General features: G+C 50.4%; 1 protein-coding gene, 1 non-coding gene and 1 pseudogene across 2 annotated transcripts; 2 read left to right on the top strand and 1 right to left on the bottom strand.

The window, feature by feature from the left end:
* The first annotated feature begins 31778 nt into the window (after positions 1 to 31778).
* LOC104327766 (DNA replication complex GINS protein PSF3) lies at positions 31779 to 35164 on the top strand. The gene is made up of 3 exons (XM_009932748.2): positions 31779 to 31896; positions 31953 to 32233; positions 34923 to 35164. Exons 1-3 carry the CDS (start codon positions 31779 to 31781, stop codon positions 35151 to 35153), a joined length of 630 nt encoding a protein of 209 aa, XP_009931050.2. The 3' UTR covers positions 35154 to 35164.
* A 9907-nt stretch (positions 35165 to 45071) lies between these two features.
* LOC142362812 (hydrocephalus-inducing protein homolog) lies at positions 45072 to 97207 on the top strand (annotated as a pseudogene).
* A 3131-nt stretch (positions 97208 to 100338) lies between these two features.
* TRNAG-GCC (transfer RNA glycine (anticodon GCC)) lies at positions 100339 to 100409 on the bottom strand. The gene has a single exon. It is a non-coding gene; the product is annotated as a tRNA-Gly (tRNA).
* Between the last annotated feature and the right edge of the window lie 15758 nt (positions 100410 to 116167).

Genomic DNA, 116167 nt, shown 5'->3' with positions numbered 1-116167 from the left:
AATGGTGAAGGGGATTTTTTTAGAAATAGTGCTATTAAATGACTGCAAGTGTATTTGTGGTACCTATCTATTGTGTGAATTAACTGAAGCAAAAAGTCATACATCTCCCCCCAAAGAAGTTAGTGTTAATTAAAACTAGCAGGTGCCTAGAACTGGTCAAGACGACCCGTGCCGCAGGGACAAGAGCCAGAAGAGGACTGATTTTGCGCAGAAACTGTGATGAAGAGGATAAGCCTTCATCTTAGGACCCCCGATGACCACCACTAGGAGGCACTGGGCAAGTGCGGGTGGGAGGAGTGTATGAAAATGGACTGATTTGACTATGAAAGAAAGGGCTTATGTAATCAGATGAATATGTATATTTTGATCTATATAAACTGCACGGAAAGAGTATGGGATATGCACGTTCGGCGGAATTATCCCCCGTGCATCCGACGTCGCAATAAAGAATGCCTGCCTTTTAACACTACATTGGTGTTACGAGGTTTTATTCCCGGATTTTCGGTGACAGTTTCTGGCGACACAGATGGGACCCTGCTTGTGAATACCGACGGATCCGCGGGATCACGGGACCTCCAGCCGGCATCGAGGGATTCTCGAGGAGAACCTCTGATCCCCGGACCGAAGGATTCCAAGTAAGTCCCCTGGAATTTAATTAAGGCATTCTTTAAGTGTAATATACGCCTGCTCGTAAATCGTGGTGAAAACCTCGTAGAGTTGGGCTGAAAGGTACCTTTGTGGAAAGTCTCTGCTCGGTGAAAGCCGGTGGAGCGGGGCCCAAGGGGGAGGTCTTCAACAGGGGGTTGAAGTCTCCAGGATCTCAGCAGGGGGCTGGGATCCCAAAAGGGAGCTCCAACAAGGGTTGGGGTCCCTCTGATTAGTGTTTGTGATATAGTGCACAATCACTACCACTGGTCATTTGAAGGATGGGCACCTTTCCGAGTAAAAGACCCATCCCAAGGGGCACGCCTTTGGGATGTATTTTAAAGCACTGGAAAGAGCTGGGGGGGGGATCCTTTAACTCGGAAACAGTTAATTAAATATTGTAATCATCGGTGGCCGTTATATACTCTGGATGACGGGGAGAAGTGGCCAGAGGACGGGACACTGTGTTATAATACCATTTTGCAATTGATGTTGTTTTGTAAAAGGGAAGGTAAATAGGAAGAAATGACATATGTAGATTTGTTTTTCTCGTTGAGAAATCATTCGGAATGGCAAAGGCAGTGTGGGATACATCCGCGCGGTTCTATGGTAATGGCTTTAAAAAAAGGAAACTGGGAAAAGGGTTCAAAAAAATGTTGCGTCGCTTGTAGTGTTGGCAAAGAGTGTTTGAAATATGAGCCTGAGGAGGATGATGTTGAATTAATGGTTGCACCTTGTCGGAGATAGGGAAGTAATGAGGAGGACCGAAAATCTGAGACAGACAGTCCTTCCGTTTCTCCTGGGGGGGGGACAGGAAGATTTAGCCTGGTTTCGGGAAGGACACAGGGAACGACGGCGGGGGGGGGGGGGGGGGGAACAGAATCGGCTTCTCCCCTCCAAGCCCCTCTCTGAGAAGATAGGAAATGAGGAAGTAAAATTTTTAATAAATACAAGGACCACTTATTTGGTATTAAACACATGTAAAGGGAAATGTAGTCATAAATCTGTAGATGTTGTTGGTGTGACAGGGTAAAAAGAAAATTAACCTTTCTTAGAGCTGTTGAAATTTAGATTGAGAAAACAGTGAGTAACTCACCAGTTTCTATATATGCCTGAATGTCCGTTGCTTTTGTTAAGACAAGATTTATTAAGCAAATTAGAGGCACAAATAACTTTAAAAAAAAATAAAGAAATTGAATTATTGATACCAGAATCAAAAGCCGTAGAGGCAAGGGTGTTTGTGTTACAGGATTCTTTTAAGGAGGAACAAATTCCAGAAGAGGTGGAAAACGCAGTAATCCCGCTTGGTTTAAGCAAATGAAGTTCCGGGACAGTCCAAATTGGCAAAACTGGTAAAAGTGACCTTAAAACCTGGATCCAAACCGGTAAGACAAAAATAATATCCTATTAAGTGGGAGGCACGAAAAGGATTAGAGGGGTTAATCATGAAATTTTTGGAATATGGGCTTTTGGTAGAATGCGAGTCAGAATACAACACACCTATATTACCGGTAAAGAAACCTGGGGGACGGGAATATCGACTAGTCCAGGATCTAAGAGCTATAAATCAAATAGTTCAAGATATACACCCAGTAGTAGCCAATCCCTATACTTTATTGACATCCCTGAAAGAGGAGCATAAATGGTTTACTGTACTAGATTTAAAGGATACCTTCTTTTGCATACCTCTGGATGCACAAAGTCAAAGCATATTTGCTTTTGAATGGGAGAGCCCTGCAACAGGACGAAAGATGCAACTGACATGGACTGTACTTCCACAAGGATTCAAAAATAACCCCACAATATTTGAAAAACTGTTTGTCCATGAGAGGCAACACCTGGCCCTTGGAGTGCTGGCACAACGTCTGGGATCCTGGAAGCAGCCAGTAAGATACTTCTCTAAACAACTTGACAACGTGAGTAAAGGATGGCCGGAATGTTTGCGCGCCGTGGCAGCGACGGTATCGCTGATTCAGGAAGCTTGAAAATTGACTATGGGCCAAAAGATGGTGGTGTATGTACCACACATGGTGGTAACTGTTCTAGAACAAAAGGGGGGTCATTGGCTGTCCCCCAGCAGAATGCTAAAATATCAGGTTGTCTTGCCAGAGCAGGATGATGTGGAACTGAAAACCACAACCATCGTAAATCCAGCAATGTTTCTGTCAATGAAAAATCCAACAGAAAATCTAGAACATGACTGCCTGCTAACTGTTGAACAAGTCTATTCCAGCAGACCGGACCTGAGGGATGAGCCTCTGGAAAATCCTGATTTCGAATTGTTCACAGATGGAAGCAGCTTTGTAAAAGAAAAAAGACGAATGGCCAGATATGCTGTTGTCACCACGACCGAGGTACTGGAGTCAGAAACACTACCTGCAAATACCTCGGCACAGAAAGCAGAACTGGTGGCATTGAGGCAAGCCTTGCGAATGGCAGAAGGAAAAAGGGTAAATATATGGACTAACTCTAAATATGCATTTGGTGTAATTCATGCTCATGGAGCCATCTGGAAAGAAAGAGGACTGCTCTCAGCCCAAGGTTCATCGATAAAACATAAAGAAGAAATCCTTCAGCTCCTCGAAGAGGCGCAGAAACCAAAGGAAGTGGCAGTGATGCACTGCAAGGCTCATCAATTTGGTCGGACAGCTGTAAACATAGGTAATCGATTGGCAGACAAAACAGCAAAGGAGGCTGCTGAACAAGGTATCTTTGCACTAGTACCAGTAAAACAAATAAAAATCCCAAATCTGAAACAAAATACAGTAAATTGGATGAACAATTATCAGAACAATTAAAGGCATCACAAAATACAGAAGGGTGGTGGGTAACGCCAGAAAAACAGGTAATTGTAACCCCGCAAGTTATGTTAGAACTTGCGAAAAAAAAACATACACAGACACATTGGGGTGTAGATGCTATGGTCTCAAGCCTAAAATCATCTGTGGTGTGTGTAGGAATGACAAGAGTAGTTAAATCCATAATAGCTAAGTGTCCAATTTGTCTCAAAAATAATCCTTTAAATCGAAAAAGGGCACCCCTAGGAGTAACAAAACAGGGTAACATTCCAGAAGATTACTGACAAGTTAATTTTTCTGAACTCCCCAGGCAGAATGGATTCAGGTATCTATTAGTATTAATTGATACTTTTTCTGAATGGCCGGAAACCTTTCCTTGTCGCACCAACAAAGCGAGAGAAGTAGTTAAAATATTGTTAAAAAAAATAATACCAAGCTTTGGGGTACCAGTTGGCATGTCTTCCGATAGGGGACCACATTTTGTAGCAGAAATAGTTCAGCAAGTAAGTAAAATTTTAAGAATAAATTGGGATTTACATACCCCCTGGAGGCCACAATCAAGTGGGAGAATTGAAAAAATGAACCAAACATTAAAAAGACAAATAAGTAAAATTTGTCAAGAGGTGTCTTTAAAATGGCCACAAGCTTTACCATTAGCACTTCTGAAAATCAGAATCCAACCAAGATCTAAAGATGGTGTAAGTCCATACGAAATTTTATATGGCAAACCTTATCAGACTCCTTTAATCCCAGGGGATATAAAAATAGCAGGGGAAACAGATTTTAAAATGTATTTGGTTTCTTTAGGAAAAACACTTGAAGCACTCCGAAAATACATTGTGCTGACCAGATCGCTTGCTTTGGATACACCTGTGCGTCAGTATCAACCAGGTGATTTCATGTACATAAGGACTTGGAACTCTGAACCACTGCAGAAAAAGTGGAAAAGACCTTTTCAGGTACTGTTAACAACTTACACTGCAATCAAAGTAGAAGGGGTGGAACCGTGGATACACTACACTCGAGTGAAGAAGGCCCCTTCGTGGAGAGTCATCAATAAAGATCCAGAGACTGCAAAACTAACTTTAAAATATATCTAAAAAGAATAGTTATTGCTGTAAAATGCGAGAAGACTGTATCTCGATCTGGAAACTGATAATAATAGGAGCACTGTTCAGTGTATTAGAAGTAAGAACAGAAAACGTTGATTCACTGCCAATAAAAGCAGAACAATTAACATACCTCCTAAGGAGGACTCCAGAAAAAATTTAATGATTGGGCTTATAAAAGAATTTGCAAATTTACAAAATGTGACCCAAATAACTGCATGTCTTCCAATCCCAAGGGTGGTAGGAGAATCAGTCCCATGGGGAAATTCAACAAGACATGCAAGAAAATTGGCTTCATAAAATTTTTAATGGATTCAGGTAGAATATTAGTTCTTGGGTCAAATCTTTAATCGGTACCGGACTACTTTTACTGGTAGTAGTTTTAATAATACTGCTCATTTATTATTGTCTGAAAAAAAAACTCACCAACAGAACAGCTTTTAATCAAATGATTATTCAGGCTATTGCAAGAAGACGAAACCTTAGTGAGTCGGTTGTAACACTTCCACCACCCTATAGCGAAACAAGTGGACTATAAGTGTAGTGTTGTAATTTTGAAATATATATTTTAATAATATTTAATCATTATATGATTAAAAAAATTTAATTATGGAAGTATTGAAAAAATAATTATTTCAAAACTTCCAAAGGAGAGAAATGTAACCACAGTGATGGAATTAGTTAATCATAAAGCACGAACAATACTGCTATGTCCCTTGTACAGCCCTGCCCATCTGGACATTAGGTCTGGGAACAGAGGGTTTAGTCCCTAGGTAATCATTAACGTTAAACAATAATGGTGAAGGGGATTTTTTTAGAAATAGTGCTATTAAATGACTGCAAGTGTATTTGTGGTACCTATCTATTGTGTGAATTAACTGAAGCAAAAAGTCATACATCTCCCCCCAAAGAAGTTAGTGTTAATTAAAACTAGCAGGTGCCTAGAACTGGTCAAGACGACCCGTGCCGCAGGGACAAGAGCCAGAAGAGGACTGATTTTGCGCAGAAACTGTGATGAAGAGGATAAGCCTTCATCTTAGGACCCCCGATGACCACCACTAGGAGGCACTGGGCAAGTGCGGGTGGGAGGAGTGTATGAAAATGGACTGATTTGACTATGAAAGAAAGGGCTTATGTAATCAGATGAATATGTATATTTTGATCTATATAAACTGCACGGAAAGAGTATGGGATATGCACGTTCGGCGGAATTATCCCCCGTGCATCCGACGTCGCAATAAAGAATGCCTGCCTTTTAACACTACATTGGTGTTACGAGGTTTTATTCCCGGATTTTCGGTGACAGTTTCTGGCGACACAGATGGGACCCTGCTTGTGAATACCGACGGATCCGCGGGATCACGGGACCTCCAGCCGGCATCGAGGGATTCTCGAGGAGAACCTCTGATCCCCGGACCGAAGGATTCCAAGTAAGTCCCCTGGAATTTAATTAAGGCATTCTTTAAGTGTAATATACGCCTGCTCGTAAATCGTGGTGAAAACCTCGTAGAGTTGGGCTGAAAGGTACCTTTGTGGAAAGTCTCTGCTCGGTGAAAGCCGGTGGAGCGGGGCCCAAGGGGGAGGTCTTCAACAGGGGGTTGAAGTCTCCAGGATCTCAGCAGGGGGCTGGGATCCCAAAAGGGAGCTCCAACAAGGGTTGGGGTCCCTCTGATTAGTGTTTGTGATATAGTGCACAATCACTACCACTGGTCATTTGAAGGATGGGCACCTTTCCGAGTAAAAGACCCATCCCAAGGGGCACGCCTTTGGGATGTATTTTAAAGCACTGGAAAGAGCTGGGGGGGGGATCCTTTAACTCGGAAACAGTTAATTAAATATTGTAATCATCGGTGGCCGTTATATACTCTGGATGACGGGGAGAAGTGGCCAGAGGACGGGACACTGTGTTATAATACCATTTTGCAATTGATGTTGTTTTGTAAAAGGGAAGGTAAATAGGAAGAAATGACATATGTAGATTTGTTTTTCTCGTTGAGAAATCATTCGGAATGGCAAAGGCAGTGTGGGATACATCCGCGCGGTTCTATGGTAATGGCTTTAAAAAAAGGAAACTGGGAAAAGGGTTCAAAAAAATGTTGCGTCGCTTGTAGTGTTGGCAAAGAGTGTTTGAAATATGAGCCTGAGGAGGATGATGTTGAATTAATGGTTGCACCTTGTCGGAGATAGGGAAGTAATGAGGAGGACCGAAAATCTGAGACAGACAGTCCTTCCGTTTCTCCTGGGGGGGGGACAGGAAGATTTAGCCTGGTTTCGGGAAGGACACAGGGAACGACGGCGGGGGGGGGGGGGGGGGGAACAGAATCGGCTTCTCCCCTCCAAGCCCCTCTCTGAGAAGATAGGAAATGAGGAAGTAAAATTTTTAATAAATACAAGGACCACTTATTTGGTATTAAACACATGTAAAGGGAAATGTAGTCATAAATCTGTAGATGTTGTTGGTGTGACAGGGTAAAAAGAAAATTAACCTTTCTTAGAGCTGTTGAAATTTAGATTGAGAAAACAGTGAGTAACTCACCAGTTTCTATATATGCCTGAATGTCCGTTGCTTTTGTTAAGACAAGATTTATTAAGCAAATTAGAGGCACAAATAACTTTAAAAAAAAATAAAGAAATTGAATTATTGATACCAGAATCAAAAGCCGTAGAGGCAAGGGTGTTTGTGTTACAGGATTCTTTTAAGGAGGAACAAATTCCAGAAGAGGTGGAAAACGCAGTAATCCCGCTTGGTTTAAGCAAATGAAGTTCCGGGACAGTCCAAATTGGCAAAACTGGTAAAAGTGACCTTAAAACCTGGATCCAAACCGGTAAGACAAAAATAATATCCTATTAAGTGGGAGGCACGAAAAGGATTAGAGGGGTTAATCATGAAATTTTTGGAATATGGGCTTTTGGTAGAATGCGAGTCAGAATACAACACACCTATATTACCGGTAAAGAAACCTGGGGAACGGGAATATCGACTAGTCCAGGATCTAAGAGCTATAAATCAAATAGTTCAAGATATACACCCAGTAGTAGCCAATCCCTATACTTTATTGACATCCCTGAAAGAGGAGCATAAATGGTTTACTGTACTAGATTTAAAGGATACCTTCTTTTGCATACCTCTGGATGCACAAAGTCAAAGCATATTTGCTTTTGAATGGGAGAGCCCTGCAACAGGACGAAAGATGCAACTGACATGGACTGTACTTCCACAAGGATTCAAAAATAACCCCACAATATTTGAAAAACTGTTTGTCCATGAGAGGCAACACCTGGCCCTTGGAGTGCTGGCACAACGTCTGGGATCCTGGAAGCAGCCAGTAAGATACTTCTCTAAACAACTTGACAACGTGAGTAAAGGATGGCCGGAATGTTTGCGCGCCGTGGCAGCGACGGTATCGCTGATTCAGGAAGCTTGAAAATTGACTATGGGCCAAAAGATGGTGGTGTATGTACCACACATGGTGGTAACTGTTCTAGAACAAAAGGGGGGTCATTGGCTGTCCCCCAGCAGAATGCTAAAATATCAGGTTGTCTTGCCAGAGCAGGATGATGTGGAACTGAAAACCACAACCATCGTAAATCCAGCAATGTTTCTGTCAATGAAAAATCCAACAGAAAATCTAGAACATGACTGCCTGCTAACTGTTGAACAAGTCTATTCCAGCAGACCGGACCTGAGGGATGAGCCTCTGGAAAATCCTGATTTCGAATTGTTCACAGATGGAAGCAGCTTTGTAAAAGAAAAAAGACGAATGGCCAGATATGCTGTTGTCACCACGACCGAGGTACTGGAGTCAGAAACACTACCTGCAAATACCTCGGCACAGAAAGCAGAACTGGTGGCATTGAGGCAAGCCTTGCGAATGGCAGAAGGAAAAAGGGTAAATATATGGACTAACTCTAAATATGCATTTGGTGTAATTCATGCTCATGGAGCCATCTGGAAAGAAAGAGGACTGCTCTCAGCCCAAGGTTCATCGATAAAACATAAAGAAGAAATCCTTCAGCTCCTCGAAGAGGCGCAGAAACCAAAGGAAGTGGCAGTGATGCACTGCAAGGCTCATCAATTTGGTCGGACAGCTGTAAACATAGGTAATCGATTGGCAGACAAAACAGCAAAGGAGGCTGCTGAACAAGGTATCTTTGCACTAGTACCAGTAAAACAAATAAAAATCCCAAATCTGAAACAAAATACAGTAAATTGGATGAACAATTATCAGAACAATTAAAGGCATCACAAAATACAGAAGGGTGGTGGGTAACGCCAGAAAAACAGGTAATTGTAACCCCGCAAGTTATGTTAGAACTTGCGAAAAAAAAACATACACAGACACATTGGGGTGTAGATGCTATGGTCTCAAGCCTAAAATCATCTGTGGTGTGTGTAGGAATGACAAGAGTAGTTAAATCCATAATAGCTAAGTGTCCAATTTGTCTCAAAAATAATCCTTTAAATCGAAAAAGGGCACCCCTAGGAGTAACAAAACAGGGTAACATTCCAGAAGATTACTGACAAGTTAATTTTTCTGAACTCCCCAGGCAGAATGGATTCAGGTATCTATTAGTATTAATTGATACTTTTTCTGAATGGCCGGAAACCTTTCCTTGTCGCACCAACAAAGCGAGAGAAGTAGTTAAAATATTGTTAAAAAAAATAATACCAAGCTTTGGGGTACCAGTTGGCATGTCTTCCGATAGGGGACCACATTTTGTAGCAGAAATAGTTCAGCAAGTAAGTAAAATTTTAAGAATAAATTGGGATTTACATACCCCCTGGAGGCCACAATCAAGTGGGAGAATTGAAAAAATGAACCAAACATTAAAAAGACAAATAAGTAAAATTTGTCAAGAGGTGTCTTTAAAATGGCCACAAGCTTTACCATTAGCACTTCTGAAAATCAGAATCCAACCAAGATCTAAAGATGGTGTAAGTCCATACGAAATTTTATATGGCAAACCTTATCAGACTCCTTTAATCCCAGGGGATATAAAAATAGCAGGGGAAACAGATTTTAAAATGTATTTGGTTTCTTTAGGAAAAACACTTGAAGCACTCCGAAAATACATTGTGCTGACCAGATCGCTTGCTTTGGATACACCTGTGCGTCAGTATCAACCAGGTGATTTCATGTACATAAGGACTTGGAACTCTGAACCACTGCAGAAAAAGTGGAAAAGACCTTTTCAGGTACTGTTAACAACTTACACTGCAATCAAAGTAGAAGGGGTGGAACCGTGGATACACTACACTCGAGTGAAGAAGGCCCCTTCGTGGAGAGTCATCAATAAAGATCCAGAGACTGCAAAACTAACTTTAAAATATATCTAAAAAGAATAGTTATTGCTGTAAAATGCGAGAAGACTGTATCTCGATCTGGAAACTGATAATAATAGGAGCACTGTTCAGTGTATTAGAAGTAAGAACAGAAAACGTTGATTCACTGCCAATAAAAGCAGAACAATTAACATACCTCCTAAGGAGGACTCCAGAAAAAATTTAATGATTGGGCTTATAAAAGAATTTGCAAATTTACAAAATGTGACCCAAATAACTGCATGTCTTCCAATCCCAAGGGTGGTAGGAGAATCAGTCCCATGGGGAAATTCAACAAGACATGCAAGAAAATTGGCTTCATAAAATTTTTAATGGATTCAGGTAGAATATTAGTTCTTGGGTCAAATCTTTAATCGGTACCGGACTACTTTTACTGGTAGTAGTTTTAATAATACTGCTCATTTATTATTGTCTGAAAAAAAAACTCACCAACAGAACAGCTTTTAATCAAATGATTATTCAGGCTATTGCAAGAAGACGAAACCTTAGTGAGTCGGTTGTAACACTTCCACCACCCTATAGCGAAACAAGTGGACTATAAGTGTAGTGTTGTAATTTTGAAATATATATTTTAATAATATTTAATCATTATATGATTAAAAAAATTTAATTATGGAAGTATTGAAAAAATAATTATTTCAAAACTTCCAAAGGAGAGAAATGTAACCACAGTGATGGAATTAGTTAATCATAAAGCACGAACAATACTGCTATGTCCCTTGTACAGCCCTGCCCATCTGGACATTAGGTCTGGGAACAGAGGGTTTAGTCCCTAGGTAATCATTAACGTTAAACAATAATGGTGAAGGGGATTTTTTTAGAAATAGTGCTATTAAATGACTGCAAGTGTATTTGTGGTACCTATCTATTGTGTGAATTAACTGAAGCAAAAAGTCATACATCTCCCCCCAAAGAAGTTAGTGTTAATTAAAACTAGCAGGTGCCTAGAACTGGTCAAGACGACCCGTGCCGCAGGGACAAGAGCCAGAAGAGGACTGATTTTGCGCAGAAACTGTGATGAAGAGGATAAGCCTTCATCTTAGGACCCCCGATGACCACCACTAGGAGGCACTGGGCAAGTGCGGGTGGGAGGAGTGTATGAAAATGGACTGATTTGACTATGAAAGAAAGGGCTTATGTAATCAGATGAATATGTATATTTTGATCTATATAAACTGCACGGAAAGAGTATGGGATATGCACGTTCGGCGGAATTATCCCCCGTGCATCCGACGTCGCAATAAAGAATGCCTGCCTTTTAACACTACATTGGTGTTACGAGGTTTTATTCCCGGATTTTCGGTGACACCATCACTTTGGTCTAAATAGCAAGGATCAGGAGTATGCAAAGAGAAGTCTCCTCAACACTCCAGTCTCTGCCTTGGATTGCGGCACCTCTGGCTTTCAGGGCTTCCCCAGAGCAATAGCTGGAAGTCTCAAAGCAGTGTTCTTGGTTTCAGTGATGGTGTAATCTGTGCTAGAAATTCTTCTGTCCAAGGAGGAGGAGATGCCATGTGGACCGATGGCTCTTCCAGTTTCTGCCTTCATCCCTGCCTGTGTTCCAGCTATCCTGCCTCGTCGATGTAAGTATATGACAGCTCCCTACATTTTCTTGTGTCGTATCGCTAATCCCTGTGGGAACTGGGCTGTTCTACCACCTGCAAAGCTGCAGGATGCCTGAGGACATGAATGACTGATAGAGCATCCAATGACTAATGCAATGGTTTGCACAGGGTCACACTTAATGGCCTATGAAAGAAAGCTGGCCAGGGCCAAGATGCAGTGCACAGATAGTCTTATGAACAACTCTGCCCATCGGGTACTGGATCCTTTGCAGTGGGATGCAGGGTCTGGCACAGCCTATTCACATTTGCTGAACTACCGCAGTGCCAGTTTCCTCCAGGCATACTTACCTTTTAACTGACCCCACACTGTTTCCCAGGTCCTGGGAAATTAAAACTTTTCTTCAAAGGTCAGCTAAAGTTCTCTCCTCTAACCATTGACATTTCTAGCTTAATCCAAAGCTTACTTTGAACCCAAGCTAGCAGATTGTCACCATGGGCAGAAGGTCAAGAACTGCAAGCACTCAAGCTACTAATGCAGTGGGGACCCGGCCACTCAGCAGTGCTAATACAAGCATGCTGGAGTGCTAATCTAATCGGTTTGTGAAGCTCGAGTGTTATTTTGCAATGTGACTCCTCTCACGAGAACTCACATCAATATTTAATACCTGTTGCTAACTAACTCACAACCCCAAACCTTATTCCTTCGGTCTAGATGCCAGTCTCAGTGCAAGGCACACAGCTTAGGTTGGGATCTGTAGGCCACTAGAGCAAATCTCCAAATCTTAGTGGCTTTGCATAAAGCTATGTGTTTACATGAACGAGAGGTCATGGCTATGAGCAGGACAGCTGCTACTGTGACCTACCTCACAGAAACACGCCGAGAGCAGGAATGCAGCCAGCCGGGCCTGCCACTTGTCATAACCATGATGCAGTAAGGGCTTGTAGACGTGTCTGTTTACAAAGCACAGAAAAACGGGAAGAACCTTGATAAATTGTTCCCAGTGCACTGCTAGTCATTAACATTAGGATTAATTGTACAGAGCAAGATAATGCAGTTTATATCCATCAGCCCACCAAAGCCAAAGGAGCTGCTCCAAACGCACACACAAATGAGTGAGGGGAGCACCTTGCACAACAGCTTAGGTGACTTGTGGAAACGTGGTTCATTCCTAAGGCCTCGGCATTGAGTGACGGAGCTAGGGAGGAGGCTGCTCTGAACTGCTGCCTGAAATGAAGCTTAAACCTTCACACACTGCCCAGACCTGTCTACTTCAACACAGGATCTGTTTTAACGCCTCCTTTGTATCTTGTACTCTGCACACATCAGAAATCTATTAATACAGGAGGAACAGCACTTAAAAAATGGACTTCCTAAGTTAGGCTCTCTGTCCATGCCGAGCGCACTGAAAACAAGCAACTTGCTTATGGTTTTCATGAGCGCTGAGTACTTATTGGACGCCATGAAAGTATCTGAGGCCATTTATTTGGCTTCCGGTTTGCTGGCCTCAGGCGCCTGATTTTATGAACTACTTTTTTAAGCTCAGCAAAAGCACTTATCACCAAGACACTGACACAAGGGTCCACTACAAAATGCCTGTGATGTTGTAGGGGGTAAGTCATCCTCAGAGTGTCACAGATGTCCTGACCTCTTCACTTAAAAGGGTCGGTATTTACACTGCTGCCTTTTCAACAATGCACAAGCAGTAAAACAGGAGCAATCCTGGCCTGTGCACCCACTTGCTGTCTGTCACTGGGTGACAGGTGACCGTGTCTCTCTCCTGGAGGCTTTTGGGCTAAAACACATAATCATTCTTTACCTCTCTGAATCTCCATGTGATGATGAATGGCCTCCCAGAGACACTGATGGAAAGAAACATATTCTGGCCATTTCTAGATGTAACTAAGACCCGGTTTCCAGCTGAACTACAAAGCAGTGGTTTGGAATCTGCTTCCTTCCTAGACAGCTCCTGGAGATGCTCACAGCATGGGCTTCCTGGACCTTCTGAAGATTTTGTGGTGAAGGAGCAGAACTGGTGACCTAAGATGTATTCCCTGATGGGGAATACTAACCCCTGCCCCCAGTTCGCTGCAGTGGGACTCCCCTCTTCGATCCCTCCTTAGAGAAGGGCCAGGATGTAGATTACTGGGGCCACAGCGCTATTTCTGAAGAGCTTGTTCCTAGCAGTAGAAACTACATGCTTACAGAAAAACTGACGCTTTTAAATTAACAAAGTTATTTCATTTCTGTCAGCACCCTGCTGTTCCTTTGAGACTATGCTACAACATAAATCTTGCTCATTAATTACTTCAAATGTCAAGGTTTAATTACAATGCTTCTGAGTTAAATTTCAAGCCAGCCAAACTTTCAAAGCCATACAGGAGACAGACAGACATACCCATAGCAAGTTAATCCTTCAAAAAAGATCATGATGATGATTAATGTTATTGATTTCCCAGCAGCAGTATTTCATCTTTCAAACACAGAGCACGTTAACCGGAGTGTGCAGAAGCCAGTGTCATGCCTGCCTAGCCGGCTGGGGGCTGGGCTGCTCCACCTGGACCACAACTGCAAGAGTGAGCCTGCGTTCCTGCAAAAGAGGAGGAGTAAAACCAGGCTTCATTACGTAGCTCCAGAGAAAACACGCACCCGTCCTACTGGATGGACATCCTTCCCCGTGGGTGAGGTAAAGGCACGTTAAAAATCAAATTGCATGCAGGCTGGTTATCAGAGCACAGCTGACAATCTTCCTGCAAGCATGCTGGATTCCCAGCCTCCCTTGAAGCCAGCAGTGAAGGCAACACTTTCTGTTGGTTGCGAACCATGCCAATTTGAATGTCCGTGTTCCTATAGCAGTATCCCATATTTTTTCCATACACAGAGTTTAGAGACCATGACCTCAAACACAAGCTAACAGCTACAGCGTTGATGTGGTAAATCACCTAACTTAAAGCTGATAATAATTTTTGGTCCTTGTCAGCCATGAAGGTGTATCAGGCTTAGTTATGAAAGCATGACTGAAGTCCTAGGTACCAAGAGAAAGCCCCTAAAAACGGGCAGTTTTAGCTTTCAGCAAAATCAGGTGCTGGAAAGTGTTGTGGAGATTTGCTGCTAGCTGTAGGTATTTCCCAGGAGGACAAATGGAAATCCCTCTCCACAGGCTCTGCACCTGGCCGACAGCACACCTGACCTAGGACGCATGTTCCGTGCCACTGCTGCCGAGCACAACATCAGGCTGAAGGCGTCGGAGCCTGCGGTTTAAATGGCACCAGTCCCCATTTCCCTTCCAAAGCTGTGGCATTTTGAGAGAACTGGAATGGTTGGTCAGCCAAGGTGACAAACATCTGCTAGACGAGAGGTACCAGCACACGTTGCCTTGTCACTGGCTCTGCCAGAATGTGAAAGTTTCATTCTCCTGACAGGGCTTGCAGCGGTGAAAGAGGACGAAGCATCCAAACAAAGCACCTCCTGATTATACTCTGGGGACTGTAATCTTGCAGTTCTCTTAGATGCTGTGTCTGTATCAGAAACTTACATTTAATTTATACTGTCTTAATAATGAACAGTCAGGATTTAGAAGACAGTGGCATGTTTTCATCTTGCATTATTTACTGGCTTCCTTAAAGCCCCAGCTCTGGAGCCACATTTCAGTGGGGGGCAAGAAATTTAGTACTTTCTGAAAACTTAAAAATTGTTAAGAATTAGACATCAAAAGCATATTAAAAAAAAAAAAATCTAAGACCTCCTGAAAAAAAAATCTGATTTCTAAGCCAGCTTCATGACTTCTAGGGCCCAATTAATTATTTTCTAAAATATATTATTGTCAAAGCTGTAATTTAGCTCATAAAAATGTTTGTTGTTCTAGGGATAATAACACATCCTGGAGTTAATGGATTCTGTAACCTCCTATGTTTCAGTTATTTTTAAAAACTGACAGCCAGCTGGAGCGCGCTTTATTAGCGAACGTCGTTGGAGAGCAGACACTGTTACACTTGATATCTTTTTGGCTTAGAGGATATGGCAAGGACACAAAGCTCCTCACTGCACCTTGGAAAAGGAGACAACAGCAGCAACACAGCTGAAACTGTGCTGTGCAGCATCCTGCTGACCAGTGCTGCCTTTCCCCCGTCCTGTGTCCGCCCCGTACCACTGCCACCATGACCGGGGAGCGGGGCAGATCTTACCTGCACCCTGCCCTGACGTATCACCTGCTGCAAATCGTTGATTTTTATTTTTCATACAAAGTAATACTACAGTCTCACATTAAGTATTAACAAGTTTGAATGAGTCTTACAATTTTTAACGATGTTTGAAAGCAAAGAGCTGTATTCTTGACTAACGTGACACTACTTGAGAGACCAAAATCAACTTTATTAACATCACGTCTTACATAAATATCCATCTATATATATCTATGTCTGGTCAAACCCCATTCCTTTAATGCATTGCAGATCCTGTTTCCCTTTTAGGTCAATACATGCTCCTGTTCTGTTTTGTAACTCAAGTTATAACTTATATGCCATCAACATTTAACTTTGAAATTTTTTTTCAATAGAAAAATTAGTGATATATATGGTAAATATGTATCTAAAGAATATATAAATACATAATATATATCTATACATATATGTGTAAATAGTATTAACATATATAAATGGGGTTTCACTGGAGTCACCATCCCTGGAGGTGTTCAGAAAACGTGTAGACATGGCACTTTGGGACATGGTTTAGCAGGCGTGGTGGTGGTAGGGTGAAGGTTGAGCCTGATGGTCTTAGAGGTCTTTTCCAACGTTGATGATTCTATGATTCTACGAAAGCAAAACTTAATGCTTAGTCCTAATGCGAACAATGTATATTAGTTGCAGTCACTTATACCACAATAGGTATGAAGTCTTTGTCACCCTGTCAGTAATGTTTACTGTCTTCTCAACAACAATGTAAGTTACAATCCTAAATATGAGCTACACAAGGTCCATGACTTTGTTTTCTGAAAGCTTTATCTTGCTTTTGCCAAACACGTATTACCCACTGAACTTGACTTGCTAAATTCTAAGACAGCATTCAGTTATGCCAGAGATCTGTCAAATTAGACCTGTACCAGCTAATCAGCGTTCAGTCAGACCTGTACCAGCTAATCACTGCTCTTGTTTGAAGACTGATTTACAGTTCTTAACAAAGCTACACCATGTCACCTAGCAGTCTTATTCCAAACGAAGCAGCAGCACACTCTTTTTGCAAGAGGTGAAAGACACATTACCAGAAAGACACCAGTCTAGGTCAAATTGCCGGTCTCCAAATTGCAGCAATTCTGCAAGGCAATTGAGGCAGGAGTGAAAGTGCCAATAAAAAAAAAATGAGCCAGATGAAGTGATATGCCACTTCTAGGAGAAACAGGCAATAAAAACAGTCTTTCCCTCTTGGTTTAATTCCACTCCTTCAGCACAGTTTGAATACAATCTAATATCAATGTGGCCTTTCCAGAGCAACTGTTCTTACAGAGAGATTTACCTCAGCTTGATTTAAAGGATCCATTTGCAGGCCAAGCACCATGAGAAGCTTTTTAATATGACATTAACAGAAAAGATGACAAATAAAAATGGTTCAGATATAAGTAAGTTCACAGACCAATAGAGGGCAAGGTACTAAGGGTAAATTGCAAAGCTATATGGGTCTATGGTGCGTAATGAGATCATTTTGGAGTTGAGAGCATGAGAAACAGGGTGCCCTTAAGGAAGCAAGGCTAACTAAGATAGCTTTGATCTCTGCTCATGTTCCTCAGCCCCCTTCTCCAGTCTTGAACGAGGGGGGGTGGTGATGGCAAATGCGTGTGCAATTTGTTATTTTAAGTAGAAAAGCCATCATGAAGTGAACTGGATAACAGCAAACACATCTAGCCAGAACCTCTAGGACAGAAATGCTAGTGCATTAAACTCGGCATTACCTGCAGGGAGTATTACCAGCCTGAACCCTGCCTGCATACAAAAGCTGTAACACTTTAATTAACATGAACTATACCAATATTACTCTCCTAGCATGAACACTGTTACACAAGACTAACGATACTACTTGTATACCAGTATTGGTGATACAAGCAGGAGAATACAAGTAATAGTATAAAGCCCGTTTTATAAATGGTTTCACAGGAAAAGCAAATAGAGTTATTGGGCCTTTGGGCTGTCAACTCAGGCTTCCAGGGAATTCAGTCATTCCCCTGACTGGATCGGATCGTGCAGGAATCACCCGGGTGATTTTTTGAACCTTCTTTTGAGAGAATGCCCATGGTCAGATAATGATCTGAGCATGTACGCAAGCCACCGTCTGTCTGGGAGTCATGCAGCCATGTAAGTGTGGCAATGAATCACGGAATAATTTGGAGATCACTGGGCTCCGTGTCCTACGCAGAGCAGGGCAAACTTTGAAGTTAGAGCCAGTCTGAGCCAAGAGGTGACATTAGCTTGAGCTCAGCACTGTGTAAAGCAGGATTAACTGGAACTGGTGCATGTCTGGCAGGCTTCAGGCATGGCTGGGGCAGGCATGTCGCTGTCTGCACATCACTGTGTTGATAGGCCTGCTATCTCCCAAGAATACCTTGCAATTTTCTGCTGCTAGGCTAAACAGGGAAAGATCTTGGCGTTGAAAAAAAAGAAAAAAAAAGCAGAGGGACAGAAAGGGCGCTTTTAACACAAGGCACATGTCCTAAGGCACGAGAAGCTAATGCCATGGCAAACTACCAATTTGGAAAATGACTTTAGCAGTCATCGTTAGATCCTGTGATATCCTGGCACAAACAAAAAAGGTGAAAGATGTAATTAAAAGGTTAAACGCTGGGAAACTGCAAGGAAGCAAACAAGAAGAGATACTGTAAACTTACCACAGTTAGAAGAATGATAAACACCACCTAGTTTTTCAGCAGAAACATGGGTGCAGGAAAATCCTTCAGACAAGGGGAAAATGCCAACAAAATCAAACTGCAACACTGGGAAGGGTGTTGCCCTTTGCGGGGCTGGTCCTCTGCTGCATGTCTCAGGCAGAGCTAAGGAAGCAACTGAGCTACAGCTAAGGGAAAAGCTGGGTAAATCGCAGACAGAAAATATCTGCCAGACCCTCACTGTAAGACTAATAGTTCAAGAAGGCAACAAATGGTAAAAGATGCTCCTCACAGCCCTCAGAAAAGAGAGCATTAGGTATCTTCCCTATCACAATCTACGCTGGAGCATGCTGAAGCATTGTGTCGGGGCAAGGAAAGAAACCTAACCACACCAGGGTGCAATGTCAAGATGCGCTTTGCACTGTTATAGTAAACATGCACTTGGGTGGATGCTGTAAGAGAAACACTGATGTCAAAGAAGGTCCTCTTGCTTCTTTTGCCTGACATTGCCACTGACTGTGCTCTCAGAAAACCCACTGACAGATACAGCAGCCAGCAGCACATGGCTGAGCTCGCATACAATGAAAGGTCTGGATTTTGTTGGCCTTATCATTCACTGTACATGCACAGCCTGAAAGGCAGACAGCAGCAAAGGAGATCAGATGAAACCTAGCTGTGAAAACGTAAGTATAATGAGCATCTCAGCTCCTTTGAATCCCATCTGCACATTAGGGCACACAAACACAAATTAATTCTCATGTCTTGACAGTGGTGTACAAGGTAGTGGGGTAAAAACATACAAGCCAACAGTGGCCGCTGCTTTCCCAGGATTAACAAGACTTATTCACTGAAGATCTACAGACCTCCAAGGCAAACAGCAAACCTTCAGAGGGACAGCCAGACTGCTGCACAAATTCTTAATTGTGTTTAACTGTGAGTTGGCATTTGGCTATGATCTCCTCCTCAGCATCACTTCCTCTTGCCTCTAAGGCTCCAGCTGAGAGTTAGGCACTTAGGTACCTCTTTGGCTTCTGGCATGAACGACTTTTTCAGTGCCCCATGCAGACAACATGGGAAGCCTGGATCCGACACTGTTATTCTTGGGGTAATTTAAAAGGCGATCCTGTCATGAAAAATCTCTCCTTTGACATTATGTAGTAAATAAACACAAAAATACTAGTAGTATAACCAAAAAGCAGCGTTCTCTTGCAAAATTGTGTACTACATTAAAAAAGATTCATGTGCTCTAAGAAGAGAGGAGAGAGGTTAAAAAGAGGTTAAAAAGTATTACAACCTAAGCTTATGGTTTTAATGTGCATTGGAAAGCTGGCAGGTACCCAAATCCTGCCCGCTCAGTCATTCTGGCACAGAAAGACCAGCCTTTGCCATGATAATGAGCCGGTTCCCCTGACTGGTGCCAAAATCCATTTTTTCAAAGGTCAGTTGTCACTACAACGGAAATGGCAGACAACTGCAATCGCTGAATTGTTATGTTGCAGGATACCGCTGGCTGATGGAGTGAGGCTTTCAGAATATTTACACACACACACACATTGGGGAAAGTAATACAAATAAGAATACAACAATTCGAGTTTCCAGAAATACACTCATTTAAAGGTTCTGGGAAGATAACTATGATCAGAAATTTAGGCATAAAAGAGTAAGAAATTCATGGTATAATTAGAATTTGAGATAAATGGACTAATAATTTCTTGCTCCAGTATCTAATTAAGAAGCTGCATTCATCAAAGACTTCTGTTGACGTTATACATCACTGAAGGGGAAACAGGATTTAATATCTCCTCGGTATGTAAACTCATTACCGTTTTTCCTGATTGAGGCTACACATATATACAAGGGGCAGAGATTACAGAATCACAGAAGCACAGAATCACAGAATAGTAGGGGTTGGAAGGGACCTCTGTGGGTCATCTAGTCCAACCCTCCTGCCGAAGCAGGGTCACCTACAGCAGGCTGCACAGGACCTTGTCCAGGCAACACTTCATACAGAGAGACAGAATGCCATCAAGTATTTACCCTTATACTTTGCATGCTGCGTAAGACCTGCTCATAAGCTACACAAGAGTTACTTAGCAAGTCTGCCCCATATATTTTTAAATGATTTGCAACTTTGAGTGTTAAAGACAGTACAATAGATCTTCTACAGTGACAATCACATCAGCTCTGGGACATGTTGCCATTGTACTGCTGGGCTGATGGTAAATCAGGGCAACACTTCTAGCCCCAAAAATCTCTCACCCAGAGTTACGGCTTTCACTTTACAGACCATCACAGCAGGCAATGTTACAGTGACAGCAAGTTAAGAGGCTGCGACACCACGCCTATGCTTTCAGCATCACAAACCTACCAAGGATGCGAATGGTATGTTATTACATTACCCAGCGACAGCTGGGCCTTAGGAGCAGCATGCCACAAATCAAGGGGAATTTGGTGAAACAGAGAGCTCACAGCAGGGCTCGACAGAGACCAAAGTCCTGCACGCAAAAAATTTCTGCCACGCATTTCCACTACAGGCTGGAAGTCTAGCTTCTAATACATCAGTCAGTTCCAGGCTCCAAATCAAAGTCTTCTCATCGCAATAAACCCTGTGGTAGTTTTGGATTGAAACAGCTATTGAAACTGAGGCCACAAACCCCTTCTCATTGGGGAACAAATCTAAATTTTGACCCTAATCTTTAAATGAATGTATGAAGCTGATCCACCTCACTGCATTACTAATGTTCTTCACAAACATATGATGTCTTAAAGACATTTCATTTCCCCCAGAGTATATATTTGCAAAGAATTGGATTAAAAGGATGAATTCTGCTAGAAATACCAATCATTATACAGAGCAAGCAATTAACAAGGAACCAGTTCACCCATCTTTTTAAAATAACTTTCTATAAAAACTGCAGGAAGTGCAAGCAAAAGAGAAGCTGAAAAGAAGGTAATAATAAGAAGTCAAGAAATAACTGTATTATACGCTGGTGTGAAGACACTGATGGTATGTACACTCGGAGGCTGAACTGGCTGGCAGCAATGGCAAACTAAAACTTCTTTAGGGATCATCGACCAGGCCGCTGCAAGTCGGGAGCTGCACTGATGGAGCTGAAGCCTCTGAGCCCATGGGCTCAGAAGAGGTTACCTAGAACTGACACAGTGAAGTGATGAGACTGCACATAAGACAAAGCATGTTCACAGCCAGCTGCTAAGCCATCCTCCGGGGGAGGTCAGACCTCTCTCGTCAGGAACCTTCTGTGGATGAGGTAGCTTGCATTGGTATCAGATGAAAAGGTGGGGCAAAGAATCTAAATGAATGTAGTTTTAAACTGCTCCTATGGAGCTGTCTGTGCAGTCCAGGAGTGGCTCTTCAGACCTTTTTGTACCAGTCTACTGGATTACAGAAGGGAATCAATACCATCTCTCAGACATCTCAGGAGGCTGGGTTTCCATGAGACATTAACTCTGAAACCTAAATGCTAATTTATAGTCAATGTTTTTAAGAGTGTCATTCCTAATCAGCTTTGCAGAAATAGCTAACTGTTTTGGTGTGGACAGCCAGAGCAAGCTTGTTATGATGCCATTACCCCCTCAACTAATTATTCAGAAGGAAACTGAATGCAAGGGAAAATTTAAAAGTAGAGGAACATTCTGCAATAAAAATGTAACCTCATGCAGAGAAACAAGATGAGCCATGTTTGTTAGGAACAGGAGCTGAGTGTTTATTTGCTAGTGCTTGTCATGTGTTGACCTCAGCCAGCAGCCAAAACATCCACCCAGCCTCTTGCTCATGCCCCTCTCCTGCAAAATGAGGAGAAAATAGAAGGAAGGTGAAAAGACTCATGGACCAAGTTTAACAGGGAAAGCAAAAGCAAAAAGAGGAGTTCATTCACTGCTTCCCAATGCCAAGCAGATGTCCACTCACTGCCTGCGAAGCAGGGTCTCAGCACACGTAACCATTGCTTGAGAAGACGAATGCCATGACCATGAATGAACCCCCTTCCACCTCCTTTCCCTGAGCTTTTATTGCTGAGTACAATATCATATGGTATGGAATATCCCTTTGGTCAGCTGTCCCAGCCATGTCCCTTCCCTATCTCTTGCCCACCCCCAGCTTACACGCTGGAGGAGGGAGCAGAGGAAGCCTTGCCACTGTGCAAGCACAGTTCAGCAAGAGCCAAAACACTGGTGCATTACCAACGCTGTTTTAGCCACAAATGCAAAGCAGAGCACCATACCGGCTGCTGTGAAGAAAGTTAACTCCATCCCAGCCAGACCCAGTACAATGCTCCGTAATAAAGTGATTCCTATTGTTCAAAGTCAAAGTAGGCTTGAATGCAAAGGATGTTCTAAAAAATCTGCTGCAATTTTAAGCAACTGCATTAGACCTTTATCTTCAAGGTTTGACTCACGCATTTGACATCACTCACATTTCAGATATGCTAACCATCTCCATGCTTCCACCCTTTGTGGAAAAGGGCAACAAACTTCTGCGTGCACCAAGAAGTTCCCAGGTGCATCCCAGTTCACCAGCCATTCTGATACTGGCCTGAACTGTCTCGGCTGAGACACACCAGCAGGTCTCACATGGTTGAGACTTTCATGTCCTTCACTCAGTTCTGTTTGGAAAAAAATTTTCTACCACGTGAATGAAGCTCATCCGCGCAGGAAACCAATAAGCCACAGCTACAGAGATGTGAAGTCCCTCTTTAGTGCCTCATGTCCCACTGATAATTACCTCCTAACAGAGTCGGGCACCTAAGAGCTGTCACAGAGCTAAGCTTTGGTCTGCGGAATGAACTCATTAGGAACAACAAACCCCGCCATCATTACCTGAAGTAAAAATTGCTATCACCCAGTCTGACATCTCTACTAGAAAGCCACAGAAGTGTGGGCATTTAGAAATGAAGCAGAGCAACAGCTCTGCATACAAGTCTCAGAAGGATGTAAGGGGAAGGCTAAAATGTATACGACACATTACTTAACGCACTCAAAAGGCTCCAGGATGGAGACCGTTAGTCAAAAGAGGAGCAAAGCATTTGCATTGAAGCACCAGCCAAAGAAGGCTTCAATCTCTTCAAGGACTGCTAATTGTAATATTGAAAGACACTATCAAAAAAAAATCACCATTAGTGAATGGATATAACTGCACTTTCTGTAGCAGATTTACATCTACTTATGCCATGGAGATCTTTGGCCCTGAAATTCTGTGAGAAGGAGATAGATTTTTGAACGCCATATTTTGAAAATAAGGTCTAAAACCATCACTCATCTCAATGAGATTACTCTGGGTTTGCCAGATCTTCCCCACTGAATGTGCTTTGCTGTTATTTTACTAGCTCTTGTAAATACAGGATTATAACAAAATGAGAAAATCAAAAGTTGGGCAGTCTGTCCTAGAAGAGGTTAAAACTCTGCCAAAAATTCACATCTGGGTTTGTGTGATAAAGCCTGCCACTGTGTACAAGCCACAAACTCCAGAAAAAACACATTTGCTTTTAAAATATCTCATGGAGTTTTAAATATAACATTCCTGGATATTCAGCTGATGACACTTGCACGCTGCTGACTTACTGGCAATGAGATCTATCGCTGGTCACTTACAGGGGTGTTTCAGGAGAACCGAGATAAACTTTACAGGATCAAAGAGCAGTCCACGCCTGAAAGAGAAAAGCTGTCAGATCTGAGGATACCCTGTGACGGGACGTTCCACGAACTACAGAGCCACTCAACTGTCAGATGAGGCAATCTGCCTGTCTTGTCTCTTCTTCACATTCCCCCACACTGTGAATCACCGGACTTCTTCCAGATGGGATGGTCAGAATGAACTGCATCATCCCCTTAATCTTTTGACTCTAAGGGTTAATATCTCAAACTCTTCCCACATGCTTCGCAAGCTCCCACCACCTGGGATCTCATGCCAGACCAGGGAAGCGACAGTGAGTGGAGAGGGTGGATCCTGCAGGACTCCACAGCCATCCTTCCAGCAGCTCAGAAAACGCTGCTATCAGCCCATCTCTTAGGTGGCTTGCTCTTATTCATGACAACTACCTGTCTGTCTCCCAAAGACGCCAAGAATGTAAGCAAGAAACTGGTTTTGTTCTGCTCCTCACAGACCTCCTAGTTGTTACTATACTAACAGTCTTTCACATTGGGGCATAGATTTTTTGGTGTGCTAATTTTGACCATATTCACATTGTAGTAGCCAAATTCTCAGTACATATTCAAAGAAACATGACATTTCTATAGCGCTTTTCACACTGAAGGGTGAAAAACCTCCTCACAAGCTACGAAAAAGATTCTCTACTTTTTGACATGATGTAGTGTGCTCCAGCCGGTGCTGTTAGATTGCACTTCCCGTATGTGATCAGAGAAGAAACAGTTTGGATCTTTTCCTATTCTAGCATGTCTCAAAAACTTGGGACAGCCTGACCAGATATCCACTGCAGCCAACAGACAATCAGATTTAAGGTACAGAGATTCTGCTGGCCAAAACCAGCAAGCCATGGGCCAAAAGGAGCATTCACACTCTGACAAAGCAAAGGGAGATTTTGTTTCTAAGAACCCTGGAGCATCAGCATTCTCCTCATCTAATGCTGACAGATGAAGGGCTGGAGTAACGGTAACACTGAAACCATGGTTCAAAGAGCACAGGTAGCTGAAAACATGAAATGCAGATGACTGCCACCATCTCCAGCTCGTGATTCTGGGTCACTGGTATAGACAACATGGCAGATAAAGGGGAAAAAAAAAAAAGCCACATACAAGAAATCTGAATGAAGGCAGTGAAGAAATCAGTAGCATTCATGTTTTGGTAACTCACCAGTCACACAGAAGTGAGTTGCTATCATAGCATTATAGAATGGTTTGGGTTTGAACGCACCTTATAGATCATCTCATTCCATCCCCCTGCCACAGGCAGGGATCCCTTCCACCAGTCCAGGGTGCTCAAAGCCCCGTCCAACCTGGCCTTGAATGCTGCCAGGGAGGGGGCAACCACAGCTTCTCTGAGCAACCTGGGCCAGGGCCTCACCACCCTCAGAGTGAAGAATTTCTACCTTATATCTAATGTAAATCTTCCCTCTTTCAGTTTAAAGCCACTACCCCTTGTAATATCACTCCACACCCTTGTGAAAAGCCCCTCTCCAGCTCTCTTACAGGCCACTCCAGGCACTGGCAGCTGCTCTAAGGTCTCCCCGTAGACTTCCCTTCCCCAGGCTGAGCAGCCCCAGCTCTCCCAGCCTTTCCTCACAGCAGAGGTGCTCCAGCCCTCGGATCATTTTTGTGGCCTTCTCTGGCCCCGCTCCAACAGGTCCAGCTCTGTCCTGTGCTGAGGGCTCCAGAGCTGGATGCAGGACTCCCGGGGGGGGTCTCACCAGAGCAGAGCAGAGGGGCCGAATCCCCTCCCTCGCCCTGTGCCCACGCTGCTGGGGATGCAGCCCAGGGCACAGCTGGCCTGCTGGGCTGCCAGCGCACATTGCCGGCTCATGTTGAGCTTCTCTTCAACCAGCACCTCCAGGTCCTTCTCCTCAGGGCTGCTCTCAATCCATTCTGCTCCCAGCCTGTATTTGTGCTTGGCATTGCCCCAGACCATGTGCAGGACCTTGCACTTGGCCTTGTTGAATTTCATGAGGTTCACAGGGGCCCACCTCTTACAGGGGCCCAGCTCTTAAGCCTGTCAAGGTCCCTGTGGACGGCGTCCCTTCCCTCCCGTGCATCGACTAGACCACTAAATTTGGTGTCTTCGGCTAACTTGCTGCGGGTGCGCTCAATCACACTGTCCATGTCACTGACAAAGACGTTAAACAGTGCCAGACCCAATACTGACCCTTGAGGAAAGCCACTCATCACTGGTCTCCACTTGGACATTGAGCTGTTGACCGCAACTCTTAGAGTGCGACCATCCAGCCAATTCCTTATCCACTGAGTGGTCCGTCCAGCAAACCCACGTCTCTCCAATTTAGAGACAAGGATGTTCTGTGGGATCATGTCAAATGCTTTGCTCAAGTCCAGGTAGATGACATCAGTTGCTTTTCCCTTATCCACCACATCCACATGAACCTACTCTCCCTGCAATTCAGAATTCAAGCTCTTATTCTACATCTTGAGAAATAAGTGGTTACCTTTTTATTCAGTAACTCACTCACTTTACAAAAGTCTCCAGACAAACATGAATAAGAGTGAGAACCTAGAATGAAGAAAAAGATTATCAGGATATAAAGAGGAAAATGTTAAAAATATCTGTAGTCAGATATTACCATTGTTTCTTTGAGTCTGAAAGACAAAGAATAACCTTTTCTTTACAGGGGTAAAATTTGCAAAATTTACCTTGTTTTTACTGGAAATGTCCTGGATAGCTCAGAAAAAAAGCCTGATGTCATTTAGAAAGTGAAGTTCATATAGCACCCCACCCCCGTATCTGCCTTTCAAACAAGTCGTCAGTTTCTATGTAATTTCTTAATAAAAACAGTCACAGAATCACAGAATCCCAGCATGGTCGGGGTTGGAAGGGACCTCTGTGTGTCATCTAGTCCAGCCCTCCTGCCGAAGCAGGGTCACCCAGAGCAGGCTGCACAGGACCGCGTCCAGGCGGGTCTTGAATATCTCCAGAGAAGGAGACTCCACAGCCTCCCTGGGCAGCCTAGGCCAGGGCTCCATCACCCTCAGAGGGAAGAAGTTCTTCCTCATGTTCAGACGGAACTTCCTGTGCCTCAGTTTGTGCCCATTGCCCCTTGTCCTGAATGCTTTCTTCTGTGCACAAAGATTAATTCATTAGATTTTTTTGTCTCTGGGCAGCCTTTGGCTGAATGGAGTTGGAGTGCATCCAACTTAATTGGAACAGCATTATTTCCAACATCTCCCTAGGATATTTACTGTAAATGGTGAGACATAAAAAAATGGGAAACTACTGGTGTTTAATGTTTTATACTGTGGAAAGGATTCATTGTTTTGCTCAGCAGCCTGAGTACTTCACAGGTAGGGAAGGGTGTCCCTCTCAAGAATGAACACAGTACTGCTCTTTCATCTATGTCATGTGAGTGGATGTGAATGAAATAAAAATACACCTGAGTTTTCTGCTCACATCATCACAGTGACCCTGAGACACCAAATATTTGAGGAATCTCACCCCTTTTGAATTCACTGCGATACACAATTCTACACAGTAATCAGCAATTTCCTTAATTTCTTGAAGGCAGTTATCACAATTACCGTTTTCCCACACTTCTAAGCAAAAACAATAGTAAATTGCATTCTAGGGAACTCCAAATGCCAGAAACGGTAACAATTTTGGCAGTACTCCCATCTAAATCATAAAAAGTTTTAGCAGCATGGTGCCTCGCCTTAAAACAAGAAACTTTCATCTATTGCCTGCTGCTGATTTAACTGTGACTTTCCACTTGCCAGCAAAACCACGCAATGATTAAAAATGCCTTGGACATTGCTCAGTCCACTCCTGCATAACAACAGGGGTTCACACAGTGAATGACAGGTGGGAAAAAAATATTGAAGAGTTCCAGAAATGCTTCCATTTTCACTTTGGTTGTGAAAAATGCTGTTTGCAATACCAGCTCTAGCATCTGGTTTATCTTATCACTCCATTAGCCCTTTTTAGTAGGTGCTTACAAGATTTTGAAATTCATCCTACAAGCTGGCCAGAGTCCCTGCTGCCATCCCTGTCCTCTGGCTAAGAGACCCTCGCCTAGAAGCTGGAAGCCGGAAGACCCTTCCCACAGGATGTCTGGTTACCCTAAATCCCTTCACTTCTTCTGTGGCTGTTCTCCTGTCTACAAAAGGAGACAATTCTCCTCTCTTCCTCCATGTGAAAAGGAATGCTACTTTGAGATGTAAATATGAATATGGTGTATCGTTAATAGTGTTGCTGAATCTCTCACATGTGCAGATAAACTGAACAGGAAAGTGATTATCTCCCTGGTTTAACTATTGACTTGTGCTGCTACCCCTTTTCCTTCAAAAAATAAAACTGTACTGGACTGCAGAATCTGTCTCTTGGAGAGCAGTATTTATTCATATGACGTAGCACTTAACTCTCTTATGATAATCCTACTGAAGCCAACCGGTTTACTTCAGTTACATGCCCATATTTGCACAACAAAGGGGATGCAAAAGCTTATATCAAATATACAGTATAGAATTAGTTACAAATAAGAACTCCCACTTCTGCAGGCAAGTTAACTGATTTGGAAATGCAAATCTGTTGAGTGAAAGTTCCAGGAGGGAAAGAAATGATCTAAGCAGCATCAGAAAACTTGGGGATGTGGGCAAAGGGTATGTACTACAATGTGTTCCCTATCAACTGGACACCACGAAACAGAAAGCTCCAAAGTGTGCACACCACATGCCTGAGTTTTACTCTTGCGTTCAGGATCCTTTGGACAGGATGAGACAGTGAGATTCTGGCCCCACTGAAGTCAGTCGCCTCATCTAGGGACCTTAAGACAGCCAAAAACCCTGCCAGTGTTTCTGATTACTTGATAGCAAACACAAATAAGAAAATCAAGTTATACTACAATCCTATATGGTAACTGAGATTCTACGTGAGAGGGGACGAAGGCTTGGTATCAACCTTAGTTTATGCTGTGGTTTATTCCAATACATAGAGACTGATGATTCCTCTCTCACTTTGACCTTAAACAGAAAGGTAAGGAGAGATCACAGAGAGTGATACCTCCTGCTCCCATCAACATCCTGCAGCTTTTCCAGTTGTCTTACTTCATGTACTTAGTGTTACTTAAATGACCCACGATGGCAGTTATCAGCTGACTCTGTCATAACCTCACATACACATGCTCTCATAACACATCTCAGCAACCGTGCAATACACGTCATCATCAGCCTGCTCTGACCAAATGATAGTCCCTAGAAGAAGCCAGTAAATTCCCTGAATTTATCTGAGATATTAAAATGGCTGAATTTTGTGCTATTCAAGATTTAAGAAGTACACAGATGGGATGTAACAGCTGTCCCTTGATTTCTAAGTTTTCATTCTTTCCCATACTTTGTGGTCCTGTTTTGGTTTCGGCTGCCGCCGGCAACAAAAGCGAATGAAAAGAAACAGGCAGAAACCAGTGGGTCGGGATACGGGCAGTTTAACAGAACAGCAAACAGAGGGAAACAGGAACAACAACGATACAGATAAGGAGAAAACACAACAAAAACAGACCCGCTCTCTCGGACCGCACTGGCGCCGCACGCTCCCGAGCCGCGAGAGAGTTCCCGCCGCGCCGCCCCCCCCACCGGAACCCAGCGTGACGTCACAGGGTATGGAATACCGGGCTCTGTTTGGCCAGGTGGGGTCAGCCCCCACCCCCCGGCTGTGCCCCTTCCTGGAGTCCGGTGAAAATTAACCCTGACCTGGCCAAACCCAGGACAGGTCCTCTCAATTTATCTGCTGTACTCAATTTATCTGGCAGTGCTTGGGGTTTTACCTCTCACAGCTCATACTTACTTCTGTAATATTTTGCTCTGTCATTATGCAGTTTTTGGTACACACCTTCACATCCTGCCTGTTTTGCTCCACCACTTCTCTCAGAATCTCTTTTCCTTTATTCTTCCTACACACTTTTGCTCCTTTCTTCACTCTGGTTATTGAGGGATTCTGTTATTCTTTGTCTCTGTAAAGCTACAGGGTCTGATTCCCCTCTCAGACTACTTCTGCTAGCGCAGCTCCATGTGACATAAAGGGTTCTGACTTTACACAAATGCAGGAGGAGAATGAAGTCTCCAGTTTACAAATCTTCCCAGTGCAAGCAGGCTCAGTTATGACACAAGATATTCCTTTTCTTTCAGGAATGTCTTGAAATCATGTTTATGAAAACATAATATGGTTTAGTATCCTGGGCTCATTATGCATGCTTTTATACTAAGATTGACACAAAAGTGTTCAAGAATAAGAACCTGCCAAATAACTTTCTCAGAATGAGAAGGGAAACATACTACAAAAAGAGGTGACACAATTTTGGCTACCAAACCCACCATTCTTTAAAATTCTCACAAAAGAACAATTCTTCAACTGATTTTACAGTGAGTGTACACGTCTCTCGCTTTTAGTTCTTTCAACTTTGCCCGGTACCTTAGGCTCTCCATACCTCTGTGCCTTATTTCAGCATCACACGCTACAGGCTGAGGCATCTTGGGACACAGAGAAAGAGTGCTTTGCTTTCTTCTTTTTCCAGATGTCTTTCTTCTGCATCCTAGAAAAATAGCATATTCTATTTGCATAGTTCTCTCTTCTTGCTCACAGTGCAAGCTTTCATATTTAGCACAGAGATTTGTTTCCTAAACCTCATTAGAGCAGGGAATATCTTTCCTAATCCAATTCAGCAAACTGGAATTTTATCAGAATCGCCCTTTAGAAAGAGCTTTTGGAAATTGCTCTGTAACTCACTTGGAATACGGGCACAGATAGAAGGATTTTTTTTCAAAATGCACAGACTTCCTCTCTCATTAAAAAATCACAAAACCCACACAGGACAATAGTTAACAGTGCTAATTCCAATATAAAGTCTGTTTTCTGTACCATAGATAAAAATTCATCATCGTACAAGAAACGACCTTTTACATTAAATCTCTTTCCAGGAGCATGCATTTCCCTTACAGCTGTTGTCAGGATTTAACGTACCCGGCTAACGGGAAAAGGGGACATTCTAAAACCAGCATTGTGCAGGCGTCACATTGACAAACATGTGTGCATACATTTTTTTCTGCTCCTGGGTGTCTATTTCTAATACTTGCCTAACAAATTAATGGCATTTAGAATTTTGCAAATCCAGCCTGCCACAGGTCACAAAAAAGCTTGCCATTTCTTTGTTGGCCGGATTTTTATAGCATATACTGCCATGGCACCTAAGGGGTGTGTAAGCGACAGACGTACCTCATCCTAAGGTTTCAGTCTCTGCCGCCTGTGCTCTATTTTTCTTAGTACAAAATAAAATAGTGCAAGATTTAATAAACTAGAGCAAATTTTATTATCTTTGCATGGGTTTGACTCTGATCAAGATATTGAAGTACCAGCATGCTAATTAATGAAGACAAAACAATATCAAATCACAATGGATCCAGCTTGAGAAGAAGAATGCTGAGGTCGGAGGAATTAAAAGATAATTGAAGAGGCATTGGCTTACGCCTTAGTCATGGACTGAAAATGTCATTAAACAAATTGTCAAACCCTCTATAAATAACTCTGTCGTCATTTCTCAGGGACATTGTCAGGTCTTGAGTACCAACCCCACTGAATTGTTTTTCCTCCTTACCAGAACAAAGACTGAAATATGTGCTAGATTATCTACATTATATTTTATAGACTACTGTACATAGAAAGAGTAATGTTTTCAGCATATACAATTTAGGGAATATCAAGACAACTTTAACGTGATGAAAAATGAACTGACTGTGAAACAACAAAACAATGAGGGAAAAAAACCCGCACAATGAGGGTAAAAAAAACCCGCTGGTGCGGGGGCGCGGGAGGTGCTGGGAGCTGTAGGCAGCGCCCGCAGCCGGCTTTAGAACCACATCAGACTGTTCTGATAACGAAATTGGCTTTTTGTAATACTAAACCTTCGTTAATAAAGTTCGCTGTCCGTCTTTGGGGTTGCTTTGAGTGTGTCGTCACGGCGAGGGTGGCTTTTGGTGTTTCTTGTTGGTGCAGGGGTCGAAGCTGGAGGTGCCTCTGTGGCTGGCGAATGGTCTGCATGACAGCAAGAGGAGGATCATTGCTGTGGAGCTGCCCAAGATGTACAAGGAAGCCTGGAGGACGGTGTTCAGCGCTGACACCAACGTGGTCGATCTGCATAAAATGGGGCCCTACTACTACGGGCTTGGCTCACAGCTCCTGAATTTTGACAATCCCAAGAATCCTGAGATAGCTCACACTGGCCTGCAGGCGAGTATCTGAACTCACTCTGAAGATGTGGCTTTACGTGTTTTTCCATCTTCCTCTTGATCCCAGCGGCTCAGCAGTCTTCAGGAAAAATAACCCGGTTTTAATCCACAGGACTTCTGGATCGAACATGGGTTTCTAGATCAAGCTGTAGGATGACTCAGCTGCACAGGATGGTGGTGGAAGCCTCAAGTACGCGTCCAGGAGTGTAACTCTGGCTTGGAATTTCCACACTGTAAATGTGGTATTTCGTAAAATCCTGTAAAACAGGGCTAGAGGAGACGTAAGATTATTTAATTGTGCCTGTGCTGCAAGGCAGAATGAATTCACCTTCTATTATTTCTATTTTTCTGCCCAGTTTTTAATGCTCTTTAATGACGAGACTTCGGACTGCTCTGGGCAATGTGGTTCAGTGTTTCGCCGTCCTAATCTTAGAGAAGGTTTCCTCTAACATCTAAACTACAGCTCCTTCACAGCGGTACAAGCTCTGTTCTGTTTGTCTCGTACAAAGTAACCTCTGAGGACGGATTATTCTCTTCCTTCCTGCAGCAGTCCCAGTTCATTTGACACCTCTTTGTGGTGGTGCTTTCGAACCTCTGATTGTCCCTATCGTGCGCTGCTGGTATCTTTCCAGTTGATCTAGAGCCACTGTGACGTGCAGTGCCCTGAAGAGCGTACAACCTCCTGCTCGGGACTTGCGCTGGTGAAAACAAAATGATTACTCTGTGATTTTTGTAGGCCATGATGCTCCCCGCTCATCGTGATGCAGCATCTTGTTTTTCACGATAGAGTGACATTGATACGAGCTCGGTTTGCAGCCCACAGTAAGAGGGTACAGATTGCATACACCGACAGTCTTACCCTTGTACCGTTCCCTATTTCTGCCTTAACATAAAACCTTACATTAGTCCCAGCTGAATCGCATCGTGTTGTTTTCACACCACCTTTCAAATTGATCAAGACCATTATGAATTAGGAGTTCTGCTTCCCAACAGGCTTGCAGTTGTCCCTCCTCCTGCATGTTGTTGGCTAATTTAATGAGCATCACTTCTGTTCCTTCAGTAAGCTTATTAATTAATATATCAAACAGTACCTGGTTTCAGATAGACCCCTCTTCACCTCCACTCGGTGTGTTCTTCCCCACTGACAAGAGCTGTGGATGATTGCCTTCACTGACCGCCTACAAGCGGTTTAGGTAAATCTTGCAAGGATGGCTCGTGACAGATAGTGATCCACTGCTCTTCCTCCCTGTGCAAGGCCTGGCACCCTGCCACGACAGCAAACTAGGCTGGTGCCTCGGAGTTTGCTCTTGGCCAGTCCGTGTTGGCTGTTACTCTTTATTTTCTTGCAGAACTTGAAGTATAGTTTATTTATTCCACTGCGTTTCCAGGAATGGATACTGGTGGATGTATAATTCCCCGGCTCTTCCTTCCTCCCTCTCCATCTCCCCTTTCTCTTTTGAAAGATAGATCCCATCTTTGCCAGTTTCCGGCCTTCTGTGCTCTTTGAGCTTTTAAAGATAACCACTAGCAGCTCTGAGATTTCTTCAGCCAGCTCTCTAAGTAGTCTGGGATGGTTGCTAATGGCTTTTTTCTTTCTCTGTTCTGTAAATGAAGGCTGATTCAGAGAGGCTTTAAAGCACTGCTGCTTTCTGCGAGTTGTCTGCTGAAAGCTTGCTTTCTGCAGTGAGGAGGTGACCGCACCTTTGTTTGTCTTTTCTCTTTCTGCTAATGGACATTGCAGGAAAAAAGCCACATTAGCACACAATGCTTGTTGACAGTAAAATCAAAGTACGCAAGGTGTGCTTTCTCTTTATTAAAAGAAAGCAAGAGGGGAGTTGTGCTGACTTAAACAAAACACAAAAGAAAACCCTCTTCCAAATACTCAGGAGGTATGAAAGTGAAGTGTAACTATTTGGTGGCAAAGCCAAAATGAGAGTTATTAATTTATAATATATTTATTCTGGAAGTAAATCTCTAAAGTACTACAGTTCTGATCATTCTAAAATCAGCTTCTGAAATAACGAAACACAGTTTTCAAAGAGTTTTGACCCTTTTTTTGTTTTGTTTTATCCTCAAAAGCAAAGATAAGGAGGGAAAGAAAAATCCTTAAATAAGTCTTGTTGCTTAGCTTTTTAAGGTGTTATTTATTAGCTGTATATTTGGGGTTTTTGACTTTTTTTGTGGTTAAGTGTTTTTTCAGCATACTGAATGCTTTACAGTGGTGGCTTGGCTTATCTTCCAGGCTGCTTACAAGTTGCAGCTTGTATGTTCCTCCAGCAGCTGCTGTGGCGTGAGATTCATTTCACCCGCTCTAAAGCAATGATTGCTGGTGAAGTGAGGTGGAATGGGTTGTAATTGTCTTGTACCCTGCGGTCTGCTCGAGCCTGTCATTAGGAAGCAGCCGAACTCTTCATTCCCTGCTTGCTTCCCATCCAGTAAGTGTGTCAGGCACTTGCTCTGCCAGCGCAGGCAGGAAATGCTTTGTCTTTGTATCCAAGGTTAATAGGTATCATTATTATTATAAATATCTTTGTGTCCAAGGTTAATAGGTGCTACTGTTTGCAGAGCCTTGGCTGGTTGTGAACTAGAGCCTACACCTTTGGCTTTTCTGTCATGAAAGCTCGTGCGTCAGCGTTTGAGCCGAAGAAGCCTCTGTGCTGCCTGTTAGTAATTCTGCTTCTCTTCTTCAGACGTTTGTTAGCCATTTTCGGCGTATCGTGGACTCCTCTCAGAACACCTACAATGAAGACACGTCAGTGCTGGTGGCTCGGCTGGATGAACTGGAGCGCACCTTATTTCGAGCTGGCCAGAAAGGGCTGAATGACTTCCAGTGCTGGGAAAAGGGACAGGCTTCTCAAATCACAGCTTCCAGTCTGGTCCAGAATTATGGGAAAAGAAAGTTCGCAGACACGGATGGTTAAAAGCCTGAAGAACATGCAGCTACAGCAGGGGACACAGAGAGATTTACAGTCTGTCTGCTGCGGAAGAGAGGTGAATCATCTTTGGGGGAGGACAGGCTCCCTGTCCATTAGTGGGAATTCTCTCGAACATCTTTGGATTAGACCAGTGCAAATTTTAAAGGCAGACAGCAATGGCATAAAAACTAGATTGCATCACATTGCTGGGTAGCTTTACAGCTTACTCATACCGCTCCTCAGGATTTGCAGTTAAAGTGTTTGCTGGGTGGCTGAAGGATTTTCTAAAAGGGTAATTAATAATTCCTTACCTTCCAAATAGATCTTTACAATACCGGATCTGTTTGGAAGAAAGTGTAATTCTTTGTATTTCATCTTGCCCTTCCCATTCCAACCTCCTGGGAACTGCTGTTTCCAGGTTCCCCGTTCTTCTGAGAGCCCAAAGGATGTGGAAATACAGTCTGGTACAAACCGTGCTGAATTTTTCCCATTTTGTATACAGTAAGGTGGAACAAGTGCTCTTTGTGAGGCGGGACTGGTTTTCTTTGCTGACTTTTGTACAGATTGGTAGTGCCCCAGAGAAAAATACCTCCTCTGACCCATGTAGTGAGTGAAGTGGCCATGCAGGCCTTGCGTGCTGCCTCATCCTCTCTCTTCTTTTCGGCCCTTGCGGGCTTGGTGCTGCATGGGGTGGAGAATGTTCTTGTTTGATGCGAGTGGCTTTCTGTGATGGGTGTTAAGCTCCTCCACTTGTTTCACAGAGGAGGCAACAGAAGGTAGCAAAGACCTAGTCCAGACCGGATCAGAAGCAGCAACTTTAGTGGAAATTCTCCCCATTATCAACCTCTGAGCCTTCTGTTATCCCATGAGAAATTCTTCTGATTACTAAATTTGGTTAATAGAAGGGACGAAGCCAATGAACTGAGTTTTCCTTCCTTCTGGTCCATCTAAATGATCCGAGCCAAATGATCCTAGTAAATGTCATTCTTGCCAGTAGGAGTGACTGGGGTTGGAACTTGCGAAGCAGCACAGTGGTTATCATCCCGTGTGGATGCCCTTAAACATAGATTATATGAAGTCCCATTGGATTGGAGACAGAAAGCGGATAGTTATCTCTGTAGGACATAGTTCCCACAGTCACCAGGATGGTCGTCTTTTGGAAGCAGGTATTGGACATCTTATGGATGCTTCTAAGCATCTGTAGAAGGTGGACCTCGCAGCGTACCTAAGTGGAGGAGCCAGGCCGTAATGATACTGAGAGCTTCCTCTGCTGTAGGAATCGCTGGGAGGTGACAGCGAGATCCAGATCTTGGAGGAGTTGTTACTGGGCTTGCAGACGCACCTGGATATTGGAGACTTCAAGCTGGAAACCTCAAGTCCAAAGGGTGCGTGGCCACTCCTTGGCCAGAGGAGTGAAGGCTCTGCCTGTGGAGGCGGTGAGAAGGGACGGTGTGCTGGCATCATGAGCGCCTTGGCGTCTCCGCTTCAGCTGCACGGGGCCAGCTGCCCTGCCACAGGAGACTGACGGGAAGCTGCGCCTCACAGAGTGTTCCAAGTACATGCAAGATCAAATGCTGCTGCACTCCGTGACTTAGTGGCACGTAATAGCCTGTGCATTTTCATGAAGCTTTTGTCAGTTGTCTGTTTCTGGATTTTTATGTTAAATAAACATTTTGTAAGGGGATGATTGTAGTGTCAAATGTTTGTTGTTAATTGCCCTGCAGCGGAGAAGTTAGTCATAGATCAGAAAGCACAGATCTCTGGAAAACTATGGCCACGATAGATAACACAGTCCTGCTTCTGTCATTCCCCTTCTCTTCCAGGTCACACAGTTGGGAGCTGCATGTGTGCAGTCATCTGAGTGTAGAAGTAGTTCCTGTCTGACTTGGCCCATGTGGGTAACAGCTGCTGTTTGCTGAAGTCGTGGAAGAGACACTGCCATCCAATCAATACGCGATTGATTTTATAAATTGCATTATTATGAAATGCAGGATGGAGGGAGGTGATTCTCTGTTACCTTGACTTTGTTGTGGAGTGGTGGGTGGTGGGTGGAAATGGGCTGTCTCTGTTTTCGCACCCTGCAGCTCCAAGCACGGTAGCGTAGACTTCGTGTAGCCTCTCAAGGCTGTGTTCAGTGCTTCAGCTGCAAGGGAATCCCACACAATCACAAAATGGTAGGGGTTGGAAGGGACCTCTGTGGGTCATCTAGTCCAGCCCCCAAGTTGGAAGCAAGTCCATCTGTGATGAGAAGCATTTTTGAATTGGAAGTGTTCTTTTAATGAGGGGGTGGCTTTGAGATCTAGTTGGTTTATAACCAAAATCACCAGTCCGTCAGTTTCTGGGCTGGTTTTGGTGACATCCAAACTCATTTTCCTACATTTGTACGAACATTTTCTTCTCTACTGCTCGGTGCAAAATGCAAGCAGACAGTTGCTTGTTTGCCAACATTTGGTGCAGCTACTTTCAGAGTGGGGAGAAAAAAATCCCTGAAGTAATCCTCAGTGTCACTGGCTTTTTGTAAGTAGGCAGTGCCACTTTTGATAACCCTGAGTGTTTGGGAATAAACACCAGTAAGACCCTTAAAAAATCTGATCCTGTAATTTTAAATTACGTTATTTGGTTAGTACGTTTGATATTCTGTAGATTTTTTTTTTCCCCCTTGCTGGCTGGAATGCTTTTTTCCTACAGCACAACAAAAGAGTGCTCTGTACGTTTTATGAAAAAAGAGTCCTTTATGATTTATACAAACTGTCCTTTATGATTGCACAGCAGCAAGCTACAGGTTCGAGGAGTTTGAATTTGTGCATTTACAGTATGGCACAGTAAATCTTCGTTACAGAACTATACAGAGTAGCTCTGAAAAGGAATTTTAAGTGTTGTTTCTCCCCATGTCTCTCAGCTTTTAAACTGGAGGACTACTGCTGTTTATGAGAAAGCAGTCCATAGACACATTTAACGTATTGCCACAATGGTTTTCATTGCAATCCAATAAAGAATAGGCAAAATTTGAGATGCTGATTAGTTATGCGTTCACGTAAGAATATTTGTTTGGGTTTTAGTGGTCTGTTTTTGAAAAGAAGTATGAGCTGGCCTGGCCCAGTCCTTCCCCTAAAGTGAGGAGTGGGACTCGGTGATCCCTACGGGTCCCTTCCAACTGGAGATACTCTGTGATGAGCCCCATCTCACCCACCTTGGGATGGTGTTCATCCAGCCATGCCTTTAGAAGCTGCCTCTGCCACAGAAGCCCCGGCCTCCCGAGGCAGTCTGCTCCTGTGCCTGGCTGCAAGGCACCACAAATCTGTAGTTGCGCATTTATTGAGACAGCTGGAGACATGGTCAGTCGAGCTTCCTGGCAGTGAATTCCTGTCACAGTGGGTAAGGAAACAGAAACATTTTCCTCAGGTAAGTTTTACATTAACTTCTCGTAAAACTCTAGGCTCTTCTTCTTTATCTCTTCTGTGTATTTTTTCAAGCAGGTGAGGCAGCCGTGGAAGGTTGACCCCCAGTTCAACAGAAATATCTCTGCAACCAGAACATGCACACTTTCTCACCGATCTGAATTACCCCGTCACGAAACGTTCAGGTTTCTGCCTTGGTCTCCTTTGCTTCCTTGGTTTGTCCTCTGGCTTTGGTTTGGATTTGGGCAGCGGAATGAGGCGGTCGATTGCTTCTGCCAGGCTGGAAGCAATAGGCGGTATCGTGAGGAGCAGCAGCAGGAAAGGTTTTGAGAACAGACATACTGTAACACCACATATTATTTTTATGAGAGCAACAGTGGCGCCTAACTGAGCCTTTCTGATCTTCACTAGTGATTTTTCTACCTGTTTTTCTAGTGACCAGCTATTGCAATAGCTTCATTCAAAATTTTGATTGAATCAGTTGCTTAATGGAGATGTGATGTAATCGGTAATGGCAGAGTGTGTGTGAATGCTTGCTTCCCACAGAGCTGCTGCTGTCCCCAGATGTGCTTTTTATAAAACACATTGTCCAGTAGCCCAGCATATGTCTCAGGAGTTTGTGGTTTTATTTATAAAGCCAGCTATTCATCTAGTGCTGCCTCTGCTTGGCAGGAGGCAACTCAAAGCTGTTCCTTGCCTCAGTTTCCTTTTCTAACAGATGAAAGTCACGCTCCCCTATTACGAGTGCGTTCTGTGCTCTGGATTGTATGCAGTGTTTTTGTCACAGCAGATATGCCAGCCAGATTTTCCCAGCTCTGCTGCATCTGCCAGAGCTCAGATGCTTACTTGGGAAGGGCTTGTCAGAGCTAAAAGATTCCCCTTTTCAGAGATCGCTCTGTTTTCCTCGATCAGTCCCGTTAAACCCTTACTGCTAAGCTTCTGCAAGACTGCCACATATCTGATAACTTATAAAAGTGCTTTTCCCACTCTCCGCCCTGCTCTCCTACCTGAACAGCCGCTTGGCCCTGCAGAGAGCGGCCGAGTGGGCTGTCCTAAGCCCACGTTTCTCCTCCGTCTTCCTGATCTTAGCTGCTCAGAGCTGCTTCCACCAGAGTTGATGGCAGCCGGAGCATTAAATGCTGAACGGAACTGTTAGTGGAACTTTGTGCAAAAACTGGTGGAAGGAAAACGGATTGCCCTGGCTTCATCGTGTCACGCGAGTGAGTAATGGGGGAAGGCTGTGCACCCTTCCAACCTACATCTGATGGTTTTGCTTTGCGAGGCTGGCTTTGGGAGCTCAACTCGAGTGGGTGTAACGTGCTGATGAGGCAATGTGCTTCAAGTCTGGGGCTGTGCCAGTTCAGGCTTCCCTTGAAAGTGTCTCCTGGGTGAAGATCATCTGAGTACTTGCCTTGACTTGCATCTTCCACCACAGTGTTGCTGACAGAGAGCTGCTTCTTACATCTAGGTCCAGGGGGGCTTTTGGGTGTGGGGACAGCCTGATGGCCTTTTTCTGAAGCTGAACCTGATGCCGTGTCAGCAGGACCCTGGGGATGGTGTGGACCCTTTAATGTCATGCACACATTGCTAGGGAGAGGATGGCAACCTGCCGTGGCTGGGTTGGAGCTGAACGTACATGTTACTCGTGTATTGAGGTTTTATCTAGTTTATTGTGCCCTCTGACCCTGTGGGCACAACTCTGATCTCTTCAGCGCTAAGGTACTTCTGCAGTGCGTCGGGGCCAATGGAGCTGGAGGCTTCGCGCTGCGCTCTCTGCTCAAGCAGAATCGTCACCTCAGCGTATGTTGGATACGCAGTTGGGTTGGCCCTTCATACCCTGCTGGTGTTGCGCAGTTCTAGAGACGCCATCTGGCTCCTCTTCGGCCAGAGCCTGCAGTAACCTCTTTGCTGCTGGCTGAAGTGCACGCGCTGGGTTTTCCAGTAGTTCCCAGTGCAGTTGGGAGTGGTGCCCACAGGAAGGCTGTGCCCGGGGGCCTGTGCATGCGCTGCTTGGCAGCAGCCAGGAGAGGGGGCACGGAGCTTGAGACACTGTTTTTGTGCAGGTCCTACCGTAACTGCCTCAAGTGGTACGTGGTGAGAATCCTGTTTGGCCAGTGAGATCAAGCTAGGTGTCTGCGTGACTTTCTGCTGTACCTGCTGGGCGAAAACACAAGTCAAGTGAGATTCGAAGCGGGGTTTGGATTGCGCTACCTTGTCCTAGATTTGAGCGTCCAAGAAGAGTGGAAGTCGTCGTTGGCAGAGGTGATGAAAATGAAGTGTTACCGATGGCTGTGTAAGGAGGCAAGTGGTGAGAAAGCTGCCAAGAAGAAGTAGCAGAGGGGGAAGTGTGCAGCCAGGCCGTGTCCTTCGATGCCAGGTGTGCGGGTGAAGGACCTGCACGGTGCTGCTGGCGTCTTCCTCCCTTGGAAAGCCTCAGAAGTGGAGCTGGGATGGAGCGTGTGTGTTCGAAGGCTGTGAACCACAGAGGTCGGCAAGCGGAGAGACCAGCAGGGCGTATGCAGGTCTGCTCCGTCTGCCAGCCCGAGCCCAGTGCTCGACCCGTACCACCCAGAAATCCAAAGATCTTCTGCCAGGGACAAATTTGCTGTCCTGTGGGCCCTGACTGCAGTGGATGGAGTGGTGACTGTTCCCACTTCTACAATATGTCCTCATGAATTTGGTGGGACAAGAGGCAGCGAGAAGAAATAAAGTTGCATCTGCTCTCTTCTCCCCACCACATGTTGGAGTGGGCTCTCCTGGCTGCCAAGGAGCAAGAAACGCAGCCTTGGAGAAGATGCCAACCACTGTTTCCCTGGAGGCATCTGACCGTGCGAGCAGCACACCTGGAGCAAGGCAGGGTCCCATTGGGTCTGCCCGGGCGGGAGACCGGAGGTGGGAAGAGATGATGGGCAGCAGAGTGGGCAGGGAGGAGGAGAATGTCCGGAGGCTCTCCGGAAGCAGGTCAGTGTTCAGTGTGGTACTCCCTCATCTGAAGGGGTCCTGAAGTGCCTCTGCTTACCATTGTAAACAGAGTAACGTCTCAGCAGATAAACTGCAGGACAGCTTCCCGGCTGCGCATTGTCGCATAGTTTGTCTGAGGCCAAAGGCTGGGGTGAAGAGAGACGGAGATGCGTGGGAAGGTAAAGAAGAGGAGGAGGCAGGAGCTGGGGAGGGACCTCAGAGAGTGAAAAGGAACTCAGAGGGGGCTTGAGACAAGGCTCTAAAACAAGAGGGAAGTGGAAGAGAGTGAGCTTCCACCTCCCCTGGACACTATTTCCATGGAGGTTGCTTAGTGGGTTTTGCTTCACCGAGAACGTTGCTCCCCTTCCTCCCTGGCCGGGCGTTCCTGCACAGACGCCAGCCTTGCCAGGAGCCCAGCAGAGCTGGCCCCGCGCCGCTGTGCTCGGGAGGCTGCGTGCCGGGAGCAGAGCGTCGAGCAGAGCACGCGCTGCCACCGCCGGACCGCTCCCTGGCTGCTGTGGAAAATTACCAGGGGCGGCACAGCCCCAAGAAGCCAGGGCGTTTGTTCTGGTTTTCGAAACACTTCATTAATGTCATTGACAATACCAGCAGGTCCCCGAGATCAGCATGCTTCTATTTTTGAAGAGCTGTTCCTCACGGCAGGCTGCCAAGCAGCGCCAGCGGCCTTAGTATCCCTTCTATCTGGATGGGCAGGACAAACCGTGGTCGTTCGCCTCTCGTTCGCTTCTGTGAAGCCGCAGCTCTTCGCAATGCTCCCCCACACCTTGGGGGGAAGATGCCTTCTTCACACTTTCCAGCTAACCCTGTGGCAAGGCAGAAGTCCCTCGTGGTTCAGGACGGAGACCGCTTCTCCTCTAGATGCTGAGGTGCAGGCAGCGCCCTGGCTGAGAAGGGTTTGGGGTGCAAGGAGGTTGTAGGGACACACGGAGTTCACCGAGCGCGGTGTGCGCTGCCTCGGTGCTCTCTGGCTGTGCCTGGGTGGAGGCGTGGAGCTTCAGGCACAGCTTTTCAGGGACCAGCACATAGTGCTGATGGAGCAGGCGAGGGATGCGGCTGCCTGGGTGCCTGTTCCGCGGCAGCACCACATGCTGCCGTGTCAGGATGTGGCACTGCTGGAGCTGCGGAGAAAGCAGATGGCGTTCCGTGGGGGAAGGTGAGGTTTCTCTGCTCATCAGCTCAGCCTTCTTGGAGATACAAACCACGGGGCCTGCTGCTCCCGGGCTCCAGCTGGACGGCGTACAACTGCAGCAGCGCTCCAGCACCAAACCCATTTCATGCTGGTGTTCTCTCCGAAGTCTGTCTTTAATGCCTGATGTTGTGATATCAGAGCTGTGCTTGAGCCACAGAATCACAGACTGGTAGGTGTTTGGCAGGGACCTCTGTGGGTCATCTAGTCCAACCCCCTGCCGAAGCAGGGTCACCCAGAGCAGGCTGCACAGCACCGCGTCCAGGCGGGTCTTGAATATCTCCAGAGGAGGAGACGCCACAGCCTCCCTGGGCAGCCTGGGCCAGGGCTCCGTCACCCTCAGAGTGAAGAAGTTCTTCCTCATGTTCAGCTGGAACTTCCTCTGCTTCAGTTTGTGCCCATTGCCCCTTGTCCTGTCGCTGGGCACCACTGGAAAGAGTCTGGCCCTGTCCTTCTGACATCCACCCTGCAAATATTTGTAACCATATATTAGGTCCCCTCGCAGCCTTCTCTTCTCCAGGCTGAACAAGCCCAGCTCCCTCAGCGTCTCCTCGTAGGAGAGATGCTCCAGTCCCCTCCTCATCCTCGTAGCCCTGGCACTTCAATGCATTGCGAACTGCTCTTGTGCCTGTTTCAGGCTCAGGTTCTCTTTGACAGCTACACATTAAAAGCATTTTACTTTCAATTAGCCTAGAAAATGGAGGGGGGACCCCAAGGGTGAAGGTTGCTTTAAAGCTTGGAAGCCGACTTCTGGTTATGCTGGAATCCTGTAAGCTCAGAGAAAAACAACTGCACTGTAAGAAATCCCAGTTTGCCTGCAGATGAGCTTGAGCAACTGCAGCCCTCAAGACAGTCCCAGCCTTATGCCCCTCCAGATTTCTCTGTGCCTGGAAATGAGCAGTGGTAAGGAGATGCCTCCGGCGGGTCTTGATAGTGCTGTTCCACCTCTGTTGTGATGCTGCAATACAAAAAACGTGGCAAAAAGTGAATGGAGGTTGCAAGAGCCCAACCTGCGCTCTCGGCTTGTATGGCTTATAAGGCTTGGCCCGTCTCTAGCTGTCCTGCCGTGAGGGCTCTCAGTTCTCTCACTAGGTAAAGCAGAAGCACAAGTAGGATTGTAACAAACTCTCACTAACAGGAAGTTTTTGCTGGACATAAAAGGCAAATTTTTCTCTGACTTCAAGCCAAGAAGCTGCCAAATGCTTAGGATGTAGCATGGCATTTTTCCTCCGGCATCAGAGCAAAAGGGCAGTGAGGAGATGGCCACACAACAGAGTGGTCCCGCAGCTGGGGGACTTGGCAAGCGATGCACTGGGGAGGAAGCAGCAAAGCAGCTACAGAAATCAAGGGACCATCGAAACGATCCTCAGATGTGCCTGTTTCTCTTGCTGTGGCACCGTCCTCTGCAGGGTGGGTGTGTCTTGGCAGGCAGTCTGCCATCCAGCAGTGATTTGAGATGAGTTCCTTGCCTTCGCCTCGCTTACAAATACAAGATTTGCCGTTTCTTTGGGTGTTTAATTGGCACATGGGGGAGTGCGAGCTGTTGGATCCTGCAGCCCTTGTCTAAGTGCCCGGGAGTGGCAGAACGGCCGCTTTGACTGCGGGGGGACAGCTCTGTGCCTGGGGTCAGGGAACGGAGGCTCGTTGGCTTGCGCGGGGAGCTGTGCACGGCCGTGCTCATCACTAACAGAACAACGGTTGGAGTTACGCTCTTTGCGAAAGCTTTTGGAGAAGAGGCCCCCCCTTGCCTCGTAGGGGAATGTGTTCGTATCGGGGAAGCTTCTGTTGAGCCCACGTTCTGGCAGTGCGTCTGTCTCGCTGGCACAGAACCCAGCGGCCCTGTTCAGGCAAAGGGCGATGCGTTGGGGCGATGAGAGCTGGCAGCTCCCCGAGGGCTGGGTGCCAAGGGCAGTAATGTGGATGCCAGGGCAGGGGCCGAACCGGCGAGGCAGGTGGTGCCCAGATGGCCAGCTGAGTCTGTGTACCCCGCAGCTCCCGAATGGCATCTTCAGAGGGAGCCAGCTGAGGCAGCAGCTCCCAAGGAGGGGTGAAATGGCAGGGAACCTGTTCCTCCGTCCCCTGGCAGCCAGGACAGGCCAGCTGGACATCCGATGCAGCGAGGCCTGCAGGAAGTGCCTCGGGAAAACTCTTGGAGCATTGAGCAGCAAAGGCTGGCGATGCTCCGCCCACGGAGACGGAGATGATGTTCCTCATGAAGCTTCTCTTTGCTGTGTGTAAAACAGACCAGCTGCTGGATGGTGATAACCTTAGTGGCAACCAAGGTCTGGTTTCTGCTGAAGCTTTGAGCTAGGTCAGCCTTTTTGGAGGTGGCTTTGCTGCTGAGCGTGCAGTCGGACGATGCTTTCGGGGTGCTGAAGTTGGGTGACCGCTGGGAAGTAACAGCTCGCATGACACTTTCCATCTCTGCTTCTCTTCTAGCCTGCATCCCTGCCATTACCGCTTCAGGATAACGAACAAAGGACGACGCACGCATCTGCTCTATTGGACAACGGAATGTTTTGCCCCATTTCGCCAGCGTGATCATCTCCCTGCCATCAGTAACAGCAAGGGTAATGATTCCTCCCAGAGCCCCAAACCCGCCTGCCCCGTGTTTCAGCTTCGGCCGCCAAGGATGGAGCTGATGCCGGGCAAGACGATGGAGATGGTGCTGGAAGGCTTCTCGAGCACTCCCCAGGTGAGGTCCCCCACGAGGGCTGAGCCTTTCCCATCCGATCACCTCCAGCGGGACTTCTTCCGCAGCCCCTTGACATTTGCCTGACAAAATGAGCCAGTGCTTTCAAGACACTGTTTGAACGCCACAAGTTACCATGGCAGCACCAGTTGCTGTCCTTGCTGGCCACCATCAGTTGCTGAGGCTTTTTCATGTTGCCATAGCTACCATAAACCCAACTTGCTGCTACCAAAATAGGAGCTGAAGGAAATATTGCTGCTTCAGGGGCAAAGAGCAGTTTACGAGGTGTCATGTGCTGAGGCAGAAAGGAAGGGCAGAGAACATAAGTTCCCCTCTACTCTGCCCCAGTGAGGCCCCATCTGCAGTGCTGCGTGCAGTTCTGGGCTCGCCAGTACAAGAAAGGTGAGGAGCTACTGGAGAGAGTCCAGCGGAAGGCTACGAGGATGATGAGGGGACTGGAGCATCTCTCCTGCGAGGAAAGGCTGAGGGAGATGGGCTTGTTCAGCCTGAAGAAGAGAAGGCTGAGAGGGGACCTTAGAAATGCCCAAAAATATCTGCAGGGTGGGTGTCAGGTGTTTCTTTGAAAACGGGCTCTCGGAGAGCACAGTACCTCCTAGGATAAGTGACCCCCTCTTCACCTGAGGGCAGGCTTTTGCCCAGGGATCCTTTCCACTAAGCTTCAAAGGACAGGTTTTCTGGCATTGATCACCCTTTTCCCCTGGTATAGTTGGGGTTTTTAATCATTTCCTACAGCTTTCTGTAAACTTTATGCTTAGCAATGGGGCACATCGAAACATGAATCGTTTGGGGCAGTAATTCTTATAACCGTAGACAGCAGATGACTCTCAAGTGCCTTTTTGTGGGTGATGGGGTGTAGCGGTGCGGACATTTGAGTGCACAATAAACAGGGTGCAGCGCGATCAGGAAAGGGGGCTGTTGGGGAGACCAGTGACCACAGCTTGATGGCAGTAATAGCTGCTGGTGGTTGATGGCCAAGATCCCACGGCACAGCTTTGGCCCAGGTTATCAAAATCCTTTGCGTTCGCGGTCGGGCGGCTGGCAAACGCAGCGTGTTTTCTGGACGCCCTGCTAGCACGTGCTGGGTGCCGAGAGATTCTTGCACGCAGGTGGTGACGGAGCGGCTGCTGTGCCACGCCATGGTGGGGAGCGAGGCGAGGAAGACACAGATAATGCAAGTGGATGTCACCTGTGAGTTCGTCGATCCCCTGCTGCAAATGTCCTCCAGAGAAATCACCTTCCGGGTGGAGAAGGTAAGTCTCTGGAGGGCATCCTGGCGTGGAAATGGCCTCAAGCTGCATCAGGGGAGGTTTAGATTGGAGATGAGGAAAAATTTCTTTACTGAAAGAGTTGTGAAGCCTTGGAACAGGCTGCCCGGGGCAGTGGGGGAGTCCCCATCCCTGGAGGGGCTTCAAAAAACGTGTGGCTGTGGCACTTTGGGACATGGTTTAGCAGGCGTGGTGGGGTTGGGGTGACGGTTGGGCTTGATGATCTTAGAGGTCTTTTCCAGTCTTAATGATTCTATGATTTCATAGTGTGGCTGAGGATTGGAAGTCCACGGATTCTAAACATGAAAAGCATCTGATGTATTTAGAGAAAAACCTTCTAGAAGGGTAGAAACTGATAAAAATGGTAAATAGAGATGTATGTGCTTTTGGGGTTGAATAACTGCAAATGCATCGGAAGGGGAAGGAGGTCCATGGCTACTTCAGGTGGCTTTTTTTCCTTGTCTCCTGTTTCTGTAGCAACCCAGCGATGTCCTGACTCTTCAATACAAGCGTCTTTCTTTAAAAAATGTCTCCTCACTGCCAGTCAGCGTTGTCCTGGCTTTGGAGCAACCCTTCGTAATCTGTGATGCAGCCCGGCAGCCCCTCTCTGCAGATGTTCAGGTGAGCAGCCAGGGACCTTCCTCCTGGTGGGGTTTGAAGGAGGAGGAGTGTGGTGGTACACTTGTGTTGGGAGATCCTCCAGCAGAGAAGTTTATTCTTTCGAGTTAGCAGTAGACTGGCCTGAACTAAATCAGATTCGGAATGAGCTGCTGAAGGAAAGGCAATATCATCTGAATTGGGGAAGTGCATCCTGGCTGGAGGGCGTGAGGAGAGGGCAGCAGGCAGCTAGGTCTGGGCAAGCCAGGTAGCAAAGGTGTCTGTTGGAAGCCATCGCAGCTCTCCAGCAGCCGTCCTCGGACAACCTCTAGAGCAGCTTGTCCTCTTCAAGCCCCGCTCTCAGGAAGGCGGAGGACGCTCCTCCAGCCTCTGCCTGGCACCTGCCCCGTTCTTGGTGGAAGGTGTTGGACATGGACACTGCTAAACTGGTGGTGTTGTAGGCATGGCTGCCAGCTGCGTGCCGGTGATGACCTCCTGGAAGGTGAGGCTGCAGTGCTGTGTCGCTTGTGCTGTGAGGGTCAAGGAGTTCCTCTAGAGTCAGGGCAAAACGTCCCAGCATGCCAGAGTGCTGTTTTGGTGGAGTATTTAGCAAAAGGCTTTTGTGAGTCCAGAACTCAGGAGAACAATGTTTATTTCCCTCTGTATTGATGCGGAGCACAGAGACACGAGCCTGAGATAGTCTCAGACAAGAGTGTTGTGGTGCTCGCATGCTGTAAAGAAAAGGAAGGATGAACCAAGAGGCCTACGCTGGGGTCACACTTTGAACATTTACACGTTTCATACTGTCGGACCTTGGGACTTCATCACACTGGTGATTAATACTCTTCATCTGCTTGCAGCCCGTGAAGCTGGAGGTGGGGGCGAAACTTCATCTCTCCATCAGATTTAACCCTGCTTATGAAGAGGATTTGAGTAGCCGGGTAGCAGAGAAGGTTCTGAAGATACGGTTTCTCGAGCATCCCCATGAGGAGCAGGTCACCATTCGGGGAGAAGTCTACTTCCCGAATCTCCGTTTCGAGACCACGGCCCTGGACTTTGGCTGCATCCTGAATGACACTGAAGATGTGCGCTACGTTGTGATGACCAACTGCAGCCCGCTTCCAGTCCGGTACCAGTGGTCGTTCCTGACAGGCAGCCAGATTCGGTATGTGCACTGTTGTCCTCTCCTTGGAGCTCTTCTCCTTCCTCGTGTCCTGTTTGTGCTTTAGAAAGACCAAGGCTGTTTGCCTGGGGTCTGACAAATTGCTTTCAGCTTTCGCTTGCGGAAATAACGCCTGCCAGCCGTGGTCGGGCTGGATGCTCAGGGAATAGCTGATCTGCAGCGGTTTGATGCTGGGGAGGAAACAGAGTTCTCCAGCCAAGCTGGGGCTATAAGATGCTACGAACGCATTTTGCATAGCCCATAAACCTGGAGTCCTGCTTTATTTCTGGAGCTACAAACCCGTGCGTAGGTACTGGGAGAAGCAGATAGATAAGATGACCTCTTTTCCTTCCCTGCCAACCCTGTTTGTTGTCATTTCGTCCTGAGAACCCACACAGGCACTGCCACCAGAGCAAAGAGCTGCTGTCCCAGTCTCTTGCTGCTGCTTTGCTGTGGCCCCTGTCCTGGTTCCCCTGGCAAGGGAAGCTGGTGTGGCTGGCTGCTTCCCCAGACCTTCATGGATTGAGGCAAGCACCATCTTGGTGAAGTGAGGCTTCATCACAGGACATCGCGTTCGCGAACCAGCTGTTTGGTGTTTGACAGCGAAACGGCAGGTTCTGCTGCGGCTTTAGGTACGGCTGTAGGTGTTGGTGGGAGCACTGGTCTGAGCATCCCCGGGTGGCAGGGCCGTCCTGCGCTGGCCTGTGGTGTCCGAGCCCAAGAGCAGTCTCGCAGTCGTGCTGGAGCACGTCTGTGAACACATTGCTAGCAGTTCCTCCCACTGTGGCCTCTCTGCATAGTACAGAAGTCCAGTCTGGGCAGTTTTCATTACAGTAGGAAACGGTTTTTCCATAATGCCCTAGGAAACCAAGCAAAGTTAACCATTGTGCATCGAAGTGCGGCTATTACCAATAATAGAGATCATCACTAAAGAGTTTTGTTTAGGGAGTTGGGATCTGGCTCAGAGGAGATGACCTGTTTGGAACTGGAAGTTAGCTATGGCTATGGGGAGAGCTTGGAGGAGAAGCCCTCTCGCAGCTGGGTCTTAGCAGGTAACAAGAAGTCTTTAGCGTGGCCCTTCTCGCTGCATGGCACCTTCGGGAACAGACCCTAAAGTGCAGAGGAAAGTCTGCAAAAGCAGGTGGAGGGAGGTGGGCAGGGAAAGGGCACAGGGCTGTAAGCTCTGCTTGGAGGCCCCTGTCCACTCCTGGTAAATTAGATGAGGGTTTAATGACAAGCTAAAGGGAAAATCTGAATTTGATGATAGAACAATGCATCTATTTTATACTAACGGAGAAACAAGCGCATGGCAGCGAAGCCTGTGTGGAATTAATTTCCTCTGGGGCCACTTGTTGGCTGGTTGCCTGTTTTTCTTTACTCTTCTTTTTTGAGAACCGATTCAGGGTTTTGGAAATGTTGACCACTGAATCGGTTTTCAGCTTTTAATTACCCCGTCTGCACCTGACCTGGCTTTGCTTGGACCTGAGCCTGCAGGTGCTGGTTCCTCTGGTGGGTGCCGAGCCACCCAGCTCTGCTGAGCCCATTGCAGTCGAGGGTCCCGAGCAGCTGGCTCGATAGCAGCCTCTGCTCCCAAGGGTTTGGCGTAGCCCCTTTGCTGGCTCCTTAGCGCTTGTGGACATTAGGACAGCTCCCTTTTCTGCTCTGCATGTTAATTAAGCAGTAATGTACTCTCTCTGGGTCCCTCGGCAGAGGTCATGTGATCCTTGGTGGCAGAGCTGGAAATGAAGACAGTCTCCAAGCTATTAACACCTCAAATTGCTCATTAAGAGCCCAGCAGAAGGGCAGCCTGTCAGATATTATTTCTGGTCCACATTAAGCACTGTTGGTCAGATCAAACTAACTCATTCTGACATGGAGGGAACCGAACATCAGGTCTGATGAAGGTGAGCTCGATAGAATGTCACCATCCGTACATCTAAACTTGCTGGAGCCCATCAGCAGAGACTCCCAGCACCAGTCAGGCACACACATTTCTTTTGGCCAGGGGAGAAAAATGTTGTTTCTTTGCCTGGACAAGACTCTGTGTGCTTAGGTCTTTTTTCTTATAGTTATTCGACCCATTTTTTGAGGCCCCATCTGGAGTGCTGCGTGCAGTTCTGGGCTCCCCAGTTCAAGAAAGATGAGGAGCTACTGGGGAGAGTCCAGCGGAGGGCTACGAGGATGAGGAGGGGACTGGAGCATCTCTCCTGCGAGGAGAGGCTGAGGAAGCTGGGCTTGTTCAGCCTGGAGAAGAGAAGACTGAGAGGGGACCTTAGAAATTCCTCCAAATATCTGCAGGGTGGGGGTCAGGAGGACGCAGCCAGACTCTTTCCAGTGGTGCCCAGTGACAGGACAAGGGGCAACCGGTGGGGACCGCTTGCCAGCAGGCACGGTGACAGGCAGGCAGGGCTCGAGCGTGTCCCTCCGTGTGGCGTTAGAAATATGAGCAGCGTTACTGTGAGCAGCAGCTACGATTTAGAACAGGGAAGGTAATCAGTCAGTGGGAACACTGGAGAATGTGAAACCATGTACTTTTTCGTGGCAGATGTTGGTCAAGCTCCATCGACTCAGCTGCTTTGGTGAAACGAGCTGTTGAACGGCTGTGCTGAATCGTTTGCCAAAGTGGTCCTGGAGCGGTTTGCATTCAGCGGCTGCTGGGGAGGCGATCAGGCCGTTGGCAAGTGCGCATCGGCTCGAACCTGGTTTCAGCAGAGCTGCCGCCCTTTAGCGTGAGGGGCTGCTGGAGCCGTTGCTTTGCGACCGGGGAATACCTGCGGCGCAGCGGGGAGCTGAATCTTCTCCTCGACATTGGCAGTATATTGATGAAAAATGAGGGAAACTTCCTTCCCCGGAGCGCTAATCGCTGCTGCCTTGGCGCTCGTCAGGGATCAATGGGCCGTTTAATTGCAAGCCTCCGCCTGGAACTGTTGGATGCGTCTTTCCGTGTTGCCTGGCGTGTGCGGGGATGCCCCGAGACGGGCTCCGTGGGTGCCCCTGCGCGGTGCTGGGCTCTGCCGGGGTCAGGGCACGGCAAGCTGCGGGCTCCATCCCTGCTCTGCCTCGTGGCGCTGAGAGAAAGCGTCGCCGCTTGCTCGTACCGACCTGCAGCTGCAGGGAATCGTTAGGGGAAATATTCAGGATAAACATCTGGTAAAGCTGCAGGATTTCTTACTTTGTCCCTCTGGATGGGGACAGCATGGTGGGTGCTGTCAGGAAGGCACTGGTGGGTCTGGACTGGGTCACTGGGTCTGTCCCTTTGCACCTCGGTCTCCCCATTTTGCCCAGTTTGTCTGTCTCTTCCTTTCCCGCAGCACCTTGTGCCTTCGCGCAAGGCCCGCTCGCCTCTGTCCTCTCCCACGTCTCCTTGCAGCCAGCTGCCTGCACCGCCACTGTCCCAGCGTCGTCCCGGGGCAGCCCCAATCGTTGGCCTGCTCCGTTCTGGTTTCAGAGCTGCTGGGTCAGACCATCGCTGAGCTCGCACCGCCAGTGCCCTCCCAGGGGCCCCATCCTGCCAAGGAGCTGCTCATGCAGGCTTCTCTGCCTCCCAGTGCGGGTCCGTGATCAGAGTTCTGTTATTTTCCAGGTTCAACCCTCCAGCACCGAAATTCTTCACCAAACCCCAAGCGCCGAAGGAGGAGGGAGCCCAGTCGGAGCGCTCGGCGTCTGCGGAGGGCAGCTCCAGCGACAGGGGTGCGGAGGAGCCAGCCAAAGCCCTGGGAGCGGCAGGGGATCCTGCCCGAGAGCCCGCAGATGACTCCTTGGAGGCACAGGTAGATTGTTCTTGTGGACCTGCTGCTTGCATTGCCTCCCCCAGCTTGCCAGGGAAAAGCCGTGCTGGTGCCGAGCACCCGTTTTGCTGCTGTGCTGTCACGTGCCCTGAGAGCAGGCTGGACACGGGGCTTCTGGGGAGGGAGAAGTGCCGCGATTGAGAGACAGGACACCGCTTGATGCAAGCAGGATGATCGTTTTATTGTTCTTACACACATACATTTATACAGATCAGAAGGCAGCGTGTTTTAAACTGATTGGTTAAGTTTCAAACTAGGCACCTATTGATTGGTTAACACAGTTGCTAATACAGACACATTCTTTTCCTAAGCTCATCTAAACTAAGGTCATGCAGACACATTCTTTTCTTATCTTATCCAAGGCCCTGCTTCCTCTTTCAGGATGGCTCGGCACTATCTCTCTTCTTCTCAGGGTCAGGATGGCTCAGCACTAACTCCCTTCTTCCCAGGGTTTATGGCCCACAAGTTCCAACACATCCTTCCTTATCAATTGCACCGCGCTGGGGGCCCTCCCGAGGCCCACATCTCCCCCTTCCTGTTGTACAATAAGAATTCCTTTTACTGAGCGTGTTATTAGTTTTTGTAAACACTGCAACAGGCATGGAAGGAGCAATAACAGAAAAATAAAAACAGCTAAAGCATACACTGCTGTCTTTATAGCATTTACACAAAACCCATGGTTCGCAAGTGTTACAGAAAAGACACGAAACTTTCGTGACTGGTATCTCTGTACACTGGCTCATACAGTCCTTCTATGTTTATGATTCAACCGTCCTGATTGTCCCGGTCCTCTGGAGGAGGTTCACCAACTTGCTGCTCTGAAGGTTGGTCCCGGGTGTGATCCGATTCGTCCTCAGACGGTTGTGGCAACGATTCACGGAAAGGCCGCACACTTTTTGCTGGAATCCATCGGGGGGCCTCTTTCTGTGGAAACACAAGCATAACCTCTGCCCCACGTGATAAGGGGGTAGGGTCCGATTATCTTACCTGTTTCGGGATCTCGAATCAATACTGGGGCCTTGATTGTTGCTTCAAACGAAGCGTTTGTATTAAAATGACAAACTATCGGAGGGTTGCTGTCTAACAGAGAACAACTTAAAAAATTAAAAACATATAAGGCTTTCTGTAGACGCTCCTCAGGGGTAGCAGTCCCTACTCCTCCTTTTTATTGTTGTAATAAACGTTTTAGAGATTGATGAGAGCGTTCAATTAAAGATTGGCCTGTAGGGGAGTGAGGAATGCCAGTAATGTGAGTAATCCCTCAGGAGTTAAAAAAGGTTTTCGTTGCGGCCGACACGTAGGCAGGGCCATTGTCCGTCTTGATTTGAGAGGGTATACCTAAAGTGGCAAAGGCACGCATTAAATGTTTTTGAATATCACGTGTCTTTTCTCCTGTGTGGCAGGAGGCAAATAAGGCACCAGAAAAGGTATCAATGGAAGAGTGAATACATTTTAGATGACTAAATTCTGAAAAGTGGGTTACATCGGTTTGCCACAGTTGTAAGCTGTGCAGTCCCCTAGGATTAACTCTTCCTGCTACCGACGGAAAGGAGTGTTTTTGACAGTCAGGACACATGGCGATAATATTACTTGCTTGCTGAGTAGTGAGGCCGAATTGTCGTTTAAGACCTCCAGCATTCTGGTGAAAGAAAGAATGGCTGAGTTTAGCTTGTGTTACACGATCCGGTAATACTTGCACTGGTAACGTAAGCATATCAGCTCGTTGATTCCCTTCTGCAATGAAACCAGGTAAAACAGTATGTGCCCTGACGTGCATGACAAAATAGGGATGAGGGCGCGAGTCCAGGAGGAAAATAAGTTCCTGCAATAAAGCAAATAATTCAGAATGTGAGACATTATGTAACACAGATGCTTCAGCCCGTTCAACAATTCCTGCAACATAAGCTGAGTCAGTAATTATGTTAAGCGGTGTGGACCACTTTCGGAAAACTCGAACAACCGCATTCAGTTCTACTATCTGAGGAGAACCAGGTACAGTCTTTATATCCGAGTCCCATTGTCCACGCTGGTCATCCCACCATAAGATGACCGATTTATGCGACTTTCCAGAGCCGTCCGTAAACACGGTGAGGGCCTGCAAGGGTTGGTTGCTTCTTTTTGGCCTGGACAGAAGATGAAAGTCAGCATTGAGTAGCTTATGAGATGGCGGGTGAGAAGTAAGTTGTCCTGTATAGCCAGCTATTGCTACACTGAAGGCATAGGATTGTTGGTGGAGCCACTGTAAGTAAGTACTTGCCACCGGCAAACAGATGCAGGCAAAGTCCATCCCTGATAGTGTCAGTAAACGTTGCCGGGCTCTAATGATTAAAGATGCAAACATCTCGTGCTGTGTTGAAATAGTCTTTGTGGACTGATTGGGTAAGAAAACCCATTCAATAATCAGCAGTGGGTCTGATTTCTGAGAATTTCACTGAAATATTAGCGCATGAGGTTGTCGAGCGGGGTTCAAAATAATCAGAAAAAAGGGTAGTTCGGGAGCCCATCGATGTGCTTGTGGGAGACTAATTGCTGTAGCAACCTTTTGCAGGGAAGTAGTGGCTTCAGGGTCAAGACTGCGGGGGGAGCGTAAGTCAGTGTCCCCTTTTAGCAGTCTAAATAAAGGACTTAAACCTGCATTAGAAATCCCCAACAGTGGTTGAACCCAATTGATTGTTTCCAGTAATTTTTGTGCATCATGTAAATTTTGTATGTCTGTCTGTATCTGTAGAGGTTGGGGAATTATAGTTTGGGCCCTGATGCGCCAACCTAAGTATTTCCATGGAGATATTTTTTGAACCTTTTCCGGCGCAATACAGAGGCCTGCCGAGTTAACGGCAGCCATGACAAGAGCTACGGCTTCCTCCATGACCTCATGGAGTTGTGCAGCCACCAGGATGTCATCCATATAGTGATACAACAAGACACTAGGCATCGTAGTTCTAACAGGGGTAAGTACTTTAGCTACGTACCATTGACAAATCGTAGGACTATTCTTCATTCCCTGTGGCAGCACAGCCCACTGGTATCTTTGCAACGGGGCTTGCATGTTGACGCTTGGAACTGAAAAGGCAAATTTAGGAGCATCGTCTGGATGCAGTGGGATATTAAAAAAGCAGTCTTTGAGGTCAATAACAGTCAAGTGCCAATCTCGAGGGATCATAGTAGGGGACGGGAGTCCTGGTTGAAGGGCTCCCATATCTTCCATAGCGTCATTAATTTTTCTAAGGTCATGGAGTAAGCGCCACTTGCCAGTTTGTTTCTTGATGACAAAGACAGGTGAGTTCCAAGGGCTAGTGGAGGGCACAATGTGCCCTCTTGTTAACTGCTCCGTGACTAATTCCTAGAGGGCGCGAAGCTTTTCCAGAGGGAGGGGCCATTGATCTACCCAAATAGGGTCATCGGTTTTCCAAGTTAATTTCAGGGTGTTGCGCACTTCAATGGCCCCATCTAAAAATGGGTCCGAATGGACATTCCCCACTGAGACAGTACGTCGTGCCCCCACAGGACCATAGGAACAGGCAACACAAAAGGCTTAACAGAAGCTGTATGCCCTTCCGGACTTTGGATTTGGATTAATTCTACGCTTTGGTGACTTTTACCAGTTCCCCCAATTCCAGCTAATGTCTGGGAAACGTTAGCCAGAGGCCATTGTGGAGACCACTTGGCTTGGGATATTACTGTGACATCAGCTCCAGTATTAATAATCCCATTTAATATTACTTGCTGCCCCCCATGAATAAGGGTACATTGGTACACAGGTCGTTTCTGGGAAATAGACTGTATCCATAAAATTTGTGGGTCCCCCATAGATTTAAACCCTCCCTGCCTTTGTTGAGGTTGGTTAGGAATTGGAGAGTTCATCACTGCGGGAATCAATATCAATTGTGCTATACGGCTGCCTTCTGGTACCGTGCAAGGAGGAAACGGGGTCCATGCCATGATTTTAATTTCATCAGTACTGTCAGAATCAATAACCTCTGGTAGTACAAAAAGTCCTGACAAGGTGGTAGATGATCTTCCTAACAAAAGCGCTTGAGTTTTTGGGGGTAGGGGCCCCGAAACATTTGTTAACAATAAGTGAACTGAGGAATCGAGTAACGTTACTGTGTGGGAGGTTGCCAGGTCCAATTTGGCGCTACCAGCTGCTGTTGGGTGGAGACTTGAGACACTGCTGGTTCCCTCCGTAGGGGTTGAAACGTTGGCTGCGGTACTTGTGTCTGCGCGCGTCGCTGCCCCGCGCTCCGCGATCGGTTTCCCTGTATCGGTTGACCCTGGAAATCATACTTAGACCGACATTGATTAGCATAATGACGCCCTTTTCGGCATCTAGGGCAGACCCCAGGGGCCTGGGGCCTGGCACCAGCATTGGTAGCCAAACAGTTCTTTTTCAAATGACCTGGTTTGCCGCAACCACAATGATTCCTGGGCCCCCCAGAGCTGTGCATGGCCGCGAAAGCAGCAGCCATGGCTTCAAGTTTATGATCCATAGTGCCAATTCTATTACAAGCCTCTACCGTCTCCACCAGTGTGGGGTTTGGATTTGGGAGAGATTTCAGTAACTTTTTACAATCCACATTAGCATTTTCTACAGCCAATTTTAACAAAAAAATCTCCCGCGCTTCTGTGTTGTCTATCTGACGCTCCAGAGCTTGCTTCAGCCTGTCAATAAATTGCATATAAGGTTTCCGGGGGTCCTGGGTAATCGTAGTGAAGGTTTTTAGCGGTTTTTGTGAGTCAGGGACCTTAAGAAGAGCTTTTTTGGCTTCTTCACGAATCGCCTCAAGAGCTTGCAGTGGGATATCCCGGGCTTGAGCCACCAGATCAGAATACTGACCCGTGCCAGTAAGGTGTTCTATAGTCAGCGCAGCTATAGCTGCATTGCCATGACCCACGTAAGTCGTGAGAAGTGCCTGGAGTCCCCCCCTCCAGTGCGACTCCCACAGGGAGTACTGTGTCAGAGTCAGTAACAGTTGCACTAAAGATTTTAAATCATGCGGAGTCATAATATAAGTGTCGAAAACAGAAGACAGCAAACTTGCAAAATACGGAGACGAAAGCCCGTGCTCAGTAACAGTACGACGCAGTTCCTTAATTGTCGGGGCGATCGGCTAAGTCCTGCCCCGAGGGTCGCGAACCTGGAGAAGCGGCGGAAGAATGCAGCCGACTCAATGTGAGTGATAAGCAAGCTTCGTTTATTACAGTTTGGTTACACAATTTATAGAGTGATTAATTAGCTACTACATATTGCAAAGTTAGAGCTCATTATTGGCTAGCCAGCTAATTGTCAACTCCGCCCATACTCCCTCATTCTTCTCCAGCTGCAACCTGTTTTTCACATTCTTGCTAACCGCAGAGTTGATTTGTTAAATTCCTTGTTCTGTCAAGGACACCGTGTGCTAAGCTTAAAATGGATTTTCTACAACAAGCAATTCGGTCGAGCCTCGCCATCCCCCCACACTTCCCCCTTTTTCTTTTTAAATTGCGATAGGGCTCCTAATAGATGAGAATTTGTTAAAAATACACAAAGGTCAATAGGGAGGTCGGGGTCACGACGGTGGACGAAACGTGAGGCAATCTGGTCAGCAATTTGAGAGAGGATACGCTGCTGTTCCGACGTAAGTTGCACCGGTGTGGTTGGGTCTGTCCCACGTAGTAACGGTCGAAGGCTGTCCAACTGTGCGTTGGATATTCCGACGACAGGACGGATCCATTGGATGTCTCCCATCAGCCTCTGGGCATCATGTAGCGTGTTGATTGACGTGTTGAGTTGTAGTTTTTGTGGTTGAATCTGAGAGTCAGCAATCTTCCAGCCTAGATATAGCCATGGCGCTTTCGTTTGAATTTTTTCAACAGCTATTATTAAGCCATTCTCTCTCAGTGTCGTATGTAATAGCTGAACTTGTCCGGCGCTGAACTCCGACTCCTGCGCGAGCAGGATATCATCCATATAATGATAAATTAACGTGTGTGGCCATAATTTCCTTAAGGGTTGTAGTGCATTGTCCACATACAACTGGCACAGCGTGGGACTATTCTTCATCCCTTGTGGTAATACTGTCCATTCAAAACGCTGTGCTGGCGCCTCTTTGTTAACAGAGGGCAAAGTAAACGCGAAGCGTTGCATATCTTGCTCGTGTAATGCAATAGTAAAAAAGCAATCTTTTAAGTCCACTATCAACAGTCTCCAATGCTCTGGTAACATAGCGGGGTTAGGTAGTCCTGGCTGCAGCGCTCCCATCGATTGCATTTGAGTGTTAACTGCCCTTAAGTCATGTACTAGCCTAAATTTTCCAGATTTTTTCTTGATCACAAAAATTGGGGTATTCCAAGGGCTTGTCGATAACCGCAGATGTTTTTGGTCTAGTTGTTCTTGCACTATTTGATGAGCGGCGGCGAGGCTTTCCTGCTTTAACGGCCACTGCTCGACCCACACTGGTTCGTTCGTTATCCACTGCAATGGGATCGGGAAAGCCCAGGTTGCAGTGACCGTTACTGAAAAACCTTCTCGGTGGTTAGCACCACCCCCAATTGGTCAAGAACATCTCTTCCAATTAGACCATTCACTCCAGTCGGGAGGGGCATGACAGTGACTGGCACGGTCGCATGTCTGTTGTCTATGATTATCAAAATACGGTCCACGCTCCGTTGTACCGGAGTGTATCCCCCCACTCCTTCAACTCCTCGCTCCATTGGTTTCGTAGGCCATGTTTTAGGCCAGACCCCTTCTTCTATAATAGTTAAGTCAGCACCTGTATCCAACAGCAGCGAGAGGTGGATCTGTTGACCCCGGGCCTCTAGCGTAGCCATCGTAGTCGGTCGACGGTTCATAGACATGGTCAGAAATACTCCTGCTCCCGTTGAGCCAAATCCTCGATCCTCCCGGGGGGTGGTGATTTTGGGGGAAATACCCGCAGTCAGGTGCGGCAGCGGTACCAATTGGGCAATTTTGCTGCCTGTTGGAATATGTATTGGCGGAAACGATGTCTGGACAATGATGCTAATAGTCCCGGTAAAATCGGCGTCAATGAGTCTTGGGATGACCGTCAAACCTTTTAGGCTTGTTGACGAGCGGCCGAGTAATAACATTTCACATGCTTGTTTATTAATAATCACTGGTCCCTTTACATTGCTTGGTACTCGTTGGGGTCTTTGATCCAATAGGGTGACAGTTACTGCCGTTGCCAGATCCATCCCGAGGCTGCCGGCTGTTGCTGGTTGCAACTTGTCGCTGACGTCGTGGTGGGCGTTGGTAAGCTGGGAGCTTCTTGTTGCACTGCTGGAGCTGCTACTTGTGTCGGGGCGCGGCGACTCGACGCGCTCATCCGACCGTTTCCCGACTTGAGGCATATCTCGGTATTGTGATTATTCGTACGACAGTTCTCACACCACACCTTCGTGGCTTGACAATTTCGCCTCATATGTCCTTCTCGCCCACATCGGTAACATTTAAAGCTTCGTGGCGGCTTCGGTCGTGCCTCCGCAGCATTAACTCGAAGGGGTTGCAGAGCGGCGAACACTTGCTGTTGGAATTGCTGTTGGGCTGTGAAGGCCTGTTGTTGGGCTTGAAGGATATCTCTTCCTAACTGTTTCATAGCCTCGACCAACATAGCTTGTGGTCCTACCGGTACCCTACTCATTCTATCCAACATCAGTTCTACTGTGGCATCAGCGGGTAAAGAACTTATGATGTTTCTGGTTTGAGTATTCGAATTCTGAATAACACACTGCCTTAGCAAAGCTGCCCTCATCCATTCCGGTACATCTGACTGTTCTATGGCACTAGTGAGGCGATCAATAAAGCGAGCAAAAGTTTCCTCCCTTCCTTGCTTAATGCCCATATAGGACGGCGAGGGCTGTGTGGTTTTAACGTGTTCAAGAGCAGCTCTAGCCGTACGCATAGCCTCCAAGCATCGCTGCGGCCCCATCTGCAGTTGTGCCCTGATTGTGACAAAAGGACCTGCCCCCATCAGTTGTTCTACTGTTACGCCTCGCAGCAGATCGCCCTGCTCCCGCGGCGTTTGAGCGGACGCTTCACAATATCGCTGCCAATGGGCCTGCCACAACAATAACTGCGACTGAGTCATAATCATTCGCATAATAACCTTAATATCCTCAGGACAAAGCACAGCACCCCCCCATATATAATTCAACATCTGCTTAGATGGCTCGCCGTGCAAACCTGATTCATTCACCGTGTTCCGTAACTGTGACAACAATTTCCAGCCTAACGGAGCATGATTACCATGATAATCCCCATGCGCATCTTCTTCAAACGCTACCGGAAAGGCCAAGGGGAGAAATTCCCCTGCCTCAGACGCTTCGTCTGCCACCTTCCTCCAATTAATACCCATCGGTCTCCTACAGGTCCCACTATCCTTTCCCGTTTCTTTATTCCCTTGCTCCCCCTTTCCTTGCTCCATCCCTTGCTGCTCCACCTTCCGCCCTATCCCTAACTCCTTTTCTTCCTCAGCCTCTTGATTGTTACTAGACCCTTCCATCGTCACCTTCACTTTTTCCCAGCACGGAGGCTCCGGGACCTTACTTGTACTAAATAATAAGGCATTGTCTCCAGGGGGTGCCGTGGTTCCACTAGAAAACAAGGAACATCCCGCCTCCGGCGGGGGGGCTGACGGCTCTACCTTTTCCAACTTCTGAGTAACAACGGCCGCAAGGTTTTTCTCAACTTTATACCTCTTAATGCAATTGATAACCTCCCGCCACGGCTTCATTAACTTTTTACCTATCTTGTCATCATCAATCACCATATCCCATAACACGTCTCCAAAATCCCTCCACTCCTTCTCCTCAAATAACGAATCTGGAGTCTTAAAAAACCCCTTGAGCTTACCGGTTGCCACTAGTCCCGCTAGCTGTTTAATACAACCAAGCTCTACTCCCCGCATTTCTAAAAAGCGCTGTAATAACTCTAGGGCTACTTCCTTATCCATACCTTTAACAATAAGCCTTTATCCTTTAACAACAATTAAAAACATATACCTGCCGAAGCGATATCCTTGCAGCCCTTAACCTGTAGCCCTTGCGGTGGCGAGCGTACGCAAAATCACGTAGTCAGGCTCCTAAGTCGACACACCACAGCGCAGTGTTCGGTCGCTTCTGCCCCCTGGTCGCTGCTCCCAGTGCCCCGCTCCTTGCCGCTGCTCCAGGTCGCTGTTCGGGCGCCAAATGTCGGGGCGATCGGCTAAGTCCTGCCCCGAGGGTCGCGAACCTGGAGAAGCGGCGGAAGAATGCAGCCGACTCAATGTGGGTGATAAGCAAGCTTCGTTTATTACAGTTTGGTTACACAATTTATAGAGTGATTAATTAGCTACTACATATTGCAAAGTTAGAGCTCATTATTGGCTAGCCAGCTAATTGTCAACTCCGCCCATACTCCCTCATTCTTCTCCAGCTGCAACCTGTTTTTCACATTCTTGCTAACCGCAGAGTTGATTTGTTAAATTCCTTGTTCTGTCAAGGACACCGTGTGCTAAGCTTAAAATGGATTTTCTACAACAAGCAATTCGGTCGAGCCTCGCCATCCCCCCACACTTAATTACCGAGAAAGATAAAGCCTCCCACTGAGCCCCCCGACCCTGATAGATCACAGGGGCTACAATTGTTTTAGCGATTTCGAACTCCCCCTTCTTCAAGGCTTGACGTTTTATATTAGCCCACACATCGCGCGGGTTAGGGGGGTAGAGATCCGGTTCTTTTTCAGGATCCACCGGACCGGGTCAAAAGGATCCCCCCCTGGGGGGTATCCTGCAGCACACACTCTTAAGGGTTTGTTCTCCGGCAGCACCGGAGGCGCCATGGGAGAGTTATCCTCCTCCCCTGCTTTGTCTTTATGATTTTTCTCTTGCGCTTTTAAAGTCTCAAAAACACTCTTCCACCAGGGGAGCATATGCTGCGCTTCGGCGTTCCCTGTTGTTGCCGCGTCCCATAGTTTCACCCCCACATCGTCCCAAAGTTCCCGCGTAAAGATAGTAGACGCAGTTACGGTGGGCATCTTCACTTGTACCCATTTAAGCATTAGTTTAAGATCATGCCCAGAAATATTCTTTCCATGTTTTTTAAGGAGAGCTTTTTAAGGAGAGCTCTCTGGGGAAGATATCTGACTTCCCATGTTTCCCACAGCTCACCTCTCAGCTCCGGAGGGATTGTTTAAGCCGGCTCCTGCTTCCTTTCAGTAGCTCATTCAACGTCCTGTGGGACTCGCAGCATGCCACGCAGATAAGTGGTTTTTCACCGAATCACATCGGGGTCACCAATTTGCCACGATTGAGAGACAGGACACCGCTTGATGCAAGCAGGATGATCGTTTTATTGTTCTTACACACATACATTTATACAGATCAGAAGGCAGCGTGTTTTAAACTGATTGGTTAAGTTTCAAACTAGGCACCTATTGATTGGTTAACACAGTTGCTAATACAGACACATTCTTTTCCTAAACTCATCTAAACTAAGGCCATGCAGACACATTCTTTTCTTATCTTATCCAAGGCCCTGCTTCCTCCTTCAGGATGGCTCGGCACTATCTCTCTTCTTCTCAGGGTCAGGATGGCTCGGCACTAACTCCCTTCTTCCCAGGGTTTATGGCCCACAAGTTCCAACACATCCTTCCTTATCAATTGCACCGCGCTGGGGGCCCTGCTGAGGCCCACAGAGAAGTGGAAGAGTTTTGCTTGGAGAAGCCCACTCAGGTCCTCCTGACCTATGTTGAGTGGGGGACTTTTTTCCCTTGTTCCTTTTAAATGTAAAATGAGGCTTTTATCTGCATGGTGATGCGAAGGCTTTCAGTTTCCTGTGTCGAGCCGTGCCAAGCACTGAGCTTCACATCCCACCTTCTCAGCCCCAGCTGGAGCCACCCATTGCCACGTCTCTGCCTTCACCAAGACCCCGTACTGCAGTGACAGCCACAGAGCTGTCTTGTATAAAACAAGACTTTGCCAAGCTGCGGTCTCTTCCTCCTCGCTTTTCTGTGGTGCCCAGCGGCGGGACAAGGGGCAACGGGCACAAACTGAAGCATGGGGAGTTCCACCTGAACATGAGGAAGAACTTTTTCACTCTGAGGGTGATGGAGCCCTGGCCCAGGCTGCCCAGGGAGGCTGTGGAGTCTCCTTCTCTGGAGATATTCCAGACCCGCCTGGACGCAGTGCTGTGCAGCCTGCTGTGGGTTACCCTGCTTTGGCAGGGGGTTGGACTGGGTGACCCACAGAGGTCCCTGCCAACCTCTACCATTCTGTGATTCTGTGAAGATTTTTCCCATGGTTCCTCCACTGGAAAGCATAACGTATGCAGGATGAGATTAGAATGATTTTGCCTGTGTTTGAGGAAGAGGTCCCTCCAGCCACGTTTGCCCCTTGCTCCAAGCCATGGCTGCTCTTCTGCATCCATTTTGCTGCCTGACATCTTGATCTCTCCTCCCCTCCCTGCAGGTTTTCGACATCCTGCCGCTGTTCGGTGTGCTGCAGCCGGGCGAGAGCCAGCGGGTCGCCTTCATCTTCTTCGGCCACGCCAACATCGTTGCCCACGTCACGGCACTGTGCCGGGTAGAGGGAGGCCCAACCTACGAGGTCGCGCTGAGCGGGGAGGCTTCGCTCATCCACTACCTCCTAGACGTCACGGAGATCGACTGCGGGCTCCAGGTACCGCACACTTCTCTTGGCAGAGGTCCTTGTCTTGAAACCAGCACCGACGGGTTGCTGCCCACCTAGGTCTGGGGCTCTCTCCCCTTCCCAGCTTCTTTGTTAGCTCTGTGGCTTGGAAGTACAAACTTTGAGTCAAACGTCCTGCATCCAAGCTGGTTTTTAATGGCCATCTCCACCCCCTCCAGAGCGGGGAATTCCTCCTCTGCAAGGTACCTAAGGCTGCCTCCTGGGGCAGGCAGGGTCCCAGAGGTGATCTCCAGAGGGAAGTGCCCCGGGACATCCATCCGCTGATCTGCAGCTAACGCCTGAGGTCCGAGGAGATGCTCTCTTGTAACGCTCTTGATTAGTCCACAAAATAAACCAGGGAGGAAGTCACCTTGGGCTTCCAGTCACTGTAGCTGGAAAGAATGTCCCAGCGTAATCCCCACTTTATTCATTTTTGGTTAAATACCCCACAGATGCTTCCAGCTGTTGGCACAGACGTGTGGCACCATCTCCCTTTTGCTGTCCCTGCAAGCTCTGCAAATCCTTGTGTGCAGGTGCCTTTTCTGCAATGTCTTGATGCCACCTCCTCTGTTTCAGCCAGCTGTGAAGTGACACCTTGAAGCACGGAGGGCTTGTATCCGCTTTGGTTTCTTTAGAGCTGGTCTTGATGTGGTTGGCATTGCCCCTCTGCATGCTGCCAGAAGTATCTGTCCCTGTGTGGGGCTGAGAGGTACCCTGTGGGTTCCCAAGCCAAGTGCCCGGAGCTCCTCTGCCCCTGCTTCTCTCCTGCCTTGTGTTCGTTTGCTCTCATCCCAATGAACGCGGGAGGACGTTCCTGGCCTCAGAGCTGAGTCTTCAACTCCCCACTCCTCTGTCCTCCCTTCAGCTGTTTAACGAAGTCACCGAAGCAGAGGTCACCCTGCAGAACAGCGGCAAGATGGGATTCACCTACGTGGTGCTCGACGTCAGCGCGGCCGCTGCCGATGGCCCTCTGCCTGGCGTGCCCCTGGTCGTGCCCAGCACGGTGAGTACGGAGGTAGCACAAGGGATTAACCCTGGCCCAGTGTCCAGCTGCCCGGGAGAAGAAAACAGAAGAAAACAGAAGAAAAAAACCCTAAAAGCAGCTGGGGGAGACAGGGCCGTAAGCAATTGCTGCTGGGGGGGAGAGAAGGCGAAGCAGGCGCGTGAAGCAGCTCCATGATCGAACGGGATTCGCAACTTGTCTCTGGCCGTCACAAACCCTGCCTGCCCCTTGCCAGCACTGCCCAGGGGAGACTTGAATCCTGTTTTGCTTGGGCACGAAGCTCCTTTGCCAGGAGTTGTAACAGCCCCCGCCCCGGTCCCTTGCCCCTCCAGCTTTGCAGCAGCGCTGTGGGCAGCGAGGGGGCCAGGGAGGAGCAGGGCTGGCACAGCAAGGAGCGGGGTTGGCAGCATCCCACCATCCCAGCTTCCCAGCCCTGCGTGGACGCCTTCGAGCTGAAGCAGCCTTCCGATCTTTGTCCCTGTTCGCAGTGGGAAGGGGAAGCCAAATGGCTTTCAGGTTTCTTCATGCCCGTCTCCTCCAAGGGCTGAGGCACTGATGCCCTCTCCCTGCGAGCTTCTGAAGACGCAGCTCGGCTTGGCCCCACGAAGAGGCTGCTGCGACGGCGTCCTCGGCGCTGGCAGGTTGGCCTGCATTTGCAGAGCTGTGTGTGTGCAGGTGGCCGTGAGCCTGGGTGGGCTCCTCCAGCCTGGGTGTGACTGCACGGGCCGGAGGTGTTTGGGTAGGGTCAGGCCCTTTGACAGCAGCCTGGGAGCCACTGCTGTGCTGGGGCAGGAGCTGCTGGCCCTGCGGAGAGCGCGGGCACTCCACGCAGCTTCTGCAGCGGCTGGTGACAGAGCTTTTCTTTATTCCGGCTGGCTCTTGCTAGCAGAGGGTGAGCACCGTTAGCAGAAGAGCTTGCGTGCTGAGCAAAGGAGGGTCTGTGCTGTGGGACCGCACGTGTGATGAGGACATACCGCATCCCGGCGTAGGAGACTCGAGGTTTTGGATGCGAGAAAGCTAGAAAGTGATGTTGTCTGACGTTTTCTGATAGAGGAGAACCTGTCTGTTCTTCTCGGCACGTCTATCGTGTGAGCCGTCCTTCCAGCCAACCCTCTCTGATGCGTTCCCTCCCTGTTCTGCCGTGCTCTGCAGGGTTACATTGGACCTGGCAAGGAGCAAGTGCTGAAAGTCTGTTACCTGCCAGGAGTGCCTGGAGTCTTCTGCAGGACTTTCCGGCTCCAAGTGGGTCATCTAGAGCCAGCAGAAATCACCCTGAAGGGAGAGGGCAGCTTTCCCAGGATCTGCTTGGACCTGCCTAGGAACATCAAAGGTGAGCAGTGCCAGTCTGCTCCCCAGGAACATCTTCTGGTTTCTCCCCCATGCCGTATGCCCACGGGGCAGCTCACAGCCACCTCCACCAAGCCTAGAGGTTTCAGGGCTGTTGGACCAACACTCAGCCCTCTGGTCGCTTCCTGAGTCTCTAGCAGACGAGCCCATGTGGGCTTTGTCCCAGGAACCATCCTGCAGAGCTTGCCATCGTATCTGTGCGAGCCCTGGAAAGATGATGGCTAGACAGAAACGTTCGGGAAAGCCGTAATACAGGCTGGCAGGGATTTTGGCAGCGTTGGATTTGCATCACGTTGCACGGGGTGAGAGATGCTGCTGTGTGTGGAGGAAGGTGGTGGGTGGGAGTGAACGTCAGGATTCAGAGAGGAAGAGCAGCATCCGCTTGCCATACATGGCTGGAGGAGTGTGTTTCTGGGAGAGGTCATCACTGGGGGCATCGGGGCTTCCCAGCTTAAATGGGAATGGCACTGTGCCCACGCTTCTGTTTGTGGATGTTTTCTTCATCCAGGAAACAAAAGATATGAGAAGGCCCTCAAGGAGGTGGAATAAAAGCTGGAAGACAACGGCCATAGAGCTGAAGCAGTTGTTCTGGGGGAGGCTGTGGCCGCAGAGCCACCCACAGACGACTCGGGCACCGTGGTGAGGACAGCCGCTGCCCTGTTCGGCACGTGCCACCCTCCCCCTGCGTCCTTTGGTCCCCTTGCGCCCTGCAGCAGGCTTCCCGGTGCCCTGCTGGCACTTCCGTCCTCCCTGTCCACGCCTGGCCATGGCCATGCATCAGCTGAGCTCTGCCCACCTCTGGCAGTTGTCCCTCTGGGAGATGCGTGAGCTTCCTGACTGCCCCGGGGAGAGATCCTGCAGACTGTGCTCAAGGGGTGGAATTTCTGGTGCTGGCGCTGGGGCTGCAGGTCATCGCTGGGGGGTTTGTTGCTCACAGCCCAGCCCTGCCAGGTTTGCAGAGCTGGCTGTGCCCTGGGACTGTGCTGTCAGCACTTGTCTCCAGGAGGCACCAGCTGTGTGGTGATTCCCTTTCCAAGAGAGCTTTGTCCAAGCTGCTTTGGCTAGAGGTAGTCCAGTACTTGGAGCTCTGGGAGGTTCCTGGCTTCTCTGTCTGTCTGACCAGCTGAGCTTTTGACATAGTGACTGGGCAGGTGAAGATGCAGGAGTTCATTTCCCTTGAGAGAAGGTCCTGCCTAAGAGAGCAGGAGGTGTCACAGGCGCTGAGCAGCGACCCAGGGGACCCCGTCACCCCTATCAGCAAGAGCAGGATGGGATCCTCTTTCAAAGACAGGCCTGTGCCTCAGGAGGGACCTTTGCCAACCAGCCACTGTCTTTCCCTTCCTTCCCTCAGCTGGACACTCGGCTGCAGATGCAGATGGAGCAGATGCTGATAGAGGAACACGGCCTGGAACAGCAGAAAGCTCTGGCCTCCGGTCACCCAGAGGACACTTCCTTTGACCAGCGTGCTCGTCGGAGGCTTCTCAAGTTAGTGGGGACTCCCATAGCCTATCTCCAGGTGCCCCGAGGGTACCACCCAGCAGTGCTGCTGCGAGCTCCTTCTGTCTGCAGAGCTGGGAGTAGCTGGGGGCTGCAGAAAGGGCCTGAGCCGGCTCCCTGTCAGCAGCGGTGTGTCCTCACTTCCACAGAGCCACCCTCAGCTTTGGAGGTGCTCAGCTCCCCACAGGTGCTGGGTTCTGTTCTGAGCGGGGTCCAGCACAGGCCGTCAAGCCCTGCCAGAGAGCACAGGCGCCATCCCTGCTGACCAGCTCTGAACGAGGCAACTCAGAGCTAGCGTCTTTGTTCTAACGAACAGAGCACACTAAGCAACAAGAGCAGGTTGGCAAACCCTTGACAAACCCCAAACCAGGTGGCTTGGGTGCTGGTGGAACTGGAGGGCTTAGCTAGGTGACTTGGTCCTTCCTGTTGCTCCTTCATGATGGGGCGCGGGTGTGGTAGGCTCCAGTTCAGGAAGAAGATGCTCTACAAAACAGATGATTTATGTGCTTTCCTGAGTGGGATTGCTCTGGAAAAGGACCTTCCCGTGAACCTTGTAGGTGCCGGTTGCTGCGTTTACTGGTGCTGCTTTGGGGACAGATCTGGTTGCAGAGCGGTGAAGAGTTCCTGCGCAGGCGTATCTTATGACAAGGTCCCGAAGTAATTTCAGGCTTGGGCTGTACGCCAGGCTTAGCAGTTTCATTGAGACCAGTGGAGGTCCAGTGGCCTTAGCTACCATGGCTTTTCGTAGCAGAGGAGCTGTGACCAGTGTCCATTTTAAAGTAATTTTATTTGAAGGTGCCATTGTTAGCTAACAAAACCTAGGACCTACGCTCCCAGTGACTTAGCAAAGTCTTACTACCAGGTGGTCAGGCCTTGGGTTTCATGGGCTTGGGTTGAGTTTCTACAGCAGTGAATAGAGAAATACCCACTTGATTTGCCTCTTCCATCCACTTGGAAATGTGCCCAGGCTGTGGTTAAAGGACTGTCCCTCCTCCTTTAAGAGCCAAGCTGCCCGAGTACGTCCTGGACTTTGGCTGCGTCATTCTTGGGAGCATCCAGACTCACATCGTGAAGGTCACCAACGCTGGGCAGTTCCCTGTGTCCTTCCACGCCAATACACGGGTCCTGTGTGACACAGGTAACGGGTGCTGGAGAGACTTCCCGTGGGCTTGAAGGAGCCGTCTCTGACAGCTTAGCTTAAGCCACGGGACAAGGGGTGTTTTTTGAGTGCTTGTTCATCTAGCTTTGTGCTCTTTGGGCCCCTCTGCCTCGCACTTTAGACCCGGAGTTCTCCTGGTCAGCAGTACCCAGAGACCTGTCCTGCCTGTGACTGGCCTACCACCTCATTGCAGGGGCTAGAGGGGCTGATCACCTTGGTCACCTCCCAGCATCTTCTGCTCTTGGCTACCGTGAGCATCAGCTGAGTTTCGTTGTGCTCTCCTTGGGCTTGTGTTGCAAAGGGACGGACCCGTTGTGGTTTGCAAGGGCTTTTTTCAAAGCTCATAATGTGATAGCACTTCTGTTCAGCCTTTGTTGAGAAAGCAGCCTGTGAGGCCCTCTGTTATATCAAAATAGGCTTCTGAAACAGGCCCTGAGGTGAGGGTGCAGTACCATCAAATGGTGACTTGCTGTGTCTGAAGGGCGGTCAGGTGTCTCCTTGAAGTTGTTTTCCAGGGAGCACCACAGCATGGGGGAACCTTAGTTGGAAATTCTCCTGTGGAGAGATCTGTGAATCCTTCCCTGGGAGGCCTGATGAAGGAATTGCTGGAGCTCCTCAACAGATCAATTTCCTTTTTACCACGTGGGTGTTGGATTCTGGCCGTCGAAACCCTTTCTCCTTGCGCGGTGATAGGGAGAAGGAGCGGCAGGCTTCTCCGTAGATGCAAAGGGGTCCTTCACAGAGCTGCCAGCCGGGAGACACGTATGGCCTTAACGCTGATTCACGTGGATTGTGTGTCTATCTCAGCTGCTTTATGTTCGTCTCCTCAAGGTTTCCGCGTGGAGCTGGACCACGTGAAGCACCTGCCCTGCTGTGAGACCAAGACCTTTGAAGTGCGCTTTGACCCACAGAGTGCCAACCTGCCGCTGGGAGAGGTGGATGTGCTCCTGCCATCAAGGTAGCGCACGCTTCCTCACCTCCCTGTGCCCGCACCACCTTCCGGGGCAGGCAGCAGGTTGGGGACAGCAGCAGATGTCACTCAGGCTCTCAGCTGGATGCTCTGTCCTTCCCTAGGTAGCCAGAGGCCCCACATTTTGTGTCCGTCTCCGTGCCAAGGTGGCCGTGCCGTCCCTGTGCCTCTCCAGGGACAGTCTGGAGTTCTCTGCTGTCCAGTGTGGGCAGTGCCAGGAAGAAACCATCCAGCTCCACAATCGGCTCCAGATCCCTCGTAAATGGTTCATCACCATGAATGAACCTGTCAAGAAGGTAAAGCACAAGCAATAGGTGACGTGTAACTTCTTGGTTGGGTTTTCTTTGCCTCTCTTGCCTTTTCTGCCCCTGTGGCTGCCTGAGCACTTGGGCTGCAGCTCGTTTGAGGAAGCTTTAGAGGGCACAGAGCAAGGCTGCTTCACCTGACCTGTTCACTAGCTGATGCTTCACTTCTCTGTCCCCTTCACCCATTCCTCCTCTTCTGAGGACAGTGCCTCCCCGTCTGCCTGCCCTGCCTACGTGTGTTCTCTCAATTCTAGGCCAGTGGTGGCCACAGCTGGCCTGGGCGTGGGTGCTCTCAGCACTGTGGCCAAAGCTCAGAGCACCGCAGGAATGGAGGGTCTGTCCTGGCAGACCAAGGAGGCCTCACACAGCTGGGTTTTGTGCTCAGGTGGACAAGCATTTGCCAGCGAGCGTGCGTCGGGAGCTGCTCTGGGAGTTGAAGACCAAGCCCTGTGTCTTTGAGGCGCTGCCCTCGGCTGGAGCTCTCGGTCCAGGACAGCGATGCAACGTGCGAGTCAGGTTTTCACCCACGGAAGAGGTGAGATTGGCGGGTGTCACCCTCCGGAGGTCTGGTGGGACAGTGTGGTAATGAGAGCCCAGCGCAGGGAGGAGGAGATGAGGTCTGCCTCCACACAGAGCTTTCTGCAGACCCCGTACTCCCCGTGCCTCAGTTTCCCCTGCAGCACACCCTTCTGAGAGGGGATTTGAAATCCCGTGGGGGACAAACCGGCCACCAGACACCCTCCTGGGCAGAGCAGGATTGTCACCTGCAGCGGTGTGCTGCCAGCGGTCCCTGTGACTCTGGCCCAGCCTGCCTGCACGTTCCCATGCAGTTTGGGAGTCAGCTTAAATGATGGCGCATTCCCAAAGGCAGTTTGCAGGTGGCCGCTGGAAGCTGGCGGTGTGTAACAGTGTGGACACAAGTGCTTCCGTGCCTGGGAACATCCCAGGGATCTTGTAGTTGCTAGTGGAGATGTAACCGTCTTGTCTCTGGCTTCGAGCAGTGCCCAGCACTGAGCAGAGACAATGAACATTGTTTCTAGCTAGCGAGAGGTCGTCTGCCTCTTTCACACAGCTGATGTTTGCCTGGTGCAGTGATGCCAGGACTCTGCCTGGGCAACATCACCCGTAGGCCCTTTCTGATGAGCATTGCGCTCCCTCATGACTAGGTGAAAACGTTGCGTAGACCATTGTAGATCCATCTGATGCCCAAATATCCAGTTACGCTTCACACCAGGATTCATCCCAGTTGCTCAGAGCCAGCATGCAGATGCTGTCGCCCCAGCTATAAGTGAATAGTGGGTTTGCGTTCACCTTAGAGGTACTGAGAACACCTTTGACCTCGGGGCAAGGCTTGAATTTGAGGCCCTGTCACCTGGGGCTTCATGGAGGAGCTTTCTGTGCTTCTCTCTTTTCAGAGGTCCTACAGAAGCAAGCTGAGGATTAACATTCGCCAGAGCAGCCAGCACCTCCAGCTGCAGGTCTCGGGGCGTGGGCTGGAGCCACAGCTGGAGTTCACCCTTCCCGAGCTTGAGCTGGGACCAGTGCTGCCGCACAGCCGTGGGGCGGAGGGGACAGTGGTGGTGAAGAACCCACAGAATCACAGAATGGTAGGGGTTGGAAGGGACCTTTGTGGGTCATCTAGTCCAACCCTCCTGCCGAAGCAGGATCACCTACAGCAGGCTGCACAGGACCTTGTCCAGGCGGGTCTTGAATATCTCCAGAGAAGGAGAATCCACAACCTCCCTGGGCAGCCTGGGCCAGGGCTCCGTCACCCTCAGAGGGAAGAAGTTCTTCCTCATGTTCAGATGGAACTTCCTGTGCCTCAGTTTGTGCCCATTGCCCCTTGCCCTGTCGCTGGGCACCACTGAAAAGAGCTTGGCCCCATCCTCCTGACACCCACCTTTCAGATATTTATAAGCATTTATTAGGTCCGCTCGCAGCCTTCTCTTCTTCAGGCTGAACAAGCCCAGCTCCCTCAGCCTCTCCTCGTAGCAGAGATGCTCCAGTCCCGTCATCATCCTCGTAGCCCTCCGCTGGACTCTCTCCAGTAGCTCCTCATCTTTCTTGAACTGGGGAGCCCAGAACTGGACAGAGTACTCCAGATGAGGCCTCACCAGGGCAGTGTAGAGGGGAAGGAGAACCTCCCTCGACCTGCTGGCCACACTCTTCTTGATGCACCCCCAGGATCCCATTGGCCTTCTTGGCAGCCAGGGCACACTGCTGGCTCATGGTTAACCTGTCGTTCACCAGGACACCCAGGTCCCTCTCCACAGAGCTGCTCTCCAGCAGGTCCACCCTGGACCTGGGTTTGTTAACCCATGCGAGTTCCCCATCGAGTTTTACTCTCTGGAGTTTGACCAGCAGTACCTTGCTGAGGAGGAGGTGAGAGGGAAAGTCTGGTCCCCATGCTCGTGCTCCCGTAGCTTTGCCGCACTGCAGCGTTGGCAGGCTTGGGCCAGGGACATGGAGGCAGTCCCAGGGGTGAAGCTGGTGGTGTTCCAGGGTCAGCCAGCTCTGCTGGCAGGCCGAGGAGGGGCTTGGACAGTCCATGTTGTTGGGAGGAAGGAAGGAGGGAGAAGATGAGTTGGCTGGGGAGTCTGTTCATGTGGTGAAGGTCAAGAAACGCATCTCGTATATGGTTTTTCTTCCGTGTGCACAGATGCTGCGGATGCTGAATGACTACGATTGCCACAACACCTTGCTGCTGCCTCCACGCACCCCGGGTGAGAAGCTACCCCCAGAGGTGCTGGAGTACTGTGAGGACCAGAAGAGGCTGCAGGATGAGCAGGCAAAGTCCAAGACTGGGGAACCAGCAGGCCAGGACAACGGTGAGGGTTTGGCATTGACTGTCCCAAGTGTGGACACAGCAGGGAGTCGAGCCCACAGACTCTGAGCTCTCCATGACGTTGTTCCCCGTTGTCGTGTTAATTTGGCAGAAAATAAACCTGCTTGCGTTCTAACTCTCCTCACCGGAGTGGGAGGCTGGGTGCGGCTGGGTTTAAATTCTGAGTGACATCCAATTTGCCACTACCAGTCCAGTCGCGTTTAATGTGGATATTAAATTACCACCATTCTGGATACACTAAGCTGAGATGGCTTTTGGTGACCTCCTAAGGGCAGAGCTGTGAGCTGTTTGCAAATGCTGTTACGGTGAATTCGGAGCCCAGGCAGATCTCCTGGTGTAATACTCCCAAAGCATCCAGCTGTTGGATAACCACTTGGTGCCCAAATGGAGCCTCTCCCTTGAGACTGGGTAAAATGCCCGGTTCTGCCTGTCCCCCCCTTACTCAGCAGGACCCAGGAGCAAACTCATGAGGACCACGGTGACAGTTCATGGAATGAGATTTGGCCCAGTCGTTCTAGGTATTGCTGGATGTTCATTCTTTCCTCTTTCTGCCACCCCATTTACTATAGTCAGAGCAGGCGCCTTCACCAGCATCTAGGGCAGACCCTGATCTGCACAAGCCTGAAGGAAGGGCAAGGAGAGACCTCAGGTGTGACGTCGTTTTGGCAGTCTCCTCTCCCAGGATCTGAGTGGAATAGGGAGGAGGATCGGGATCACAGGTAGGCAGGAGGCTGACTTTTTCTACCTGGTTCTGCACAGCAGAGCATCGGCAAAGCACCGCCGGCAGCAAGGAGGCCGCGGGGGAGCTGGACGACAGCCCTGTCTATAGAGCCATTGCCCGCCACCTCGGCATCAGTATCTCTGCAGAAGCACGCGCAGCCCGAAACTGTAGAGGGATCAGCGTCATCGTCCATGGGGCACCTCTGACAGGTACGTGAGCCACAGCCCTTGGCGGCAAGGAGGGGAGGAAGCAGGAGAGACATATCCTGGTGGACCATGGTGCTTGGCTGACCAGTTGAAGTGAAGCCACAGCTTTGCTGGTACATGAAACGGGCCCAGGCCTTCACCTAGCTGGTACAAGTGGTGTGGCTCATCTTGTGTCCGTACGGCTAAGTTCTCATTCCCCCTAAAGAGGGTGGCCATGTCCCTGTTGCTTCGTGGGACCACATTGCCTAGTGTCCATGCTGCCTCGTGGCAGCAGTCCCTAGTAGTGACCCCCACACCGTGCCCAGATGTTGCCAAAGACAGTGCCAACCAGCACAGGCTCGCAGACAGTCCCAGTGGTGGTGGGACAGGGCTCGAAACCCTGGCCCAGGGTTGAGGTCACCACAAGGGACAAAGTCCTCGAGCTGAACATGAGGTGGAGATGATCCACCTGGCTCTACAGGACAACGCTTCCAACCAGGTGCATGCTGCCTCCCTTCTGGTCTTCCCTAACGGGGCCCTTGACTTTCCAACTGTCCTTGAAACTTTGAAATCCCGTTTGGGGGCTTTTCAGACCCTGTCCCTAAAAATGCCTGATGAGCAAGTGTCACCGAGCGGTTTTCCTCTCTCTCAAGGAAAGACATCAACAGCCATCGCCCTGTCCAAATACTACGGCGCTGTCTGCTTGTCCATCGATGCCGTGGTGACAGAAGCCATCTCGGAGAGGAGCAGCTTGGCAGGGCTCCGCGCCCGGGAGCTGTGCATCAGGGCTGCCATTGAGGAGAGCCACAAGGAGATGGAGGATGCCGGTAAGGAGAAACGCTGGAGCCTGAGCGGTTCTTTGGAAAGCCACCGTGACCATCCGCTTCTGCTTGCTGCAGAGAAGCCCTTGGGTCTTTTGGGCAACATGGGTGCAGCATGTAGAGATGCAAAGCCGTTTCATACAGCATCTCTGGTTATTCAAAAAAAAAAAGCAGCTCTATTTTAAGGGCTCAGCCAGGGGTACTCTGCCCCTGGGCTTCTGGGCACATGTTCCTTTTCCTAGGAGCGGTGAAACACACCTGTATTTTTCTGAGGGTTTTTTTATATTTCCTCAAAGCTGAATGCAGCTTTGCTCCTCGTGGCCATCAGGCAGAACTGCTGCCCGTTTTAACAAGCAGAAAGCCCTCTGAGGTGACTCATGAAGCACAAGGCGACCGACTTTGAGTTTGGCTTCACAAAGATGAGAGCAAGGGAAGAATAACCTCCTGGGGGAGTTTTGGATAAGAGAGACGCTGCAGATGAGCTCGTTTCTCCAGAGATTTTCCTAGACACGCTGTCAGGTCACGCAGCTGGTGCATGTTGAGCTGTTCTCCACGTGAGACCGGAGACTTTTAGGAAACTTTATCGGGCAGTCGGTGCCCCGAGCTGTGCGGGGCAAGGCCAGACCCTGGCGCTGGTGGGGGAAGCTTTGCATCACCCAGCTTGGAAGCTGATTGGGTTGGGAGCTGGTGGAAGGGAGAAGGGTGTGGGTGGTGGGTGAGGTTGTCCCACACGGAGTGTTTAGCTCCAGTGGAGATGGGTGATGGAGCCCGGGCACGGTTGCGTGGTACAGTCCCCATGTGAGACTGCAGGATGGGTGGAAGTTACGGAAACAATGGTGGCGGAGGACAAACGCTGGTCTTGAGCCGCTGTGCAGGCAGTGTCAGCTGGGTGCACATTTGCTGGGAGGGACACAGGGCTCTGCATGAAAAACTCTCTGGCTTTAAAACCCAGTATCTGACAGTATGCTTTATCATGCTACTAAGAGCAGTGAGGAAGAAGCTGCTTCTGGAAGGCAGCGCTTCTAGTGCCCGGCAGGCTGGGGGACACATGCTGCGTCCCTGCCCGGGCACAGGGCTGTGCCCGGCAGGACAGAAGGTGCCTGCTTGCTCCTCAAAGCACAGGGCTGTCCCCAGCCCCGCTGAGCCATCTCTCTCCTCCGCAGGGCAAAACGCAGATGTCTCCCTCGGCCTGCAGCTCAGCGCCGAGGCCAAGCAGAGCCCAGCCGTGAGCCGGTCCAGCTCTGGGGACAAAGTCAGCCTGCAGTCCAGCAGTTCCCGAGGCTGGGCGAGCGCCGCGGCAGGCAAGAGGAAGGCGGACGGCCACGCATCCCAATCCCAGAAACAGCATCTAATGGATCCGCCAGGCTCCCAGGTGAAGCCTGATCTGCAGTGCTTAACGCATGGGACCTTTCCGTTGCCTTTAAGAATCACAGAATGATAGAATGGTTTGGGTGGGAAGGGACCTTTAGAGGCCACCCAGTCCAACCCCCCTGCAGTGAGCAGGGACATCTTCAACCAGACCAGGTTGCTCAGAGCTCCATCCGACCTGGAGTTGAATGTTTCCAGGGATGGGGCATCGACCGCCTCTCTGGGCAACCTGTGCCAGAGTTTCACCACCCTCACTGCAAAAAATTCCTTCCTTACGTCTTGTCTGAATCTCTCTTTTTTAGTTTAAAACCATTACCTCTCATCACTACAGGCCTTATTAAAAGCGAAGAGGCTGCTTCAGCCAGAGGCTGGTGCAGGGCTATACAGTGCGGAAAGCCAGGTGGGCAGCAGGGGGTGGGAAGAAAACCCTGTGCCCCAGCGAAAACAAACTCTACTGGGTCTTACAGGTTGTTAGGAAAGTGCAGTCCTGGCTAACGTGGCTGCAGGCTGCTGCGCCGGGAGCTTACAAGCTCAGGTGTGCTGGCCAAGGGATGTGCCCTCCGGGGTTGTTCCCTGGAGCTGCTGAGCTGTAGTTTTTTTCTAGCCTCCCACTAGTGAGAGCCCCCAGCTCCAAGCCTAGAGTTGTTGCGAGGTTTCTAAAGTGGTTTCTTTTTCTTATCATGTTCAACATTGCAGGGCTCATCCCGTACTCATCTCCTCTCTCCCGTTCCCTGCATTCCTGCGCAGCGAAAGCTGAGCATCGGTGGCAGCACAGCAGGAGAGCTGAGCTTCGTGAGCTGTGTGCTGCCTGAGGACTTGCTGGTGGCCATCCTCACTGAAAGGCTGCAGGTACCTGGGGTTGGGGGCAAGCGACATGGCCCTGTTACAGAGACAGGCAGCTAGGTACAACTCATAGGATCGTAGACTCGTAGAATGGGTTGGAAGGGACCTTAAAGGCCATCCAATCCAAACCCCTGCAGAGAGCAGGGACATCTTCAACCAGACCAGGTTGCTCAGAGCCCCATCCAAGCTGGAGTTGAATGTTTCCTGGGATGGGGCATCTCCCACCTCTCTGGGCAACCTGTGCCAGGATTTCACCACCCTTATTGTAAAAAATTTCTTCCTTATATCTAGTCTGAATCTGCCCTCTTTCAATGTAAAGCCATTCCCGCTTCTCCTATCACAACAGGCCTTGCTAAAAAGCTTGTCCCCATTTTATAAGCCCCCTTTAAGTACTGAAAGGCTGCTCTAAGGTCTCTCCGCAGCCTTCTCTTTCCCAGGCTGAGCAGCCCCAGCTCTCCCAGCCTTTCCTCCCAGCAGAGGGGTTCCAGCCCTCGGATCATTGCTGGGGTCTCCTCTGGCCCCGCTCCAACAGTTCCAGCTCTGTCCTGTGCTGAGGGCTCCAGAGCTGGATGCAGGACTCCCGGGGGGGTCTCAGCAGAGCAGAGGGGCAGAATCCCCTCCCTCGCTGCTGGGGATGCAGCCCAGGGCTTTCTGGCCTGCAAGTGAGCATTGCTGGGTGATGTCAAGTTTTTCATTCCTTAGCACCCCGGTCCTCCTCGGCAGGGCTGCTCTCCATCCCTTCATCTGCCAGCTGGTACTGATAGTGGGGGTTGCCCCGACCCAGGTGCAGGACCTTGCACTTGACCTTGTTGAACCTCATGAGGTTCATGCAGGCCCACTTCTTGAGCTTGTCCAGGTCCCTCTGGATGACATGCTGTCCCTCAGGCGTGTTGACCGCCCCATTCAACTTGGTGGTCTGCAAACTTGCTGAGGATGCACTCGATCTCGCTGTCTGTGTCATTGATGAAGATTAAACAGTACTGGTCCCAACATGTGCCTCTGAGTGACACCACTTGTCACCGATCTCCATCTGGAAGTCGAGCCGGTGATGACTGCCTTCTGGCTGTGAGCTTCCAACCAATTCCTTATCCACTAAACTGTGCACCCATCAAATCTGTATCTCCCTAATTTAGACAGAAGGGTGTTGTGGGGGACCATGTCAAATGCCTTACAGAAGTCCAGAAAGGTCACATCCGATGCTTTTCCTTTGTCCACTGATGTGGTCACTCCATCATAGAAGGCCACTAAGTTGGTCAGGCAGGACTTGCCCTTGGGGAAGCCATGCTGGCTGTCTCGAATCACCTCCCTGTCCTCCATGTGCCTTAGCAACTTGGCAACTGGTTTAGTGATGAGCTGAGAGCCCAGTGCCTGTGGTAGCTGACTTCCTTTTCAACTTTCTTCACAGCTGAGCGACTGCTACCAGAGAGTGGTGTTTGATGGCCTGGAGACCCTCTTTGCACGCAACACGGCGTCTGCTCTCCTCTGCCTGCTGAAAGCTGTCAGAAATCGGCCACATATCTATTTTGTGAACCTGTTCCAGGGTTATGCTGCTTTGAAAGCCAGAGAGACAGCCGCAAAAGAGCAGGAAGGTGAGACGCTTCATCTCCGTGCCCCTCGAATCTTCTCTCTGAAGCCCCCAAGCTTATCCGTGTGTATCTGGGTTACCAGCAGAGCTTGTAAGAAATGTTTTGATTAAGCCTTCCATCCTCTGCCTCAGTGTAGCCAGCACTCACAGAATCACAGCTCACAGGTGCTTAAAATACGGCAGAGCTGAGGCTGTAAGGCTTAGTCTCTAACGTTAAAGCTTGGGCACAAGTGGAAGTTGTCGTGGCTCAATAACTAACCACCGGCCAGCTGTCCACACAGCTGGTGTCATGAGCTAGGCAGGGCACAGGAACTCGCTGACTGCTGAGAGTTTGGGGGATTACCTGAATTTTGGAGCAGGAATATGGGCTCCCCAGTATCTCCTGGCAGGATGGCAGACTGGGTTGGGGCAGAGTTGTGAGTCCTCGCAGCTCGCTCAGAACAGCAACCTCTGCTTGCAGTCGCTAATGGTTTCTCCTCTGGTCTGTGCTGAAGGACAGGAGCAGGAAGAAGCTGCCAGAAGGGAGAAAGCACGTCTCTGGGAGATGGATGAGGACGAGTACGATGCCCTCACGGAGAAGCAGAAAGCTGAGTTTAATAACAAGATACGAGAAGTCCAGCGTGAGAGGAGGAAGAGGTCTGTAAGCCTTCCGTGGGTAAATCCCCAGGACAGTGTCCCTGAAGGGTTTCCCTGCTCTGGAGAGCTTGGGTGAGCTCAGAGGGGTTACAGAGCAAAGGCCATAAGTGTCCGGTACAAGCAGCACAAGGATAGGCAGTTCCACCTCCCAGATTCCCAGCAGAGGAAGGACTTTCCTCCAGTGAGAAGAGAACACCTTCTCTCCGTTTCAGCTTAGACGCTGGCTGGGGGGAGCTGGGCTCTGTGATTGGCCATGCCACTGCGCTTAGAAGTGTCTCTAAGTTAATGACGTTGCTTCTCATCTTCTTCATCCCCCTTCTTTACCAAACCAGAGGGGCTGTGGCATGGGTTGGTGTGCAGCATAGCTGTGCTGGCTTGGTTGAAGTCCTGCCATAGGTGAAGTCCTTGCGTCTCCCAGGGTTTTCCGTGCTGAGTGACAGCAGCCGTAAAAGCTGTTCTCTCTTAGGCTGGCCTTCAGCTGCAGCAGCAGTTGAACTTGGGAGAAGCTCTGATCCAGCAAAGCAGCCCTGTTCAGGAGGATATGTACGATGAGTGTAAGCCTGTGTTAATCCCTGCCTGAAAGCGGGCGGGACCTGCTTAAAGCGAGCGTGTGCTTCGGCACTGCTTTCAGCCCCAGCTGGAGTTTGTTTCCCTGTGAGGAGCTCACTAGGACTGCTTCACATGGTGATTTCCAGGACAGACAGCACAAGATTTCCATGGTCGCAGCTGGGTTCCAGCAGGAAACCTGGTGGTTCAGAGCTTGTTTTGCAGTAGGGAAGTTACTGCGGCCTTTGCTTTCTTATTGATGTGGTGCTTCTCACTAAGGAGCAGGTTTAGCCCGGGGAGAAGAAGGGCTGGATAAGCCAAGCAGGTATTAGTGCAGGGATGAGTAGCTGTTAGTGATTTGTGAGCTGGTTTAAACTGGGAAGTCAAGAGAGGACTTGAGGCATCAGTGTGGAGAGATGGTGGATCAGTCTTCGGCAGTGTGCTGGAGGTGTCCAGGTGGACCTTACTGGAGAAGCTGCACAAATGATCCTTATGACAACAAGGCTTAGATTGGGCTGGTTCTGGATGTCCCCTGCCACCTTTCCTCTCTTTGGATGTTCCCAACCTCCCCAGGCTGAGGGAAGTCCATGGAGATGGTCTAATGGTTCTGACTGGCCTCGAGGTCAATGAATAAAGTGCAGGACCAGCTGGGATTGCAGCAAGCCCAGATTTCTGGCTGTGACTCTCACGGATGTTTTCTCTTTGGCTTGCTGAAGGGAGATGGAGCAGCTGGCTCGAGAGCTTGAGGAAAAGCATTGGCAGGAGCTAGAGCGCTTGAAGGAGGAAGAAAAGCTGAAGAAGAAGTGTAAACGGGGCAAGAGAGAGCTTGGAAAAGACAAAAAGAATGCTTCGGGGAAGAAAAGCCAGCCTGGAGGCAGGCAGGTGGGTGGCTGTGTTTACAGAGATGAGTAAAAGCCCTGAGGACCTTCCCACTGAGCTGTAGCAGTCCCTGAGAAGCCAGCAGCCACACGAAGTGCTGGGGATGAGTACCCGGCCGTGAGGAACACGTGGGGCTGTGCTGGGAAGTAACAGCTGCTGTTGGATCACGCTGCTGCTTCACCAGGGCTGTTTCTGCCCTGGGTTTGCAGGAGAGCTGCTCTTGTAGAATCATGTTACCTTTGAGTCATGGCTTCACGTAACTCAGTACATTCACTGTGAAGCCCTAGATGGTTGTAGAGTAGCGTTTCTCCCTACTCTGCATGGGACTTACACCTCTGAGCCATGATCCATCTGGGATGTAGTGGCTTTTCCTGCATGTCTGGCAGCAGATACCACCGGGCCTTAGGTATTCATGAGCAACTGGACTTCCCAAAGAGTCGAGCAGCCACAGGGATGCTCAGCACGCCAGAAATGAGCCCGGAGGACTGCACAGGAGTAAGGAGGTGTCTGTCCTAAGTTCCCTGTTTGGGTTGGGAAGCTGTTGTGTTTCTCAGGTGGTTTGCAGGACTCCTCATCAGCCTGGCCCTGGAGATTTTGCTTTCAGTTGAGCTAAACTGGGTACCAGCTCTGTGTACTGGGATTTGTAGAGCACCTAGCACAGCTCTTGGAGAGGCTTGGGGTGCTCTCGCCTCCAGTGCTGTAGGACAGTGAAAGGTGTTTTGAAATGCTCACTGCTTTCCCCCCTACTCTTCCTGCCCAGAGTACGAACACATCCACCAGCAACACCGTGTCCACCAGCAAGCGGTTGGATGTCACCGAAGGGGCAGACAAGAGAACTGAGGCCCTGAGTGACAGCAAGAAGAACTTAGCCCTGAGGTTTAAGATCTACGAGGCATCGCAGAAGGATGTCACGCATGTTTTGTCATGCTGTGACAGGGTTCAGGGTGTCCTGCTGTCCCCTCTGAACCAAGAGGAGGCGCAGCACCAAGCAGAAGACCAGCGCCAGCGTTTATCCAGCCCCAGGAGCTGGAAGGGCAGAGAGAAGGAGCATCAGGAGAGGCTGGAGAAAGAGCGACTGGAGAAACTGAAGGCTCTTGAGGACTCCAGGTTATCTCAGCCAGAAGGGGAAGGTGCAGAAGGGTCAGCCGGAGGCCAGGATGTCAGGGTGCCCTGCTTGGACATCCAGGTGCTGAGCTCAGAAGATGTGACTGGGAAGATCCTGGAGAGCAGCAAGCTGCCAGCAGCAGAGCAGGTAAAGCCCTGTGAGGCCCAGATGCTGAGCCTGCCGTGGTCTGGGCCCTGCTGCGTTGTGTCCCACCAGGTGACAATGGCACAGAGCCTTGTCCAGGATGATGTTCCACAAGGGCTCTGCAGCAACCACGTGGCTGGGGAGGTTCTCAGCATCCCTTGAATGGGTGGGGAGAGGGAATGCTCTCTGTACAAGCACCCTGTTTGTTCAGAGAATTTCCTGGTCTGGAAATCATTAAAAATGGTTCCAGGCCAGGGCAGCTGATGGTCATTGTTCCCTTCAGCTGAGTCACTCAAGGGAGAGATTTCTTTCTAGGTCCCACTTGTAGGTCCTGGCACTGCTGTGGAGCCTGCCCACCCCGCTGGGCATAAAAACCCACCACACTCCATGTAAAGAAAAGAACCGTTGGCAGCAGCTCAATGCCCTTGAGGAAGCGTGAGGGTGAAGGGTGACGGGAGTATAAAGAGAGTTTTCTCTTATGGTTGTGGATCCTGGACGACCTGGGAGTGGGTCCCTCGGGGCCTCCCATTCCCCCTCCGGCTTTTTACTCTGTGATCCGCTACCCGGAGAAGCGGGTTGACCCTGCAGCAGGAGAAGCCCTCAAGCACTTCATCTTGGTTGTGCCAGAAGGTGCCACTGCAGAAGATGAAAAGAAGGATACCAAAAGCCTTGTGGATGCAGCCGCTGCGCCCGCGGTGAAGGTGCCAGGGCAGGGGCCAGGCTGGGTGGGGGGCAGGTGGAATGGGGGAGGATTACTGTGGGAGGGCAGTGAAGACGGGACAGGGCCCCGTGTCTGCAGGCACCCCTTCTGCCTGTCCGGAAGAGACGGCGCTGCTTGAGCTATGGGGCTGTTGTGTAAGACGAGGGAAAAAAACAAATCACTGAAAAACCTTAACTTCCCTTGAGGAGAGGGCCCTGGGCAGGGAGAGGTGTCGTAGCCAACACAAAGTCCGATACGGAAGTCCACGTCCATGGGCAAGATGTGGTTGGTTGTTTATTCCCTCTCCTGTTTGTTAGCGAACTTGCAGCTTGCTTTCCAGGACAGGGGTGTCTCAGGGCAGGTCTCACCTCTCTGCCTTTTCTCTCTCCCTTCGACTTGAAGCTGTCGGAGGAGCAGGTCACCCCAACCAGAGCCCGGTCGAGGAAGGAGAAAGCTGTGGGCAGCCGGGAGGCTGGAAGGGAGAAGCGGAGAGGGGGGCTGCAAGGGAGGGGTCACCAGGGGCCAAGCACAGGAGCACCCACACATGCCCCGGAGGTGCTCCGAAGAAGCACGGACACGACCCCGTCCCCAGGGAGATCCATCAGGTGAGCTGCGAGGGAGGAGGTGATCCCTCTGCTTCATGGCCAATGTGCCAAGCAAGGTCCATCGTCCCCAGCTCTGCAGGGACCATTTGCTTGTGCCTCCCTAGGATGGCAAGTCCACGACCCTGCTCCTTGTCTCCTTTGCTTGTTAGCAGTGTCTGAAGCCTCCTCTTTAATTGCCAGGCTGAGCAGCTGCCGGTGGGTAGTACCTGCCCATGGTGAGGTGGAACTGAAGGTCCACTTCAGCTCCACGGTGCCGGGACAGTTTGATCAGACGCTGCATTTTGAGATCCTGGGGACAAAGCGACTGTACCAGCTGCACTGCAGGGGCACCTGCGTGTATCCCACCATCAGCCAGGACCCACGGTAAGGCTGGCCCGTGGGAGCCCTCCTGCGCTGCTCCCCTCGGAACTCAGAGCCCAGGCTCCCCTTGTGCCCTGTGACCTTCTGGCTTGGGCAGAGCACGCTGCCTGAGCATCTCTTGGAGCTGGGAACCGGTACTGGTACCTCAGCCACCAATAAGGGTTAGGGCTTTCTGACCAGGTTTTCTGCTTTGAGCATCTCACAGCTCCTCGCTCCTCATTTTCTCTCCCCAGGTTGGTGTTTCCTCACCGGAGGAAGAGCAAGGCAGATGATGACATCACCTGCAAGCAGTATGTCATGGACACGGGCGTATTCCACTTTGGACCACTGCTGTGCGGGAAGTCAAGAGACTGGTATGTGCTCCCCGCCCAGAGTGAGCAGCCTGATGCGCTGCCTGCTCGGAGTGAGATGCTGGGATGGGATCTCCAGGGCCCTGTGTTTTCATGGACATGCTTGGAGACATCCTGTCCCAGTGGCCCGATTCAGGGCAGGCCCAGGCAGAGACCTGGGAGATACATGGGGCTGAAGGGCCACGGATGTGTGAACTTGGGCAGATAACAGGCACCAGAGTCTTGGAGGAGCTGGGGAGAACCCTGTGGGTGCCTTGGTGGCCAGAGCCATGTGCTGAAGGTGACTTGGGCCAACTTGTGTCCCCCCTCCACATCTCAGCTTCACCACCCGTGAAGAGAACTTTATGGTGCTTTTTTTCAAGTGCTTTGAGCTCTGCAGGTAGACTGAATGAACAATTCTTCTGCTGGTGGTTTTCTAAGCCATTGATTAATCTGTAATATTAGTAAGCCTGTATGATCTGACCTACCAGTGGGGCGGGGGGGAAACTGCGGAGGAATAAAAATGGGAATTACATTTCCCTGATCCTGACTGCTGGATAAAGCCTGCCTAAAAAAGTTGTCATTGTAGCTGCTGGCATATTTCTATTTTTAACATTGCTCTTTTTTTTTTTTCACATTAAAAATGAAGTTCTTGTCTTCATGGGAGCTCTGGAGAGCTAGTGGTATTTTGACAACCCGAGGAAATGAAATCAAAACAATTTAAAAACTGGAAGAGGTTCCTTAGCTGGGCTGATGAATGGTCTCAGGTTTCTGTTTGCTTTTTTAACCCTTTAACACCAAATTCTGTTCCATACCTGAAAGAAGGGACATTTGCTAAATTTGGCGTTCCTTTGGGGAACTCCTCCTTTCTGTTTCCTTCCTGAGACGTTGAGCTAACCTGTGAAATACAAGGCAGTCTCATGGCTTTTTTGGAAAAGAGAAATTAAACTATTTTTAAAACGTCTCTTCAAAAGCATTTCTTTATACCCTGCAGGGAAGAAAACCCAACAAAGAAGGGGGAAGAAGCCACGTGCCTGGCGTACTTTCATTTTGCCAGGCACCTTTGACTTTCTCTTTTGTAAAACACTCTTTATAAAGCGGCCTGTGCCTCGTCGCGCCTCTGGGATGGAGGCACCAGGTGCAGGGGCAGACATCAAAGTAACGCAAGGACAAACACACCTACCACGCAAGGTGCCCCTCAGTGATCCTTTTTCTTAGCCTGCTTGTTCGACCGTGGTCTTTCGGTGCAGCCTCCCGTGCCTGGGACACGGTGCTTTCCGCCATGTGTGATGAAGACAGCGGTCCTGGGCTCTCCTCTGCAGCCTTTTCCCCTTTTGTGGAAAGGTACAAGGCGCTGGACCATCCCAGCAACTGCGAGAAGATAACCATTCTCAACGTCACTCCCCTGGAAGCAGAGGTGCAGTTCTCCTTTGAGCACGATCTCAAAGCAGAGACGTTCGTTTTAGACCCTCCCAGCATGAGGCTGAAGCCCAAGGAGAAGCAGGTAGGAGACGGGCAGGTAGGGCAGGCAGCAGCAGAAGCTGGCTGCCAGGAGCCGTTTCTCCTGCTCACTCAAGGCTCTTCTGCATTTCTCTTTGCGGGGACCGGACTAGGAGCTGAGCATCTGGGCGTACCCCACTTCAGCTGGCCTCGTGGAAGACAACCTCGTCTGCTGCGTTAAGGAGAACCCGGAGCCGGTGGTCTTCCGCCTGTGCTGCGAGGGGGTGCAGGTGGAGCTGGGGGTCAGCCCCAAGCAGCTGCATTTCGACAAGCTGCTTCTGCACAGGTCAGTCACCCCAGGGCCGCTTGGCCGGGGACGAGAGCTGTCGGCGAGCTCCCCTCCAGCTTCTCTGGCTGTGCGGCTGCTCGCACTGGAGGCTGGGCTACCATCCCTCTTTCTCCCAGTAGTTGCCAGTCTCTTGCCCACCGTTCCTTGCTGGCTTGGATGTCCCGTGACAGCCACGAGCTCTGTAGCCCCCCAGCAATGCATCCTGATGCATTTGTAGCCTATCTGCTGGTTCAGAGAGCAGCCCAGTTGCTGCTCCTCATCACCCTTCTGTTGGATATGCTTTTAGCACCCAGCTAAAAGGTCCCCCAGGACCTCACCTCTGAGACTTGTGACGCAGAGAAAGCATTGAAGGGTGGTTGCAGACGCATGGATAGGGCTGCTCCAAGCTGCATTTGGTTGCAAGGCTAGCGTGAGCGTCGAGCAGCCAGCGCTGAGTGTCTGCCTGTCTCTGCAGGAAGGACAGCAAGACCCTGGTCCTGCGAAACCGGACCCCGCTGCCCGTGGCCTGGCGGCTCCGTGGGCTGGAAAAGCTCGGTGAGGACTTCTCCGTGTCGCTGCGGGAGGGCATCGTTGGTCCCCGCGCGGAGTTTGGCGTGCATCTGTATTTCAAGGCCACGAAGCCTCTCAGCATTAAGAAGACAATCCAACTGGAGGTGAGAGGCACTGTGCCCTCCCTGGCAGAGCCGGGCAGAGGGATCAGCCCTGCGCTCTTAGGGATGGAGACTGTGCTTGGAGGGCACCCTGCCAAGGGGGCGAAAGGGTGAGCCTTCACGAGACTCCTTTCTTCCTGCGTTGCTGGGGGGCCAGGCCCTGAGCAGCGAGGGACTCTCGCTGAAGGGTGGTGTGTTGGAAACCAGGTGACTCCTAGGGTGCTCTTGTGGGGTGGGTATGCCATGGAGTCAGGAAGAGATGTAACCGAAGGACACAAGGGTGCCGTGACCCCGACTTCTGCTGCCTCAGACTGGGTTCCCCAGAACACGTGGTGCATCCCTGAGCGTCCATGTCCCCCCAGGTAACCAGGCGCTCCCTCTGCAGCCTAGGTTACGAGGCAGCGTCCACCTCATTGCTCTGCGTGGTAGAACACTCGTTGGGTTGTCCAGACATCGGCGTGCTCCCTGCACCCATCCTGGAGTCCATCTGGGGCTCTTAACGTAGAGCAATAAACTCTCACCCTGTCATTTTTGTTCTGCATGATTGAGAGGCTGCATTCCGGTGAGGATGCTGGGTGAGTGAAGAGGAGAGGGTTGGTTGTTGGTGGCACCTGCTCTGGGCCACCTCACGCTTCTTGGGGCTGTTTTTAGGTGGCTGTGCCTCCCAGGGTGCTTTAGCAGCAGCGTTCCCTGCCGTAGGAGTGCAGAGTTGAGCTGGCAGGGTTTCTTGCTGCAGCAGAACCGCACTGGGTCAGCCCGCGAGGTGAACAGGTTCAGAAGGCCTGGGCGTCCGCAGATGCTTGTCAAGCAGGGGAGGCCACAGTGGAAGCAGCCAGCGGAGACAATGACTCGTATGTTGTCTACCAAAGGAAGTTAGGAGAACGATCTAAGCAGTGTTTGTTTCTTGCTGCCTCAGGTTTCAGATGTGGAAAATGTCCTGGGGATTGTTCAGATCGAAAATATCCGAGTCCTTGCGGAGGCCTATGACGTTGCTCTCGACATCAGCATTTCAAAAGGTCAGTGGATGTCCCCAGAACAGAGTTGCCCAGGTGCATTGCTTTGCCTTCGCAGATGGGCAACCGAAGCACTTGGGATGGGGTGAGATAGCACGGAAGCGTGACACGGGCACGGAAAGCACGTGTCTTACAAGCTGCGTGGGGTAAAGCGCTGTCAGGACCCAGCTAGCCTTGAGTCTCTCACCTCTGAACTTCGAAGTGTGCGACTTCATGTCCCGATCGATTTGGGGGCTTTGAAAGCACAGTGACGTGAACAAGGAGTTGGCAACTCCTGAAGGTTCGGCACGGCACAAAAAGGTGTTGGATCTGTGCTTGGAAGCAAGGAGATGGAAACTGAGCTCCTTAGCTGCTGAACACTGTAGATATACTCCAAGTAAGAAGAGAAGGGGCAGCAAAGTAGCTAGAGAAAACTTGCAAGGATGGAAGCTTGCTGAGGAGGGCTTTGTGCCACCTGAGAACTCCAAATATGTACCTTGTCACTTGATGTAGACTGCAGCAGCTCACAGATATTCACCATTTCTTACCTCGCTCTGCGGGTTTTCTGCAGGTGCAGATGGCAGAGTGGATTTCGGAATCCTTAAGGTCCTCTGGATGATGCGAAGCAAGTGCTGACTCTGAAGAACAAGGGGAAGTACGAGATTGCCTACAGGTGGGTCCGGCTGCCTGGTCTGTGAATGCACGGTGCCACCATCTGCCCAGGCCTGCATTCTTCTGGTGTCCATGGCTAGAACCTGGCTACCTCATGGTCCAGGTAACTAGAAACCCCGGGCTCTCTAGTCTCAAGTATTTTAGTAGAGAATCCAGCCACACACCAGCGGTTCTTCACAGCTCAGCAGGAACCAGGAGAGACCCTGAAATCTGAGCCACTGGCTGCTGAGATTCCTTGTCTTCCTTTGAGGGTCAGCTCATTTCCTTTTATGAGACTCCTTTAAAGGAGCGAATGAAAAGATTCGGTGTCAAGGTTAGCTTGCGACACTTGTGTTGGTCTGCACTCTGTGTCAGCAACTGGGATTCCCCAAGCAGAGCTGGACTCTTATTTTTTTTATGGTCCCATGCAAAGTCCTGGTTGTGCTGGTGACATCTGTACTTCTAACGACAGAGGTCTTTGTCCCTTTCTCCCCAGTTTCAAGCTGGAAACCGCAGATACCAACATCCGCGACTTGGCATCCCACTTCACTCTGCAGCCGCAGAAGGGCGTGCTGCCTGTCTCCGAGTGCGATGTGCAGGTCCAGCTGCTCTTCCACCCCAAAATGGAAATGGATATTGAGGACAAACCCATCCTGCAGTGCCAGGTGAGCTGCCTGGACCAGGCGGTGTTAGCACACCGTGTCTTGGTGTGAGCAGGACTTGTGTCTTCTGGAAGGAGGTCTTTAGCTGGGGAATCCACTCTCACACGTATACGACCAAGTCTTTGAGAAACCATTTGTGGTGCTCCCTAAGTGGAGCTGTGAATCTGGCGCTGGAGGAGGCGTTTGAACAGGGAGGGTGAGCTGACAGCGATGGGGGCCAGGGGACAGAGGTAGAGGCTGGCCTCTCTGCTGCATTTACCAGCTGCTCCTCCGGTTGCAGGTGATTGAGCCCAGCATTTGTAAAGGAGGCGAGACCATCGCCGTCATCCCGGTGAGGGTGTCAGCAAAATCTGTGTTCAGCAAGTACAGCATTTACCCTGCCTCGCTCGTCAACTTTGGTGCCATGGTGAACGGCACCAGGAACACTTGCACATTCACGCTGGAGAACAAAGGAGTCCTCGACTTTAAAATCCGCATCTACCGAGCAGACCAGGATGCACCCGTATTGCCAAGGAAAAGGTGAGAGGAGACCTCCACCCCCGTTCCTGCCTGAGTAGGCACCGGCATGGCTGGTGTGTGATGGGCAGCCAGGACGCCTGGGTTCTTGTCCGTCTGCGTCACTGGCTTGTGAGTGGGGAACAGAAGAATGCCTCGGTGTCCCCGTGTGTGGGACAAAGCTGGTGATGTAGCTGATCTGTCCATAAGCGACAGCAATAGGTGCTGCAGGTAGCCGTCCAGGAGCCATCTGGAGCAGGAAGGCTTGCTTCCACGGGGAGGAAGGCCAGCCCTGGCCGCGGAGAAAGGCAGGGAGAGCTCAGCGTGATGGATGTCTTCTGCTTTCTCCTCTCAGTGCACATCAGACGAAATCCACTCACTCTCACGAGAGTGAAAGCTTCAGCAGAAGGACAACCTCAGTCAAGCAAAGCAAGCCCTCGCTGCAAAAGGACGTGAAGCCCTTCATGCAGGTGGGTGGCTCCTGCTCCCCGACACGTGCTGCTGCGGGTGGTGTGGGAGGACGCTGCCGTGCCCAGGCTGAGGGCTTATTGCCCTGGGATGGGACATGGTCTGTGTGATGGAGGTCCATTGTCTGCCAGCCAGGAGCAGAGGCAGGAGTTGCTCAGTCCCATGCTCTTGCTTTATGCTTTAGCATAAGAAGCAATTGCCTCAAGTTGCATCAGGGGAGGTTTAGATTAGATATTAGGAAAAATTTCTTTACTGCAAGAGTCGTCAGGCGTGGGCACAGGCTGCCCAGGGAGGTGGCTGAGTCCTCATCCCTGGAGGGGTTTAAAAAACGAGTAGATGTGGCACTTGAGGATGTGATTTAGTAGGAATGGTGGTATTGGGTGGATGGTTGGACTCGGTGATCTTAGAGGTCTTTTCCAACCTATGATTCTATGATTGTGGCTGGGGTCAAGAGAGGGGAGCAGGTCCTATGTTTGGTAGCTGCTAGCCCAAACAGATCTGCGAATAGCACAGATGCAGAACGTCCCTGTTAGAACTCCCAGTCCATAGATACCAAATGACCTTGCTTTTTTCTTCTCCTCAGTCCCATCTCTTCTCTCCCATCATTTCTCGCAGTTTTCTCTGCTCTCCTATTTTAGCCCTGGAGGCTGAAGGATCCCAGCTACCACCTTCACCTTTTGCACCCAAACTCCGTTCTCTATGCCCCTCAGGGCAGGCCTGCAGCTCCTCCTGGCTTGTTCATCTCATCCTGGGGCTGCCTTTGGGCCATGCAGTCATCCGTCACTGGGGATGCTCAAGATAAGGCTGTTAGACATCAGCCTCTCTTGGGACTCTTTCTGCAGGCTCGCTTCACTTCAGGCATGTTCACGGTGTACCCTGGCTTTGGTTCCATCCCTCCCCGGGGCCAGCAGATGATCAGGGTGGATTGCTGCGCAGAGCCGTTGGGGACGTGCGAGGAGCACCTGTCCATCGATATCAGCAAGAGACATCCCAGCGACAGTCCCCTTGGCATCCCCTACACCCTGTTTGCCGAGTCCTGCCTCCCAGGTACACCGCGTCCACAGGTTCCCTTGGGCAGACCTGCTGCTGTTCAGCACCCAGACTTACTGCTGGGAGAGACAGACAGCCGGACCCTAATGTCCCATCTTAAAATCCTCAGAAGTTCCAGTCCTTTTCAAGGCTACCAGTGGGGAGAGGCTGTGAGGGAGGCAGGGAGGAGTGAAAGGAATGCGATACCCTTTAAGGCTGAGGGCGACTGAGCTCCATCCTCACAGCCAGCTCCCCCACCTGGGTTGGGTTTAGCAGTGACCTGGGCAGAAGGGGCTTATCGAGCCTTCTGAGAGGCCAACGGAGTCCAGATGAACTCAGTAGGAAGGCTTCTCCATCCTCAGCCCTTCCTCTTGTCTGTTGGAAGCGTTTGTGGTGGACGACATCGAGTCAATCTTTGAGGAACACCGAATCTGCAGCAACATCAACCTCTGCCACATCCTACAGACTGTGCAAGACAAGGGCGTGTACATCTCAGATGAGAAGAAGTTTATCTTCACCAATGTTCTGGTTGGGCACCGGGCCACGGCTCGCTTCAAGATCCGCAATGTGAACAAAGTCCCCTGTGATGTGGTCCTCTCCATCAAACCCATCCCTGGTAAGAACAAGAGACCATGGCGAGTGTTGCTTTTCAAGGGCTTTGCGGTAGCTCGTCTTGTTCTCCAGACTCGTTGCTTCCTCTTGCCCAGACTAGTCCAGGTCAGTGCAGGTCAAACTTCAGGGGAGAGCAGCAATGGTGGGGTGCCAGTTGGGTTGAATTCAGGGTGTTTCAAGCAAGGTTTTGGCTCAGCCCTCTGGGTCTTTGGTGGGAGACCTAAACCCTTCTGAACATCTCTTGGAAGCGCACGCGGAGGGGCTTTTCTACGGGATCGACATGCCAGGGCTCAAAGCAGACCTTTTCTTCAGGCTCCCTGGTCTTTTCCCTCTCTTTGAAGGCTAATTCTAGATTATTCGCAAGGTTTTCCATGTGGTCCCCACCTCCACGTATGTTGGGTGGCTGCCCGGTGCTCAAAGCAAGCTTTATGGCAGCTCCTTGTGCAACGTCAGTGCCAGTTTGGAGCCACCCTCTGAGATGGAAGGAGCCTGTCGAGGGAAGCAGGAAGGCAGGCGCTGTCTGGGGCTGTTCCCCACAACGCACATAGGAGTAAGACTGCATCACGTTGAAGGATGTTTTCTCCTAATACCGCTCTGTGGGTTCTTCCAAGTTTAACAGCCATCTTAGCGACGTTTTTGAGGTGGATCCTGTTCAGATGCATGTGCCCAGCCGCTCCCACGCCTTTGCTACAGTGACCTTCACTCCGCAGAAGGTGCAGAACTACCGGTGCACTTTTAAGGCTTCCCTTGATGTCCAAGCAAGGTAACTCACCCTGGGAAATCGTAGGGGGGAACTTTCTGATAGATGCTTCTCCTCTGAGAGGACACAGACCCTTTGTTCACCCTAACTCTTTTAGTAGCCTTAAGCAGAGTACGTAGCATTAGATAAGTAAGGAAGAAGTAACTACTAGACATAGCAGAGCAGCAAAATTGATAGTGGTAGTTTAGCCTGTAGGAGTAATGGTGAGGACGGTGTAATATCGGGTAGCCAACTGGAATTTACTGAAGCAGAAAAAAATGGAGATGTGCAACAGCTCACCTGGGGCTTTCCAAGGACAGAGGATTAGATGAGGCAGTTTCTGCGCCAGCAAGTCAGCATGCGTCATTTCCTCCTTGTTCATGTTAAAATTGGATGATCCTATGTGATTACCTGGGGTATGTTAAGGTATTTTATGTCAAGGTATTTTATATTGAGGAACAGCTGGACCCCTTACAGAAGAGGAGCCCAGTTCCTCTGTCCTGGGACCTGTGTTTGCAGCGAGGCTCTGACCTGCTCTTCCCCACCCCTTGAGCTGCTTAACTGGGACAAGACTAAGTCAGCTTTCTGCCCTAATAAGCAATTCCTGGTTTAGTGTCCTTGGAAATAATCTGCACTGATGGTGTGATTTATTTACTTTTCCCTTCTTGTTATTATACCTTTTTCACGTTTGTGCTTTTTGCATATGTCTCGTATCTCCGCAGCTGGTGAATTTGCCATGTCTCGTTATTGACCAGCTGTACTAGATGCTTTATTGAAGTGAAATGATTTTTAACTGTTATTCTGGAAGGCTCTGGCTTTTGGGAGCAGATTCCTCTTGTGAATGGCCCTGGTCTATCTGGGAGGAGAGGGGTGGGGAGCTGGGTGGTGGGGTTACAGGAGCACCAGCCAGGGAAGATGCAGCGGGCAGCCCTCGCTTCATTGCTTGCCAAGCGGGAAATGGGTTCGTGCCAGGCGTAACGATTTCTCCTCTGCCTCTCCTGCAGCCCTGCGGCGGTGAAAGCGCAAAGCCTGACCTTCGAGATCAGCGGAGATGGGAATCTGCCTCAGGTGACGGTCCTGCGCCCGGTCCTTCGCAATAAGAGAGGGAACCCTCTGCTGGTCTTCAAGAGGCTGTTGCTGGGCAATTTGGAAAAGCTGCCTCTGGTCCTTCGTAACAGTGGCACCGTACCTGCCCAGGTGAGGACCTGCATGGGGAATGTTCTGGTCTGGGAACAAGTGCTCATGCCATGGAGGAAAGGTCCCAGAAAACCTGGTAGACCTTGAAACAGGTCTCAGAAATTCTTTTTAAGCAAATGACTGACTTTTGCTTTCCCGGAAGGGTGTTTCTCTTGGAAATGGGATTTTCTGACCAGTCTGTCCTTTGCAGTTAAACACAACACAATAAAGTTGGTGGGCTGTTCTTCCCCCTGCCCTTCTTCTCATGTTTCAGCTCTCAGGGGCGTGTGTGATGTCCTAGTTACATTACATTGTGTTTGATCCCGTTTTACTACCTAATAATTGAACTCAGTTGTAGTTGAATTACCTGCTGCTCGTTACTTTTAATACTTTCTGTCCTGTTTGGTTATGTTTAAATTATATCCCAATACCTCTGAACACTTTTTTCTTTTTCTCTGCCTGATTTTACTTAAACTTTGTGCCAAGAGCCGTGTTTGAAATGGGGCAGCGTTCCGGGTTCCCCGCGCTGGCCCAGCAGCAGGACGGTGTCCATCTGCGTGCCATCCTGTACCCACACCGGCATGGTCGTGCTCTGTATCCCTTTTCTCAGTTGGCGACAGACGTGTTGGATGAAGGGGGAGTTTTCTGCTTGAAAGCCCGGCGCACCACACGCTGCACCTACCAAGCTGCAGGAACGCGGGCGGACTCTCCTGGAAAAGGTAAATTCGTTAGCCATGAAGTGTGGTCATGCACACAGGGGCAATGTGTGCCTTGCTCTTGGCTTGGCCAAGCAGCAGCCAGGTGTTAGACACAATTTCTTCCCTGAGGCTCTCGGTACCCCTAGTTTTTCATGTGGACTCTGCCGCATTTCTTTCTAGCAAGTCATAGGAAGTTTTCCTGTTCTTCTGGGCATGGTGGGTTGGGTTGGAGGGACCTATCACCACTTCAGTGGACCGTCTGAGGTCTTGGCTGCATGTGGGAAGTTAGCAGGCTGAACAGAGGCAGCCCTTGAGCCCACAGCCAGCCAACAAAAGCCAAAACCGCTCTTTGACTCAGCTTTACGTACAGCAGGAGCTGGGTGGATGCAGTTCGAGTGAGAACTAGGTGTTAACTTGAGGTTAAGACACTTAAGCAGCGATATGCAGGGTGATGTTGTAGTCTTGTGAACGTAGCAGGAGAGTCTGAAACCAGTGGTGGGACAACCTGTACTTAGAGGCAGCTGGGATTCAACCTCTTATTCCTCTTACACCCTGTGGAAATATCTGTCGTTGTCTCTGATTTCCATTGCTGTGCAGAGAAGAAGCCGCACACCGCTTCCCTGGTCCTGCACCACGGGGAATTAGCAGAGTTTGACGTGCTTTTCAAACCCACCCTGGCCCGCCGTGTGGAAGGGAAGATCCGCCTGTCAGTGGTGGACAACCCGTATGAAGAGACCACCATTCAGCTGGTGGGCGAAGGCTACGACGATGACTTCACGCTAGATAACATCTATGGACTAGCAGCAGACAGCAAGGAAGAAAACACTGAGGGAAATGTGAAGGAAGACGTGACTGAGGGTAAGACAGGCTGTCAAGATGGAGCAAGGAATAGGAAAATACGCATTTCTACTCACCTTGTGCTGGTGCAGGTGTGGTCCAGCCTTAGCGGACAGATCCTGCTGCCTTTTGGAGCTTACAGAGCAGCCACACTTGAGAGCACAAGGGAAGATTCTCTGTCAAGGGAGAAGCTTGCAGGCTAGCAGAGAAGGGTCAGAGATACCAGCGTTCGGCTGAGTATCTCTAGCAGGAGGTCTACCAGCCACTGGTACACGATGGGAGATGAAGACCATGTGTGATAATTCGTCCTCTGTATGACTAGGCCTGTGCCGTCACCCACCGGAACCAGTGGTCTGTGAGCGTGCCTGCCGTGTGCGTGGAGGCAGCGCGTGCTGCACTGCTTGTCTCTGCACAGACACAGCCACGCGTTTAGGGAGATGTCAGGGCATTTCCCTGAAAGCGGTGGGATTGGGAGCTGCATCTCCCAGAGGGAAGGAAGGCTTGGAGCAAGGGAGAGTTGAGTTGGGCGTACGCTTGTCTGCGTGTGTGAGGGGGGCAGATGGACCTCACCGCTCGCTGAGATCTCTTGCACTCATTCTTAACAGCTGCCAGAGTGGACCACATCCAGTTTGGGGACTGTCACGTCGGGAAGCCCTGCGCTGTGACCTTCACCATCACCAACCGCAGCAGGGCGGAGGCGATGCGCTTTGAGTGGCTGGCAGCCCCCCCGTTTCACTTCTCCCCCCAGGTGAGCTGGGACGGCTCTGCCTTTCCCCGCTGCTTGCGCCCTGCCCGGCATGTTCCCAGGAGCTGGCAGGGAGTGACCACGTACCGGTGAGAGCCCGTTTGGGTGCCACGTAGGAGATGCAATCCCTGGCTTTGCTGGGGCAGGGCTGTCAGCCCCACAGAAAAGGCTCCATGGTGTGGGAGCTTGCTTTGTTTGTCCTTTCCTCTATTCAAACTCAGATGAATACGCAGCAAGATGCAGATTCCTGGCACAGCTGCTCACCACATCAGTCCCTGTGTTGTCAGTCCTGCCTTTGTCAGTGATTCCAGTTTGGTCTTGGCTCTCTGGTTCTCTCTAGGTGGGACATCTCCATGCTGGCTGTGCTAAGGACATCACAGTGACCTTGAAATCGGATGTCCCTGTCACCTTCAAAATGCACCCTGTGAAGTGCAGGGTGGCTGGGATCACCTTCCAGCTGCCGCCGGACGAGGTTGCCGACTGGCACGACTGCCTGCGCACCGTCCACTGGGTGGAGGATACCACGAGGGGCCCGGTAGCCCCAGGCAGATGGTTTCTGAGGAAGAAGGTAAGAAGCGCGATAGCAAAAGCTAACCGAGCTTCCACAAAAAGAGTTGCCGATGGCAGCAGACCTGCTGGCTCAGCAGCTCCTGCTTCCTCCTGCCGTTTAATCCATCCGTGACGTTAACCAGCAGTGCGTTTTAGGGGAGAGGTAGGTGCACGGTGACCTGGTACGCTCACACGAGATGGGGAAATCGTTTTGACAGGAGAAGTTTAGCCAGATGCAAACGACCGATCTCTGCCAAAAGCTGCCCTGTTGCAGCCCGGGTTGAACAGGAGGTCGTATTTTACGATAGCACATTTGGTGGTGTTAAAATCTCTTCGTCTGATTCAGTGCCTTTTCACGAACAAGGAGTTAAATCCACTGCGCTCTGTCTCAGGGGGCCAGGAAAAGGGTCAGACGCCCTACAGGGTTGAAACATGGGGACTGGTGCTTGGTGATAGTCCCCACGGGTGTATTCACAGTGGTGGTGGTGATTGCTTTGATCAGTAGGTAGAAACAAATGCTATAGTGGAAGGGCCAAGTTTAGGCATCTTTCCAGGGAATTAAATGGGAATGGTCCTTCCTAGCCCCTGTACGTGGCTGATTTTGGAGGTCGAAAGGCTCCCTGCTCAGTTTGACTTTCTGGGCTCTGCTGAGTGATTCTTCCCTCTCCTGTTTGGAGGTGATGGGGCCCGAGCCAGAACCAGCTCACACTGTCCTGGAGAAGAGCAGCCGCGAGGTAGAGCTTTGCCTGAGCGCTGTCGTTGAATATGCCGACTTCAAGCTGGATACGGACATGATTCAGTTCAAGGAGACCTCGCTCTTCCAGACGAGGAAGTGAGTGCTGGAGGCCAGGCTGGGACCTGCGAGTGGGAGCTGCCTTGCCCACCTTAAAGCCCCGCAGGGTCTGGCAGCAGGGTCTCGTGGGGTCTGGGTGCGTGGCTGTACCTGCTGGGCCCGTCTGGGCAGTCCCCATGGCCGTTCACCGTGGGTGTGGTGTGGGTGGGACGGGTGCAGCGCCGGGCGAGGGAAGGGGCCCCCGGCCAGCGCGATGGCAGGGGCCCGTCGGTTCCTTCCCGAGGAGCCGGCCTGGCTTGTGTGACACCCCTTCCCCCCCACCCCGCGGTCCCTTCTCTCCCCTGCGCAGAGCGACTGTGCCGACTTCCAGACGGAGAAGAGCGTCGCCGCGGCCCCCGCCAGTCCGGGGGGCTCGGAGGTGAGCCTGGACGTGACCTACGAGCCCTGCCAGCGGGGCGAAGCCAGGGCCGTGCTGCGGCTCTGCTCCCCGCTCAGGGGGGAGCACAGCATCCCCCTCTTCGGCCTCTCCCTCGCCTCCATCCCCTTCAGAAACGCCTTCCTCCAGCCCACGGCCTTCCAGGGCACGGCGGAGCACCCGGCCTTCGCCGTCAGGGCCCCGAGACATTGCGTGCCCACAAGACGGCCTCCATCGCCGTCTGCTCTGCGGGCGGCCCGGCCCCCGGCACCAGCAAGATGGTGGTCTCCTGCCCCGGGGGGGCGGGCGTCTCCTGCGTCTGCTGCCTCCGCGGGCTCCTCCCTCAGCAGTGACCCGCTCCCCTCCCCGCGGGAGTTTGTTAATTAACGGAGCGTTCATTAAAGGTAAAGGAAGAGCTGCTGTCTGGTGGGGAAGGGTGTTCTTGGCGGCGGGGCGTGGCGTTGCGCGTAGGCGGCCTCCGCGCCGCTGGGAGGAGCTGCGGGGCGGGACAGGCGGGGCCGGCGGTCTCCGCGCCGCGGGGGTGCGCGGCGTCACGTGGGCGGGCGTCACGTGGGCGGCGGGGGGCGCGGGCGCGGGCGCGGGCGGGGCGGGGGCAACGAGCGCGGAGCGGGAGCTGGCGCCGGACGACAAACTGTACGAGAAGAGGAGGGTGGCGGCCCTGGAGATCGAGAAGTGAGCGGCGGGGGCTGGCGGGAGCCGGGGGGGCTGCGCCGGGGCCGGGGGCGGGGGCGGGCAGGCCGGCCCGGCCCTGAGAGGAGGGGGGGGGGCCTGGGGCTGCCCAGGATGCTGAAGGGGGGGGGGGGCGAGGGGTCACCCCGCGCCGGTGGCGCAGTGACCCTGCCCGGGGACAGCCTCCGGGGGGTGGGCGGGGGGGCTCCGCACCCTGCCTGCCGTCCCGGTGCCGCCGGTCGCGGGAGTTGGGCTGCGAGCTCGGGAGCCGGGTCCACGGTGAGCCCCCTGCAGAGACCTAGGTCCCCCGTGAACCCCGTGGAGGTGACCGGGTACCCATGAACCCCGTGGAGATGACCGGGTACCCATGAACCCCATGCAGAGATCTGGGTCCCACGTGAGCCCCATGCAGGTGGCTGTGTCCCCAGTGAACCCCATAAAGGTGGCCGGGTCCCCATGAGTCCCGTGGAGATGACCGACTCCCAGGTGAGCCTCCTGCAGAGACCCGGGTCTCCGGTGAACCCCGTGGAGATGGGCGGGTCCCTGGTGAACCCTGTGCAGGTGGCCGGGTCCCCATGAGCCCCGTGGAGATGACTGGCTCCCAGGTGAGCCCCATGCAGGTGACCGGGTCCTGGTGAACCCCCTGCAGAGACCTGGGTCCCCGGTGAGCCCTGCGCCAGCAGCGGAGCCTCAGAAGCTGACCGGGAACGCGGCACCCGCTCCTCGGCGCTGCTGGTGGAGGTGCTGGCACTTTGCCCGTGGGACGTGAGGGGTCCCCAGGGCAGCAGGCCGGCGCTGGGGCGGCCGTGCCCCTCATCCGTGCCCCTCATCCACGCCCGTCGCCCGCACCCATCTCCGGTCAGCCGTGGTTTGTCACCTCGCGGTGCCGTCCCAGGTCTCTCCCGCGCTCCGTCCCGGCTGCCGAGGTGCAAAGCGCCCGCTGTCGCCCTCGGGTGTTGCCCGGGCTCCATCCGGCATCGCCGCTGCTCTGGCGCTCCCGGCGCCCACCGCCATGGCCGTGCCCTCTCTAGTGCTGCCCGCACACGTTCTCCGCGTCTCCTCTCGCTGCGCTGGGCTGGGTGCTCTCTGCTCCTCCGGTCCGTGGCTTTGCCGGGGAAGGGCTGTGTCCTCCCCGGGCGCTACCGGAGGGCTCAGCTCCCGCAGCAGACCCGAAGCATCCCCTCGGGACAGCCCAGCGCGGGGCTGGGAGCATCGGTCCGAGCCGGAGGGCGAGTTCTGGGTGGGAGACGCGGCTGTGGTGAGCCTGTGAGGGGAGCAGCCGGCGGCGCGGGGACGGAGCTGCTCTGCCCAGACTTTGGCAAGGGGCGCGGGATGGGAACCATGCGCCTGGGACGTGGAGGGTGCACCTGGGCGGCAGAGAAAAACTGCTCGTGGGGTGGGGTGGGTGTTTGCTGGGGTACAAAGGCGATGCATCCAGGCCCTTCTTCGGTTCCAAGGCGTTGATCTTTTGCTCGTTTTTACTCTTCTTCACGGGAGTGGTTTCCTAAGGGTGGATTGGGGTGGGCGCGCTGCGCTGTCCTCGCAGCTCCGGCCACGGGGACGCTTCGGTAGCTGCCCCTTCGCTGCTGCGCAGGGGGATGCTCTGCTCCAGCTGATTCTGCCCAGGATGACGGTTTCATGCTTGGCTTGTGCCAACTGAAGTCTGGTTTGGCATTAGCCAGTTCAGCTGACGGAGCTGGAAGCCCAGTTTGGGGGAGGGTTTGAGGGGGAAGGCAAGGGCCAGCCCTCTCTGCAGATGCACAGATTTAGAGCGGCTCAAAGCCATCGCAGGATGGCACCAGCAGCCTCTCAGCTCCGGTACCTCCTCGTCCTCTGGCCTCTAACGCGGGAGCAGCTCCCGCTGCCTGCAGACTCTGACGCTGTGCGCCGCTTCTTGCCTCGTTAGTTAAATCTGGAGCCCTTTCAACTCTTGAAGCAAGTCTGTGAAGTTATTCCTGTTTAGACAAAGCTCTGCTCATTAAACCTAGGTGGTGAAAGGATCGCCCCGGCAGTCGCTGCTGCTCGAGCTTGGTGCGTTCCTCCTGCCGGAGCCTGCTGCTGGGGTGGGACTGGGGGCCGGAGCCGCCCCCCCTAAAGCAGCAGTTTGTGAGAGCAGGTCGGGCTGTAGCTGCTGGAGAGCTTGGCTTCGGGGGGGTGAGCTGTGTGATATCCCCGGGGAGAAAGGGGGCAGCTGCTCTGCTCAGAGCAGGGTGAGAACAGAGCTGCCGTTAATCGTTTCGAGGGGAGAAAGTTCATAAACATCTTCCATAATGATTTTCCTGGGTTGTAGAGTGGGTGATTGCCCAGTGGTGCCCGTCTCGGAGAGGGCAGCGTGAGATTCGATATAGGGCCAAAAAATCCCCTAAGTGGAGTTAGGCAGCGGAGGCTTCTACGCCTTCATCGAAGATTAAGGTAAAGATCCTTATATAGGCCAAAATTTTGACATGCGTGGTCCCAGGTGACGGATAGAAGTGGAAGAAAAAGGGAAAACCAGCACTGCATTGGCCGGGAATCGAACCCGGGCCTCCCGCGTGGCAGGCGAGAATTCTACCACTGAACCACCAATGCCAGATGTGTGCTGCTGGCTGCACAGCTGGCCCTGCCACAGGAGAGCCGGGCCTGGAGAGCTGGTCGGGCGACCCGGGGCCTTGGAGCGATCTGTGGGCTGGAGCGGGGTTATGGCCTCTTCGTTACAGCGCGGCCGGGTAACGAGGGGTTGCGGGGGAGGAGCAGGTCTGGCGTGCGGAAGCTTTGCTGGCTTTTTGGTTAAGCCTTGCACTGGTGAGTAGTGTATTTAGATAAATCACAGAGTCATTAAGGTTGGAAAAGACCTGTAAGATCATCAAGTCCGACCGTCACCCCAACCTCACCACAGCCCGAAGTGCCACATCCAGACGTTTTCTGAACCCCTCCAGGGATGGGGACTCCCCCACTGCCCTGGGCAGCCGGTGCCAATGCCTGACCACTCTTTCAGTAAAAATATTTTTCCTCATCTCCAATCTAAACCTCCCCTGACGCAGCTTGAGCTTCCTCTCATCCTGTCATGATGAAGCGGCGTGCCAGCTGAACTGGGTGGCTGCAAGGGTCAAATCTTCATGCTGGGCCTGTGTCTGGTGGGCAGCAGTTCCCCGCCGAGGCACCAGCCGAGCGGTCTCTGTGCCGCGCCAGGGGCGAGCGACCCTCGTAACCCGGCCATTGGAGAGGGTGCTCGAAGGCGCGGTGATGTCTGTGCAAGGACGCAGCCGCGGCGAGGTGGCCCTTCGGAGCCCATCCGGGGCCGGGAGTTCGTGACCGGCGTAGGAGGCTGCAGGCTGACACGTGAGCGGGGAGGAGGGGAGAGCTCTGGTTTCACTTCAGCGTTCCCCGTTTTGGTACCACTTTCTCTGGCGTTTGTCGTGGCTGAAAATCCCTGTTTCGGACAGCTGTAGGGAGCCGAGCTCCGGAGCGTTCGTGTCGGGCAGACCCTGAAGCCCCCTGGGTGCTTTCCTCTTCTCTCTCCAGGCTGGTGCGAGAGTTTGTGGCTCAGAACAACACGTCTCAAATCAAGCACGTGATCCAGATCCTGTCGCAGGAGTTCGCGCTCTCCCAGCACCCCCACAGCCAGAAAGGCGGGCTCATTGGCCTGGCCGCCTGCTCCATCGCCCTGGGCAAGGTACGTAGGTGCCGGGGGGGGTTTCGGCTCGTGCAGGTTGCGATGGGGGGAACAGCGGCTCCTCCTGGGTCAGCGTGATGGGAAGAGTCAGGCTGGCGGCCCCACAGCTCCCCGGCTCCCTCCCTGCGTTGCAGCGTACGGCTGGGTTGCGTTTGAGTTTCCCCAACGTGCGCAGCCACATCCCTTGGGCTCAGGAGCGTGTTCTGGCCTGGGTCTCATCTTGGCAGCTCCCTAGGCGTGGTTTAAGTCCATCTGTCCGCCCTCCGTCTCCAGCGGCTGGACTGGACTCAGCAGGTTGAGCACTGGTTTGTGTTAACGGAGCTGCGAAGAGTCTCTGCCCTTCCATCTCCCACCCCCAGCTCAGCCGGCTCCGGCAGGGCCTGCGGGAAGTGGTGTTAAGCTGTGGGCCAAACGGTGGTGGAGTCGTTGTCAGAACAAGCGAGCGGCGCGAGGTGTCAAGCTGCGCTAGCCTGGGCTCGCAGCTTTCTCTTGGGCGCGGCAGAAGTTTCGCTTGCTGAGTGCATGGGTTGCTTGGTCTGGTTCTGGAGGCATCATATTGATGCCCTTGTGCGAGAAGTTGGCTGATTTCTGTCCCAGTTAAGGTTTTTCTCTGTAACTTCCCTCTCGTTAGGGAGAGCCAGCTCAGTGAGTTGCCTCCAGGGCTATGCTAGAGCACCTGGATCCCCGCGGAGAGGAGCCCAGACCCTGCAGGCCCGCGGCTCCGTCGGGCGTTTGACTCAAACCACGCAGCTGGTTTTTGAAAGCGCTTAGAAAGGAAGGAGTCGGTTTGGTCTGTAGTAAGGTGTGTGTCAAAGAAAGCAGAGGGCTCGGGGAGAGCGGGTGGTGCCTGTTAGAAGAGCTGTGAAGTAAATTAGAACTCGTTTATTCCCCTTCTAGAGTCGTGATCGGTCTGAGCAGATGCTTTGAAGCCTGGTGGCTTTTACGCTGACAGCCTGTATGCTGCTGGTTGGGGGCTTCTGAGCAGTGCTCCTGCTTCGTCCTCTTGTTAAAAGGCCGAGTTTCTTTTCAAGCCCTCCTGTCCGGGTTGAGCAATGCGCTGCTCTGCCCTCAGCGCGGGCACCTAACCCGCCTTCGCCTCCGGCACAGCTCGGGGACAGGAGCTCTGTGCTGCCGGTGCAGCTGGCGCTGGGGAGTGGAGGAGCTGCTTTTGGTGGCCTTGAGGGGCACTGAGATAACTTGGAGTTGGACTTCTAATCTGCTGGCTTGCGCCTTGTTGATTTTCTTACTGTCCCCTGTGCTAGGCACTGGGGAAATGCTGGCGTGTTTCCCCAAAGCAGGGTTTTTTAGCTTCAGAACAAGCCAGCCTCCTGCCTCCACCTCTGGGTCTGTCTGAAACTCCTGCTGCGCTGCTGAATCCTTAAGCAAAAGTCTTTTGGGCTGGGGGTTGGCGTCACTAATGACCGTTATTTGCTCACGTGCAGAGTCAGGGTCGGCCTAGCGTGACCCTTCTGTGGTGCAGGAGGACAAACTTCCGCGTGTAACATCAATCTTGCCTGCGAATAGAGCCCTGCAACCACTTTATCTAACAGATGTGTCCAGCTTAGCTGTGCCAGCTGTGGTATCCCCTCGTCTGTAAGCACCTGCACGGGCTGAAGCTGCTCCTCTTCTGGTAGCTGGGACTGTGGCTGAGTGAGTGTTTCTGGAGACCGCAGGGCAGGAAATTGCTCTGGGGACTGCTGAAGGTCTGTCCTTTTGTGAAGCCTGTATCAGCCGCTCCTTCGTGGTCCCCAGCTCCTGACGTTACAAAGAGGAGCCCAACAGACCAAGGGCTGCTTTGCTTCACTGAAGGTGCAGGTAGGATCGGTCCGACCCTGTCTGGGATGTTCTCCCTGGTCCTGGAAACCTCGGTGGGTTCATGCAGAGACCAACTGGTGGAGCAGGATAAATCCTGGCGGAGAGCTGGTGGCCGCTGGCTTTGCTGGGGATCTGCCTCGTCTCCTGCCTGCGGGGCAGAGGGAGGCAGGGATGCATTTCTCTGTGAGTCTGTCTCTAGCAGAGACGAGCGGTGTGCGGTGGGAAGCAGCCCCTCTTGCTTTGCAAGGCTCTCGAGCAATGGAATAACTGCCCAGACTTCACAGAATCACAGAGTGCTTTGGGTTGGGAGGGACCTTTAGAGGCCATCTAGCCCACCCTCCCCTGCAGTGAGCAGGGACATCTTCAACCAGACCAGGTTGCTCAGAGCCCCATCCAACCTGGACTTGAATGTTTCCAGGAATGGGGTCTCTACTGCTTCTCTGGGCAATCTGTGCCAGCGTTTTACCACCCTCATCATAGAAATCTTCTTCCTTATATCCAGTCTAAATGTACTCTCTCTTAGTTTAAAGCCATTGCTCCTTGTCTTATTGCAACAAATCCTGCTGAAAATATCTTCCCCATCTTTCCTGTAGGCCTCTTCAGGCACTGGCAGCTGCTCTAAGGTTTCCCTGGAACCTTCTCTTCTCCAGGCTGAACAGCCCCAGCTCTCCCAGCGTCTCCTCATAGGAGAGGTGCTCCAGCCGCCAGATCATCTTTGTGGCCCTAACTTCTTCACGTCTCTGGGAATCAAAAGCAGCCAAGTACAGCTGCAATAATCTCTTCAGTTGCTGGTGTAGCCTCCCTCGAAACGATTTTTCAGCTTGCTCAGTTGGCTGTCATTGTACCTGAATAAGAAGATTCAGTATTTTCAGTAATAAAATGCAAAATTCAATAATGAATACTGGCCAGGGTAGATGCACTAAGCCATCCCGGGTCTGAGCTTTTGTGGCATGCCCACGTGCTCCCTTCCAGGGCTGCGCCGTCTCTTCCCTGTCGCCGTAGCATGGCCCTCAGCTAACTGGTCCTCTCCTGTCCACCAGGACTCTGGGCTCTACCTGAAGGAGCTGATCGAGCCGGTGCTGACGTGTTTCAATGACGCCGACAGTCGGCTGCGGTACTACGCTTGCGAGGCCCTCTACAACATTGTCAAGGTGGCCAGGGGCTCCGTCCTCCCACACTTCAACGTGCTCTTCGATGGCCTCAGCAAGGTGAGAAGCTTCCTCTCAACTCTCATGTGCTTTTATTTCCCATGCTGGAGGAGTAAGGCTTGTCCTCTAGTCCTTATCTTCTCTGGGTCAAACAAACCGAGTTGTCCAAGGTCTTCTTTTGAAGGAAGCTGGTTTGCTTTGACCCAGGCAGGTCCGAAGGACCGAATGAGCAGTTTCTGCAGCGGCACAGTGGCCACTGACGTTGCGGGTGCTGGAGCTCGTTGTAAGATACCTTGTTTTCTGTTCTCAACTTCAAGATGTATTTTTCTGCTCCTTATTGAGTGGTGTTAGGAAATGAGGCTGACAGGACTGCTGCAGGTGAGGTGGCTCAGCAGTACTACGGCTTTGTGGGGCCTACAGGGTCAAAACCATGTCTGCGTATGCCTGCCGTTGCAGTTTGTGCCTGGAGACTTGTGTTTCTCTGCTGCTTGAGTGTGGCTGCTGGCCCATGAAAGCCTGCACAGCTGAGGGAGGTGATGGGTGCTTGATAACCCCCCTTAGGAATTCTCTTGGGAGAATTTATTGCAGCCTGATGAGGAGTTGGAGATAAAGGGACTTCTGTGTCCGTCCCTGTAACGCCAAAGGAGGGCAACAGCCCTGGGAGCTCTGTGGCAGAGCGGGGAGCAGACCTGGGGCCTGCTGCTGCAATGGCCCTTGTTTCTGTCATTCACAGCTGGCTGCCGATCCTGACCCGAACGTCAAAAGCGGCTCTGAGCTCCTCGATCGGCTTCTCAAGGTAGGTTTTCCCCTCTCCGGCAGAGAATCCTTGGTGCAGGCTGCAGACATGTCCTGGCTGGGGATGTGTTGGTCCCCGAGGCTGCAGCTGCTAAAACCATCCCAGCTCAGTCCTGTGGCTACTGTCGAAGCATTTCCTCCTCTCACTGACCGTAGCCTGGTGGACTGAGGGTCTGGTGGCGATCTTGGGCAGCTGGGTTGAGGGGCTTGTAGGTTATCGCGGTGCCACGTGTGCGTTCAGCTCTTGGGAGCCGGCTGTGTGGGGAAGCAAGGCTTGAGCCTGAGTTGAGTGGCAGCCCTGTCGCAGGCAGCAGAAGGGCTGTTGCCCTGCTCCTTCTCTCTTGCCTAAGCGAGTAGCGAGGAGAGGTGAGCGGAGCTGCTCTGGGAGGAGCAGAGCTGCTGCTTGGGGCTGGGGGGCTCGGTTCCTGTTCTGCCTGCCGATGGGCTTTTGCTTGCACGGACCTCTCCGTTCCTTTTCTGCTGCTCGGAGGTGAGTGGCTCCCTGCCAGGTCCTGGCGCCCCTGCTCCTCCGCGTTGGCACAGCGGTTAACGCAGGCTCTGCATCATCTGCTGCAAAGCTTCCTGCTGGGAAATCCGCTCCACCGCCCTGGTGCGAGAGACCCAGCTGTGCAGCCAAATCCCCTGAGCGTGTAGGAAGAGCTGCTAAAGGAAAGGCAGGGGACTCTCCCACCGCTGAGACACGTGGCTACGTCAAAGCTGCTCACTGGTGTGCGTGCATTGGAGAAGCTCCCACCCTCCTCCTGTTGAGCCAGGCTGGCACGCAGCGAGCAGGAGCCTCCCGCTCTGGGTCCTGCTCAGCATCAGTCCCTGCCCGAAGGGGATTACTAGCTCATCGCCTGAATAAACCAGGCGGCTCCTCCTCCCCAGGTCTCCTGACCCGCACACCCATGTGTCAAACTCTTTGTCATCTTTGTCTTGTCACGTGCCTTCAGAGAGGCCGGGTGGGGGTTGGCAGCACCGTCACCCGGTGGGGATGGAGGGGTGTTGCTCTCCGGGAGGCGAGGGATCTCTGCTTGCCTTCTCCTTTCTGTGCGAGGCCGGAGCTCTCGGTGCCTGGCCGGGGTCTGGGGAGAGCTGTGTGCCCCTGCGCGCTCTCTCGCAGCTGCACTGTTTGCCATCCCAGGTCTGCCGGCGTGTGTCTGGGCCGTCAGTCCTGATCCCTGCGCTGCCTTAGGGAGCTGATGGGAAGCGTAGCAATGCTGCAGGCTGATCGCTTGCTGCCTGTGCTGGCCCAGCTTCTTCCTGAGCTGGGCAACTCCACACCGTCCTCTTGTCCTTCCCCCCGCAACCCGCACAGCTCAGCTCTGGATTCCTCAGTATCGCACCGGATTTGTGCTGGTGATGTCAGTTAGCTTCTCCGAAACCCACCTCTTCTTTCTTATTCCTCTTGTGAGCTAGATCCTGGTCTTGGAGTCTGTGCCTGACATCAGCCTCTTGGATTACCTGCCCGAAATCCTGGATGGGCTTTTCCAGATCCTGGGAGACAACAGCAAGGAGATACGGAAAATGTGAGTGTGCAGGCTGGCGGGGCAGGAGGCCTGTGTCTCGCTCGCTGTCTCTCCGTCCCCCTCTTGGTTTGTTTGCAGCCCCTCTGTATAACTGCGTCAGAACCCCGTGTGCGTGGTGGGAGATGGAGCAATCTGGCTGGCTTGATGGGTGGATCAGTGTCCTTGGCAAGAGCCTCCCTTTCCTGGCTTGTTGTGGCTGGAGTGGCTGTGGAGGACACTGCGGTCTGTGCTGGGGGACAAAATATTTTGGCTCGGTTGAGCTGTTGCCTTCCCAGCCCTTGCACCCAGTGTCGGAGCCGCAGAGGCTCGTGTGTGCTCCCAGGGTGGGGTACGAGCTCTGTGAACAAGCTTGCAGTGTGCGAGCCTTGCTCAGCAAGGTAGAGCACCAAGCCAGCGTCTCCTGGGTGGAGGAGAGGAGCAAGCATTGCGAGCTTGCTCCTCAGATCCGTTGCTGGTCTCAAGACAGAGGCTTTCTGAAGCCCAGGGGGGGCTGGGTGTTCTCAGGAAGGTAAGAGGGTCTTGGCTTCTGGCTCTGGGGGAGAGTAACTGGACCCATTTTGTAGGGCACAAGTAGGCGGTGAGACTGGCCTGGGTCTGTCCCGCTGCCAGGCCCTGCTGGATCCTCACTGCCGCTTTGTTTCCCAGCGTCCACACGTCAAGGAACAAGTGCTGAAAGCTTTGGGTATCAGCTGCCCTCCACCTTCGTCCTCCCTGCTCCCCATCCCACCTCAGTCTCAGCAGAGCCTCGGTGGCTGTGAGGGCAGTTGGGGGAAGGTGCGGGGGCCTCTGGGTGGTCGTCGCCTCCGTCCTCGTGGCTCGGCGCAGTCTCTGTCTCGGAGCAGGGTGAGCTCGTCAGCTTCGTCCTTCCCGGCCCTGCCCGTGCGTGGAGGCATGCCTGCCGTGCCACCAGCATCCTTTCCGTGCGTGCGTGTAGGAGCCTGGTCTCCATAACTTCTCCGTCCGAGGCGACTGAGCGCTGACCGGCTGCTCTGCCTCTCCGCAGGTGCGAGGTGGCTCTCAGGGAGTTCCTCAGGGAGATCAAGAAGAACCCCTCCAGCATCAAGTTTGCAGAAATGGCCAATATCCTGGTGATCCACTGCCAGGCGGCGGGTGAGTGCGCGGGAGCAAGCAGTAGCGGCCGCCGCCAGGTTTGCCGTGCCGACCGTGGGTTCAGGCCAGGAGCTTTCCGGTGGGCAGTTCGCCAGCTCACCCCCGTGCCTTCTCCTTGTTGTCATGCGTGCAGATCCCGGTGGAAGGGGGGAACAGGCAGCGCTCCCACGGCTGGCACTGCTGCTCTTGTATGGCTGATCTGCCAGCCTTGAATACAGGTCTAGAGTCCTCCTGACGTGGAGGTGCCTGAAAGTGAAATACAGAATCCCAGTGTGGCAGGGGTTGGAAGGGCCCTCTGTGGGTCACCCTGTTATAAAGGCTAAGAGCCAGTTATATTTATTAAAGCCAAATTTATTTAAGCAAGCAAAGCAGGCAAGAACAGCGCTGGGCGACCGGGGAGCCTCTTGCTCTACCAACGGCACGCACCGCCCAGTCCCCTTCCCCAGTTTATATATAGTCTGCTAATACATATTCATACAGAAAGTTCACAGAATCACAGAATGGTAGGGGTTGGAAGGGACCTCTGTGGGTCATCTAGTCCAACCCTCCTGCCGAAGCAGGGTCACCTACAACAAGCTGCACAGGACCTTGTCCAGGCGGGTCTTGAATATCTCCAGAGAAGCAGACTCCACAAGCTCCCTGGGCAGCCTGTTCCAGTGCTCAGTCACCCTCAGAGGGAAGAAGTTCTTCCTCATGTTCAGCTGGAACTTCCTGTGCCTCAGTTTGTGCCCATTGCCCCTTGTCCTGTCACTGGGTACCACTGAAAAGAGCTTGGCCCCATCCTCCTGACACCCACCCTTCAGATATTTATAAGCATTTATAAGGTCCCCTCGCAGCCTTCTCTTCTTCAGGCTGAACAAGCCTAGCTCCCTCAGCCTCTCCTCATAGGAGAGATGTTCCAGTCCCCTCATCATCCTTGTAGCCCTCCGCTGGACTCTCTCCAGTAGCTCCTCATCTTTCTTGAACTGGGGAGCCCAGAACTGGACACAGTACTCCAGATGAGGCCTCACCAGGGCAGTGTAGAGGGGAAGGAGAACCTCCCTCGTCCTGCTGGCCACACTCTTCTTGATGCACCCCAGGATCCCATTGGCCTTCTTGGCAGCCAGGGCACACTGCTGGCTCACGGTTAACCTGTCGTTCACCAGGACACCCAGGTCCCTCTCCGCAGAGCTGCTCTCCAGCAGGTCCACCCCAAGCCTGTACTGACGCATGGTGTTGTTCCTCCCCAGGTGCAGGACCCTGCATTTGCCTTTGTTGAACCTCATCAGGTTCCTCTCTGCCCAGCTTTCCAGCCTATCCAGGTCACGCTGAATGGCAGCACAGCCTTTCGGTTTGTCTACCACACCTCCCAGTTTGGTGTCATCAGCAAACTTGCTGAGGGTACATTCTAACTCTTCATCCAGGTCGTTGATGAAGAAGTTAAACAAGACCGGGCCCAGTACTGACCCCTGAGGGACACCACTAGTTACCAGCCTCCAACTAGACTCAGCGCCGCTGATGACAACCCTCTGAGTTCTGCCATTCAGCCAGTTCTCAATCCACTTCACCAACCACTCATCCAGCCCACACTTCCTCAGCTTCCCTAGGAGGATATCATGGGACACTGTGTCAAAAGTCTTGCTGAAGTCGAGGTAGACAACATCCACGGCTCTCCCTTCATCTACCCAGCCAGTCATGTCATCGTAGAAAGCTATCAGATTGGTCAGGCATGATTTCCCCTTGGTGAATCTATGCTGACTACTCCTGATAACCTTCTTTTCTTCCACTTGCTTGATGATGGCCTCCAGGATAAGCTGCTCCATCACCTTTCCCGGGATGGAGGTGAGACCGACCGGCCTGTAGTTCCCTGGGTCCTCCTTCTTGCCCTTTTTGAAGATTGGAGTGACATTGACCTTTCTCCAGTCCTCGGGCACCTCTCCTGTCCTCCAGGACCTCTCAAAGATGATGTTCTGGACTTTGCCATAGGTTCTCCTTGTTCCCAATACCTATTCGTAGGGAAGGTTCCAGACGGTCTACGTAGCCCATGCTGGTACCTTTCCGTGGCTGCGCATACTTGTTGCTAGGGGTCGTCACTAGGACAAAGGTCGCAGTCCCCCTGTGCGCCTCGGACCAGCCTCCCCTCCCCCCACCTGGCCATTCCAGCCCAGCACAAAGCAGGGAGGCCGTGGCACCCCGCCGAGCAAACTAGTCCTAAACTTTCCCACCCCAAGGTTCTGTGATTTAGTTGCATAACAGCGATAAAGCTAACCCAAAAGGAAAGGGAGGGGGCTCTTTTTCCATCTGCCGGTTTGAGAACAAACTTTATATGTATACATTTATTACAATTCCCCCTTTCTAATTTTTACCATTTTGTTCCTCAAACCGAGCAACAGTCTCTCGGGCTTAAAGAGAGAATTAGAGTTTCTCCTTTCGTATTGCCTTTTTAACTAGCAGAGCTACTGTTTGCCCTGACAGCGATCAGCGTGCTTAATTTAGCTCCTCCGAAGCCAGCCAAGGGTAATAACCCCTCAGTGAGACAGGCGTAATGCACCACCACCATCCACTGGATGTGTTACAGCAGCTTCATCATTCTGGTGACATGAAATGAAATGGAAATAAAATACAAGGGAAGAACCTTCACTTGCAAGTATAGTTAAACATCCAGATACCCAAGGCTACTTTGCTGTACTGACTGTAACATTCAATTCTATCGATTTTATTTCTTCGAAGAGAGGTAGTTGCTTTCTTTGAATAAATAACATTCTCAGGAAAACCTGAGATTCATCTCAGATTCAACTTTAAGATCTATGTCTACTGAAGAGTTGTTTTGTTACTTATAAAGACACAGCACTATTGTACTGTTCTCAAGAAATTCTTTGTAATGTTGAAAGAATTCTTGCACCAAATACACATAATTTGGGGTTGGTTCTATTCAGGATATATATGTATTCCCTGGTTCTGTACCCATATGGGCCCCACTGGACCTTTAGGTATTTATCTATACCGTCCCCCGGTATCCAACTAGGGGCTATAGTCTCACAACCCCAATAACTACAGTAATATTGATTAGGGGAGTTGCAGTACCCCTTTCCAGGATTTGAACTAGGGCACATATAAAATCCCATATATTGCTAGGATCGGGGCCTCGGGACCAGCTGACATAGAAAGCTTGGTGTCCCCCCCCGATGCTATCTGGGTTGCGATAATATCGTTAAGGGGCAGCATATCCAAAGTATTAATACCCATTTCAGGAGAATTGGTGGGTTGATGATAACCATTTCAGAGTGGTGGTACCTGTTCTCGGGTATTTTAGTTTGGGAGGTTTGGGTTCGAGTGTATTGTGCCATCCCGGACCTAGATTTAGGGGGCTTTCTCGCAATTGTATTGAAGGTCTTAGTTCCCCATGATTTCCTTATGTCTCTGCCTCCTTTGCCTACTCTGTTGCTTGGAGCAGCAAGGTGTTCTATCTTCTCGGCAGCAGTCGTAGTCTTCAGGGGTTCTCTGTTCTCTCCTTTTGCGAGTTTTATATGCCTCCCAATTTTTATTTTCTATTTCCGGGGCTAAACACGCCAGGTGTTTTAATTGTTTTTGGCACGCCACTCTAATTATTTCTGGATTGGCTTCCCTATGCTCATTAACGTGAACACCACCAGGCTCTGGATTTACGCCTTTTGTGTATACTTCCCACCACTCTTTAGACTTTCAGACAGTTTGTCCGGTTTTTATAATTTCTTTCAGCCAATTAACACTCCTCACAAGTATCTGGGGTAAAATCTCCCTCTCTACAATGAACCCACCAATTGTCCTTACACATTATTATTATTATTATTATTATTATTATTACCGTTACTATATTATTATTATTACTATCACAGAATCACAAAACCACTATAACGGAGACATGAACTGATTGAAATGAAACAAGCTGCAGAAGTTTGGAAGAGGCCCTTTTGGAGACAGCCTTCTACCATGGAAGCTCATGACTTTACATTTAAAACAAAAAAAAGGGTAACATATACAACCAGAAATTGGGCAGAATGCAGTCCCATTCATTAAGTCCTTTGCGTGATAACTTCACTCATCAGTCCTCCTCCGGAAGGTGACCTTCAGGTTGTCAGGGTTCCCTATTGCCTCCCAACGAGATTCTTGAACAGGTCCTTTTATTCTGGTAGCGTGAGTCCAACCTCGTTTGGCCGTTCGAACCGCAGTATCTGTGGTAAGTAACACAAGAAAGGGTCCCTCCCAATGAGGGATCAGGGAGGATTCTTTCCAGGTTTTAATCAACACTTTGTCTCCGGGCTTGACCCTGTGTATTGCTGTATCTAGAGGTGGTCTTTGTACCACCAATCCTTTCTTTACTAGTTCTCGCCTCCACTTCATCAGTTCAATAATATACTCTTGTAACACCCTTTCTTCAATTTTGGGGTGTTCGGCTGGTATTTCTAGGTCATAGGGCATCCCATGCAACGTTTCAAAAGGGGAGATTCCTGTATCTGTCCGGGGTTGTGTAAGGCATCTTACCCAGTTCATCTTAGTTTCAATCATCAGTTTAGTCAATTGTTTCTTAATTTCCCCGTTCATTCTTTCTACTTTTCCCGAACTTTGTGGGTGCCACGGGGTATTATATTCCCATCGCGTTCCCAGAGGATCCAAAGCTTCCCTAATAATCTTAGAGGTGAAGTGTGGTCCTCTGTCTGGATCTGTTACAGCTATATTCCCATACCTTGGTACAGTGTTTTCTAATAATGTTTTTACCAACCTGCCTAGGTCCCCTCAAGGCCTTCAAAGTTTGCCTTATTAAGGTTTCATGTACCAGATTTTTTCCTTGTGTATTTATTAGTCCCCGTTCTTCCCAGATCTTCCCAAAAGTATGGACCACTCCATACACGTATCTCGAATCAGTGAATATAGACCCCACCTTTCCCTTTAGCAGCTGTAACGCCCTTAGGACCGCAAATAACTCGCATGCCTGGGCTGACCAGGTTGTATCCAAAGGGCCAGATTCTTTCACCTCTGAAGTGTTCCCATCTGTTATGGCATATCCTGATTTTGGTTTCCCATTTACTACTCTCGATGATCCGTCTACAAATAATTTCTCTCCGCTGGGCAATTCCTCTTCCTCTAAATCTTCCCTTATTTTGGTCTGGGATTCTATAAATCGGACACAGTCGTGCGTCAGTTCTTCACTTGGTTCCCCATATAAAAATTGGGCTGGATTTTGTAGACTAGTTGCTTCAGTTTCTAGTTTGGGAGAGTGTATTAATATACCCTCATACTTTAATAGTCTAGCATCAGTAATCCACTTTTCTGCTTTTTGCTGTAATACCCCCCTTATATTATGAGGTGTATATACCTTTAATTCCCCCCCTAGGGTAACTTTCCCAGCTTCCTCAACTAGAAGGGCTGTAGCCACTATAGTCTGTAAGCAGGTGGGCCAGCCTCTACTAACAGGGTCCAACAACTTTGAAAAATAACCTATAGGTTTTTTCCTATCTGCCCATTTTTGAGTTAGAACCCCATATGCCGTTCCCTCTTCTGCATTTACAAATAGATAAAAAGGTTTCTTGGTATCAGGTAAACTTAGCACCGGGGCGTTCACTAAATCTGCTTTTAAATCTTCAAAACACTTCTCATCTGTTTGGCTCCCTTTTATTACTCCTTCTCTAACTAATTTTTGATATAGGAATTTTACCTTTTTGCTATAGTTTTCAATCCATTGTCTACAATAACCGAGCAATCCCAACAATTGCCTTACTCGTCTTTTACTCTTAGGTGCCTGAAGTGACAAGATGCCTTTTACTCGCTCGGGATCTAGTTTCTTAGTCCCCTTACTTAGCCAGTGTCCCAGGTATTTCACCTCCTCTTCAGTGAACTGTAATTTGGACTTAGATACTTTTAGTCCCTTTAGACTTAAAAAAATTCAGTAGTTTTATACTTTCCTGCCTTACGGCTTTTTGGCTTTCCCCCGCTAATAATAGGTCGTCTCCAGGGCCTGCCCAAACAAGTTTGGCGACTCTGTAAATCCTTGCGGGAGCACAGTCCACCTTAACTGCTGCTTCCCATGAGTCTTGGAATCCTCCCATTCAAAAGCAAAGTAGTTTCTGCACGCCTCCTTCAGAGGACAAGCCCAAAAAGCGTCTTTTAAATCTGTAACACTGTACCACTTCAGTTCTGGAGAGAGCTGGCTCAACAAAGTATACGGATTGGCTACCACTGGGAATCTAGTGAGTGTTCTCTTATTTACCTCCCTTAAATCCTGCACTAGACGATAGGAGCCATCCGGCTTCTTAACGGGTAGTAGAGGGGTGTTGTGGGGTGACATGCAAGGTTCCAGTAGTCCTTGCTTTAACCCCTTTTTACCCTCCTGGGACATTGGATACTGATTTACCCTTATGGGGATCTCGGGGTTCATGATAGTAATTTCAAAAGAAGTAATTTCTAGTTCCCCGACTGACTCAGGGGTGTACCACACTTCAGGATTGATTCTTGCCTCGTCCTCGTCTCTTACTTCTAAGTTAATTCCTAGCTCAATCATTAGGTCTCTTCCTAACAGATTATAATCTGACTTGCAGTTTCTCCGGGGAAGGAGAACATCGCCGGGGCACTATTTGGACTGTGGATCTTTCAGCCCCGGAGTCCACAAGGAACTCCACTTCTTGGCGCTGGGGACCCAATTTCAACTTTATCAAGGGCTCTGTTTTCCTACGAGTCCCCAGCAAATAGAGCCCCTGACCCCACTAATCTTCCTTAAACATTTGCTCATCTCTTGTGCGTTTTCTGCAACTCCTTTTCATGTGCCCTTTTCTCTGACAATAAAAACACTCAACCTGCCTCATGTCCCTCAAATCACCTTGGTCCCTCGGGGGTTTTTCCCTAGGCCTTGAAACACCCGCTCCCCCTGTACGGGTTGGAGCCACCTTTTGTCGTTCTCGGACTGCCGCCACCAAAATCCTTGCCTGTTTCTTTTGAGTCTCCTCCTCCCTTCGCACATACACCTTCTGAGCTTCCCTCAATAATAACAATATGCCCAAAATTGCCTGCAGTTCTTCCCAGGTGTACACATTAGGACCCAGGAACTGATCCAGCCTCTCAGACACTCCCAGGGGGTAACTCAGGGGAACTGATACAAACCCCATCCCTGGCTGCGGACATCCCATCGCCATCTCACTTAAGGGATATAATCCTTCCTGAATGATTGGGGAAGGAGGAGGAGAGGCATGATCCGGCACCGGAGCAGAAGGAGGGGACGAAGCGGGAGGAGTGGGATCCGGGGACGGTGCGGGAAGAATATAAGGAGGAGGAGAAAGGGGGAGCTCTTCGGGACTTTTAGTCTTTTTCTTAGAATTCTTTTCTCTCAAAGTAAAAACATGAATCATAGTGTCTGATCTGATCCACAAACTAGCATATTTGCTCTCCTCTAAGCTAAAAGGTTCTTTGGAATTCACATATATGTTCAGAGCTTGACAAATCCAATCTTCAAAGGAACCAAAAACGGGCCAATATAGGTGGTCCCTTCTTATTTGTTTCCCACCACCTACCTGCATACAATAATATACCATCTTTTCTTTACTCTTTCCTCGCCTAGATAGCCAAACTCCCCAGTGGGCAATCATTAACCCTAAGGGACTGTCTGGCGGTATACCGGGTAGCCCTATCCTTCCTCCTCGGCAAGCTAGCCCAATACTTCATCATCTTTTCTGTAGACTTATTTTTCTTCCTCAGCGAGCTATCCCAATCATCAGCTCTAGAGGGCATCCTGGGGGGTATTCCTCCCCCTCCCCATGGGTCCAGAGGGCTTGCTTTTCCCCTGTCCCATCTTCCGAGGTGCCTCTGTACCAATCGCACCTCGGGAAATCCACCCCGACCGAACAGAAACCTTTAATAATACTCACGCGTCCTGCAGTCTTTGTTCGGCTCGTTGTGCACAAAAATTACGGGGTACTGCAGTTTCTTCTTGCCTGCTTCCTTAATTTAGGGTTCGGAGGTACAGGTGTTGGAAGAGGGAATTGTCCACCCAGGGGCCATCCGAAGATGGGATGGGGCTCCTCCCCAGAGTTTGGATTCCCGAACCAAGTTAACCTGTATCCGAGTCACGGCACCAAATTGTTATAAAGGCTAAGAGCCAGTTGTATTTATTAAAGCCAAATTTATTTAAGCAAGCAAAGCAGGCAAGAACAGCGCTGGGCGACCGGGGAGCCTCTTGCTCTACCAACGGCACGCACCGCCCAGTCCCCTTCCCCAGTTTATATATAGTCTGCTAATACATATTCATACAGAAAGTTCTGGACTTTGCCATAG

This window comes from Opisthocomus hoazin, chromosome 12 (genome assembly GCF_030867145.1).
Source record: "Opisthocomus hoazin isolate bOpiHoa1 chromosome 12, bOpiHoa1.hap1, whole genome shotgun sequence".
Lineage (NCBI taxonomy): Eukaryota > Metazoa > Chordata > Aves > Opisthocomiformes > Opisthocomidae > Opisthocomus > Opisthocomus hoazin.
This window is presented reverse-complemented; position numbering and strand designations above follow the sequence as displayed.

Excerpts from the sequence above, each read along its gene's own strand:
- LOC104327766 (XM_009932748.2), top strand. The coding sequence starts at position 31,779 with ATGAGGGTAAAAAAAACCCGCTGGTGCGGGGGCGCGGGAGGTGCTGGG. Across the intron at positions 31,897-31,952 it reads GATAACGAAATTGGCTTTTT|TGTGTCGTCACGGCGAGGGT; the intron begins GTAATACTAAAC and ends GGTTGCTTTGAG. Across the intron at positions 32,234-34,922 it reads TAGCTCACACTGGCCTGCAG|ACGTTTGTTAGCCATTTTCG; the intron begins GCGAGTATCTGA and ends TCTCTTCTTCAG.